Below are 107,368 nucleotides of genomic sequence, written 5' to 3'. Positions count from 1 at the left end.
CGCGAGGTAATCCTCCCGTTGCTAGCCTGAGGTCTCAATCCCCGGTGCACGTCGTCGCTGGATTTCGTCGACACGGTCGTGCGGGCTTTACCGGCCGGCCGCGTCCGCATCCTCTTCCCTATCGTGGAAGTATGATTGGTACGTATTTCACGGCGGGATCATTTCAATCGAGCATTATCGAGCCGGAGAAACCATAACGAGCCCACGTAGAAGTTGCTCACGGTTGCCCCAGGGGCAGCCGGCCCCGGCCGGCAACAACGAGCGTCGTGCACGCTTCTACACGTGTACGGCCGGTACGCGGCGACGTTGTACGCGTCATGCACCGCCGGTGCAACTGCGAGACCCATAAGACACGTATGTTTATATCGTTGCACCGCGTTACGTTGCACACGCCGCACCGGTGTGCCCGGTCGTGCCTCCCCATGCTTCCTCCCCGTGTAACCGTGCGCGGAAATGTATGCACGTCAGCTACGTGTTCGTACTTACATAGAGTGTCGTTGTAACTGGCCGCTTACGCCGGTGGCGCGCGGCTGCCATCCCGCGGTATATGCACGCGAGCCCCGCATATTGTTCCGCGATTACGCTTCCATTTCGCGCTGGCGCTCTCGTGCTCGCGCAAGCGCGGCCATCCGAGCGGCCGCGCGATCGCTCGTCGGCACGATTATCGCGGTTTTATCGGCTGCGCGACGCTCCCAGCGCTGCGCGGCCCGCTCCGGCTCCCGCGATTCCACGGGATCCTGCGGTCTCGATCCTCCTTCAGGGTCGCTCGAAATGTCGCCTGGCTTTATCGGAACACGCTGCCTACCGGGAATTTAACGCCGCAGAGATAGGAAGCGAATAAAAGGCTGACTCTATCTTTCGTTTTTACTGCCTAGGAAAAAGCTCGGCTACACGGCTGGACGTCTGCTGCGGGTATTAAACCGGATGAAATTAGATCCCGACTTTCTCCGTTTAACGTTGGCCAGGGACGCTCCTAGGGTGACCTTGGTAATATAGATTCTAATGTATGCGACGATCCAGCTGAATATTTCCCGTGTTATTTAATATTCCCGCGCGTCACCGCGCCGTCCGAACACTGTGTTGTCGCGGTGTTCCCTTTATTTACTCGATCCACCCGATCCTTTAATTATTTTCAGCTGGTCGTTTTACGGCTCGCGAACTACATGTTCGAGTCGGTATTCTGAAATGCTTGTTTTTACGAAACGCGCCGCGTCTTTCCAACGGGCCGCCTCTCGTAAACGAGCTACGAGACCCGCCGGCTTAACGGCGTACCGCGGACTTTCGACTATATTTCCCGATGTTAAAACGAATTCGTCACACCACCGAATGGTAATTGGGATCGTAACGTCCCCGTAAAATCAGGGTTTTAAGAACAGAAAACGTTCCCGGGTAGTCCGGCTCTAGATAATTTTTCTCTCCCATAAATTTGGACCGCGCAGATACGGGAGAGCCATTAACGGGACTTTGTGCCGTATCTCCGGCTGCGGACAACCGAACTAGCTTAATTAACCGCGATGCAGAATTTACCTCGACGATTTTCCAGAAACATCGGTTACAGATACATATATCCCATTGGACTCGCCGACCGAAGCGGCCGATAAAGCCATCAGGTTCGACCAGAATCGGTATTATTAAATCGAACTTTTTACGAGGGGCCCCGTATCACCGCGATTCGCTGAATTAACCGTGACGCACCGGCTACCAGACAATTTCCCTAAAACATCAGTTACAGATATATATTCCGTCGGACTCTCGCGGACCGGCGTATAACCGATGAAGTCATCAGAGACGGCCTAAGGCCTTATGTACCGTACGCCACCGTAATCACGAATTTCCTTCGCGCTCGCGCATCGACACACTTTACCAACCCTGGAAACACGCTAATTACGATAAACGCGCGCAGAATAAATTTCTCGTAACGGCGGAAGAGCGGTGCTCGCACGCGAAACCGCCATAACGAATCACGACCTTTAGCGGCGCGACTCGCTGGCTGGCTCGCGCTGCAGCAACCCCCTCGGCGCGACCGTGTGCTCACACGTGTGTGCAGGAGGAAGCGGAATTCCATGATTGAACGCCGGCCGATCGTTCGACGCGTAATGCATCGTGTAAACAGCACGCGAGCAGATGTTCGATCGTAAATGCTGGCCAGCGAAAATGATGCGTGGCCGACGAAAAAGGGTGGAGGGCAAGGCATACGTGCAGATACGCAGAGAGAGAGAGTGGAATGATCGGGGTGCGAGGTAAGGGCGATTTGTTTAACTCAATGACCTTCGGCACGAGGTCGAGCCGGAAACACACTGCTATAGTTTCTTCCGCGCTCCCCCAACCAAACACGCGCATGGTGGTTCCGAAGACTAATAACACCTTCACCCCTATTCGAATAACTATATAAACATTCTGTACGGCGCGCCGATCGCTTGAAATATAAAGTATCCGACAGTTAGGCGGGTACACCGGGGCGTCAAGATGTATCGTTACGTGGCGTGCATTTTAAAACGGAAACCTCGATCGGCCCGACTGAAAGCGATTTATTAAACTATCGGGGTCCCTCTATCGCGCCTCGCGCGTATGTATACGCCTGCGTACCTACGTGTACGCTTAGGGGATCGCCGAGGCGATCGATAATCGGCGCCGAACGAGCTCGTAGAACTCGTCGAATCGCTTAATTACGACAAGAAACGGCGGCGAGCACAGTTACGCCGGGCCCGATTTCTCTGTAATCCCCCGTCGCAAATTGCTGTAACGGCGATAAAACGACGGCGCGCCCGGCCCCGGCGGTCGAATAATTGCGAGCCGGTTATTTTTAATTGAATTACACGGACGTTAACCGACGCGGTCGCGCCACGCCGCGCGTCGCTTCCACCGTTGGATAACAGCGCCGCAAAAGGCGGGCTCCATGATGCAAGCGGCCCGCGCGACTCGAGTTCACCAAAGGATACGACCTCCGCCGCGGAATATAATCGAGCGGAGTGTGCTCCATTTCCCGCGAGATCGGCGGCCACAGGGACGCGGCCGGGGCCGAGGAACGAGCGGGGCGAATGGAAGCGGCGAGCGTGCCGGCAGCGGAGCTGGGATCCTTCTGGTACTGCGGCTGACTTCCACGGAGATACGTAGAGGTATGGGTGGAGCGGGGTTCACGAGGTCGGGTCAAGTAAACGACTCTAACGCCGGCGACTGTTCCACGAAGTCCTGGAAGACCGATCCCGAGGAGCGCGGGAGGTCAAGAGCCGCTTCGAGAGCGAATCACTCGGAGGAATTTCTTTGCTGGCCGCGAACCGGCTGGAATTGTAATTTCAAGCATGTTTCAGCGTGGTTGTACAATTACGAATCTACCTCGTGATGGGTAATTTTATGGTAGATTTCGTAAGCTTTATATCTGGGGGATGTTGCTCAATGGACGATTAAGTTGGAACTCTTAATTGGCGAGTCGGCGAAGTCTGTCTTCGAAAGTGGAATTAGGTTTGATTTTTGGCGGTTTGTCAGACTTCAGTGAAGGTAAACGCCTCGTTGGGATTTCTTAATTGTTTCGTTGTATCCGTTTCGAGCGAGTCGAGAATAATTGCGCAAGTTTCGCAGCCTATTTATCACCGTGAGACCCTCCGAGTGAAAGAAGGAAGTTCTATTGATCCGAACGTGTCCTTTTGTCTCTGAAAAAAGCTCGACTTCCTTCTGCTTCGCGGCCATAGAGGGAAGCTAAGAGCCGAGTAAACCTGTTTATTGTTAGACTTTTATTGCGTGCACTGGCAAGATATTCCAGCTACCCATTCACCCTATAGATTATACAAAAACCATCCTCGAAGATCCGCGGTGCATACACGATGGAAAATCGTAATCACACAGTATGGGCACCGTCGCGCATGGTCGTAAACTGGACATTCAGGAGCCGTCCGTCAAAGCAGTAACGTAAGAAAAATCCTATTACCCATTGTAATGGGGTTCCCGTTAAGCCGATTGCAGCGCTGATTAGACACCGGTATGAAATGACATGCTGGAGTAATTAGGACCGGTGTAAAATGACGTATCTCGAATCACGAATCTCCCCTCAGAAACGTCTCAGGTTCTTCGTTACTCGATTGTAGATACGGTTTCATCTATAAAAACGAGACGTAATACCGGACATATAATGTGACAGTCGCATTAGACGAGATGCAATTTCTGAAATATTGTGTCACTCGCGTAATCTCTTCAGAGCAGTGCCTTCGATTCCATGGGCGTTGCGCTGTGTAGAACTGTACTTAAACAGAAAAGTAATTATCAACAAGAGACGCGAGTTTCTATATTTTTATCTTTATTCCGTATTACGGTTTAAGAATCGTCGGATTAACACGTAGGAATCAATGCATTGAAGCCTTAATTATAATTTCTTTGCCTTTCCTCGGTAATAAATGGATAATTCTGAAATAATAATAGCACCAGCAAGAACGCTCCCGGTTGCTACCGCCAGGCTTCCCATGCACAGATAGCGCACAGATGGTAGCTTAAATATGGTGTTTAGGTAGGCGGGCGTTAGAAAGTTTGCGAACGTGTCCGCAATTTGTTCCTCGGATAATAACCCGCGCGCACGTCTTCGCTCGCCCGTGTTCGGCAATTCGATTGCATTTATATAAGCAACATTTGTTACAGAGGAAAATAAAAGTACTTCGTAGAAAACGCTAATTCTAGGATACGATCGCGGCTACAGTTTCCTTATACAAAACCTATAATCTAAAATCGGATGAGGATTCAAAATAAAAGATTCCTCTTCCCAATTTCTATAAAGCAATCCACCAATCCCTTTGTTGTCATAAATCTCAAACTTCTAAATCACAATACCGTGACCAAGCTACAAGAGACCGAACGCAAAAATGAAAGTCCCTTAATCGCGGAATAGACGCAGGCATTTAATCTTCTTCCACGAAACATCCATCCCGATCGATTCCCCCGACGCATCCTAGCGTAACAATCCAGAACGGCGTGCAAGTGAACATAATTCGGTCGCAATTATCCGGGGAAGCGAGCCGGTGGATCGTGGATCGTGGAACCGAAGGTAATTCGAAGTTGCCCGGGACGACCGGTCGGTCGGTCGGAAAATTAATAGAACGGTAAACAAGGTAGATACCCTCTGGAGCCCTGTGCCTCGTCAAAAATTGGCGTTGCATCGGGAACGAACAGAGCCACGGGCTGCCCGCCGGTCCGAGCGATTTATAACTTCCACTTAGCTTTTCCGAGAGCGGGAGATCAAGACGAATCGCGCGGCTCGTCCTCCCCCGGATGAACCTTCTGGAATCGTGGCGCCATGCCGGACCCCGCGCTTAATAGTTTCCACTTCGAGGGAGCCTTTGACCCGGGGCTAGGCAATAAATCGCATCGCGAGACTTATCAGAGTGGAATATTCGTTCGGAGTGGCGAGTCCCCGTCGGTTGCGCGAGAGGGTAGAGGCCGGAGGGGGGCAAACATCCGCGGCGCGGGGGCAGCGAGCGCGAGGCACCGGTGGCGGGGAGAAACAGGGGGGAAAGAAAAAGGAAGGAAAAGGGAGGAAGAGGCAAACGATCGAGAATTCAGAGCCGGGTTTGCCGACCGGTGCGCTCACTGACCCCTGACGGCTCCAGCCAAAGCGGACGTCACGAGAAACCCTTACCTTCGTTACCTTGCTAGTATTTAAGGATCTTCCTTGGCGTGCCGTACATACGGCTATGCAGGCATTTAGATCTTTATCCGATCCTCTCCCCCGTCAGGAGTGAGTACTCCAGTGAACCTGAAACCTTCCCGAGAGCCATTATCGGTACCCGAGATACCCGCCGACCGCTGAATTGCCTGTGAAATTGTGCCCCTTGTCCGGTAAGTGTGTCGTAATGGCGAGGAATCGGGCGGAGTGTGGGGGGGGGGGGCGATGATGCGTTCGAATCGTCTGCGAGCTTCGCCCTAACGGAATTTTCTTTATATTAGCACACTTCGTAAATAATGATGTAGATCTGTCCAAGGTACTAATGACGCGGCGTTCCATTGTATCGAACTTTTTAGTTCAACTTTCTAAGTCGACGCGTAGAAAATGTCTACTTAGCGAGCCATGCGTGAAAATCAATTACGAAATCGTGTCCGACTCCTGCATCAACGGCCACCGTGCCGTTGAAGCCACTTAAATATCCCCGCGCTACCGATTACCGTACGTCCTATTCACGCAACGATTGAAAAGAAATTGCGTGCCCGTTAGTGATCGATGATCTTCCCGTGTAATCGTCCGACTCGTAAAGCATACTGTAATTATTCGGATTCGCGTGTAACGCTACCGATGACCACGCTCGTAACGCGGTGGGACATGCAGCACGGTCGTTGAGTTTGCGCCTTTAATCGAGGCCCCGGTAGTTCCGAGCCAGTTTGTCCGTTATCTCGACTCATCACTTTCCTTTGAAGACCACCGAAACGGTGCCCGCGGAAAGGGGTGGGGGGACGCTTCCCAATGCAATTTATCAAGGCCCGCACGCCCGGACGTTTCTCGCGATCGGATCGCCGCTGATAACGGTACAACCATGGTGGATGTACGTACGCACGGTATTTTATGCGTGTCGGTGCTTTTGTTTCTTTACGGATCGAGGATGGCCCCGTATCTTCTGATACGGTTATGAAAACACCGACTGAAATGAACGGTTTCATTTCACGAACGTTCTTTTTTTTTTACGAGAGCATTGTATCGCCGACGTACAGCTTAAATGTGGGTGCACCATCTGTCATCCTAAATAAAAATACGTAATTGCAAGAGATATCTAAATTAAATCGTTCGAAGTACATTTATGATCCCGTGGAATGGAAGGGGTAGCATTCGCTTTTTAAAATCATATCTCATCCTCTCTTTTGTATTCACTGAACCATGTGATCTCTTAAGATCCAGTAACCGTGTGAAACAAACCCGGCCTCGCACAAATCTGTTTTACATATTTACAGCTCGGGGCGGTCAGATTTAGCGACATGCCATGTATAATCTCTCTTCGTTCTTATTAACCGCGGAATACGAGCATAAAGGTTGGTCACCTATCTCAGTTGCCCTCTAACAGTCGAACGAACACTAGTACAACGAATAATGACAGAAAATTGCCGCAACAAGAGTATAACGTTTCAGCTAAATGTCAAGGATAGTTTGAATTCGTACCTCCATCGTTCCGTGCCACGATATCGTAAAAATTAATCCTTCCAAGTCGCTCGCGGAACAACGGTTGCGACAGAATCTTTCGTCATGGAACATGCAGAAAATTGGAGCATTCTGTTCGAGGGAATAAATTCGAACGATGGAAGGTGCAGGCGATTGATAAAGTAAATAAACTTGTTGCCGCTGGTTCGTGGCGTCGGATAAATGTTAGAACAGTGGTTGACTGATTGCAATCAGTAATTTAGTGTCTTCTCAGTTGGAGAATCTCTAGCTCTAAATTCTAAATTCCAACTTACCAGCTCCTAGTAATCTAACTTCTAATTTTTTTTTAAATTTTCAATGAAGATACTAATTTTACATCTAAATTTGATATTAATGCAACGATAAAACTATTTCAAACCAGATTTCTACGATCATCCGGAGTAAAAACAGCAGCTATTTAAGGGGGCGTATCTCCTGTGACAACTTCCGAAGGCAATGCCAATGATACTAGTACATAAATCGTTAGCCTTGTCTCACATTCGACTGATCGACAGGTCATATAAGAAAACTTTAAAGCGTCAATCATGTGTTGCTGCTTTCTCCGATAGCTACCACCCGCTATGTTTCCAATAAATTAATAGTAGTGTTACGCTTCAGGAGATTGTCGAGCTCAATCAATTTTCTTGTAGCGACATCAGACTTTTATAATACCTCGCAGTGCCCTTGATACCGGTGATTCACAATTTCCCCCCGTACACCCCGGCGGAGCGTTCCCTATCCATCTACACCGGCCGCGTAAACCGCCATTGAGCGGGAAGAATATTCAAAGAGCGTTATGCATCGTTTATTCAGGGTACGATGATGCTGGTGCCTTGCATGTTTCCCCTAGGGCACGGCCCGCCGAATGACATCGGTTGTAGGACGTTCACTCGCGAGAGACCGCGATAGAGTCGTGTCAAGGGCAGAATCCTGAGAATTGCATGCCATTTATCACGGCTAGTACGGGCGTGCTCTTAAGTGGAGACTATTGTTCGAATATTTCGATGGAGATACCGGCGTCCACCGATTTCTGCGATACAAAAACTCACCGTGAACGCCCCGCGAACTCTTTGATGTTTTTCCATGGTAGCTCAGAAAAGAAACATTGTCATTACCAAGACCGCATGCAATCTCTGCATCCCTTTGATCTCACGTTATTACCGTTCTCCTTATGCACTTCTTACGCATTACTGTAATACGTCTGGTTCACGCTCCATAAAACTACGTGTAAGGCGAATTAAAGTTCCGACTTAAAATTATCTGGCTCTTAATACTGTTAATATGAACATGTAATGTTCACAGTCAAATCTTTCAAAACCTACGACACCAGATTCTAACGCGGTTCGAACCGCAGTTCGTTAATCCGCTCTGCAGTCTCCATTAGCTCGTAGGGTCCGAGCTTATCGAGCCGATGTATCAATCCGCAGGATTTTACATTGAAAAATATCCGACGCGTAACAAACTGAAGTATCATATCGAACGGCCACCCGGTCACTTTTCCAGAATACCTGTTCGCTTGACAGGGATGCAAATCCAATAAGAGCCGGAGCGAAGTCGATGGCGAACAATAGATATCGGCGAGGGCCGCGCGACACTTCCGGCCGCGTGGCCGCCGCTCGATCAACGTCAGAATCGGATTCGCGGAGATCTGTAACTTGATTGCGCGCGACTAATGACGGACAGCTCGGGCAACATTTAAGGATTATTTCTGAACAGTCCGTCTCGGAAGATCCGCGCGGCGGATACCGAGGTGCCAAGTTTCATAGGCACGTCCTTGCTTATCGGTTATCCGGATCGGTCTGTAAGCTGGCTCGCGCGCGCGTCCCTGGTACACACCAAGGTGTACACACAATGAGCTGCGGAACGGCCACGGCTTGGAAACCGTCTAAACGGCTTATCAGGGCTTCATCGGATAATATCGGTGCCTGAACCTGAACGTAATGGTTATGAGTAATAGCCGGAGATCGTGGCGGGCCGGGTCGGCTCCGGTGAACCGTACACGGAATACAAGATTCAGATATACAGGTACCGAACTCGCCGGCAACCCGTTACGCATTATCTGGCCGGGCTACGTTTTCTGCCACCGATTTGTCTATTGTGTCCCGCGGCCACGACCACGCGACTCCTTTCGAATTTGTTCCGGAACGATACACGAAATCGCCGGCACAATGGCTTGTAACTGGTTATGTAAGAATCGCTGGACCACTCCGCTGGGCCATTGCCGCGGAGGAAACACGTAGCGGACCGTTGGAAGAGAGAGGATCGAATATACGAGTGATCCCCTCGATGGAATTCGGGCCCGGATTCTGGAGTCCCTCGCCGACAACCGTGTCGCGACGTTTTGTTACGTGGGATCGCGCGTTCGATATTAAATATTGCGTATTTATCCGCGTTTGATGCTTCTTGCGGAAGTTGTCGACACTTTCGAGACTTTTTTGGCAGGATTAACCGAAGATGGAAACTTGATCCAGCGGATCGTTTTATGGTCGCCAAATCAGGGCTCATTAACGAGATTTACACCAACGGGAGCTTCATGGAACGAATCTAACGGTCAGTCTTGCCTTTCCCTAATCGCGAGACATCGCAGTCGGTCTTGACCACCGGCCTGCCTCGCCTGCGTGTCCGATTTCTCACGTTCTCGCCGATAAGCGGCGATAAAATATGTACTGAGTGGCTTGCTCGCGGAGCAAGTGTATTCGATGATTCGATGTTCGATTCGCGTGACCTCATGTTCGATAAATAAAATCCGCTGAGTGCGTGAGAAGCTTGGCAGAAGAAACGGGCGAGTAGGAATTTCTGAACAGAAGAGTTGACGAGGATAAAAACACGTTTGACTCCTACAGAACGAGAATACTGGTATAGATTATACTAACAGACGCGACATTGATAGTCGAATTAATTATATTAAATATTGTTCGCCAATTTGCAGCAGAAACATAATTATCGCGGCTGCCAATTATCCAAAAATACTAGTTCCGGGGAACCAGTTAATTGATCTAAATCGCGTGTTTAGATACCGAGGATTCAAAGTTATTAACAGAGTAGTAATCGTATATAGCGAGAAACAGGATAATCATTTTTCTGTTAGAGACTCGGTATAAATATAGCCGCGCAATTCAGTATTGCCAGTTTTTGTCGTACCTTCGAGCTCGAAGCGAGCTCTCGGAACTCTTTCGAGACTGAAGGATCGACAGGACTCTCCTGGCCGTTCAGGTCATTCACCCGTGAGGACCACTGGAAGCTTCTCGAGGAGGACCATGATTGTTCTCGAGGTCTATAACGAAGGTCTCGATTCGTTTTTAAGTATCATTCAACATTGAATGTTCCTCGATAACGTACCTTTAATTCTCCTCGTTTCTCCTTAAAAATTCTCATAAAATCCCACCAATCGGATAGAACAACCAAAGAAATCAGCGTAACGTCTACCGCGCAGCATCAACCAGATAAAGCTTGATAATTAACCACCTCTCTCTCGTATCGACGAAATTAGAATCACGACCCAGCTTCGCAAGGAAATACCGTAAACGAATTACGAACACAGATCTCGGGGACAGAAAACAAGCCGACGCGCAGGGACACACGATGCGAATAAACACACGGAACATACGGGCCCGAAGACAGCATTGTCGAAAACCACCCGGAGGATGCAGATAAGGTCAGACTTTATCGGGCGGATCGATACGGCCAATAAATATGCGCGTATGAGCTTGATTGGAGAATCGCGGCGATCGGTCGACGCGATGGCCAGACGACCGGGGTAAAGGAGGCCGAGGGGAGAGAGGAGGGTGGAAGGGCCCCGAGAGAGAAGGCGATTCATTAGTCGTACAACACGGAAGTGTTCGAACCGCACGGTTTCTCGACGTGTGTCGGGGCTGGTTGCAATGGTATCGGTGCGTTCGCGCGGGTATTCCCTACGAGCAGGGCCAGCCTGTGTGCGAGCCCGGTCGCGCGCGCGCGCGCGCGCCGCGAAGAAGCTGCAGGGCCAAAGTCGGCCTGCTCGCTGGCCCTCCGCCGAGGGTCTTATTATGCGCGACGGGGGCCCCAGAACGAGCGAACTCGACGTTTCGGTCGATCCGGCTCAACATTAAAACGCGGAATATATTGCGGTAATTCTTTCTGTTCGATCTCCGCGCGGCTGCTGCCCCGCGCGCCGCCCTTCCCCTGCCGCGTTCCTTCCTCCTTTTCCTTAACCGGCGAACGCGTGTGCACACACGGGAGAAGAGAGACCGGGGGCCCGCGCCGATGTCCTTTGCAGGTGAGACGAATGCGAGCTCTCTAGCGTGAACCGTGGCTCTCCCGGATCGCCGCCGCTTAATATTGTCCTGGTTGCCCCCCTGCAGCCACCATAGAATTTATGCCATCTATAATTTACCGTGGCGCGTTTTATTACGACCCAGAATTCAAGCTCGCGAGAGACAGCCCACGGCTCGATCGGCGGCCGAGATTAATAAGAACATTAGAGGCTCCCAACGTCCCCCCGTCCTCACCGACGCCACCCTCTGCCACTTCGCCGCGAACGAGGAGGACTGAATTTATTCCGGACACGCTGGCCGCGTTATTAATTCACGCGAGTTTCTTTCGGGGAGACCTCGTTGTTCTACGGCGCAGCTTGTTACCGAGCTGTACCAATTTACGATGTCGCCCCGTCCTCGCCGTCCTGAATTGCCTACCTTTACCCCTGCGGATGGCGGAATAGTTGTTGTCCGCGATAAATCACCGAGCCTACACCGAGTATCTTTTTTTCGTTCGATCCCGGTACGAACGAAAAGGTAAAAAGAAACGTGGTTTCTAAATCATTTTCTGGCCGTCACGCGGCGAACGCGTGGGCAACGTTTCGAGAGTGGCCTCTCGGGAATACGAAAACAATAAAGAACGTTTACGTGGACGTGCATCATTTTCGAACTCGTGGCTTACCCGCGAGTTATGAGCGCTTTTAGGGTCAACCGTTTGACAAATGAGAGTGTGCCTTTACGGAGGCTCTCTGATGTTTTATGTATAAACCTGTTGACTATTTCGTGTAGTACGTAGCGCTCGGTGCACCGTTCCGATGCGTCGATGGAATTTCTGGCGCGTGGAATATAAAGCTTCTTATCCTTCCTTCTTATTCAGCGTGCCGCTTCGATAGGACTCCCTTGGACTACGAATAGTCGGGACGAAACAAAGAGTACCAGAACCGTTGCCGACGATAGCGGTTTTTTGAAAGTAGAATGATAAGTGGAGGAAAAACGTAGAAATTTCTCTATCGTATCATCTTCCTGAATCCATTACCGAGTCGCTGTTCTCACATCATCGAGTCTCCCGTAAGAAACGACGGTCACAAAGTAATCTGGACGAAGCATTCCTCGGTGTTCGCGCGCCCATCAGCGATAATAGTTCAATTTTATCATCGAACCCCAGTCGCGGAGGAAGTACCTGCAACTTTTTCCCATTATGTTAATCTCGTTTCCACCGGCCGATCTTGAAGATCTAGTCCCTCGTCGAGCAACACCTCCCGCGACGAGCTTCCTACAAAGGACAACTCTCGGCCCGGCTCCGCGCAATGCGGCGCGGCGCGACGCGTTTCCTGGTAGCAGTAGTAAAAGCTGTCGCGGTTTTTACCGTGTTTCCCCGACACCGGGTGATTCGCGCCGCCTACACACGCAACAATCGAGCCGGTCGCGGCGGTCGTTGCCGCTAATATCGCGCCGCCGTTTCTCGAATTACAAATGATAATTACTTTTCCAGCTCGGCGAGCCGTGCTCGTCACTGCCGCGGGGGCCTATCGCTGGCTGCGCGTCGGAACGGCGGTCCCGACCGTTTCGGATTCCACGGTCGACTATTAGTAATCTCGGGCCTTCTCACGCACCGCAAGGACCGCGAATTCTGCAGATTGCTTCTGCTTCCTGGTTCGTCGCGGCTCATTCCCCGGCTGCCGATCAACCGGTGTCCCGTTGCTATAATCCGGAGAATCTGCGCCGCTTGCCCGCCGGACACGCAGCGCCGATAGATTAGGAGACGACAAAGGGTTAATGGTCGCTGGAGGATTCCCAACCGCACGGTGAAGCGCGAGGATTTCCCGATGGGAGGACGCTCGCTGATTTACTGACGGGAACGGGACTACGACCGGGTGCCGGCGGATTGATCGGACCTAGACATTGACCCGGCAGTCGTTGGCTTTCGTGCCTTTCGTTCGGCTTGCCTCGATACGGTCACTTGACGTTTCAATTTATGAATTGAGATATACTGTTATTTGATCGGGCCGTCCGATGCGATCGGAAACGAATGCGGTCGATTTGAATTAGAATCGAACACGTGATTTGTACCGCCAACGGACTAGGTTGCTCTAGTCGTGTATCGCGAATTTGATTTGGAGAAACAGAGAGCGGGGATTGTTTTTGAGCGTACCAGTTGTAGAAGAATTGTTTAGGAATTGTTTCTAATTCAGAATTGAGTCTAGAAGTTGAGTCAGTTTCGATAAACTACCCTTTTTATTCGGTAACAGTTGTTAGGCATAAGAATCTACTCTCGAATCGCAAGTATCTCGTTCTCACTTTATGAAACACCCGATAGGTGGCCTTAAACCTTCACCTTTCCGCCCCCCTTAGCTGTTGCAAACGATTCACTTCCTTACCTGCTGCACTGCCTCTTGAGTTCCCGCCGGATACTGCTGCGCGTGCGGATGAACCTCAATGCTCCGCTGCCCAGGGAACTCGCCCTCTTTTCCCCTTTGTCGAACACCGGGAGCCACTGTTCGGGCTGCAGTCCGTTCTGCGGGTTGTTATCCATATCTGCTCGATCGGAGCAACCGCGATCAATCCGGGGAATTCGAGAATCGGTCTCGGGCGAGAGATCGCAGCGTTCCTCCGGTCCGTTCGCTTCACCGCGCCCTGGCCGCGCGCGATCGAGCACAGAAAGGATCCGCGGCGACGTTCACGGCCGGTCGCGGTCTCATGGCAGTGTGTAGCAACCTTTAACCTCTAACGGATCGGTCAAGCAGCTCGCGACGACGCCGATCTCCTCTGTTGATTAACCGAGCATCGAACTGAGAAAAGTAATACTCCGATCGCCGCTGATCGATAGGTATTCTCTGTTCGCGAGCGTTCCTGAGCGAGCGGCTGATGGAGTCGGAGGGCAAGCGACGATCAGTCTTCCTCGGGAACTGTCCTCCTCGGCGATGAGAATCGTTGTAACTCGTTACACGCTCGTTTCTCAAGCGATCCGCTTCGCGGCGCGAGGAATGAGATCGCCGAGTCTCGATCGAGCGCGGGCGAGTCCGTTACCGCGACGAGGAAATCCCGCGGATCGTTAAAAAAGCCGAGTGCCCGTTAAATCGTCCCGGCCCGATCGCAATTTTCAAATTACTTATGCGCGTGGCGTAGTCCGGAGCGAATTACATAACAGCCGTCCTCGTACGCACGCAGCGACGCGCGTATGCACGCACGAGCGGGCCCCGTGTCGGTGTGCCCGGTGCCGCCGCGACCGGTCTTCTTGTCCTACCGGTCGACTTTGTCCAAACGATCGGCCGATGATGCCACCCTGCACCTTACCTCCGGCGCGCAACCTCACCGCTCCGCTTGTCCCTCCACTTTCCGTGGTTCGCCGGGAATTCTTCGAAATTAAGTTTCCTCGGCTAACGGTCCCGGCGATCCTCTTCTTCTCCTCCTTCTCCCGCTTCCTCCTCTACTTCTTCTTCTTCTTCTTCTCCTTCTTCTTCTCCTTCTTCTTCTCCTTCTCCTTCTTCTTCTTCTTCTCCTTCTCCTTCTTCTTCTTCTTCTCCTTCTTCTTCTTTTTCTTCTTCTCCTTCTTCTTCTTCTTCTTCTTCTTCTTCTTCTTCTTCTTCTTCTTTCTCCTCCTCTTCTTCTTCTTCTTCTTCGTCTTCTTCTTCTTATTTTACTCCAACGTTCCCGAGGAACACCTTACGAACTCCGGTCCACGGTCCGTTTTCGACGGCGAACAACGAGTCCTTGCCCGAGCGCGTTCAGGCGAACTTGTTACTGGAACTTCGACGAATACGCGGCGAAACACGATCCACCGAGATAACCAGGCTCATTGCTCGCCGTAACTCGCGATCTCGTATTTCGTAGGCCGACCCGGAAGTTTTCGCGCGGACAGTCACGAACGGACGCCATCACGATGCCGAACGCCTCTCTGATTTTCGTACCGCGGCTCTCTCGCGATCCCTCGATCACGATCCCACGGTCCTCCGGCACGCGCGTTCCACTAGGATTTTCCTCGCGACCTTTTCACGGCAGGTTGTTACTCTGCGCCCGTTCCTGCGGAAAATACAGTTTTCCCGGCGGATAATCGATTCGCACGCGCGCGCGCGCACCCGTGAGACCCGTTTAGACGGATTATCGTACCGGCGACGAGGACACGGAGCGACGTTGAACGCACGGCCGAAGCGGAATACCGGTGTCGTGTCGGTGCATCGGTTCACCGTTCGCGTTCACGGTACCAGCAGCAAATGTGGCCTCGAGTGGTAGCGCTCCGAAGCGACACCTGTGAGGAGACGCTACCCTCTTCCTCTTCTGGCCGGTGAGCCTTCTTCCACGCCGCGGCGGCTCGCCTCGCTCCGGCTCCCCTTCTTCCTCCTCCTTCTTGTTTATCTCGATAACGACGGGCCCGTGAACACCCTCGCCGGTGCCCCTAGATCGTTAAGGGGCATCTCCCGGTGAAGCGTCAGTGAAAGGAGATGCGATCGGCCGAGAAATTGGCACCGGCGCTCTGATGAATTTTGCGTCGTTAAGATCCCCCTCCGTCTCTGATCGGCTTTACGCCATTAAAACCTTCTTACGTTTTCCGTGACGTCGGCGCACTTGCCGTTATTAGTCCCTCCTACGGCTAGCGAATTTTCTCGTCTGCCTAGCGGAGAAACGGATGCTCGTTTATCGTAAAAGATATTCGTTTATAAGGCTATTTCTGTAATCCCTCGTTCGCGTCTGCTTATCGAAGATAATTTGATTATCGGCAGTAAACGTTAAAGAATAATTTATCAAAATGAAAAGCAAAGTCGATCTTCGATCAGTTCTTCGAGCGGGGAGAGAATTCTAGAAGCAGGCATCGGTCCAGCAGGTATTACAAGAGTAGCGGTTGCGGTTTGACATTGTTGGATTCCGTCCCTTCTTCCGATCGGTTCCCCCGTATGCAAATTAAGTGGTGTAACAGCTTTTCCCATTACAGAGACACATATTACGGCGACACAGCGAACGACCGACGACGTTAATCAATCACGGGCCCATTCTCAATATACTTATTCGCCTTCTCAATAAAGTCACTTTGCGTTTTTCCGTCGCACTTGTCAATTAACGTCTCGCGGCGGGTTTCGTTCCCGAGACGGGGCCGACGCCGTTCCGTCTCTATTAGACGGCGAAAGGATCTTAACGTTTATTACAGGGAATAAAACTACATGCGTCAATCGGAGTGATCGAGCAACATCCCCGCAATAAAAGCACGTAGCGCCGAGTGCGGTGCGCGAACACCAACTGTCCGCTGTGTATTCCCTTTTCTCTCCTAACCCTGCGCGACCGAGTTCGAGTTCCTTCGGCGCGCGGTTGGCTTTCTTGCGCGCGCTCCCCGATCCTTCTGCCCGTTCCGTTCGCCGAGAGTTCTCCTCCGCCGGGCACCGTGTGCGGCTGCTCTTCTGTGTACGTGTGCGCGCCGCGCGGCCACGCTCTGCCCCGACAATAACAGGAACGACAGTAACGAGCTGGGATCGCCGGCGATGCTGGCCAATAAGGCTCGAACTTAATTGCCCTCCGCTCGGCCCGCATTTTTCCTCGTCCGCCGCCATGTTTTGACCACCATTTTCGCCAGCGACGATAGATCCTCGTTTGCGGCCTCGGGATAGATATTCTGTACTGCGAGGAATTCGTTGGCGGTCGCGCGATTTTGAACACGATGTTCTGAACCCTCGGGGCTCCTTAATTCAGAGAGCACTTGCGATCTGCGCTGGTTTATTTCAATATACAGATACAAAGGTTTGGTTTACTTGATCTAAGTTCTTTTATTCTTGTTATTCTAGCTTCAAGGTTCTAGAGTCAATTTGAAAATGATGGTTTCCTTTTTCGTTAGAAGGTGACCTGGAATTTGTGAAGGGAGCCAAGTATTTCTTTCGGTAGACTCTTCAATCTTAAGTGACTTCGGGTTCCTCGAAAGAGACGTTGACCAGAAAATTGTGACACCGCTGCGGGCGTGGAACACGAAATTGATCGTGAGAACAGTCAGGGTAAGCGATCTGCGCCATTTTTGGCTCGGTCACGTGAATTTATGGATATCTGGTGGCGGCTAGTGTGGCAACGTGGATGCAACGTGCCATTATTATTCCGCCGCTATAAGCAGACATTACTTGATACTACGGTTAAGGAACGAAGAAACGGAGGAGGCACTGCTGCATTATAACCGGAGTTGCGTCACGATAATATCAACTGAGAAAGCGGAAACAATAATTCGTCGAGCGGATAAGCTGCTACAGTTCATTCCACTCTGTTCGCTCGCGTTTTCTTTCCGTGACGATGCGCCGGCGATGCACCTGCGAAAATCTACGGCGGCCGCGGCTCTCGATGCGATCGCAATAATTTCGGGTATGTAGGAAACCTGCTTTCCCAGGTGCGGGGCAGCGATGCTGGCTATTTTATTCGAGCGAACGAGCAACAGTTCGACTGGAACACGCGCTCGAACGAGCATCGTAAAATTCATCGGAACGCTTTCGGTTTCGAAACTAGGAAGAAGATTATAATAAACAGGGGCATTCAGGTTTCTTATTACAATAATTAACTTTCCGTTCGTGAGCATTGTTAACAAGGGAGTGGTATTTCTCGCGTGAACGATATTTACACAGCTCGAGCGCAAAGAACAGTTGCACAGTGCATTTGCATCTTCGCGGTTGAGAACAGGATACGATCATAAAAACAGTGGTGTTCATTCATTCTAAACAGCCTGGCTAACTGTACGTCCACAAGTACACGGAAGACACACGCGAGCCAAATAAAATCAATAATAAATTCCAAGATATGGATAGTCCCGGGAATAGCGGCCCGACTAAATTACCCGGTAACATGGTAGTGCGCCGGTGCCGGCGATTTCTCATTATTATATTCACTTGTGCAATACAGCCGTGCAAATGTTATCAAAAACCCTTTTCCCGGACGCGCGCCCGACCGCAGTGCCAATAACAACGTATCTTTACGACGCCGCGGAAAAAGAATCCGACCGCGGCTAAATAAACCAATAAGACGGAATAAAGGATAAACGCTGCTTGTACCTGAAATACTTGCAATAAAGGCGGGGTGCGGCGATGTTGCATGCCCGACCTTCAAGGTAACAACGCGGCGCAACTGCGGAAAGAAAGTTGCGCGCGGTCGAGTGTAAACACGGCAAAAAAGGGGTCCAACGATTACCGACAGATTACAAATGTATCAACATCGCGTAATCGAGCCAGCCGGCGAGAGGCCGCGTTTCGAAGGCGGATACGGATTTTTCAGGCGACCGGCGAAGAAGCCGGGGGTTCGACCGACGCGGTGGCTGCACCGGCACGGCGCAGCGGCGGCTCAATAGCACGGCCGGCGCGGGAAAAGCGAGGAGCAAGAAGCAACCCGATGGGGAGAGCGGCCCGCGTTCGACGGTGAAAACAGGTGAATAACGGCCGACAGCCCCCGAGACTGCGAGCACGTTGGAAGTCGATCTCATGGCCGTCGAGTGTGGCGAACCGCGGTGCGCGCGGATGGTTCTCTCTTCTCCCGTACGAGGATAGGGTCACGGTCACGAGCAAGGTCGTAGCCGCGATTGTGCGCGCGGCACTTAATGCATAGCGCCCGTGAAAGAGGATAATGGGCCCACGAATTTCGCGATCCGCAGCCGCGGCGTGCCGAGCCACCGCTGTCTGCGCGTGCACGGGTATCTGCGGGCACACGGGGCCGCGGGAACGGGGCACTGGCAATTACAGTGCCCGCCGCGAGCTCGTGCCTATCGACGCGGATAAATTGAAAGAAAACATCGTTATCCGACGTTATTTTCAGCACCCTTCGCCGATCCTCGTTGAATACCCTGGAAAAATCCTATTTCCGATTTCTGGTGACCGCGATGCTTTCGAAAGTTTATGTAATATGCTGCGCATTGAATAGACCGAGAATTGAACGAGTGGAGAGTCGTGTTAGTTTCAGAAATTTCAAATATCCAAGAAAAAGGTAATACTAAACGATGAAGATACCGCCGCAACGCGTTCTCCTAGTTCCAGAGTAAGCTCGGCACCCTCGTAGCCTATGTCCAAGGACGAGCGGATTCTAGACGAGAGGCGCGGGCAAAAAGCCCGGCAAGGTCCCCACTAGCAATGATTTGCGGCATGAAATCCCGTGTTAACCCATCGCCGATGACACTGACGTCCCCTCGCGAGCGCATGGTTAATAGCGCGGCTGGAACGCGACGGCGACATTAGCGCGTTCATACCTCCGGCGATCAAAGGGAGCGGGCGATGGCGGCGCGGCGGCCGGTGCGCGAATTTACTCCGCGTGCGCCGCGCTGCACCGCGAAGATCATAATTATCGCGTGATTCGCCGTCGACGTCCGGTATTGTGGCCCGTCGCGCTTGTTTTCTTTACTTTCGTCGGCAGCGAGTCGACGAGATCGCGCGCCGTGGAAAAGACGGCGGTCGGAACGCTTTCACGGGTACGCGCGGGTTAAAAAGGGTCGAGCCGACGCTTTTGTCTGGCTCCGGCGAGTGAATCGTTCCTGCCTTCGCGTGTAGGAGCCGCGCGCCGCGGCTCTAGCCCCCATTGAATCCGAGCCCGGTGTAATTATACGGAGTCGGAGGAGAGCGAGCATCGATCTATTCAAGAGGCACCGCTGACAATGGCACCGGGACGGTGGTTCGTTAACCGTTCGATTAAAATAGAATGGACCCTGTCCGCGTATCCGTCAGCGGGACTAGCGGCTATCATCCAGGGACGGTTCCTTGCCCGCGGGCGCTGCCACTTGCGCTCGATTAACAAAGAACCATTATTTTGAGTTGTTGGTACTCCTTGACGCGATCGATGCGTGCGTACCGGTGAAATTGAGAAGATCGATTCGGTATATGAAACTGTTCTTTGTCATCGATGGGGTTGTGTTCGATAATCGTTTCGAACTGAGTTTATTGTGCTCGGTCTGTTATGAAACTTCTTCTATTGTTACGAAAGCAGTAACATCGAGCAAACACAGTGATTCAGAACGCAATCTGTATCTTTCGTTTTCTTTCTTTGAAGGGTTACGTTGTTCTACAATTGGAGTGGAGAAATTTAATCGTTTCGAGTCACCGTTCGGTTGAGGGGAGAAGGAATTTTATCGTTACAAGAAGTTAAGTGACGTTGTGTGTGTAACTGTATCCGCTGAAGGGAGTTAAGAGTTCAGAGCGCTATAAGAAACTCATATTCACAATTTATATTTTTCAGCAACTTAATAGCCTGTCCGCGTTATTGACAAATTGAACCTGATGATAGCACTCTTATCGTGCGTTGAAATCACGGGAGTGGAGGTAGTATACTTACCACGCATTGAAGTCACCGTAGCGACGATGGTGCATGTTCTTACCACTCGTTGAAGTCACCGGTCAGATAGTAATACTTGTACTCTTCCCACTCGTTGAAGACTCTGGGTTGGAACTGTACGTCTGTACCTCTACTTCGCATCGGAATTACCAGGCTTACATCTCCGTTAATTGACCTCGTCAAAAACAGTCACACCATTTATTAAATGCAATTCTTTCTTCGATCCTCACTCTAATATGTACACGTCTATGTTTTCTGTTTTCAAACACGACACAGTGAATTCTTAAAGTTCCTTTCCAAAGCGAATAATCATACAGGAAGTAAAAGAAAACGTCGCTCGATCGTGACACGAGATACGAATTGACCTCTGTCACAATTCTGCACGTCGGAACGGAACTTTTTGGATGACCCAATAAAATCGGCAAACAGTTCATAAACCCCCAGTTCGATTAAGATACCAAGCTCGTTCATGTACCGGCTGGTTGTCGATGCTGATGCATTTCAATTCAACCGCTTACAAATCGTTTTCATCTGTCGCAATAATAAAACAATATCCGAACATTTTAAAACAAGGGGATCGTGAGTTGGCATATACTTTCACGATCGTATTGCTCTTTGCCTTCTCATCGTATATTTCATATGAAATGCAATGGTCGACGCGGCGATACACGGTCGAAACAAAGGCACGGAATAGACCACTTAGTTCCACGCGAATCTTATCTCTCGTTGTCCCGCCATTACCCGGAGCGTTTTATCTCGTGTTGGCGTCTGAGCTCAAAAGCCCGTGACGTTGTTGTGATTTACACGCATAACTGTGCTTGCACTCACAACAAACTCCGTCAATTGGCTGAATTCAAGTCCATAATCGATACCTATCGAGTGCATCGAGGTCGATATCAATAATTCCATTTCAATAAGTCGGAGTTCGGTTATGTCTCTTATCAAGAGCGTTCGCCAATTTTCAAATTCAAAATATCACACGTATTATCATTTAAGACCTACCATACATAAATTAAAATCAACGAGACGGGCAACGTGTCGACCAAAAATTAATATCCGTTGAATTTGCGATTCAAACAAATGAAATCTGCGAAAATGATTAGTAGTCCAATTCGATCAACGAAGCGTCGGATAAAGACACTTTCACTGCGCAGGATCGCGCCGAAGCCACGACTATCTATAAGATCTCTTAGTTATGAGCTTGATTATGGTCCGTGGGAGCAGAATGCGAAAGTGTTCTCGTCCATGGTAGAACAGTCGGAAGCCGAGCGAAGAGGACAACGAAGTAGCTACCGTGTTTCCGCCACGGTCTGGCGCACACCGGCCAGCAGCATCCACGGAAACTTTTTCCCGACGTCCGGTTCTGTCCGGCTGGGATACGCGTGCGGTATCCGCATCTGGGTTAGGAGGACTCCGCCGGACGACACCGCGCGGCCGGGCAATTTGTAACCATTAAAATCAACGGCGTGGGTGTAACGTAATTTTCTATGAACCCAGTAATTTGTTCGACGCGTTGTACTCCGGCTGGAAAAGTTGTGTCCGGTTACCGGTCCAGCATGCCGAGCAATAAATTAACGATAATAGAGCCAGTGACGTTGAATTAAGCGTTCTTGTGACACACTAAGCGGCCAGGCCTCCTCTACCGACCGCCCGATCATATTTGCAAACCCGTTCAGTTACTCTATTTGCATCCACCAGGACACCGCGCACGCACCACGCCGGCGCACGCGAAATAAAAAGGCCACTATTAATCGGGGAGCCGATATCAGGAACGATAGAGACTGTGTTCCCCCATTGTGACGGGGTTTAGAATGCCTCCAGCCGCGGTTTCCACGTGTTACGAGCGCCGCGGGGTGCCGTGTCGCCATAACTGCTACGATTACACGCGATTTTAATAGTAATCCTCGTATCGACTGATCCTCTCCTCGTGAATTCCTTCCCTTGATCTTCTCACATTTATCAACACCGTGTATCCAATATTCAAACGGGATTGTAATTAAATTTCATTCCTCGTTCCACGGAACGATGTTTTTGGACTTAAGCAGTACCAGTTTTCAGGGACTGACATTCATGTTGTTTACATTGAACGAAGAGGTATCGAAAGCTTGAATAATTTAATGATTAATGGAATCACCGGGCATCCGGATAATTAAATTCTTGGTTTAGTGGATAATTACTTTTCCCCCGTTCGAATTAATATTGTCTCCCGCGGAGACCGCCTTAGGCATCATACGCGGCCATCGTGAAAAATAACTAACGGCGGCCGCGACGAATCGTCTCGCCGTATGCTAATCCACGTGAAAGTCATTACGACGAGATCTTAATTAGTTCCATGACAATGACGCGGGTCCACTTTCACCGGGTGTATCGATCGAGCAATAAGTGGGCGGCCGACTTCCTATCCGAGTCCTCGTCCGATCCTTATCGAGATCGATCGCCGATCGATTTTCCGTTCGTCGAGTTTCGCAGACCACGCGATGTACCGTCCGCCACGGACGTGGGACGAGAATGTTGTCCACCTCCACGAACGAGCTTCTTCCCCGCGTGGACGTCATTCGTAAAGAGAGGAGACAGCTTACAGCAGACGACTCAATGTATCCCTTGCTGCTTTATTTTTAATTACGTTCGCCGCCCTCTCGTTCCTCCACCTCCGTGTCGCGTCGCGAGATTTATCGCCACGATCCGAAGTATGGCTAGCCAGTAATTTTAGAAAGTCGAAGGAGGCTCGTTTTCGTGTAACGATAGATCATTGCACCGGGCAAGGTTATATTTCATTTAGTTGGCAGGTGACGAAATTCTCGAATGCCATCCGCGGCATAGAAATTTTTCATTCTGAGATATTGCTCGTGGAACTTCTTTCTTTCCATTCTATTTTCTATGCGCTCGGTTAAAGAAAAGTTTGTAAAGGCTTTCACATTATCCGGGACAGCTGAGAATAATGCATCCTCTGACAAACATTCTTGTACAAAAGAGAACGATATTCAAGGGACACTGGAATCGCTACCGGAGTTCGCTAATATACTATTCACTATTTCCGTTCTATTGCAAATCGACATGATTCTTGCGCACGTAGTGCATCAAACCGTATGCAGGCTGCACGGTACGGAAACTTTTCATCAATCATCGGCCGGGCACGGGTCGCCGGCATCTCCCTAACACATAATTTGACACGTTACAGTTACCGGGGGACGGTCAGATAACCGTAAAGCTTTTTTTTCCGACTCGCCGACGAACAGAATCCGTACACGGGACTTCCTCGTTCGGCGCGGTGATTTATCTTGCATCCGAATAATCTTGAGAATCGGAGCAAACGTGACCGAACGATTCGAATGGCTCCTATCCGCCGCGGTGTGTTGGAACAAGGCCCCCCTGTAAGTAAGTACGTGAGCCGGAGCCGGGATCGTGGAATCGCCTGCCGATATTCTAAAAGGCATTCCCGATATGCAGACGGAAACGTGTTCGAAGGTAGTCCGCGGGTGGGTTCACGGGTCCCGATACTCGAACGCCGCGGTAAAAGAGATATTACAGGCGTGTTCGAGCATTTCGGTTCCCGTGGCAAGGTGTCGGAAGGGCACGTGCACGCGAGCACGAGCTACGGCCCCGCGCAGTCATTAAGTCCTGGTGCTAAGGACCGGCTTGCATGACGTCCTCGAGAGATCCTCGACACACTGAATGGGACCCCCGTTCGTAATCGTTCAAATAATATTTCATCTCCCTCCCGTATTAATTCACCGGGGCGAGGTTAGTTTGTGACTCCCCCCGAGTGGTTTAAGGGAATCACGAGCCAGCCGACTACGGTGGAAACCGGCGCGGGCGTTAAGCGGAGCTAGGCCGTCATCGGCGCTTTCAATGAAATTAATTTCACGTGTCGTAACCGGCGGATCGAGCGGCCGCTGCAACGCGGAGAGGACTCATCATCGTCTATGAACAATAATTACGAGGGGAATTTAACTGTCAGTGGACGTGACGCCGGCGAGCCGCGTGGCACGATCTCTCGAGGATGACGGGGAAGTGACATTTGACGGGGCTTCGTTTCGAAAGCGACGTTAACAAAGACGTGTCATCGATGGAATAACAGTCCGGTCGATGTCTTCGGGCAGTTCTCTGCTTGTTATCGACCTCCTCTCTCTATCTGTCCTTCTATCTCTCTCTTTCTCTCTCTCTTTCTCTCGCTCTTTCTCTCTCTCACCCCTCTCTCTCTCTCTCGCTGTCGTGTTTATATGCATTTAGTTTCGTCCGTCTTTCTCCTTCGCCCCGATGCGACTTTGTTTATTCTTCGTGGCGCACGATCCACTCGACGTGATGGATGATACGACGGCACGCACAACCACCGACATTATGCTAATTAAACGTCTAATCAATCCCTCGTTTATTCGTGCCTCTAACCACCGGGGCCTCAGGTACGTAATTGTTTCGTACGCGCCGGTAGCGATATCGTAATAGAATCGTCGCCGGGTGCAGCTGGAAACGGGCTAAAGGAAAAAGGGGGAGCGGATCGTTCCCTGACGAGATCGTACGTTAACCCGTGGCAACAGCCCGGCCTCGCTTCACTGGCCACCGCGGCAATAATATTCGTGATCTGTTTTACGTTCGTTTACCCGCTCGTACGCTTCGAAATTATTCCCGGGCAAATCTAATCACGACTCGGCTGTCACGGATCGTTCTGCCGGCTGGCGTGAATCATCGTGGATCGAATCGTGGCACGTAACTAACCGCGGAGATATTCCGTCGTTAAGGACACTCGGACGTGTGCAATCGGCCGCTCATTTTCTCGCAGCTGCCTCGCCGATTGGACTATTTCTTTCGTTCTTTATGCCCGGCGCGATTCGCGGACCGAACGCGCCGGGCTCTTTCGCTCGAAACACGTCCGAGATGGCGAATTCCTGAGGAACTCGTCTGCCCGGGCGTTGAAGTCATCGGGGCTACCGGACTCTGCCGAGCTGTCTGCGACCACGACGGAGGGATCCTGTTAACAATTGTATTTTTCGGGATTTATCTGGGAAATTTGCGACCGAACAAATTTCAGTTTGCAACGTAGCTTGAAATATTGCCGCTTAGAGGTTAGGAATATTCGACGGTAATTTGAATGTAGAATAATTCAGATTTACCTCCCGGCAGTTATTTAAATATTAAAGAAAAGAAATTTAATATTCTTTTATTAGTGTCTCATTGATGATCAGCAGATTCCTCAGTTTTATTCTAATATTTAAAATTTATTTTTCACGAAAATTACGTTCTGCTGCTACATGAAAATCCACGAGCGAGCTATAAAGTACGTGGTTTATACACGGTGTCCTAAAAGACACTACCTATTTTAATAAATAATGGGGATGTTAAGCAAACAACTATAACATAACGAGACACAAATATTAGTGTATATTAAATGAAACGCACGTTTCAGCTGCTTAAAACTTATACTGGTAAAATTGTTATTCATGCGAATTAAATTCGCAAGGGAAAAAACCCTCGCGGAATATCATGTTTCGCACTAAGAATTTTATTGAACTTGTAATTAATAGACTGCAGATTTCGCGAATTTACAGCGCGCGTGATTGCCCGGTCCTCAGAGTTATAAACAATCCGGGAAAGTTTATATTTTATTCCGGGCCCGATAGTATCTTTAATAGTGCGACCGAATGTTTGTTTAATCCCAGTTCCGGTAATTAGTCCATAAAAATTTATACTTGCATAAAGGTCCGCGGTTTAGCAATAAGATATGCGTAATCCTTAAACTTCATTAAAATCTTTATTTTAGTGAGTTTCGTCGGCTAGACGACGCTATAAAAGCATAAACTTCGGCAGTTTGCATATAATGTGGGACTTCGAAAAAAATTTTTCAAGAGGATTCGTCAGACGCTAAATGGCGTCCATTAAAAAGCCGAACGAAGGGTTCCCGGCGCAACAGGTCTTCGCTTTATCCGCGTGCGCGAAAGCTGTCGTTTACGACGCAGGGTATAGGTACGTGTAATCGCAAAAGGCTCCATGCAGGTTCGCCCTCGCGTGTGCACGGTCCATTCGTGTATGTGCCGTGCTGGTAAGGTTAGGTTAATAAACGTAATGCGACGCCAGCAGAGTGCAACGTTGCCGATGCAACCACCCCCAACGTTGCTCCGAGCTGAAACGGCGGGGGCGGAAGGGCGGGAGAGTAATATATACGGTGGGCCGAGTGTTCGCGTCGAATCGCTTCAAGGTCGTGTGTGCACTTAACACTCACCGTTTCGATCACACGTTGCACATTGAAGTTTCTTAGAAAAATTTTCTTCGCCATAGGTATGTCGAAAAAATGACGATACTCGAATAAATGACGATACATGAGCATTTTTTATAGCTTCTGCTATCGGTGAAATGAAAGTATAGGAGAAATTGTAACGTTGATTCAATTAGTTCGAATTGAGTTTTCTGTAGCAATTATCTTTCTTATTAATTGAGGACTTAGGGTCTGAATTATGTATGAAAGTATTTATTAAAGCTGTTTGTTTTGAATTTTAAAGATTTTTATTTGGAAGGTGAAGGTGTTCTTTTTATTAAAGGTGCTTCGCGAGGATGTATTTGTAAAATGGAAGTAACCTCTAAGATTATAAGTTTTCTTATCAAGACACCCTATAGATGCTTAAGTCTTCTCATTCCTGAATGCTTATGCGCTCTTCGTGCTCATGTAGTTTCGTGAAAGCGAATTCGTAAGGCTGCATGATAAGAGCGGGAAGGAAGAGAGCTGTGAAAATAGGACAGGGACTACTGGTGTGCTCATTGTAAATTCCCGTATGTAAAGGGAGCAACGCGATATACCTTGAACAATTTAATTTCAATTGTAAAAATCCAACACTGCAGATATCGACGAGACATTTACGACGGCAAAAAGGACGGGCAAAACGGTTATGTATTCTTAAAGCATTAATACGATCTTATTATCGTTTTTCCATCGATATTTTTCGGTATCAATTATATTCCTAATTGGATACACCAATTTATTTTCGTGATTGCGTAAAACGAAACGTAAGGCACCGTGAAAAATCGGCGTTTCTTTTAATATGTAATTGTGGACGCGCCCAGATAGTACAAACGACCGTGTGCAAATAAAAATCCGACTTTGTTTGAAATAAGCCCGGCCCGGTAACGATAATAGACTCTTTCCTTGAAACCATAATCCAATCAAGAGCGCCGGCCAGCGACCATAAGTTCGAGATCACTGCCTCGACTTTTATTTCAGCGTAAACTTCTCAGCATTCAAAGCAAGATACTTCTATAATCTTCTTCCAAGGTATAATTTGCAGGCGATTTCGCGGGGGTTTCGTAGACGCCCAAGAACAAGCGAACGTATTAAGGAATATGGTACGAGCATCGCGATCGCAGTATCTTAATCCTATTAGTTCTTGTGGGATGAACTTAACAGAGAAATGATAGAGATTCAAGCGCAGAGACCAAGATAAACCCGTGGCTGATTCTGCAAACACGGTAACGAATGCCGGTCTCGACGCATCGTCGATAGTTTATTAACCAATAAAATGAAAAACGTATGTTCATTACAGCAAACGTGACTTTGAAACTAATATTGTTTTCTACGTATTACTTTATTAAAAACTATCGTATTTCCATTGAATGCATTAGGAGCCACTAACACACCGATATGAAATAACATTCGATATATACAAGAGATCCTCGTGTACCTTTCAACCTATCCTCTCGAAACGTGACAATTTTAACTTTACAACGTCTATGAAGAACCCGCGGATATTCTTACGTTATAGAATCGTTTGTTCCATAAACCTGTAAACAACATCGTCAATTACTATATCCAATTGAAAAAATCAAAAATAACTTACAAAAAAGTCACGATATAGAGCGCAAGGATGTTCCTCGGTTGAGCCAATCAGTTCGCACAAAGCGGACGACAGAAACGCGGGAGGAGCTTCTATTTCACCAGTCTTTTAATCGTAATTGGAATTTTCTTTTATGAAAGCGGCCGAGATGGATCGCGCGAGAGCCACTTGAAGACCTTTTCAAGCAACTCCTCGCGCTCGCAGCGGCGCGCTCGAACATGCAGAAGGGCTTTAATGGGTGCATCGCGCTAGGACAATTAATTCCAGCTGCGGTGGGAGAAGGTGAGAAGATGATGTGGAGATCGGCGATCTCGCTTCGGTCACGGTGTCTGCACCCGGATAATAATATTCGCGGTGTGGCCCTTTCGTAGCCGCAGGTGGTAAAAGGTACTAAAGGGCCCGGCCATGGCTGGCTCGCCGTCTCCTTCTCTCTTGATCGCCTTCCTGCCTGCCCGGCTGGCCGGGCCGCCTCTCCTGAACACCTTGAAAAGAAAAGCCCGGCGCGCCTCGGTTGCATAATGCAAGGCGGGTCCGTGGCTCCGTCAGCCAGTTTATCGGCCTGTCAGGTATATATACCCGGTTGACAGATGTTGCCACGGGGACAGGGGAGGTTCTGGTGCGCGCGACATACGTTCCTGGATCCCTTTCTCTTCCCTCTTCCCATTTTTTCTTTACTACTTTTTTTCCTCGTCCTCTTTGCGCTTGTCACTGCGGATGGCGTCTAGCACATTGCGCGCACCTTTGTAACCTGCACGAGCATTTTGGACAATGGATACAGTGGATCCTCGTATTTCCTCCGCAGCGTTCATTTTGTATCTTAAAATGAAATGATTCATGAGGCGTGGATTTCAGGGGGAATTAATTGCAGGAATGCGCTTTCATGGTAATGGAAGGTACGGGCACCGTGTGCGATACTCGAAAGAAATGTACTATTCGAACAATGGAACACCTGCAAATTTCGCGCTTCTTTCTCTGTCCCGCTAATCGCTTCGGCATCCTCGACGTGTCAGACGATTCGCTGACAGTAGGCGGGCCCGATGTGCGTCCGCAAACGTGTACGATTATCCTCCAGTCACGACAATAGGATGGGACTTCAGGATTTTTCAGTTATTCGACGCTAACACGCGAATCCGAGGATAAAAGACTAAAGAGTCCGTCACGGTTTTACGTATCCAGGAGTCTACCGGCATTGCTCTGCCCATTGTTCTCGATAAAGAACGTCCGAGAAGATATCGGGTTTAACAAGCTATCTTTTTAATAAACTTCCATCGCGCAGAATGTTCATTGAAATTCGAAAATTTCTAAATTGTGTGGTGCGCACCGATCGAAATTCCATTGCCGTTCGTCATGCGCCCCGGTCTCTCGGCCTCTCGGCGACTGCACAAGCGATCCGGCGATCTTACGCAGCCCTCCAGACGGAAACGCGAGGATGCTAGTATGCGCAAAGTGTATGATTATTGTAGTTCCTCGAACGGAGGCGATAAGGCGCGCAGTTCGTTGCCAGATAGCCGGCTCGTCGGCCGATATCGGTCGACCCGGGCCGTTGTTTCGCGTCCGCGAAACGATTTCCGGTGTGCAACTCGCCGCGCGCAATCCGCTCCGCTCACAATCGGACGATTCACCGGCGATGAATACCTGGCCCTCAAAGGGAACCATAAATTGGAACTATTACCCGTTCCGTAATACAGATCCCCCGCCGACCGCTAAATCGAGAAATGGTATCGCGAACGTGGAACAATGTAGCCCAGGTTAACCGGTGCCAGCTTGATCCCTGGGAAAAGCGATTATACGCGGAGCGCGAGCGTTATGATTACAACTTTTGCATAAGAGCGTCGGCGCCGTGAACGGTGAACAGATACAGGAGGATGATACAGGTGTGAAAACCGCCGGGAGGTGTAAACCGCTGCCAATCTTGCCTAGTTCGCCGGCTAACAATTTCAAATTATCACATTACACAGTTTTCTATCCGCAGACTCTCTGGGGAATTGCGTGAAGATTACGGGTTGCGAACGGTACCGTCATTTTTCCGTGACAAGTCATTTGACACAGTTCAAGCCGCGATTCAGCCCGCTGATCCCCGGGAGCCGAGGGATCTTAAAATGGTCGCCGCCGCGGCCAAATATGGCCGACCGTTCCGCCATTGTGTCGAAACGGGCAGCGGTGTAGGAGAGTCGGCTTTCGAATCGAAACGAGCTTAACTACGGAGTTTATGTTAACTCTCTTACACTTTCAACGCTTTCGCCGGAGGAAGAGGTTACCCGTGGCACCGTGGAGATTCCGGAATCGCGGGACAATCCCGGTGCACAGCGCCGCGGCGGAAAAGCCGCGAAGGAAGCCTTTAATGCTCGAACAGTCGCTTTGTAGTCGGTGATTTATGGGGTCTTATAGGAGGCACCGAGATGCCGACTGTCCGGTGTCATGGCATTTCGTATCGCAGTCACTTCGCTTCCGGGGTGTCGTGAATCAAGCGAACACGTCGCGACTAGCGCGATTATACGACCTCGCACGCAGGACACGTAGGGCCGTAGGTACTCTCTCCCCGAGCTTTATAGTAGGTATACATCTGTAAAAGATCGGTACGTTCGTTCAGTCCATTTATTGCCGGTGCCCAACAGTTTCTTCGCTCGGTCTGAGAACGGCCGAAGATTTACGAAGCGCAGCCACGTATCGAGTATCTAGCGAGATATTCTTTTTCGCGTGGCTCGCTCCACCCGGTGGCGGCAATACCGGCGAGCGTTTGTTTCTTCGCTAGTGTTGGTAAAAGAATGCTTCGTCAATTGCCTTTGACTTACTTCTATCGTGTCTCTAGGGTAGAGGGTAAGAATGAAAAGGTGGCAAGGATGAGAGAAGGTTTGGTTAATTTCAAGTTAACGAGACATTAAAAGTGTTCTCGAAGAATTGGTTTCTTAATGGAAGATTTTAACGTTTATACAAAATAATAATGGTACAGTGTTTAAGATAGCGAATACAAGTTGCGTTTAACGACGATTTATTTTCTAGCCGATTTGTGAGGGTTACTTTATCTACTTTAGAACACGAAATATCGTTTCGTGGTACTCTCAAGGCGGAATGGGTATAAAACGAGATTTCTACAATTTCATCTCCGTCATAATTATGGTAATAATTTTTCAAGGAAACATCTTCTCGCCGGCAGACTACGTTCATGACGCAGTCGAGATATATGTCTCCCGACTGGAAGAATCAGAGAGATGAAGTACAAGAGACGACTCAGTCTGGACACAGGGATATTTTATGGGCCACCATAATGCGCGTTAAACGCCCAAACGCGTTTATTGTTCGTGCTTGCGAAACGAATTTATTCCGGTTGCCCACCTGCCAGACGCAGGATTGCTGCCAGTGACTCGACGGTCCTAAAATAGCACGAAATATTCAACGAACCTTCTCCGAACAATTAACTTTCTTCTCAAAGGGCACTTGCGATACTAACATTGTCGCTGAAGCTAAACTTTCACTGGAAAGACTAAACGCAGCTTCGGTAGTGAGAGAATCTCGAAACTCTGATTACAGTATGCTTCATCAAGTATATCCCTGATGAATATCCAATAATCAGACCATTAAAAACACTTTCAAAAATACCAAGCTCCTACACAATTTCTATTGCATCCACACACCATACACGAAAACATACTTTGTTCAGGTTCCAATTGGATGAAGCCTTAATTAAAAGAACGTAGTGCAGATAGGTCGATTTCGAACGCCGCGCGGAGAAGCCTTAAACCTCGGATTTATCGGGAGAAGTCGAACGATCAGTGGAAAGGGAACGGCAACAAGTAATCTCCAAGTTGAAACTGGACGTTGTAGGCGTCAATCGTAGGCTAACCGATCCCTCGGATTAAACTATAGGAACGCCGAGGAGGTGGAGGAGGCGGAGGAGGAGGAGGTTGACGAGGAGGGGTGGGCAAATGAAGTTGAGCATGAGAAACGATCAACGCGCGGGGCCCTCTAAGAGAATCCCACTGGTCGACGGTTCCTGCATTTCCGAGATACGCTTTTATGGCTGGCGGTGCTCGTGCACGCGTCTCCAGTTTCACGTGCACACGCAATAACGAGACGCCGCGCCGAGGTACCGTAAAGGCTCGGCCCCTCGGAGCGCGGAAAAGCAGATGATCAGTTTCGCGAACGATCGAGCCGGGCCCGTGCGCGGGGAGGGGGCCGATCGCACGACGTGGGCGTCGATCGTGCAACGAGCAATCAAGCCAGCCATCTTCTGGATCACGGTTGCCCGGCCGGCCGGTCGGGTTCACGACGGATTCCGGCGGAATCCGCGGGCCAAACGTAGGGAATCGAAGGTGGAACAACGAGAGAGGAGCGTGCCCTCGTCGTTTCTACGATTCCCACGCCCACCGTCGCCCGCGCCGGCCGCGAGACCGCAGAGGAGCACTGCCAGGCCCCTCTAACCACTGACATTACGTCTGAAAAAGCCGACCATGAAGCCGATTCCATCGTCGTCGTGGTCGGGGGGGAATCGTTTCTCCTAGGAATGGACCCTTTGATTTTGCTGGCCATCCTCTTAAACGATCCGGCCGAGATCGTATCCCGATTGCGCGCGGTTCTTCTGCCGGTTTACGGACAAATGGCCGGAATCTATGCCCACGGTTATCTGCATACAAAGTCGACGTTATGCAACTGCGTAGCGGGACCCGCGATGAAATTACGATTGGTTCCGGGGTAGGAGGAGACGGTTACGGGCCGCGTCGGCTTAAACCCGCCGTATCACCTCGTAATTGGCCGGAGAATCGATCAGGAAGTGACAAGCTGTTGCGGGTGGTCGGAGAGCTACGTTCCCGATGATCGAGAGAAATATTAGCCGTTAATGCCTTACCGTCCGCGCGAAAAAGCGAAATGGCGCGGCGGCGCGTTCCCCGAACGCGCGCTGGATTATGCGCCTTGAATGATATTAATATATTATAATTAATTTATTAAACAGCCCGGGCCAACGGTAATTCATGGCGTTTGTGCGCCATTATAATTGGTCATTAAAAGGTCATTCAACCCGGATAATTCCGTCATTAGTGAAGTATCATAAATTAATATCCTGTAATAACATAAATTTCGTGCCTTACGTCTTTGCTATACGGTGCCGGTTAATGTAATCGTTCAGGACTCCCACGGCATTCCCAGTATTCGCCGGGGTTCCCGAAGGAAAAATCATCGGTTCGGCGACACGATACTCGCGTTTACCGATGCGTTTAATTCCAGATTACACAGTTCTTTCCTAAGTCCCGGGATCATCGTTACTTTGTCAACGGAATTATGCAATACTTAGTCATGCTGCCTAATCCCGCCGGGATTCCAGTCGAGCGTGTAGAAACGTCGCGGATACGAGATTATTCCGTATCGTCTGGAGATTTCTGCCGGTACGTATCGTATCTTGAAAAGTTTGCAATATTTAAAAGACAGTTCCTGGGTTGTTAAACCCGCCTCGGCCCGCCTTCCAGTTTCCACCGTAGAAAGCACACAAACGTGTCCCAGTTCGTGTCGCGACATCCGTGAAATCCTCGCGAGGCCGTGTTCGCCCTTCTTCGAGTCCATACCTCGTCGCTGGAAATCGTTAAGTCGCGAGACCAACGGCTGCAATCGCCGACCCACGCAGCCGGGGACGTGGCGACACGCCGCAGCCATGCCAGACCACCGTTTCGAACTTGGACACTCGCGCGATTGCGATCTTGTACGGGCGCGTTTGATTTTTCCCTCGCGGCCCGGTGATCACCGTGTCACCCTTATTTAGCGGGCAGTCATATTCCTTAGACCCTGTAATGCTGATGGCCGCCGCTGAAAGTGTAGGCAACATTTTTCGGGCACGGCTAGTCCCCGCGTGTTTGACATTTGAGAGTTCTAGTGGCTCTCGTAGCCGGGACAGTTGGAAAATCGTAAAATTAATAGCAGCACCTCGGTGCTCAATAGTTCAACCACCTTCCGCGAGTCAATGGTAAAAATCCTCGTTAGAGCTGTAGAAAGGTAATGAGAATAATAAATGAACGGAGAACGACGGAAAGTGTAATCTCGCTTGAAATACCGAACCTTGTTCGAAGTTGGGATAAAATATAGTCCGATAGTCGCGAGTGGGGAACGGTAATAAATTGCAGTTTGGACTCGTCGGTAAATTCTACCGCTTATTGAAATCACCGGAACCGGGTTCTACTCTATTATAATATCGCGTTTTAATCTTCAATTGCTGATTACTTAAGGCATTAAATCACCGCGTAAGAAAAATTTTTATCACTCTGTCCGTTACCTACCGAAGGATCCACGGGAAGAAAAAACGAAACCCGCGCACGGACGCGGGATCCGCGGCATGAATAATTTAAACAGATTAGAGCGGCATTAATTACGCCAGAATCTCTTTAACCGGGTCCCGTAAAAAACGGAGTTGCGCGAGTGAGAGTTACAGCAACAAAGTGTATCCCCGGTAATAATGACATATGCAACGGCGCGCTGTAAAGTGTTTCATAAAGCGTCCGTTTATCTCGGGACGTACCGCGATAAATGTACCCCCGTATCTCCCCAATTTGTTTCCGTTATCTCGGATCCGCGTTCCTTTTAATCAGACTTTATTGCGTAGATTTTTACTGCCCGCTTTACGTCCACTTAACCGGCCGCGGAGGCTGAAAGACATTTCACCGGGGAATCGCGACGTTTGTCGTCCGGGTGTCGAAGGGAAATCCAACGGCTGAGGCGCGGCGGACGTTATCGACGTTCTCGTTATCGCAATCAGGACCGTCGATCTTCATTAACGTTCACAATATCGTGGAATGCGGCGGTAACGCGACGCGGCCAAACCGGATCCCGGCGACTTAGCGCGCGTCGCCGCCGAGAAATCTGCGCGGACGTCACCGTGCTGCCGCGAGAAAACGCGGGCTGACGTTCGCTTGATTGGACGTCTCGGTAGCCCGAACCCGCTCCTAGGATAGGAGCGGAATAGCTGCGCGAGGAAAGGGGCAAGAGGAGACGACTGGCAGTGGTGAATAATACGAAAACGGCGCGAAGGGTGGCGATGACTGCGCCAAAGAAAACTGCTCCCCGCCGTAGCTGAGTGCAAACACATGCCGTTGCTGATAACGAGCCATGCGCCACCCATCACGTAAGCGGCCGCGGCCAATCTGATAATCCGTGAGACGCATAATGATTTATTATATGTGCCGCGTGCGCGCGCGCGCGCTCGCGCTGGGTTCAGGAGGCGGAGGTGCCGGCGCCGCGGACCGGCGATTCTGCCGGTTCCGAAAGTGTGTAATTTGTTGAGATAAACGGGCGTGGCGGTTACTTGTTCCCAGGAGGAGATATTTCGCGAGAATTATATTCGAAAGAGTCGAGCGGTTGATTTCGCGAGCCGATGATTCATTCTGTCGAAGAGGAGACAGGTTATCGTTGCGATCGCGGAGGAATCTTTGCCGGCACCTGAACGATCATCCTCTTTGGGTTGGACAAGAGGAGGATTCTTGCAGGGAACGATAGAGATGACGCTTGACGGGGATTGTTATTGCGAAAGGCTGCGTTTCAAAGGGTAGAGGATATTAGCAATTGAATATGATTATATTTAATGGCGCGGGAAACCAGGCCAGAACGGTCTCGTTGCTTTAATTGATATTGCGTTAGCGTTTGATCCGAGTTGACTCGGTGGACGGATAACGGACGGCCGTTTTGACAAGCGCATCTAGTAAATATTTACAGTCTCATACATATTCTAAAGTTTCGCATGGATAACGGAGAATGGACCACTCCCATTCGCCGGAGAATGGAGGACGAGCTTAAACGTTGCACGCGTGAAGCCATTTCCAACGATAGCTCTCCGCGGAATAACATTTTCCTGCCGGAGGCGATTCGAGAAATTGCCAGGCGACGAATATCTTTCACGGAGACCATCAACCTGGGCGTGGTCTTTCAAGTGGCGCATGCAATTCCACCAGTCACCTTAATCTAGGCTACCTATTTGCTGTGGTTGAGGCATGTCTCTGCGCAAAACATTCCAAACAACACATCGATCGCGACAAACGATCGTCCAGTAAAAGTTTCATAGTGTATCTCGCTTTTATCTAGATCGTACGCGGTTTCTGATGAGCACGGGATACATGTAATTGGAGAAAAACAATTCATTGGGAATCGTGCTCCGCGGAATGTCAATAGCCTCTGGATTCGATCTATTGGGTATGCGGTCTTGGCAAGGGATTGTTTGTACGCTCGGTGCGTTCTCGCATTTCAGAATTTCTTTCCGTCGAATAAGAAGGCATTCCCGTCGATTTTAGAACGTTTATTTCAAGGTAGATTACAGATATTAAGAATAACATAGTACTATTCTTGGGAGTGATTTTTTTTCGCGTCACACGGACGCGCAGTATGTGCACCGAAACAATTGCTTACCGATACATTATAAACAGAGTTTCATGTTGTAAATACTATTACCGAGAGCGGGATATTAATCTATATACAAATACTGCGAGTTAAATATCTACAGAATGCTCTCCCACATTTGTTCGAAGTCCACGAAACGTGCCCAGCGCACGGCCATGTGAATAAGTGTCCTTCAGAACCGTGAAAAGACTATAAATAATTATTTATTCGTCGTATAAATTGCAATCTGGTTCAACGGAACTGTCAACAAAATATTACACTCTCGAGACGCGTGCCTAACGGTACCGTCTCATCGAGGGAGATCCCGATCGATCGATCGCACGTGATTCCACGAAATCTCCCGTGGTTCGTCGTTATGAACAACGCTAAAATCTGTAGCGGTTATTTTCATTCAATAACAGCTCCAACAACTTTCTCCCGTGTTAAATTAACGCTTTCTTACAAAGATAATTCGATCTGTTCGCTGCAGTTACAACATCGTGATACGATATAAAATAGAAAGTCAAATAAAACGTACCGTATTTACATATTTTGCACTTTTCGTAGCGATATACCTACTGCCTACGTATTTCGAACTAACGTGACGTCAATCGATCATTGACAAACAACGATTGCATCCACAATGAAGTACCAGTGTCTGCGACGCAGTGAAAAACCATCTCGCATCACTGGTCGCGCGTTGGCATTGAGCATCATCGTAATCTCATACACCAAATAATCTTAACTTAATCGTTCTACTATGTACACACACGTTCGTTCGCTCTACGTATTGACCTTTCATGTACATCACCGTTATTTATAATAGTCTGGCGAAATCGAGTTAGTAGAAAAGTTCTTGAGCTGTCGCGCATTCGCGGAACGCGCGTATAAATATATCGTGAAGTAAAAAAGCAAGTGCTCCTTACGGTAAAAATCAGGGAACGTAACAAGGAGTTCCAGATAGTATCTATATCGTGTTCGAAAGTGAAAGAAGATAGCTTCGCTATCATACTTTATCAGTAGAAAAAGTCGTGCACGCACGATGCACAGCTCATGCGATCCAAGTGATCCAAGTTATGTTTCTGAATCAGTTGTAACAAAAATATTCACCAGGAAGACATTAACAGTAACGTTGATTTCACGAGAACCTAGTTTAATAAATCTGTCACTGCCCTTGTGTTCAATATCTTAACTACAGCTGTTTCACAAATCGTCTTCAGACTACCGTTCACACATTTTGCTCGATGTATTCATAGAATACACCGACAAAGCTAAATCCTCTAGTTTCGTGACACTATGTGTACTGGTGGTCCTCGAATTTCTCTAAATAATTTTCTCTAAGTGGATTTCGTTCGGACATCGTTGCTAGCACACGCTCGCGTCGTATCGAGAAGTACTACTTAACATCCGCTAACATTTGTTGGACAACATTGCAAGGACCGCACGCCGAATCGACGACACCGTCCTCCCCCGTTTCACGCGAAGCGCCTCCGAGTATGGCAAATATGGCAAACGTTGCGAACTCATGCACATGCACCTATGCACTCGTCATTCCCCTCGCACGAAACAATCGCATCGAATAAATACGGTTCACGCAGGCTAACATAATCTTCCACCGGACTGCAAAAACTGCGAGAACGACGAGTCACGCTCTGTCTACGACGGAACGTCGTCTATTTACAGGAAAAAAAAAACAAAACGACTTGACTTCTCTATTTTCCGATTGCTTGTAAAACTATTCAACGTTCACTCCCGCGCGGATCATCGGAGATAAGTCTATTTTAACTAACCGGCGGTATCTTAGCGCTTCCCATTCCGTCGATGATACAGTGTCTTCTTCAAAAACGTGTCGTCATATGGATCGTCTCGCATTATTGCACATACGATAAAGTAGTTGTTGCTCGAGATTCCCTTCGTGGAATGTTAGAACCTCCCATTGCCACGTAAACACACGCTACGGAGCGATTAACGCATAATATCATCCAGTTCTCCCATTAAACGACACTTTCATGTTCTATCTCCTTCAACGCTCGTGACATTTCTATCTAAACATCTTTACCATATCCTCGGTCACCGTCAGTCCGCTTTGCAACTCGCGGGAGTCTTTCGTGCGCATAAGTTACCGTACTTTACAACTCGAATGTCGAGCCTCAACGTCGAATCCTCTACGCAATCGAAAGCAAAACACCCATTACCCTTTCACGTGGGCACGACACGGGAAACGCCCCCCGCGCGCGAGCGCACCGAGTCATCACAATAATGGACGGAGTCTCAGATCTCAGGCAAGCGCGTAGCTCGCACTCGACGGTCGGGTCGAACGCGACAGAAAAGAATCTACATTGTCTCTAAATTTCCCATGTCAGACATAGACCTCCCCTCTCTTACTGTTCGCGACAGGCGTCGCGGCAGTCATCGCGGAGGTGGCTGTAGTGGGACTAGTCCCGAGCCCGCCAGAGAGGGACGCATTGGTGCAAGAGACGCTGCTGATCTTCCTAGAAGTATCCTGGATTCGATGATTGGGTCTACAGAGGTCGTGGCCAATGCTGTTGGTCCTTGGACGAGTGTCCTGTTTGCAGATCACCATGAGCCTATCGATGTTAGGCGGGTCGTGCCCGTTCGACACAGAAGCTGCGCGACCCTCCCTAGGCTGAAGGCCCGGCGAGTGCGGCAGTGACATACTCCTATCCTCCCTAGACTGCACGACAGGTGGGCCAGGCAGCGAAGCCGATCGCCTGCCACGTGGATCCGACCCCGCCTTAACAGTATGCCCAGTTGGCACCGTGGTTACCACGTAACTCAGTTTCTCGGGATTCATGAGAATAGGGGATCGATCGTTGTAGCTGTCGAACGTAGGCGAGCTGCCGTTGCTGCCCATAGGGCTGGCCGTTTCGCCGATCAGCGGTGTGCTCCTTTCTTGGCTTATTAGAGGTGTGGACCTATCTTCGTGTCCAGTGATGCTACCGCTCCTGCTGCTACCGCTGCCGGAGCCTTCCTCTTCGCTGCTGTTCACCTCGGTCAGCGTAGCCTGTATCCCGTTAGGCTGGGTGTTGGTTCTGATCATCGGCGCCGAGGTGGTCGTCACCAGACCCAACTGCGTCAACTGGCTCACCGTGACTGGCGTCAACGTCATAGGGGTTACCAGCCCAGCGCTGGTCAGCGTAGGTGACAAAACGGCCTGCGCCAAAGCCGCTGCCCCAGTTTTCCCGGTCGCAGGCGTGCCTTCTGTTTCCTGGATCGGCGAGAGCACCACCTGGACTACCGGCAGGTCCGCCGGGTAATGGCCGTTCGCCGGTATCACACCGACGACGCCGGCGCCGATGTTTGCCGCGTTCGTCGCCGACAGGGCTAATCTCTGCTCGCGGTCCACCACCTCTTTCGTCACGTCCGGTGTCGGTATGCGCGGTCGGTTCTTCAGGGAGATGGGCACCGGGTTCATCTTCGTCATCGTACCTGCGGACACGAACGAATCGGATTAGGTTATTATGCTATCGGCCGGTGTCCGCGCCACTGCCGGATTCCGATCGGACGGATCGAGGCCGCGCGGCTCGATTACGCCGGCGATTAAGTTATTCCCGGCGCCGGGAACAATGATATTCGCCGGTCGAGGCAGACGATGATCGGGAATTTTTGCCACGCGGCCGTTACTTTTACCGCTAGATGGAACGAGGAAATGAATCCACGGTTCTCGCCGGGAGAACAGAGGACAGGGTGAACGAGGCGTCGCGATGATACTTAATTGTCCGGTACTTTTCCCGGTTTTTCTGCTGTTCTTAGATGTCCCCAGCGAGGAGCGGAGGGAACGGAGGGAGGAATGAAGCACAAGGTCTTAGGAAAGGTTCTTTTCGAGAATCTCAATCGCGGAAATTGTTTGGGTTACGCAAGGTCACCGATTACGTAATGCGCGCGCGTGGCTGCATCGACAGGGGGAAAGCGTTCGGGGGACTTTCATTGAAAGTTTTTCTCGCGTCGGAACGCGATGGTCGTGATGGAAGGATGTCTGACGCGTGCTGAGTTAGGATCGCTATTTGATGTACTCTGGCTTTTTAATTGGACTTTATCGCTCGGAGATCGAAGGGAAATAGTTTCTACGGATAGGAAGCAATTTTGTAAAAAGTGGCTGCCTATCGAGTTAAACTCTCAATTGCCGGCGTTAATTTATGCAAGTGGAAGATGCCGGAGAGGCCTGCACGGTATTATGTAAAGTTGCATAATCATCGTTTAAATGCCTTGGAAATTAACGTCGTTATGGAACACACCGGGGCGTATTAACGTAATTATGGTTCACACGTTTGTATTATGAATTACAGAATTCTAGTTGCTTCGAGCTCGTATCTCAATTCTCTGCGCGAAGATGATTGAAGATACAGTTTTCGAAGTCTTTACCGACGATCCTGACTTTTAGGTAGAAATACTTGCCTTGCCGACCCATTCGTTGGCTCCGAATGCTTTTCCGACCGACTAGCCGATCGTAAAGCGACATTTTTAGATTAGGGTTGTTCGTCTGCGGCAATCCTCCGGTTTCGGGACTACTGTAGACGCTGTTGTGACGGTTCCTGGAGAAGAAACCGCCTCCACTGCTGTACGTAGTGGAGGAACTTCGTACCGAGCCCATTCTTGTTATTTGCCTTTGCAGCCAATTTTTCCTTCGCTCCACTAACGGAGTGTCAACGCTCTCCTGTGGAACATGGAAGAAGTTATTATATTATCATTTGCACATTAGAATTTTGTAAATTTTGTAACTATCTACTATTTTTTAACTACTGCTGCCATTGCGACACTCACAATATACTTTTAAGTTAGAAGTTCAACTTTTACAGCGAACGAATGTTTAAATTTCAATTGAAAAAAGTTCCACTGCGAGAGTGAACAAACATACATCGAGTTAGTTCGAGGAAAAAGCAACAATGGGTCTCTGTGGTTTTCAATGGACGCGCAAAACGCTGCCATCTGGATATCGACGAATTCAAGTTCAGTTCGTGACGCGCACTTACGTAATCGGCATACATGTCATCCTGATGAGTCTTGCGATGCTGAACGTGATTGTGGATCTGTGTACCCAGCATAACGTTTGCATAAAGAGCGTCACTGTCTTTGACCTTATAGTGTTCCGCGGATCCTTTCGGCTCTTCGCGTCGATATTGTTCACTGGCCACCGTGTACGGTAGATCCTTCGGCACGACTTCGTCCCAGTATTGATCTTTCAGCAACTCTGGATGCTCCTCGTGCATTTCGTCGACGATCATGTACCCCGCCTGTGAACGACGTTGAAATAATAATGATAACGATTCAGCATTCCCCATCGCGTTAATATCGGAATCGCGATAAAATTGAAATGAACATTCTGTTACATCAATCGATCATATTGTAACACTAGTTCAAAGTATGCAATTGGCAACGATTTATTCCGCTGTGAAAACTCGAACGATTTATCCCGCGTGTTCCAATCACCGCATGAATGAGTACGAGCTATTAATAACGATTCCAAATGACCAATAAATTCGTACCAGTCGTAAATCCGAACTGGAATGAATGCAAACAGGAACGGAAATTGTTTACGATTTAAACAATTAAAATCCCCTCGGGATTGTTTGACTATTCAAGCGATGAATAAATGAATTTGACCAAGGAGGAATTACTTCCTCCCGGATATAGAATCTTGAAAAATAATTTAGTTGACGAGTCGACTTAATGAGCGGCGAGTCCTATAATCCATTAAAGAAGGTCCCCATTATTCGAGGGACATTGACGCTGCGCAAACAATCGTTTTACCTTAATGTGCCGATCGATGAGCCAATTCAGCTCAATGTCGTCGTCGTCTTCGCCGAACGGATTGATCAGCACCTCGGCGACTTTCAGCCAGCCCACGTAGAAGCAGAACTGAAAGGAAACAGAGATTCCCGGTTGATTGATACGCAATAACAGGTTGGCGGTCTTTACGAGCCGCGCAAAGTCTTTCTCACCTGTAGCGCCGTGAAAAATGGAAAATACATGTCCGGTTCCTCATATTTTCCGCCTCCGACGTCGGTGCGCTCGATAAATTGTCGGCCGAGCAACGCGGAAAAGAAATACGCGTACAGTGATAGCGTGACTACCTGGAAAACATAAATAAACGACGCTTGAAACGTGGCCAGATACGAGCAAACGAATTATCGCGGCAGTAAAACGCGAGCCGATTGTTCCCCGGGGAGCCGCCGCGAATCGTAATTCCCCGGTGTCTTAATTCCGCCCGATGTTAATTCCGCCAGGCGCGATAAAACGGAAACAATCGTCGCGTGTTCGCCGATCGAACGATCGCCTCCATGGGGGACGGGACGATACAAGCGATTGAATTAACTAACGGAAATTTATCGCCGCACATATTCCACGATTGCGTCATTTGACTCGATTCTCGGAACCGTTGTATGAAGGAAGTGTCATCAAAAGCGATCGACGATAAGAAACCGATGGCATCGCTGCAGAATGCACCGCAGCCTCTCCCGTATTTTCGCATACTCGGACATTGTTGTAGTCCGCACGTAGTCTGACACTTTCTTGGAAGATGATATTTAAATTAATACTAATCCCCCTTCGATCGGGAGATCGGTAATCAGATTTAGTATGAAATTTTCTTCGAGCGACGTCGAGAAAGGAGAAACGTTTGCGTGACGACGAACAAGCTACTTTGAAGGCAAGAGATGAACCCTTTCGAGGGGTGTGGAATTTCAAACGGAGTCACCGGCTCCACGAGCGTATTTTTAACAGGCTCGTCCTCTTTTCAAGCCGCGCGTAAGTTGGAACAGGTTTGAATGAAATAATATCAAGGTCGACGAGAGCACTACCTTTCTCGTCGAAGGCCACCAGGAAATGATACTTTATGCAAAACTTTATTGCAAACAACAGAAAAAGCGATCGACAGTTTATGCTGAACACAATCGTTGACCACTGTTGTGGACAGCCCGGGATTCACGAACGTCACTTTCAGGGAGAAAAAGTCAATGATGAACAGCCCTACTGATCCTGGCCACGCACTGTCTGCCCTTGTAACGTGATCATTTACCTCGACAAATTCGTGGGGAAGAAATTAAAGCCTGTGAACATGGTGTCCTTCGAATTATTTTTCTCCAAAAAGATCTGTGTCCGGTAGTTTTCAAAGTGAAAGAGGTTTAATTATCTCGATGATTATTTTAATCAGGATATTGATATTATTCTGAAGATATTTCCAACGCATGCAAAGAACTGCCGAAACGATCGAATTTCACTCTTTGTTATACGTTCTCCGACTTTCTTCGTAAGAAATGATGAGTTTGAACTTTGTAGAAACAATTAGACAAGTTATAGGTAAAGTCTAGTAACAGTTGTGGAAAACTACAAAGTGCTTTTCCTCGCGATAATCGATATATTAACCACTCCTTTGCACATTCACATTCTACGATACTACCCGTGCAACTCCTGAGGCCATTCATCAGACAGTTTTTGCTTCGCCAGTCGATCTAATATTTTCCTTTGGAAACGGTTTGATCTAAACAATCTCCGGAATGTCGCCAGAAGAACTGTCGCTGAAAGTTCACTCTGGTGCAACTGGATAAAAGGTCTTTCCTGGTTGGGACGGAGAGAATCCGGCGCAGCGGTTTCGCCGGTAATTAAAGCGCATTGTCGCGTTGGCTTCAATTGCCATCTCTCTGTTGAAATTTATTAAGTGCCGTCGAGATGGGACTCGCTACGCGAACGTTCATGATAATCGAACGCCAGGTGATGTCGGACAAGTCGAAGCGTTCGGTGAACGCAGCTCGCGAGCAACAATATGCATTAGCCTTGCAATTTTGCGCTGCAGCAGGTATAATGCCTGTTACCATTTACATAGTGGAACACAAAGAAAGTCGTCTCCGCGTAGTCGCGTTGCGAAAATCTCACGAAGTGAATAATTGCACGCTGCTTAGAGCAGTTTTCTTGCAAATCTCGTCTACTCCCTCGATTACGAAGAAATTCAATTATTTCGTTGGCGAGTCTAATGAAACGTTTTAATACTACAAGTAAAACCTGTATTCGAGTCCCAGAGATGAGTTATTGTGTATTACTGAACGCTACTAAAAAAGAAATCGGAATTCTGTTAAGAGAGTTAATTATTTACCGTTCTCTTCATCTTCGGAGTCAATTTCCAAAGGAATTCGAAGTATTCCTCGCTCGATTGATAGGCAAATGCGAGATCGTTGTTGGAATTCAATTACCGTCTTAATTTATGAGAAGAACCCGAACAATGAGAATACAAAAGAGGCACGGTGACTAACGAAACGATCCGCCCGGTTGTCTGCGGCCGATCTAAATATACCAGTAACGGAATGATCGATGTTTCACCGACGGGGAAAATGCTGCCAGATTGTTTTTATTCATGTGTGAATTTCGTATCCCGTGATCGTTCGTAATCGATTACGTAACCGATCGATGAATGAACGTTCCCCCGCGAGCCGAGCCGCGATCGATTGGTTGTTTAATTTATCGTTAACCGGTGCGCGAAAACCAGTTGGATTCCGAAGACGAGTTTATTGGATCTCCGTCGAGCGAAGGAACGTTTTTGGCAATTAAAAGCAGGATACGCAGGCGGACTCGGCAAACAAAGGTCGTCGGAAAGGCCGCTCGACAAAGAAGCCAGCCGGGGCAGCGCCATGTTTGCTGAGAACACCTCAAACTCCGCGAAAACGATGGCGTCTGCACCCGGCAATTAGGGACGCTAGCTGATGAGCAATTAGCGTTGCACAATGCATACACGCGGCGGCTAATTGCGAATGAGAAACATCTTTCCGAGAACGGATCCGTTTTACTGCTGCGCCGCAATGAATCGAGTCCTTCGAACTGGATAACGCTCGCGACCCCGCGGGCCGGATCGCGGATTTACGATCGATCTTCGGCCGTTCCAGCGCCGCGGGATCCCGGATAAAAGGATTTCTGCGGCCGTGTTAAAACCACGCATCGGGCCTTTTGTCCGCGGCATCCATGTTGCAACGGTGTGACGTACTTTCTAATGATCGTAACCGCCGCGCGCTGCTCGTTAACTTCTTGCCGCAGAAACAGATTTATCCCGGGCACAGGTAGGAACGCGGCTTTCGGGCGTGCTGCTTTGGTACTGGGCGTGAAGCTGAATTGGTTTCACCATATTAGACGTTCAAATTGAGAATTCCTCGTTCGAGGAAATATTCGAGGTCTGGGAACTAATGTTGAGGACTAAACTACTCGAATGGCAGGGTATACCGCGAAGCTTCTATTGTTTCAGCAAATGTTTTACGTCTTTTTTATTGCCTTCGATTGGACATTTAATTGCTACTGAAATAGCTAGATACTTAATCGTTTCTTCGATTGCAATTTTCCTCTTCGACAGACAGTTCTAGTGGAACTTGCTCGGTTGATTGAAACGATCAAAGGTTGAAAAAGACGCTTGAAGGAAAATCAAGAAGAAAGATCTCTTCACGATCGAGGGATGCGTTAGAAAAATAACGAGTACTTGATCCATTCATTCCGTCGGTCCGTTTACACGACTCATTAACGGAGACGCTGTTTGTTCCTGGCCTCGAGCGGGACGTGTCGTTCAAACGATATTTCCATTGGCAAACATTCGACCGACGATAGAAGTCACGGATACCGATGCGACCGATACGCTTTGCTGAAAATTAGGATACTCACCTGAGTGTAAACGAGAGGAACGCAAACGGTGTCGTAACCGATCAGCGCGCCAAGCCTCTTCCGGATGTCGCTGAGCTCGACAAGGAGGGTCTGCACTACTTGATCGCTCGTGATCAGGGCCTCCCTCCTGGCCCTGTTGATAATGTTCGTCGCCCAGACGAGCGGCATCCAATACTTGGACATCGCCGCTTTCTTGTTCATCATCTCGAAAATTTTCTTCTCGGATTCCATCATCAGACCTGGAACAACCGATACGGATTCACATACGTTATTTTCTCTTGTAATATCTCAGAACCAACGAGGATGTCACCGAACACAATAACTCCCGAATTATCAATGAAAACACCGACGGTATAGAATTTCAAGATGTCGAAGTTTCCAATGACGAAACCATGGATTATTCAAACGATGAATCTTTACGATCAGTATGAACAAGATGGCTCCGTTTGAACTTACTTCTTGATACTTCCGATAGTGAATAAACATTAAGAAGTCGAATATTTTTATTTCCTCTTTCACCTTTAAATGTGTGAAGTGCACATGTTTCTTTTAATAAAAATTTGAATTAAAATGTTTTCCTCTTATTATCCTTAGATGTGTATATACCTTATTGTTTTTTTACAAATCTTCACTTTTTCTAAACTGCCAGCTCCTCTGTTTTCTCAAAAACAAAAGATTGTAAGAAAATCTTAAATTTATCTTCGTGCTGTATGAATACTCATCGCAGTCATTTCGCCACGTTATAGGAAACCGCGTTACACGGGGGTCCGCTCTAAATACTTTTATTTTATAGTAAAATCGTTCACATTAAAGCGGCGCGTACAGCTACATTTAGAAATTGCAATACAACGAATAACATTTACATTGATATCGTACTCCTTTCATGACGTATTACTTCGCGACGCTTGAAAGCAACGACGATCTTTCACCTTCCGCAGTTTCAACAATTACGTTATAAACGCACCGAAAGAAGATATTCTACCATCGCTAGAACCGACACATAGCTCTTTCAAACGTATCCTGAGTCAGTCCGTTCCGTTTACTGAAATTCATACGAGCGACTCGTTAACAGGGGAACACGCGCGCGCGGGCGTCGCGGCGTTATCAACCGATCAGCAGCCGACAGCGACTTTCGCGCGTGCATCCGCTTGCTACGCAGTTATTCGCTCGTTACGTGAATGCAAATGCGGCCTGTTGCACGAACTTCTTGTTTTTTTTTTTCATCGAGTCGCGCGTGTGTCACCGGCGATCGGCCGCGGCGCGCGCTTTCGATCGCTTTTCTAATTCGGTGACATAATTTACGGTCCCGTCCTTGACACTGTTCGAGCCGGCGGCGAGCGTTCCGGTTTGGAGGAACGTCGGAACGAACGTTGATCGCTGATTTAGTGAATTTCGCACGGCCGTCTCGCGCGTAGGGTTGCCGTAGGAAGAAAGGCCCATTATTTATTAGTCGTCGAGTCGATACTTATGTAATTGCTCGCGGTCGCTCACGTGACTCGCTCGTAAACATGGAACACGTGGAGATCCATGCACATGACGCCACGAACAATGCGAGCCCCGGGAACTCGGTGTTATTCAGTCTCCGCTCGTCCTCCTCGTATCAGCACGAGGAACAAGTTGCAAGCCATAACGGCGCGAAATATGGTCGAGACGATTTTTCAAAAGAAAACTGAACACTCGCTACGCGGCGTGCTAGGTTGCTCGTTTCCGCTCAGGATTCGAGTTACGTGGCCATTACGTAACTTTCGTCCGTCGTTTTCAGACACGGGATAGTGTTGCACCGGCAATTAGCAACATTGCAGAATCTTCGACGCTCTTTACCGACGCTCGGAAAACAATTCCGTCGTAGAAACCAGTGTATTTCGGAATAACTACATTGGATAATGATCCCTGTTTACGACGACCGTTCTTGCGAAACTTCTTTCACTGAACGCGTTACGATTGAAAAACGCGGCCCGGGTTTCTAGTAGATCCGTAAGTGAGCTTCGAATTTATAAGAATAAACTAATAGAAGGAAAATGGTAATCACACCGTATTTCTCAAAGTTCTGCGTTTCCTGGATGCAGCGAGTTTATTACGAATTTCGCTGGGATACTAAAATTTCATATCTACGCTGGAGACTTCAACGCTGGGATAGACAACATCTCGCGCGCGTCTTCCATGAATGAAAGCTGGTTTCCATAAAACGATTATTCCTCGGGCGTCTTAGTTATTCAGACCTTCCTTATTCAGCTCTACAAGCTCTATCAGTATAACAGGTCGAGATCTACAAACGTAAGAGATTTTTCGTAAATAATAGACGAAAATACGCTGTGCATCGCGTCGGGTCACTCGTAGAACAAAATCGTCACGTTTGTATCTTATTGATGCAACAGGAACGACAGAGTCTAGCCTGGGGGCAGTTTAACGACGGTCGCCGTGGCAAAAACGATCTGAAAAGGCACGGGCGACCGCGGCGAGCATCGTAACTGCGCTCGATCGGTATCCGATCGAATAACGGGAACGCGGTAATTTCTCCCGTGCGCGCGTAGGGAATCTGTTTTTTCCAGCAATTGTTAGAGCAGAAACGGCCGTGGCCGGGTCGGACGTATCCGTAACGAAGCTAGAGCAGCGTCCCGGGGAAAAAACGGGACGCCTTCCACGGAACGGTTATCGAAATAACTCGTGGCGTCATTCCCGACAAGTAGCCGGCTCGAAGAAACAGTCTGGCCCGATCAAAGAAATGCAATGTGCCGACGTGTAGTTATTAATGGTGGCACACATGCCACTCCGGTAGCCATAGTCCCGACCGAGCAGGTTCAGGTAATGACCTTAATAGCAAAAACTGACGCGCGTAAACTGCCGTTGAAAACCAATATGGCTTGCGGTACGTGCTCTGCCCTGTTGCGTGCGCCCTGTTCGAGCATCTCCCGTGATTATTAATCACCCGTTCGACAGATTCTTTAAATCAAATGACAATTGAGCTTTTTAACTCGTGGCTCGGCTGGCAGCTCGACGCCACAGTTTTTATGAATTTCACGTGAGTCATAATGGAATTTCAATTTCGGTTGTCGATCGCGCGCCCTATGAAGGAGCGCTCTCTTCCGTGTGTGCGATAAACGATATTATATAATATCAAATGCAATGATTTATTGGGAATAATAAGCAGTTTTCTTAGCAATATATGATATAATATTGTCGTATGAAATTCAATATAGATCTTAGGGTAATTATATTTATAGGATTCGATATCTTCGACTACCTGTTATGAACTTTTTAATAAATAGTATCGCGTCTCACGCATGAGTCATCGGACTGCGGACATGTTAATGTGCAGGCACGATTGTGTTAAGACAAAGGGGAATTTATCTGCTACGCACGCGTTCTGCAGTCAGTAGAAATGGTACGTACTGAACGGTCAGTTCAGTCGAGTTCTTCGTAGATAATATTGAACACGCTTTACGGAGTATTGTTTGAAAATTATTCCATCTTTCGAACTATTACAAGTGCGCACGTTTTATTCAGGAAATCGGTCGACAGGATTTAAGTTACACAACAAGCATTACCCGTTTGCATGGAAGAAACAGATCCCCTTGGATTAAATTAAATTGTCAGCAGACGTCAAGCTCGCGTTGTACGTCAACGACACGGTCGCCTGCCGTCGATCGAATCGATATGCGATCGGCTCCGTATTTGGTGCGGCCGACCTTGACGCAATCGCATGGTCACATGATTTCTGCACAATGAGAGTTCGAGAGTTTGTAACTGAGAGCCGGGTACAATAATCGAATGACTCACGCAGCGAATAAAGGATCGCTGCGTTAGAAGCACGGTAACCAATTAATATCATCATTAAAATGGTACCCGCGTTGAATTTAAGATTCGTAAACAATGGAAAATGCTGCTAAGAACAAAAGCTTCGGTGTGTATCGAATTCGATAAGAATGTTTAAACCATATTAAAGGCGCACGCGTTCCGCGAAACCGATCGATAGCGAACCAATTATACCGTCGCGATCGGGTACCGTTCCGATCGATTAGCAATAAAAATGACGGAACGTTGGCCGCCGCCGGTCGCCTCGGAAATCGGCGCCGATCACGGAAAAGTCTCGGTCGAGAAAGAAACCGGGCAACCAGGCTTTCCTCGGCTACAGGAAACTATCCGATGCCCGGTCGTGCTTAGCGAAACTCGGTCGCTTTCGCACGTCACACTCGGCGATTTTCGCACGAAAAATATGCGCCGCCGGCGACGAGGCGACGGTAGGTATCCGTCCGAAACGAAATTTTCGAAAGTGCACATCGCCGGGGAAACAGCTTGTACCCGCTTTCACGGGTTTTTACGGCCGACCGCCGATCACCGGGACGAAGGAGCCTCGAGAGGCGCCGCGAGGATCGGCGGGACCGTCGAATCGACGCGGTGTCGACGACACCGCTGAGCGTTCCACCTTTCGAAAGGCGTGCCGTGTTACTCAACGGCGTATAATATCCGCTAACGAAGCCGAATCGGCGTTAATTACGAAAGCACGCGCAAGAACGGTCCTTGACGCGAGTCATTTGCACCTTCTTGTATGTAAGTCAGTAACGCGAACTGTTCGACGTCGCGGCGCAATGGGATTGCATGCTATTACGCCGGCGCGGGGCCGACGTTAACGACGTCCAGCGGGAACGCCGGTGGAACGATAAAAGTTTTTGGAACGATCGCGAGCCCGATACTCCATTATCGTTTTAATTGTCCGGCCGGGAACGGCTGTGATAATAACAGGTGCGCCGGAGCGTGGCGTAAAACAGTTCGATTTGCAGAAACGATTACGCGGCATAGTACAAAAGGAGGATCGGAGGAAATTGCGACGGGCGTCGGGGATTGAACGGCTTCGACGAACCGGAGGGGGAGGCCGCGCTCGTTTCTGGAGGATGTTTACCTCGCGAAAGCGTCAGCTGAAGGCAGAGATAACCGACAGGACGGGGTGAGGAGGCAGCGGCCGCGCTCGGGATGCACAACAGGCTTAAAGCCGGGAATGCTTGCCGGGGTCAATAAACGCGGGGATCCTTGCTCGGCTGGCAAGGTCGCCGCGAAGGTAAAAAATCAAAGCCGCGTTTCTCCGTCTCTCCTTCCTCTCTCATCCTTGCGGCTCTCGGGGAGCCTCGTCGGGCTGGACCGACGATGAAAAGCATCCTTCGGAGAAAACCAGTCCGCCGGCCGGTCCGCGTGTCCTTAAGCTTGATCCACAGCTACCGATCCGATCGGCGAACGCGACACGTCATCCCCTGTACTTTTTTCGGCAGAAACAGTCAGCGGACTCGACGTCGCGGAGATACGCATCGGCCTAAGATATTTGTACCGTCATCGATCCTCGTAGACGAACCATCGCATCGATCGTCGCGGAAATTCTCTTGAAATCATTGCAGTTCGACTGCAATTGAAATGTAAACACGTAACGCGTCGATCGATCGATCCAGATTGACAGCGAAGGAACGTTGATGTTTGTCGGCGGGAAATCGGGCGGCGCGGTTTTGGCGCGAGCAAACGGACACGCAGCCAAACTGTCGCTCGGCCGGGACGCCTGGCGCCGGTGAAACTGGAATTGATTAGGAAATGTTCCCGCGTAATTAGACGGAGCGAGTTTAAGTCATGGCGAGCACACGCGACCACGGATGCGCCCTGGGTGTCAATCGGCCGACTGCCAAGGAGAAAATCGACAGTCCACGCCCGCGCGTTCAGCCGTGCATGGACGACGATTCGGCCGCACGTGTATCGATCATAGTCGAGATACCAATGCGTCTCATTAACGATTTCACTATCAATTGAAAACACGGAGCCTGGCTAGAGAAATTTAACGGAATAATTAACGACGCTGCCTGCGAACGACAATAATGAGAATCGGCGCCGACAGCAGAATCTAACGTCCTCCTCAAACAAGACATTGTCCTGCGCAGATTCTTTTCCAGATTGCTTTTTATTCTCAACAAGTTTATTTATGTACTTCTTCCCCTCTTATTTAACTTTCTCTTTTCTTTACCGGCAGCCGGATACATTGTTGTCTGCGTTCGTTGCGGAACTTTTCATCTACGAAGCGGAAATATAAAGTTCAACGATATACCTCGAGGTGAGGCAAACATCGTGACGTACCGCGGTTCAAATAAATTATTCCCGAGTACTTGAGGCATAAAAAATATTATCTCGAACGTTATTCCGATCCCGCATGACGCACGCGACAATTCGGTCGGTGAATAACAAACGAGAAACGAGAATAACGAATTCAGTTACGCGGACGCGTAACGCTCGAATCATTCCTGATAGATGAATTAACCAGTGTTTCGAAACCTGTATGCAGCGCTTTAATACGGGGTCTAGATTCCCGCGCGGACCGTGGCGTTCAACCGAGCAACGCTTACGTGGTCCAGTAGGCCAGCTTTTCTTCTTTTTTTTTCGGTACCCTCATTTCCTTGGTGCGTACAGACAAGGTCCGACCTTCCTCAAGGCCGACCTCGATCGAGGACACGCCGTGCCAGACGCGTTTTCCAGCGTTTCAGGAACACAAGGTGGTGCGTACAGCGGCTAGCCAGTGTTATAACTGTTCCGCGCGGAGGTTAAGGAAGCTGAAGCGGTGGGCTAAAGTGTTCCGTTAATATCAGGCAATCGGTTTCAAGGTTATAATTAGCACCTTCTTCCTGGATTTCGTGCTGAGAAGCGATAGATGATGAATATTAATGACTTGCACAAAAATAACTGGCGTCGACCGGTTTCATGAGAAAGATGACTTTGCTACCTCCTCGCCTTCGTTATAGAATCCCATAATACGTAAACCATATCGCGCCGAAACTAATTAGAACCATAACTTCGCGATGCAATACCGAATTCCGCGTACGTCCTGAAACCTTCCGTCCAACAACGATGCTCCTCCAGGAACCATGAATTCTCGCGTCATCGCCTCGCGATTCCATGCACTTCCGTTCCCACCGTGATGGCCTCGGACGGCGGCGCACCGTGCCTGTCGATTTTCCACGCGCGTCGACACCTCTTAAATTCCCGCGATCGTAATCTAGCCGCGCGGCGCGGCGCGGCGGATCGATGGGCGACGCGGTATCGCGGGACGAGCCTGTCCGGAGGTAATTATTTTCTTGCTAGATCGGAACGAACGGGGCCCGGCGATCGTTCGACATAATAGCAGAGAAACTCTCGTCGGGACAATAATTCGCGCTAAATATAGGTAGCGCGTGCGCGGGTAAGTACGTCGGCGTATTACGGTCGTGCCGGGAGACGGATGGCCGCGACCGTGCACTTACGCGTCGCTGAGAGGAGACAGCGTATCGGAGACGATGGAGCAGAAGAAGAAGAACAAGAACAAGAACAAGAACAAGTGGAAGAGGAGGAAGGAGAAAAATGAGGGGAAGAAAGAAGTGGAAGAAGAGGAAACGGGTTTTCGAGTTTCTTGCTCTGGCCGTTGCGTCGTGGCCCGACGAGGATGGGAACGACGATGATGACGACGACGATCTTGAGGATAATGATGATGATCGCTCGCTCGCGCTGCACCACGGGTGCCCGCTCGCGAAGCTCCGGTCGCGTCTATCGCTGGACCTGATACCCGCTAGTCTAGCCAATTACCACCTGCAGCCAGAGATAGATTATGGCTCTCATTACGTCTGGCTATATTTAACGCCGGCTATATTTGTGCCCTATACGCGCGGAGCCGGTAGCCATCAGCTGTATGTAGATCTCCGCCTCTGCCGAGATCGTTTGCTCGCCGCAACACTCCTAGATCCTAGCCGGGCCGCGCGTCACGGTTTCAAGAACGGACGTGACGGGACGCGTCGGGGCGGCTTTCAATGAAACGGGCTGGGTCAACGCATCACGCATGTGCTTATAATTCTCTGTAATTGCGTGTTACCGCGGTCGTTAATGGCGCGATCCCGATAAAACGATTAGAAGGATACAGCCTGTGGATCGTGGATCCAGCCGGTGCCGAGTTGTTACTCTACGGGATTAATACGGTACAGCGGGCTAGGTGAGTCGGCGTCCGCGACTAATAGCGCACCGAGGATGCTCAACCGAACGTTCGAGAACGGGGAATCATTCTCTCCTTCGACCGGGAGGAGGCGGCGGGCGACGAAGAAACCGGTGGCGCCGTGCTAACGGTGAAAATCAATGGCAACGATGAGAGATCGCCGATGAAATCGGCCCGGTGAAACAGAGTTGGCCGAGGCGCGGCGAGGATGCCGAAGACACGCCGTGATTATCTTATCAAATGGCACGGTATCGGTACCCGGCGATGGACTATAATTACCGCCGGTTATTTCTATACGCGGCGAGGATGAAGAGGAAGGGAGAGATCGGCACGCGGTGGGAAGAAAAAACACGGACACCGGCGTCGGACGAGCGCCACGAAGACGACGACGAACAGGTAGTCAGAAGAAGCTCGTTCGATCGTCCGCTCGCTTCGGCTCCGGGAATAGATGGTAAACTACATGCCGTGGGTCCGGTCGGCGAGTACACGCGAGCAAAACGAGGACCCTCGCCGCGAAGGAAAAGGAAAAGGATGAGGAACTGGCGCCGGCGCTTCGCGTTTCTAAGCGGTCTCGACGCGGCCGCTTGAAAATTACCCGGACGCACGTGAAAATTGCCTGCCGGCGCGAGTCCAGCCGTTCGATTTACACCGTCGACCCAGCTCTCGAGAATTCTTTCGCGGGGCGTTGTAATTTCCAGATCACGATCCTCGCGGAATTGGTACGCCTCGCTCGTTCCAACGGCCACGGAAATCTCTCCCGCGCGACCGCGTGCCACGCAAAACTCCCGGCCGTTTTAAATAATTCGCGAACGGCCGGCGACAGAAGTATTTCACACGACTGCGACCCCTGCTTTCGAACGCGGTTTTCCGCTATTGTGTTCGATATTATTTGGGCTAAAGGACTACGATTAACATGATAGCATTCCGTAGTCACGAATTATTTGAAAAGCTGGCGTATTTATCCTCGGACCATACCTCAAAATTATAATATTGAATACTCCTCTCGAGGATTCGCGGAATCGCGTTTCATTGAATCCACTGTCACGTTTTAATGGCCGCTGACGCTGTATACGCTTTCGATAGCATAATATTCTAAAATAGAATCCTTTTAACCGGAATCACCGGCCGTCCGTCTAAGTAATTATCATTCACGCTTTTCGACAACAGCGACAGCCGCTGACAAGCATCGGTTCCAGGAAAATATTTTCCGCGGACGGAGACCGAATTCCGTGTTAGCTGTGATTTGCATCCGCGTCTTCTAGCAGGGTTCCGCGAAAGTCAACGACCATAACGGTTACATCGCGGTGCAACGTAAATAGAATCGTTTGCAATTTAAGCGTTCTAAAATCTGCCGCGTACAGCATTCGTGCTGCCACGCGCGGAATACTCATTGCAGTCACCAGACGCGATCGAACGTGGTCAAGTTCGACACGAAACACTTCTGCAAACATCTAGGAACGCTATAAATAGAAAGGCCGTCGTAAAGGTGATCGTACCTTGCATAGATTCCATTGTCCTGGAACTGAGACAGTAAACCAGATTCGCCTGGCATTCCGGCGTCTCTATGAAAATATGTTTTGCCCGGATTACCGAGCGATAAGAATCTCCGAAAATATTCTATTTGCCCGCTGCGTCGCGACGGAAGGAACGGCAAAATACATGCCCGACGACGTCATAACACAATTAACATATCATTGAGATAAACGGAGCAACGGATGAACCGATCCTGCCTCTATTTGCGCAAACAGCGAATCGAACATCTCGGAGCCGAGTTCTTCGACTTCCTCCTTTCTCGAGACCATGATAGGGCGCCACGGTTTTTGCACAGGATTCATAAAAGTCGGCGTGATCTTTCAGGAGGACGGAACAGCGAAACCGTAATCGCGTCTGGTGTCGCCGGCCGTCGCGTTCCGTGTCAAGCCGATTCCCGCGGCGTCGGAAAAACGGTCGCAACTCGTTGCTTCTTCCTTTATTTTCCCTGAAAACGCGTCCTCGCCGGATGAATTATTGATGGAGGCCCGTCGCAACGGATCGACGCAGCGACTCGTTTCCAGAGCGGCCGCGGGAACGGATTTGGATCGTCTTCGCGGGTTTCTTTCACAGGCCGTGTTTCTTACGCGCGCGTCACGCCGACTCGTTCACGTGGCCGTCGAGATGGTTCCACGGATGGATCGTTTCTTGCGGTGGCTCTCGTCACTTATTTCCCGGCCGAGGGGAACGGCGCGGCTCGCACTCATGTTCATGGAAGATTCGCGGAACGCGCGGCGGAAAAATGCGTGCTATTTCTAGTCGGCGGCCGCATCCTCGCCGACGCCGGTGCGACAAAAACTTTCGGACTCGCGTCTTTCTTTTGCGTGTCCCGGGAAACCGCTTCTTCCAGTCGGATACCGTAAGAATAACCGGGCTGATGCTTATGGATACACTCTAATGAATCGTGTTAACATTTTCGAAACAATTGGGATAGCGTAGGATCTCTGCGAAAGAATCGATGTTTATTTAGACTTCTCGTCGAATAATTTGTCGAGGGAACTTCCTCGATGATCTACATTCAATTGTGGAATCAGTATTTTAAGATTGATTAACTGAATATTCGGTTACTGATTGTTATTTATTTATTATTTATAGAGTGCCGTTGTAGATAGTTGTGACTGAAGTTTTTAAACGGTTTCTTTTAAGGCTCTATTGTCCCGGCTGCGCGCACATCTTCGGGAGAAGGCTGTGCATTAAATTGTTCCGCATTTTGTCACGATTTCTGTTATCTTCACAGCAAAAGATCTGCATTCGGTGTTGCTTGTTTGCTGTAGGTATGTATTCTCGAAACAATGAATAATTCGCGATAATATACTGCTTGTAATTGTGATTTACAAGAATCAATATGTGCAGTGAGGAGCAAAAGTGAACACACATAAGATATTTTTACAAAAATGAATTTTTATTTAATGTTTGCATGTATAATGGAAAAAAAATGAAATACATACCATTAAGTAGAATGTTTTAGCTTTCCACGAAAATTTTACTGATCGTGGTATTATTATTGTTTTGATAAATACAAAGTTTTTCCGTGTGATCGGTTTTGCACCGCAGTAGAACGTTCGTAGCTGAGAAACGTGAACATATTCTTTATAAACAGTGACCGGTGTTATTCCCGACCGGGAGTACTTTAGTAGTTGTACTGTTGTTATTCGTGCAGTAACACGCGTTAACGTACTGTCATGAACCCATTATCTAAAACTGTGAAAGATAGTATTATTTCTCAATTAAAATCTGGCTTATCAACCGGAAAAGTTACCAAGAATTTTGCAGTTAGTCAAACTGTAGTTCATAAAATACGGAAACGATATTGTAACGATGTTCCTACATCTTTAGGGGGGGGGGGGGGGGCGTCCAAAAATATTGTCTTGTCAGGACAAGCGACGATTGACAAAATATATAACTTCTGAAGTCGCGACGACGGCGTCAATGACTGCAAAGTTGTTGGGAATCGATTTCGGAAAGAAAATAAGCAAATGGACGGCTCGAAGAGCATTAAAAGAATCTAATTTTATATGAATGCAGAAGAAGAAGAAGAAACCTGCTCTTTCAAAAAAAAATACTAAAGCTCGCTTGAGTTTTGTCGAAAAATATATAAATTGGAATGAAAAGCAATGGAAGACCGTGACTTTTTCAGACAAGTCTAAAATAAATCGAGTTTTAGATGGACGTTCTTGGTGTTGGGAATGGAAAGGTGAAACCCTTTCGCCGCGTCATGTTAAACAGACAATTAAATTTGGCGGTGGTTCAGTCATGATATGGGGTTGCCTTGCGGCATATGGGGTAGGTTCATTGCATCGAATTGAAAGTACGGTGAACCAAGTACACTTACAAAAACATGTTAGAACAGAATTTAATAAATGTTGTTGATAATATGCCTATACAAGAATGTGATGTTGTTTTCCAACACGATAACGCCCCTGGACATTTGGCAAAAAGCATCCAAAATTAGCTGGATGATCAACAATTTCAAACAATGTCGAGGCCTGCTCAAAGCTCAGACTTAAATCCAATCGAGAATGTCTGGGCATATTTAAAAATGAAATTAGCGAATGACTACAGTGATCCACCAACGACAATAAATGATTTGTGGCAAAGAGTGCAGCAACAATGGTATCCTATTACGTCAGAATACTGCGAAAATATAGTTTCAAGTACGACTAAACGTATTCGAGCCTCTGCCAAGGCCAATAGCTTCTGGACAAAATATTAAATCCATAAAAATATGAAATGCTTATTTTAAAATGAATTGTGGTGCATAACCGACTACACCAAAACAATTTGTATTTATCAAAATAATAACAATATCATTATTGTTTAAATTTATTTGGAAAGCTGAAATATTCTACTTAATACTGTGTATTTTGTTTTTTTTATTCTATGTGTAACCATTAAATAAAAATATATTTTTGTAAAAACATCGTATTTGTGTTTACTTTTACTCCTCGGTGTATGCTAATAGGCAAGATAGTACGGTATTTTCCTTCACTGGTTAATCATTGTTGCATATTTATTTATATACGTGACATGCAACTGAAAACGAAAAGTTGCGGTGATTTGACTTTTTCCGACAATTGTATTAAAGGATAATGGTGAAACTTCACATTAACTTAATTTCAAGTTAAACGGCGGCTCGAACAGTCTTCAACGACGGTTGATCACCTCGTTTAAATCAAATTGCATAAAAACTACTATTTTTTTCCCTGCGTCTTCTTTATCGCGGTGCATCTCGCGACCGCGGATTACAAAGATCATGACTATATCATAATAGTCGAGACGTTATCTCGATGTTTGCCCGGGAAGTGTTTGCAGTGTGATTGAACTTTGCATTATGCATTCGCCAACATCTCGACCAACGGTTCAATTTCTCAGGTTTTCCGAGGAATAATTACTTAACAGTTAAATGATAATAATGATTGATATGTTTTTAAATTAGGTAAATTAAATGAACGCATATAAAACTTTATCGACGATAAAAATACCAGTGCGACTTTTACGAATATTTTACGAAAACATTCCAAAAATCGAATCGAACGATCTCGATAGAAACGTTCACGGAACGTTTACGGATCATTTGAAGGTTGTGGTTAGTATATGTCTCAATGTCGATTAAATAACGGTCCCGACGTGCGAACAACACGCCGCTCGTCACACAATGGAGACATACAAATCGCTTGTTGAAAGGGTAATTGTAATTCCACTGGGAGTACCAGAAATCTTGGCGCACATCTCGTTTTGGAAAGAATTCCCACTCATCTGTCATCGTTAAATCGTCCTTGTTACCAAAAGAGGTGGTTAATTGTGTGGGGTCCGGCGTGTGTGTTAATTAGTTACACGTCCTTCGAGTAACCATTAATCGGCGGAGTAGCAACGGCGAACGTTGCGAGTCCCACACTCACATCCGAATTACACTTCGCATCGAAAAGAATGCCTTAATCTATCGCGGACGTTCGATCATTTCGAAAGTGCAATTCGTTGATTTCTTTCAAATTTATCATCGATCGACTCTCCTAATACGAAAAGTATCGCTTACGGTGTCGAATTTTCGCGTGGAAAATTTAAAGCGAACAGTAAAAAGTGAAAGATATCCGTCTATTTTTAGAAATCTGTGAAATTGAAAAAAATTATCTTCTGTTTGCTTCGTTAAGCTGCATTTTTATGTAATGATTCGACGCATCGATGGCCACGCGCCGCTTCGCGGGTAGCTCGATTAAAGCGAGAGTGTGCCCGAATCTCTGGAGTTTTTGCGTGATTATAAAGGAGAAATGGTGAGAAACGTAATAAAGTGAATGTAACTCACTGACCAACGTCTACGATGTGCTGAAGCGTCGGAAATCGCCTTTTAACGCGCAACGAAATCCTCTGCAACGTGATGACGTACGCCAGCACCGCGTACCTCACGATGTTTCTCCTCATCAGCCTCCCTCTCTCGTCCTGCAATGTGAAAACGTTACAATATTATCGGCCTGACAACCGACTCGAGATCGCCGCTCGCCACCGGCAATCGCGCGCAATTAACCATACGCATTCAGGGGGGAACGCGCCGATGCAGTTTCCTAGTTAATGGCCGCGGAGATAATTCACTGCACGATTCCATAAATCATACTAATGGTTTCTACCGGACGACGACTATGATACGATTGCTTTGTGCCTCCAACGCGATAAACAGCACTTCATTTGAACGGTGTTTATAATTGGGAAAAATTCATTTCATAACATGTAAAGCCCGGGAACGCTGAAGCTCTTTACCGATATTTAACATTCGCAGACATAAGTGACAACAAATCATTTTCTCTGATGTATCCTCCACTTCTGCAGCAATTTCCTTTTTACATTTTACAATGAATAGCCTCGAGGCGCTAGACTTTCTAAGGTTAATTGTACTATCCACTTCAGAGAAGTTGTCCGAGCAATTCCGATGATCCTCGTTCTTACAAGCGTCACAACAATTAAGAATAACTCTGAATTTAGGTAATGATTAATGATTCGGCTGGCGTCACCGTTCAATCCGCGCCTTTCTTCTCTAGCTGGCATCCTTCATAGCTTATTCAGCTTGTAGATCCATGGAAGATCGTTTAAAAAAGGAATCTTATTTACGTCTGCGATTAATGGTTGGTTTCTTTTCTGTGTTATCATTTCGTGAGATGATCTCACTCGATAATCTTCCAGGGATCGTTAAAAATTCCACTCGTCTTATTAAACTAATTGTACCCCTTATATTCCGAAAAGTCGTTGCACGATAAATGGAACGAGTTGTAATTGAAATCGTTACAGAAATCAGAAATTACATGATTTCCAATCATATAGAACTGCTTGTAAACGTAAGATCCATGAATCCTATTTAGCAAAGCTTAATCCCCAGATTAGCGTTCATCGTCCGTGAAAGTTCCTTCGTTTTGGAACGTTATCCGATTAACAAGCGTTTCCGTTAGCTTCCGCCCGGACAGGCATCCCAGGGTCACCGATATCTATCCCCAACGCAGATAGAAGAATATCGATACAATCGTATCAGACAAATGAAAGTGGGGACAGGCTCGATATTGAGGAGGCGCGTCCGAAAAGGAAAAAAGGATACATAATTCGTTTCCTAGGCGGCCACGAATGCCGGACACGTTTCCCATGTCTTGTACACACTTTCCCCTTGTTCTTTTGGCCCGTGGTCGCGAATCGTCGCCGGTTTCGTCGATGTTCCAGTATTAATCAGTGAAAAACCCGCGGTGGCGCCTGCCGGTCATTTTTCCTTTCGTTCCTGGCCATCGGCGCGGGCATTTTGTAACCGATCGGCCGTTTTGTAATCACCGGCCGCCGCGGTGAATGATCCTGCACGCCCGTCGGAATAACAATTCGACGCGGAATCGTCGCCGATCGATTCCTGGTTCGAAAATTTCCACGCGAACGTGCCGGCGACCGTTCGCCGAGCGAGTTTTCCGGTTTCGGCGGGCAACGATCGGCGAACGATAGGAAATATCGATGATTGGTAGTCTAATTGCAGACCGGTTCAAGGCGATTCGTTACGTATGTGGAGCACGACGGCTTTAGATGAAGTATTTTGTGGATCGAGGCACGTCCCGTCCGCACGATATAATGCATGCAACAGCCGAAGAAAGTTTGTCGAAACTAAAATTTTCGAGCGGCTAATAACACGTGGCCGGTAAACGTTACGCGAGCCACGTGCCGATTCGGGACGGTCCGTGGCCGTCCGGGGGGAAGAAAGTTCCAGTGGCGCAAACCCGCGGCCGTGATATCATCGGAAACGATTCCAGCGTGATTATTCAATGATTAATTGCTCGCGCGAGCACCGTTTTCCACGGAACGTCGACGCGCCTTCGCAATCCACCGTTTTCAATTAGTCCGTCTTCGAGCCTAGCATCTCCCGTTGCGAAACATGAATGGCCGAGGCCGGCAACCGGCGCGCGCGCTGATTAACTGTATCTTTATGATTAGTAAACTCACTTCTCGCGTTATCCCGATTCGTCTCGAGTCGTTTATTCGGAAACACGAAGGAACGAGGTTACGTTCTGTACGGAAACTTCTCCTAATGACTCGAGATTAAGGGCCGATTAGATTCACCTCCTTGAAGATTCCTAGCATACTTTGCCTGGAGCGACGTTGAACCATCAATCTTCTTGGACACTTAAAAGTGGCGTGTGAAACGCATACTTTCCTGTTATATTCTCTAAAGCCACGTCTATTTTTTACTCTCCTCGAGAATCGTAACTTCTTAAATCACAGCTACACAAACGGTGTCTAACAAGCTTCTAAATAACCTTCGTCAACACGTTCTACATGGATAATTAATAAACACGATAATTCTTCTCAAGTAAAATACATTGTCAGCTTCGAATAAACGAAACTCGACACTTCGAAACCTTCGTCCAACGCTATGAACCATCCGAGTTTAATCAACCACGAGCGCCCCGTCCATTGTATCGCAGGCTAATCCTGCTTCACCCCCGGGCCAGATGAATAATCTGCATTTCTATACAACGTCGGGCTATCCGGCCGTCGCAATTTTCGGCCAAGGACCTCCGCCACCGACTTCTCCGGCAACGGGCGGCGCGTCGGTTTCGTTTTTTGCCGGTCCCGGGAGCGCGGGAGGCGACCGCGTCGTCCCTTCTGGCTTCGGAATGCCGCGACTTAACGTCGCGCGTGTAAAAATGCACGGCTTGGCAGCCCGGGAAGGATCCTCCCCGCGGGAGGGAGCGAAGGTGGGAGTGCGAGCCATCCTTCTCGCCTCGGGGCCAGAATTCCAATTAGATTTCAATGAAAGGCACAGCCCAGAAGCTCGTGCTGCCCACTCGTCGTGGTCTCGCAGCTCATTCACAAATCCGATACTTCTCGTTACGTGACTACACGAGCGAGCGGCGCGCAGCTCGGTACGCAGGGAACTTACGGTCCCGTTCCGCGGCTGAGGGAGACCTTGCCCGTTGGCTGGCCGCGTGCAGAAAATTCCGTTGCAGCCCCCGCCGCCCGACTGTTGCCCCGACACACCGGGGCACGCGGCGGCGACTTTCTCGCGCGGCCAGCAAAATCGGAAGCCTCGAATGCAAGTTACGTCGTCGCCGGGTTCACGATGAACCTCGCGCGTGTAATTATTCCTGTTACCCGTCCCGGGTACCTAACTAGTTGGATCACGAGAGAAAATGGAGAACGGCCAGGGAACGATTCTGGGAGCACGAGGAAGTCGAATCCTTCGAACTCGGCTGGGTCTATCGGTGATGGTAGCTAAAAGGTAGTGGAAAGTTTGCTTCTCACCGCAGACAATGATTCGCTAGTCGACTGTCTGAAATATTGAACGTTAATTGCGCGGTGATAAAAAGAAACAAAGGCGAATCGCACGGAGCGAATGATCGTTGTCGGTCGTCGATAGACGCCAGACGCTCCCAGCGGCGGGAATGATTTGGACAACGCGTGGGTTCGTCCTTCTTTCCCGCTTATACGTTGCACTTTCACTTCTACATTGTGTCATTGACCACGCGGCCGGAGGATCGCTTCCCGACGAAGACGAAGTTCGAACCGGAACCGGAATTTTCGATGAACACGCGAGCGGCTTTACTTCGCCGGAATAGCAACGTCCTGCGTTCACAGCGGCGTAATTCGAAGGATGACAACGCGGAATGATTTACCGCCGGGTGACCGGGTCGCGCGCGGAAGATTGATTTTCTCGGAAGTTGTTAACGGGACCAGCGGCTGATTGGTCGCGCGATAAAGCTCGACGGAACGCGCCGCCTAGGAATTTCGTGCGTATTTTGGAAAGTCTAGAGAGCCGGACAGATGCTACGTGAAGCGTGATTACGAAATTTGATTCGTGACTAGGGGAACTTTCGTTGGTGATGGTGGAACCGATGGTTTCGAAGGCGGCGAAATTGATTAGACCCAGTCGTTAACGAAAGGCAGACAGTTCGACGGAGCCTCGAATCGCGCGGCATTAACGATAAATATCACGACCGGCAGCGCTTTCAAACGGCGGACTCTGAAAGTTCGAAAGTGAAATTGATCTGTGGCTAACCGATACTTACGTATTAGCGAGATCGATAGGATGTCGAAAGGTTAATTATTCCGGAATGAACAAATTACTTATGAAAGGATTCGGCGAAGATACAAACGTGACGGGCCGCGTAGAAAATGAACTTTCGTTATCGGTTCGTACGAAGCGATCAGAGAAAGTAACGATAATGGACGCCAATTTCTCGCGCGGCGTGCACCGTGTCGCTCGGACACGTGTGCGGGGAGTTTAAATCGCCGTGGCGAAGGGTCGGCCGAGTTCGATATCGTTCCCGCGTGTACCCGTTAGCCCGGCTACGAGAGAACGGCCGAGAAGATTCGTTCGGTTGCCAATTATGGGATGATCGTTTCGCGCGTTCTTTTTCTCTTCTCCTTTTTTTCCTCTCTTTTTGCACGCCGCTTCTGGGCGTGGCGTGACTCCGAGCTGGCACCTACTTAGGTTAACGACACCGAAACGTGTCACGGCAATTCATTAGCGTAATGAGACGAGCGCGACGCGGCGACGACCACGACCGATCCGAGCAAGGCTGCGCATGTAGCGGCTGCGGCGGCGGCGGCGGGCTACGGGGAATTTCATGCGCGTTCGACCGGTCTACCCCGTGGCGAACGTTTCGGGGAAACGTTTCGATCTTTTATACTTACGTTTCCAGGAATTGCAGCGCTGATGAACAGAGCCAAGTTGTCCGGCCAGGGTAATAATTTGTATTGTTCCCACCAGCGCTTCACGACCAGGCTCACATAAAATCCCAGGACGAACGACATCGGTATCGACTCGCTTGAGTTTCCGAAGTAGTATCGAATCTTTTCGAATATCCTGCAACAGATCAGTCGAACTTTATGCGACTCGTGTGGAGTATGGATGTTCGTGGGGCTTGTAGTGATTCAATACAAATTTTCTAACGATTTTCATATCGACTGGGAAATGAATTTTGATTAACCCTCTGCACTCGAAAGGTGATTCTTAGTCACCACTTGATTTGATTCAGTAAAGGTATAAAATTTGATATTTAATAATGAATTGTGTATAATGCATCGGTGTGTAATATTCGGATGAAAAAGCTTTGTTTCTTATGGTTTCATTTTGAGTTCTTTTCAAAAAAGATCGTCTTTGTCTAGCTAGAAAATGTGAAGTACTTCTAACGAAATACTTCCGAGTGCAAAGGGTTAAAAGTTTCTCTTAGGTCTAAGCTGAATATTGTTCATAAGAAGTTTGAAGAAGGAATACGGAATGTCTCGCGAGCATTTACTTTAAAAATGTAGAACGCAACATTCTACTTCAATCTCTTAGGTTCGAGGAGTGTATCTGTTTAAATTCTACGGCTGATTACAAACATTCTCAATTCCCTGTGACGTATTCGACCACCGTCCACCCTTGCCCATTCCCGATCGCTCAAATCGACTTTCCTTCGCCCTCGATCCTTGGTGAACCTTAAAGACTCGAATGAATTCAAGGCCAGTTCGTATTTAAGGCGACTTCTTATGTTAACAAGTTCCGTAGCTTCCACACTTTCTCCCCCCGACACGGTGTGCTGTCAGAAAACAATTTGCATCTTTTTGTCGCGCCGGGAGAACACGGTCACGTTGGTGCCGCGAGAGTAAATCGGAAGTTTGCATGAATTGCGTGCAGTTAAATATTTGTTCAGTAGACGGTGTGTCGTGTGTGGTAAAGTTCTTGCACTGCTTCGCCTACAAGTGGAGCAAGGTTGAGGTGATACCGTCACCCAACGTGACCACTACCGGTCTTACATACCGGTAATTATTAGCAAATGGGAATTTCCACTAAGATTTTGCAGCTGCTGGTGAAAACTTATTTCCCCTTATTGTCGCTTATCCCAGATAACAACGCGCGTGACCAAAAATTCCCTGTATCACCGGTGATTCCATTTTATCATTAAAATTGCAGTGCACGGCGATCTCGTCTGAAACATAAATTTCGCCCGAACAAAGAGAACGAATAAGCTACGCTCGTTCGACGCGTTGAATATTCAAATATTTCACGAACGCTAATAAACGGCAGCTGCAGTTCCCCGAAGAAGAGCAACGTTTCCGCGAGCGGTGGAACCGTCGCGTCGTATCAAAAATCCTATTAAGAGAGTCCAAAATTTATCGTTCGAAAGAGTTCAGAATATATGATCGAGAGCGGCTTTACATCCCGTTCGGCGAATCGCTCATCGAGCGTCGAGCCTGGCCAGGCCCTAAGCCAGCCCCAAACCGGCCCTACGGTGCTTCTAAATTTAGAACAGGCGAATCGAACAGGCGGCTCAAAAGGGGAAGAGATCTTTTTGTGGGCCGCGGTGCTCGGCCCGCGATTCTTTATCCCTTTTTTATCTTGGCATAAATAACAGGTTACGTTTTTATGCGTTTTGTAATGCTGGCCGCGGTCGAAACCCCGGCACGTCCTGGCCGGTATTGTGCGCCGGGACGCGCAACTCGCGCCGCGAAGAACGGGGGGTGGGGAGGAAGGGCGAATTTTATTTACGGTATCCGTGATTTAGCCCCGTGCAATCCGAGGCGACTCGATAAGATATTCTTTCTTTCCCCTTTACTGCCTCGGACGAGCCGGTTGCACAATTGCGCGCGATCCGAGGCGTCGCTGACGCGCCGCGCGGCCATTTTTTCAGAAGTTTAATCGATCCGGGGAATCGTAATTACTCGAATTGACTTTTATTTCCGTCGTTGATAGCATCCGCGGGTTCTGCAACGCCTCCCGTCCGTCTCCGGCAGCCGTGAAACTGCGCGTTGGGCGAAAACAAGCGAAACTCCCTCGTAAACAGGAAAAAATTAGGGTGACGCGTTTGACCGACGCGACGCGCGTCGGCCGTCGACAGGGGAAACGATATTGACGCCAATAAAATGAGGCCGTCGTAAATTCGTCGACGTTCACCGATGAAATGTGATCGCGATCTGAAGTCGTCGGATTTGTTGCCGGCCAAGGTCGTCGTCGCGTGGGTTTATCGACGCGCGTAAAATCCCCGGGTTATGGCGTTCCTGTACATACACGCGCCAGCCGATTCGCTTTTCCGCGAGATAAGGCCTTCGGGGAAGGGACTGTTGCTTGTTACATTGTCGCTATCCAGTGGCCGAGATGTTGTTCGCCTTTCGTCGATCGGCGTTGGTCAATGTACTATGCGATCGCGTTGTTCGAGGAATATACAAGGTGGTCACAGAGACTGGGACTAAGATACATATGATTGGTGGGCAAATTGCGTTAGCTTTATGGGTGTACGAGTGTATATGTCACGCTGTATCCGTTGTTGGCAGATACTATGGAATGTAATACGATCATAGAGGATTTCGTATGTTATTCGAAGTAGAGTCGTTCCTCGACAATCTCCGAGCGATCGGAGAAAAAGTGTGTACCGAGACAGAGAACGTGAGATTGCAACATGGATTGTAAGTACCGGCGTGATTGCTTATGTGCATACAGTCGGAACACATTTTTTAACGACAGTACGTTGACTTCTTGCACAAATTGATTGTGCAAGGAGCTACGATCGGAAACCCTACTCAAAGGTATCACCGGTGTATTCGGTTCTCATAAGCAAGCAACGTCGGTCCTTGTCCCGTTTAAGGATAGTTCGACGACGATATTTAAGGAAAAGAGTTTTCGTGTGCGTTTTAATTCCAAGGTAACGGCCCACATTTCGGTCGGAACTTATTACCCGGCCGTTTCAGTCTTCAACCTTCCGAAGACATTGACTTCGCCCGGAAAGATATTCAAATGAACGTATTCATGTACTCACACCCGCTGCTGCTCGTTGAGCGCATATCGATATGTAAAATTGATGAGGTAGTAGACGAACAGGTACGCCAGCAGTTCCCGCCAGATTAGTTTGTACACGGAGCCCCGCCATCTGGAAAAAAATTGGAGCGAATTTAATGACAGTACAGGAGATTTTTTCTTATTAAAATTATATCGGAGGGAGCGAATAATTCGTGGCGAACGATTGAAAACGACGAAGTGAAACACGCGAATTCGTTTCAGCGACGCTGAACTTTCAGGAAGCGCGTGTATTCACGGGGTCATCGTATTCAGCTCGTGAACTCGCAATATAAATCCATTCTTCGCGAGCATTTCACTCCACCTGATCCGGACGCTCGGCGGAAACATTCATAACCCGTGGAATTCTACGGAATGTCCAAGGCACGTGTTCGCCGTCCCGTGTTTGCAATACTGATCTCGGCCCCAAGATTCCAGTGTAATTTTAATAATGCCGATGATGCAGCAAATTATGAAACACGCTCTGTCGAAGAAGAAACCGAAGAAAAAAGCCGAAGAAGCGAAACCTACGCAAGCGGTTTCCCTTTCGTGGACGCGCTGAATTTCGGTGGTGGGCGACATATTGGATATACCTTCGATTTGTCCATTTAAAGACACTTTACCTATCGTTCGTTATCATTATTCGAAATATTGGAAGGAATATATACATGCTTTGGACTGATAAATAAATTTATAATTTCAGTCTAGACTCACTGCCTGGTAATACCTAAAAATACTTTAATTTCATACAATATAAAAGCCAGACTTCTATTTGATTATTCAGAAGATGCTACTGGGGATATAAGATATTCTAAAATTCGTCGGGGATCCTCGTTTAGCGATAACGACGGCGTTGATTATGGATGGCCACGAATTCGGGAACTGTTCAATCCCGGTTAAAATGTGTGTCAGGGTTAGATCAATTTTACGAGGTTCGGGTATACTGAATTCGCAACATTTTCGTTGTGAAACAGTCGGGCGCGCTAGTGTTCCTTTATATTGCAAGTGCATGCGGCCGATTTCATTGTTGTTCACGAAATTTTATGGCTCGCGTGGACGTAGCGCGAAAGATATTCGGCCGGCTAGAATGAAATGGTCGAAGGTCGATGATACCCGAAGGTTTCGTCAATACCGATCGCGAGGCGACAATGACTTTAAATTCAAATCCCGCAGGCTGTGGATAGCGCGACGAAACGTAGTGCAAACGAGGCCAAAGTGAAAAGCCGCGTATTATCGACGGCCGCGATGTGTCTACATTGTTTCGCCCGTGCGTTTATATGCTGCCACGTTAAAACGGCGATGATTTGTTCAAGTACACTATGGTAATTTTGCAACTTATAAATCAGCACCTATAACAACGAAGAAACAATCAATTCGCCTGATGAAGCAGGCACTGATACAGCGAGACTTAATCAAGTCACTGCATGACATATGTCGCAAACTCTTTGAATACGCAAGGATGTTGGGGAATATTTTGAAATTTTTAAAAATGCAGATAATCGACATTGGAACGTTCACGGAGGAAAAGCCTCGTGAGAACATCGGATATCCGGCGTATTCAGTCCGCTTTACCCTAATGTATTCACAACGGCGTAACGCCTCGATGTTAGATCGACGCTTGACGAACCGGTTAGACCAGAATAAAAAATCGCCAGTGGCGAAACGTGTAAAAATTAAGCTTACAATACGGTTCCAATGTTATCCGGAATGCTTAGTCACGGTATCAAGAAAGACCTTTCCTAATCTACATTCCGGGAACTAATCCGTCCGAAGACATTCCTATCGGTGACGATGCTCGAGAAGAACCTCATTAATCCATTTAGAAATGAGGCATAAGAAAAAACACGTCGGTTGGAAATTAGTGAAAGTATAGCGGTACATTTTGTACCTTTCGGAGCACGAATACGTCGAATTCCGGCGTTCCCCAAACATATTTCGAAACTTCATAAGCAATGGAAAATAACGTCCCTTACACGCACGGCGCATAATCGAACGTCGTATCTCTGCGTCGCCGAATTTCCCAACGGCCGTCGCGTTCGTACGACGAGTGCAACGCGTATTATGCAATCCGGGCGCAAGCTTCGTTTTTAGCCGAGGAAAAAAGCCCCCGGATTATGAAAGTACACGAATATCATGTTGCTCCATTATTTTTGTGTCAGTGGGTCATGGTAGTGAGCATTGTCCCACACGCCATTCATACGGCGAGACCACGCGCCCGTGAAACCCGCGGCGCGGCGCGTGTTGCACGCGCAACGCGACATTCGTGCGTACATCGGGCATTACACACATCAGGATCGTTGCCGCATCGTTAATCGATCCCCGATACTCGTACTTTGACCTTCGAACGATTTACGATTTTCCCCTGGAACACGGAATACCCGTGCTTGACAAATGGCCGCTTTATGTGCACCATTAACGATCCACGAGAGTCGTAAAACACGCTCATTACGCGTTGCAACTGATTCATCGTGCGTGAAGATGTTAATGTGATCGGTGATTATTTGTTATCGGGAGAGGTTCGCAAAAGGTGTCTCTCAGGTCGGTTTCGTTTATTCTATGCGCCAGATGAATGAATTTACGAGCGGCGTAATTCATCTTTTAGTTTCAGTTGGACAACTAAATTCGACTTCGTCGAATACGTCGACCTTAGGTCGTTTGTTTTTTAAATCAAAATGTGACGATCGGACCGCGGATTCTTGTACGCAACAAAATTTCCGCGCTGCCATTCACAACGGCTGAAGTTAGAAGCATGAAACCATAAATTTACAGAGATTAATGAAGCTTTTGCATTAGGTTTACATTGACAAATGCCTTGATTGGCGATATCAATTTTTCTTCATTCTAATCTTCGCCGTTTAATCTGTAAAAATTGTTGTTTGCGTGACATTATGTAATATAGGTATCTGTGATTGCAGTGAGGTTTATTTGAATGGATCAAAATCGAGACTATACTGTCAACGCTAAAACTACCGAGCAATTAGAACGACTTTCAATTTCTCGTAAAAGTTAGAACAACGCGTTCCTTGAGATTCGAAGTGTCTCCTAGTCTTGTATATGTACAAATACACAAATTTAATTAGAAATTCTTCGCAAGAACGGCTTCGTAATTTAAATACTCGCAAATTAAACATTCCGAAGTGGGTCAATGTTCCCAGTTCGGTAGTTTTAGTGTTAATCAATTTTCGAACGCGTGTCAAAGCGAACACGTGCGACTATTAAAGTAACAACTTCTCCAGTGCACGCCCACGAAGAACCATATAATTCCTCTAATTACAAAATCGCAAACAGTAAAGTAACGCTCGGGGATTCTGAAGGAAGTCGTAAGACAAATGATTAAGATTGCGCGCGCATATTCGACCCGATAACCGGTCCCACCCCCGACGAATTTCAAACACGTTGCACCACCGCTCGCGGAGACAAAGGATCTCCCGGCCGACCGATTGATTTATGAATTAATACGTAATGGATGTACAAGGATGAGCGTAAATAAGCGGACGACCCGTTGGCGGTTGCATGCCTAATCGCGCCGTTAATGATAATGTTCGGCTCGTTGCGTCACCGTGAAGCTACGTTTCACGCGAATTTGTGCACTGACTCAGAAGGATTTCATCGAAGGATAAGAGTCACGTGGCGCAGGCAAAACACCGAGCCCAGTAATTAATTTAATTCGTCGAGGAGCGGAAACTGTTGCGATCAGTTAAGCAACCTTAAGTCAACCGCACTTCCGATTCTCACGTTCCCCGATTTTCTCAGCAGCTCGCAGCCTCGTATCGCGGCTCCAGTTCGCTGTTTATCTTCATCATCTTCACCTTGTTCTTCGGAATATGTTTTTCTCTCCCACGAGACCGACTTATCGTGTGCATCCGCCAAGGACGGTTATGTCGAAGTGTAAATCGAGCCAGAACGATTTCGCGATCGACGCGGACGCGGTGGACGCCTCGTAAATTTCACCGGTGATAAATTCGCATCGCTTAGCGGCCAGTTTGGTGTTTCGTCGATCGTCGCCCGACGATTCCCCGTGGAGGATCAAGCCCGAACAAGATGTTCACGTTGCTCGTAAAGATCGACGCACAAGTCGGCCACGGTAATGACGTACGCGGACGATCTTACTCGTCCCCGAGTGAATGAACCAGCTGGAGGACTGCGCCAGCCTAACCAGATGTCCGGTATTTATGCAAGATCGTTTCAACGCCGTAGCGGTAACTTCCTATAGCCTGGAACTGTTTCCCTTTTTAGTTCAAGTTGGCTGATGGAGAAGCGTATATATTTTGACTACCTAAGCGTTGGCAATTAGTGATTCGATGTGTCGATGTGAATAGATGTGAATAGTTTCGTTTCAAAGCCGCGAATTCGCGTGCAAAGAAGAAGTCGTAAAGATACAATACATTATTTTCACACGTGATTCCGTTTTTAAGATAATCGGACTCCCAAGGTTTGCGTGACACGCGCGCATTAGTACAAGTAGAAACGGTAAGTCGAACGGACATGCCAACGAACACTTATTCAATAGTGGCTGATAAATTTCCTAACGCGATTATCTTAGAAAAGAAGTGTCATAGGACAAAATAGCGTTGGGTATTTCCTAAATATTTTATCATATAGAATGTCGTACCTCGGACTCCTCGGTTGAAAACTAATTGTACAACACGCAAAGAGTTCTTACGAGAGCCGCGTTCGGTTTACGTAATATTCTATCGTTCTCGGGAGAAATTCGAGGCGGTCTATCGTTCGATATAAATTACGGACCACCGTGTGCGCACGCTTTTTTTCTCGCTTTCCATGGGTTTACGTAAAGCCGGCGGAGGAAAAAGAAAGCAGCCGACGGACAAATGTCCCTTCGTCTAAGGTTCCAATTCCGGATTCCAATTCCGTGATTGAAATTCAAGGTCGATGGGTTCTATCTGTGATCGATCAATAATTTTCGAGGCTGGTTAATGGTATACCGGCTCGAGGCGGCCGGAGACGCGTAGGAAGTGACTGGTACGCTATAACTGCTTTCGTATCACTGCGGAATGTTAAATATTGCTGAAACGTGAGTCACCGTTGTGTTGCTCCGCTAACTAGCCAACAATAGTCTCCGCGTACGCCGCTGGCGCGATTATTTATCGTCGCGTTGCCACGTTCGCAGGCATTGCGACCGACAACGTTTCACGAAACGATCGAGATCGAGATCCGTGCCGCGTCGTTCCCTGAAACGGCTCTTCGAGCCAGCTTTCGTCCATTCACGTGACTCCCGCGAGCGTTCCGTCACGGAAACAGCGCCGTTCGAACGCTGCTCGACGAAATACGAGCGTTCGACGCGATGAAACGCTAACGTTCTGCCGTTGGTTGTGAAACGATCGTTAGGGGTATCGTCTTCGGGTAAAAATGCAACCAGGAAAAAACGTGCCGGCGAACAATTTCGCGAACGATTTCGCAACGTCGTTGGGCTAATTCCTTAATTGCAGGCCGCGTCGAGCGTTTACGCCTCGGACCCGGCGCTCGCCGTTGTGCATGCACAGATTTTATCGCCGGCTCGAAAATATTCGAAAGCGTTCCGGGCGTTGGGTAATCGGCTCGTTAGAATTTTGAAGACTTTCGTTCGGTTTTATGAATGCGCTCTTGTAAAATTGTTAACGGAGTTCCGCGGGGAACGGCGTAATCTTGCCGGCGAAGTGGTATGTGCGGTCATTGTTGTTGTGTCATAACGTTATATGTGGAAAAGTACGACACCCTACAGTCATCCGTGGATTTGCTTACTTCGGGGAAAAGATTATTCTGATGTAATCGTAACTTTCATCGGAGTATTGCTAACCATCCGGTTTTAATGAACATTATCCTGAGTTATTCTCGATTCGTGACGACGATTCACGAAACGAGTTATTCGCCGGGAAGAAGCCTATTCTACCGAATTGATATTCAAACTTGATTAGGATGTACAGTTACCTTCCAGTCACTTCCTTTTACAAGTAATTGCTACATTTAATCAAGATAGTTCGCCGGCGAGCAGACAGAAGCTTGCCAGACGGTGGATCTATAGATCAAGGAAAAAACCGCGACTCGTAATCGTCACGGGATACCAGTTCCCTCGATTATTCTTCCCGACGTCTTCATTCGGTCTAAATCGTGACACGAGAGACGCAAGTCGATCAAATGTACACCGCATTCCGTTAATTCCCCTCTTTGATAAGCGATCCCACCGGTGACTAAGATGAATTCCATCTGGCACAATTACTTTCTCCTCGTGAGCCGCCGGTTTCAAGGATGCGCGGCGAAAAAAAATCGTTCCTGTAGCAAAAATTCTGATACATTTGTCCGACTAATGCCCGCGCGGGGAGGGGTTGCGCAAACCGCGCTAGATTTACGAGGAAAGGAAAACAATAAAAGGAGCACAGCTGCATCGAAGACTGGCCCGGTAAGAGGGAAACAAGGAGCTTGATCCACGCTGGACGGCGTAAAGTAACGGTCCACCGGTCAAGGCTCGCCAAGGCCTTTTATCGCTCTTGCCGGCCAGACGACGACGACAACAACGACGCCCCGACGGCTACACGTTTGCCACGTTACACAATTTCGTACGTTCGATTCTTACTCAGCGTGTTCGTCTCTGCAATCGCAATGCCCGAAGCCTAATTTGTTCTTTAACCCAAACGACGGCTATAACCGTCCATTTTACGGACTACTAATGCATTTATTCGTTTATTCTTCGGTAATGCATTGAACAAACATGACGTAACAGTCTAGATAACATGTAAGTTGATATTGAGTACGATTTTTCATGAACAAGACAGAGCAAACGATTAAAAAATAATACGTTTCTGGGCATGCTTTTAAAACTAAAAGTGTTTTGGTTTTAAACTTCAAATCGTTCGAATAGATCGAATTCATTCGAATAGAATTTATTGCTTATGGGAATGGTTCGAACTAATTAGAATACGAACTTGTTTAAATTCCTTGAATTTTAGACTAGACTAAGTATTTCTGTGTATGGAATAGTCCGACTTGAATATTAAATAATTACTCTTGATACATTGTTTGAATATATTCGCTTGGGTTTTTCAAGAATTAGGAGAACATATTTTTATTATTTCTGAGATATAGTAAATATCGATATTTAGAATTTCGAGATACGACAAGAAGATTGAATCGAGTAAGAGAATTCGAGGAGTTCGGTGGTTATGGTTGTTAAGACACTGCTTATGAATTTTTAATTTCAGATTCGATCCCGCTTCGAAATGAAAAATTGTGTTTTATTAATAGATCTTAATTCGCATAATTATTCTAATAGGTTCAAATTCCTCTTTGTGTACTTTAAAATTATTTCGACGTTGAATTCCCTTTGAAACATCTGAAAATTTCAACTATTCGAACACTTTGAATAGTTTGAATCTCATTTGCAGCTCCTATTTGAAGAAACCATACAATGATATTCGAACAACTGTAATTTAATCAGATACTTTGAATTCACTGCATACTTCTAATTACTCCAATGTTGAATTCTGTTCATATCTGAAAATTTGAACTATTTGAACCCTCCGAGTAATTCGAGCCTCGTTCGTAGCTTCTAGTTCGAGGATCGTGTACGGGTTAGTGCCGCCGGTTAAACGCCGCGCGTTACGTCACGCAGATTTACCGAGAGAGACGGTTTCTTCGTGCCGTACGAAAGCGGAAGTGAAATTATAATCACGACGCGGATGCTGAACCGACTCGAATCTGACCGTCCCATCCGTTGTTCGCCAGTTGGTTTGATGTTTTACGACCGAACAACTGGCGAACGGGTGAATTATTTATGAAAGGTCGCAGGAACTAGTCCCGGTTCCTTTCCTGGAATCAATCCTAGATATTGAACTGCCGGCTTTTTCGTCTCGCGCAATCGTTGCTTTGGTCGAATACCCGCATATTTGCGCTCGGCCGGGAACAAAGAAATTCGGTTTAGCTGACATTTAAGAACAATGCGATGCCTTCGAGTGAAAGGCGCTCGCAACGAAAAAAACACTTTCGAAAATCCCGCCGTACGAAGTGCGTCCTTCGACAAACATATTTTCCTTTCGTATAAAATATATTGAAATTAATTCAAATATCATGTACAGCGACTTTTGAAATATTCATTGTATCTATACATTCGATGAACTATTATTTTACTTAACACTCAACAGAATCTTTAATGGTAGAGATGAAATGTATTTATTTGATCTAAGTTATTGTAAACTGACGACAGAGTTCACTCGTAAGAACGTCAGCCGACCAATTACAGACATTTTCAAATCGAATTCAATCCTTCCTCCCGAATCGGTATACCCGCTTCAAATTCTTGTAACTTCCTCGCTTCTGAATTAGCTACTCAGCCCGTATACGGCGAGCCCCGGTAGCTGAGCAATATGTCAAGTCATCGAGAAGTACCCGTTTCCTGTAGCGTTCTTCATGGTCATGGTCATTGAGTCTCTGCAGGTTCTCTAAGATCCCCAGGGTAGTTTTTCCTATATTCAGCTGCTCGCTGACTCGCGGCTCGCCATTGAAAAATTGCCAACCGCTCGACGAATTCTACATTTTCAAACAGAACTTTCGAAGAACTTCGACATCGAAATTCCAAGAGACGCCGTCCAACAGATCGTTCCGCGCGATCGGCTATCACTGGAACACTCTTCGGATCCGCAGAAAAGCCCGTCGTTACGACGTTGCATAATTACTTCTTTCGACGGTTAATCCGCGGAACAAAGAACACGTTTCCTTCTCGGCGCGATCGACGAGTCAAGGTCCCGTCCCGAGTTAGATCCGATCGGAGCGTATTTACAGCAGTTCCTTGCCCGTCCCCCTAGATCTGACATTGAAGGATCGCTCCCGCTTGAATTGCACTAACGTTCCGTCCGGCGCTGATACCGGCGACCGCTGAAAACCGATCTTCCTCCTCCTATCCGCCAAACCGCTTAACCGATCCCATAAACGTGTCATTCGCAAGAAGAAGCTCCGCGTCCGCGTCGCGCAAGAAACGAGGAGGAAACGAGCCTCGCAAGATATACTGTGAGACCGGGAGGAATGCAATAACTAGTCGTCCGCCCCGCGACTCGCCGATTTTATATTTCTTTCTATTTTCTTGTGCTTCTTTCGTGTATCCTCTGCTCGGAGACAATGCCCGGGGGGAGGGGCTGGACCGCGCGAATGAGCAGCGATTTGATAAACAATCCGGACACCGGTAACACCGCCACCGCGTCGCTTCCAGTGATTTATGGATCATTGAAATCGGGGATCGATACTGTGATTTATGGTATATCCGTTTTAATGGATACTTGCGGTTGCATATGAGTTATGGTCGAATATCCGTTTCTTCCAAGGCGACTGAGACCTTTAATGTGTCAGGTGATGCATTGGAGATTCACTTGCTTTGAAATTTTAGAATTAGCGACATACTATGGCCGGACGGAATGTTTTTGCAATGTAGTAGATGTCCCATTTGCTGGTAGTTAATCTTCTTTAGCTGTGATGATGGTTTTTGCTATTCGTTTTGTTCTCAAGCCGTAAAGTTGACAAAGTTCGCTTCAGAAGAGAGATCGTTCGCGGACGCAATGCATCATTTTATCTGTGCCACAACGTGAAACTCGAATCTCGATTTCACGCGCTTTAATATGGCGATCTTGAACCAGGAAGAGAACCGACCCGCCTACGAGGATCTGGCGGACCCGCAACGAGAACGAATCTCGATAAGCATTGTTACGAAAGCGAACTCGGAACAGGTGTTCAAGAAACTGGCACTGACGTAAAACCGCGATAATTCGCGGCGTAGGTGGAGCCATTTTTAAACGATATTTTACTCGACTCGGTTTCTTCGTCTTCTTAATGCTGGCGTTCGATCGTTGGCCGTAAAAACTAGATTCCATCCGAGAACACGCGTCTTTAACGACCGATATTCTTTCTGAACATAGTAACACTACTTGACCACATTTTTTAAATGCATTCTTTGATACTGATACACCGTTGAACGTCTGTTTTTCATGCAAAGCGGACGTGTATCGGCGGGCAATTTCGTAACCACCGATATTAAGCGAATGCTAGCCAATACAATGAACCACACTGCGATGACAAATTGCACAATTTCGTGTTTAAGTAATTGCATAAGCCGATGCATGCGCAAACACGAACGTATCCGTGGCCGGTCAACAATATCCTAGGATGTCGGAGAGGCTTCAACGTTCTAGCTGGTTTGTTTATCATGCGTTGAAATCATTGCAGCCACTGATGACAAACTTTATCTTCTTTTAATATTCCATTCTGTTTTTATACAATATTCTTCTTATGCAAGTTTTTATAGAAATTTTATCTCCAGTACTGTAATGTATATGTACATAATTAGAATAGCATATAAATTTTAATTAAACAACCGCTGAAATAAATATTTCTTCTCGGAAGATCCGTAATTCATTGTGTTTTGTTTTGCTAACATATTTTCTCCATTCGATCATGGGAACCGATGTTGTAAGAATTAAATATACACCGTTTTCGTTACTGAGAACCTGTTTCCAATGCAAATACTGATAAGCATATAATTTTCTTATAACGGTTTAATGGAATTTCCGAACAACAGAGCTGTTCGGTTTTTTCGGCAGACGCTGAAAATAGCCGGCATCGGTTTTGTTCGGCCTCCGCAAAACTTTCGCGTAGGAAAAAAACAAATCCCCGATCGGGCCCGTGAATCGAGTGTTTCGCATTGCGCAGTGAATGATTCCGCGCGCATAACATACTCGCGATATCTCGAAATCATCTTCGCCGATACGCCAACCACAGATTACAGAATTCCTAAGGAGAAGAATTACCGATCCGACGTATATAATTTCGTTTGAAACGCACAAAGATGCCGGCGATAATGATGGCATCCCGACGACAGTATTGGCCACCGTGCAGAATGATCAAACACTTCAGACTCGGCAATCAAGTGAAGTCAATTATAGTAATTTGAATATTACTTTGAAATCGACCAACGTTAGAAGCCAGAGCGCATCTATTTAGAAGCACAAGTTTTCCACTAAATATTTGCGAACTGTCATCAAACAGATCCGAGTGAACCGCAGTTCCTCGCAACATTCATCGATCAATTGGCAGACGGAGAAATGAAATAAATTGCAATCTAACCGCTACTCAATTAATCTAATTTGTACAAGTAATCGATTCGATTGAAACTTTAATTCTCCTATGCTTTCAATCAATTCTTTGTTGTACAAGGCGTCAGGTAAACTTATCGCATGAAGGTAAACTAAATAATATGTTCCCTGCGCGCGGTGAAGACTAGCATTTTCGTCCGTAGACCGTCAATCATGTTTTTCTTTATTTTCGTATTCCCTTCCACGCCTAGGGCCATGGAAATAATTAAGCCGTCTGGCATATCGACTAGTGTTTAGATGAGCGTTATCCATACCGATGAGTTTGATTGACAGTGACACAGTTACGACTAGCCTTGTATCTTGTCGCCTAGGTGCGAGAAGTGCGTCGGTTATGCGTGGAAGGTACTCGGGGCTATTGCGTGTGTCGCCATAGCCTGCGGATCCGTGCCAAAGATCCGACTTGCACCGCATTTCTCGTCGTCGATCGATCAGAAAAACCGATGTACCCGACAAGGCCGGGAATAATTCATCTGATCGCGACCGCCGGTAAACACACGGATGATTTACGCTCCCCAGATACGCAACGAGACGAACGAATTTTTCAATATTACACGAACAGGCAGAAAATAGCTGAAACCAGACGGTCCGTGACTTCATACGTATTCGTCTTCCTGTTTATTTTGCCGCGTGGCGGCCGAATAAATGCGAAACGCAAGGTCGATTCCCAGGTCGATCGACCGGTTCGTCGATATTCAGAGGCTGACTCACGAATCCGTCGCACCACTTGACTTTCTGATTCGTCGACGAGCCTCGTCAACCGACGACCGACGACCATTTTAATCGTTCGTCGAATTTCTGGTATTTCGACGCGTGCATCATTGTTGAAACATTTGGAATAGCTTCTAACGTTCACGCTTTATACAACGAACAGAGGGAATTGAATTATCTCTCATCTTCAGCGGCGTTATTCAAAATTCGTTTCTCCTCTGCCATTTTATCCTTTGTTTCGGCAACGCCACGATGTTTATGCACGCGCAAGGAGTTCAAAGTGATTTGTACTCTCTTTTTGGGGCCAATGAAACACGAGCAAAAAAATGCTCGTGAACCGAGGCGCGATTTTATGATTCACTGTTGCGTATTATATCATAGCCCAGAGCCGTTTTGTAAAACTCGTTTTGCACGTGTTTCAGTTTGCGAACGGTGCCGTAGGCGAGTGTATTTTTTTTCACGAGGTAACTGGAGAAACGAAGAGGCAGAGAGAGAGAGAGAGAGAGAGGGAGAGAGAGAGAGAGAGAGAGAAGTTTCTCCTCGGCTTCGCGACTTTTCCTACGACCTCGTTTCGCATCCGCGGATCAAATGAAAATCGGCTCGCCTCTTTCCGAAAACCTTCCCAGCATATTGATCGGCACGGCGGTCGAACGTTCGCTAAGGGTCTCCTTCACCTTTCGACAAGATATCATCATCAAGGCAACAAATTGTAATTGATTCCTCGCTCTAAACAAGATAATACCAATGCGGGCAACAAGGACGCGAGGCAACAAAACGTTGCATAACTAACGCCGGTCACGCTTCACGGAGTGATGCTCCTCGCTCGTCCTCTCTTTGGCGAAGTTCGCGCCGGCGACGGCTTCCTTGATAGCGCCGCTTCCGCGGACGTGAAATTGGCACCTCGTCAATGCTGTTCCGATTTTCACGCCGGAATTATGCTTTCCGTTTACCTTTTCCCTTGAGCGAATCATTGACACGCCCACGGGATGTCGTGCGTTTTAGGTTTTCGCGTGAAATGGGATTTTCTGAGTTCGGTATACTTCGGTAAAGTGGTTGTAATAAGAATGGAAATAATACTGATTTCCCATTGAACATAGTGTGATTTCTTGCGATTTTCGATTTACCGTTAATTTTTTTGGTAACGCTTCGTACATCGTTTCGTAGCTTTTGTTTCGCAGAAGCAGAATTGTTCTGGATGTTTCTGCGATCCGAGCGGAATTTCCTGTCACGATAATGCGGGACAGGGGAACTGATACTGAAATTAGTTTGTGTCAAGAACCGACGAGATCCTTGGAACGTGAATTTAAAAAACTGTCAGGGTATTGGGAAGTGATTGCAAACGATGGCGAAGAATACAAAGCAGAGTAAATGTTTTGCAGTATTCGGTGGATCGTTTGCGATTAATATGTCGACCATCGTGCCGAAAAGTTTCATATTTTTTGAGGAAATATCGATTTACTCGTGTTTATGTAACGTCTGGGATCAGCTACCATAAATCAAGAGATTAATACCACTGGAATGTTGTAATGAAGTTATATATAGTAGATCTTCTCTCGAACAACAATTGCTATGACGAGATAATTGTACAATTTATCTATATTATGCAATTAAGAGGAATTCATAGTTAATCGACCACACGGGAGAACAAATGACGAGACGCATCTCCAGGTCACAGGTGAATGATCCTCGCTGTACACAGCAAATCCTTTAAATCATTTTAAATGGCAAAGAAGCTATAGATTTGATGAATTGTCGTGTAACGTACACAGCTGTTCTCGAGTGTTCACGATCCCAGATTCTAGACGTCCAGTGTAAAGTGTAAAATATAGTTGTCATCCGGGGAAGAATAATAGACTCGCCTATCCACACGGTTACAATACTAAAGAGCACGAAACCGGCTTAACAGGCGTGGAAGGCGCAACAATCGTCGTTAAGCCCTTTACATACGTGAAGACATAATCCCGCGATCATTTATATCCTACCCAAACAATCAACATTTATGAAAATATCATGACTCATCGTAATTTCCGGAAAAAAGCCTCACAAAATTATAAAGGATCAAAGTTCATCGCATCGACTTTCCGATTCTTCAAACCGTAATTCCCGGTAACACATCTCCAGAATTCTTCCACGGTTTCCCCAGACGATGAGATCGTTCGAGAGGATCCAGTCGAAGGAATCAAAGATGATTTAGTGCCATAACGCTCAGCGCGAGCATCCGTGAACAAAATAGTTTTCGGACGGGGCTGCACCTTGAGGCCGGTCACAGGGAGGAACCCGTTTTTTCTTCCGCGAAGGCTCTCAGAAAGTTTCCATTGGTCCTTGATCGAACCCACGGAGGAGCCGTACGCGCGCGGGTTAAACGACACGGCACAGGGACGCGCGCGATGGCTCCCGCGTGAGAAGCAATGGCGAAATAATCGTTTTACTGCCAGACGTGTGACGGGCATTCGGCTCTGCTCGTTTACTAATTAAAATGTGGAGCCATTCCCGCGTAGCGTGACCGGGGTGCCTCGCGTTTTTCTGCTTCTCGGCATTGAGAGCCAGCCTGCATCCGTCCGCTGGATCCGCGTCGCTCGCGGATGCCGCCGAATAACCGGCGTAAAGGAAAATCGCAATAGCTGTCCCCGGGATCCACCGTATTTCAGATACGCGGACACCCGGCTCGAGTGATTCTAGTTTTTCCTTTTCAAAAGGTACCCAACCGTTGGGTTCGCGATTGTTTAATGGAAATTCGAATTGTCACTGGACACACGCAGCCGGCATTCGCGCGTCGAGTGCTCTTTCAAGAAATATTTCATAAATATCGCTTATCTCGATAGGGAACCGTGCGACGGTTTACCTTCGCTCTAACAGCAGGATGTGTGTTTTATTTGGTTTCTTTGGTTTCCGTTTTCTGTGGCTCCGCCGCGAGTCACGTTTACACAAGGGCACGAGCCTTCGTGGCTGATTCCAAATTTTTTTTATCGGCAATTTTTGCGGCGCCCGTCGTCCACAAGGCTTATCGAATTATGAATAAAAGCTCGGCGTCGAAGTTCCGGAGAAACACCTGAATTTCGTGGAAAGAGTTTTTAAAAGTAACTCGCTCAAGAAACACCGTGCCGCTTCAAGTGGGATACATGCATTTTTTATCTTCCTTTTTAATGTTACAAGGTTTATCGGTAAAGGTTGCAAGCACGTTTCGCGCGAGCAGCGTTCATCAGGGAACGCGAAGAAACAGCTGCGAACAATAGCGTGTCAAAGCAATTAAGCGGTTCTTCCACGGGTAAAACCAACAGAATTTTTCTCGCGCGTTTTGCATACTCGCGGGGAGCGCCGCTAATTAGGAGAGGGAAACAAAGAAACGCGCTTCTCATAATTATTATAATATTTCATTATCACTTTAGCTGTATTATATAATCAATTTCCAACGACATTAACACCTGGCTGACTTCGTTGAATATTTACGCAAAGATTGCTCAACGATTTCGGACGAAACTTCATAACAATAAATCATGACAATACTAGAATGCCGTACAATCTACGGAGAAACTTTCGTGGAATGTTCACCTCGGAAGAAAATATTTGAGTAGGCAGTGGTGGTTTACTGTTCGAGGTTTCCAGCTGGAGGCAGTGTTATTCTACAGATGCTTTCCTACGATTTCACTGAACAATGTCAATGTTACAGCATTTTCTCTAGTAATGTTTGCCGCGAGTTGAAAACATGGAAACCTAGTTAAACAGGAATACAATTTCGGAGCCTCGAAGTATAAACAAAATTTCGTTGCCTCGTCGGCAACAGTTTTCGAGTGATAATGGCCAAGTGTGAAACGCGTTAAACGTTGCCCTCGCGTCACACACACTGGGTCACCTCAGGTTTCTAGGCGATTCGATAGCGACACCAGTGTCGCTTCGCCTCTGTGCTCGCACTGTCGAACGTGGCTGCGTTTGCACACATGCACGGATCGCGCCGGTGTCGGTGGGAACGCGCGCGCGACCGCGCTTAGTACCCGGTGCAGTCCGCGGAAGACAAGAGAGGTGAACGAAATGTGTGTCATACGCCCGGAGTGTGCAGCGCGGCGAGCGCTCATTGTCATTCGCCATGGTGCCGATGCAACTACGCTCGCGTAGCCGTGCATGCAGGCTTGTAAAATAAACGCAGACGGCGTGACAACGTTAAATTCGCGATAGGTGGAATCGTCGCGGCGACGCGCGAACATGAGCGTGACCGATCGCGGTTTCGGCTGCGCCGGTGATTGCCGCCCTGCAATGCCGAAGAATGCATCCCGATTTTCTGTATACCCGTGTGACGATTCTGATCGGACAATTTCTGAGACAATGGCCTAGTTACCGCGGCAGCCGGTCATGGCTCCTCGCCGCTGCTTATTGAAGAAAGTCGCCGCTTTTGAATCCTCGAATCTTGCTTTTCATTGCTACCTGCTGATATTCTTGGTCTTTCGAATGCTCCAGCAATATTGTTAATGGTTGACTTTGTTGATCAGTTGATCAATTAACTGGCTAGTAGCTGGAGATTGGTCAGAAGGTCATTGCAAGATATTACTCGAGTTACAAGTTGATTGTGATATTAGGAAACATGTTATTCACCGGTTATATAAAGAAATAAGATGAGACGATGTGATGTAATATTGTTTAATATATTATAGTTTCATAACTTACTATGGTAAAACTTGTTTCCCGCACTACCTGCATCATGCACGAGAACTTTCGTTTGCAAGTTTTACTGGCGCGCGTTGGCTAAGTCCGATAATCAATACTTCATTGTATTTCATGCAATTAGATTATTTGTTTTGGGGATATTGAGATCTACTGCCAGGACCTACATTCATAGACAATCTACCGTTTATTATTTACAAAACGGTAAATCGATTCGAAACCGTGAATCACCTCTTCAATGATGGATATTGGACCAAGCAATTAACACCGGAAACTCGAAAATTGTTACTGAACGATCGACAGAGAGAAATTCCGAAATACGCAATCACGGACAGGGAAATTAACGCTTATGAATCACCGCTTTCGACAATTTACCCGAATTCACGGTTCATTGTGAAACCAGGATGTTTCCTCGCCGGCTCCGCAGCGGGAAAAACATTTCTTCGGCGCAGTGGTGCTCCGTTCCTCCGTCTCTCGGCTCGCGATTCCCTCGAAACGCGACGAAAGAATGAAAAGTTATCGAAGCGTGGAATTCCGCGAGTCACCGCCGCGCGATACGCGGATTTCACTTTTTTCGCGGGCTCAGCCGAGGCATCATCATCCGGACGCCTAATCTTGGTCAGGCTTCCGCGCGCCGCGAAAACCGTTCTTGCTTTCACGCGTGCGATTCGCTGCCACAGTTCTTCCGTTCACGCGCCGGTCCTATTTAGCGCACGTGATCAGCGCGCGCGTTCGCAACTCCTCGGCTCTGCGAGCGCAGGTGATCCTACCCGAGCGGCGGGACCCGTGGATGCTCGTTCGAATACCAATTACGTTATTTATAATCGCAGGATATGACCATTAGGATGAACGGCACCGCCGTCTTTCATCCCTTTCGCTTCTAACGGGACATACGAGTCTTGTGCAGCTCGCAAAAAATGCTAACGGGAAGTCGAGCAATTTTTATCGCCGGAATATGGGTCATTTCAGACCGTTTGACTCTAAAGCTAATTAATTGGAATAGGATGTTTGAAACCGTAAACACTTAATTCGCGGTGAAAGGATTAGCGCGTTCGTTCAACTAAGACACTTCGAAACTCGGCGGATCGTTCTAGCCGTGAGTGGTTTTGTACTTGGACGTTTCTTTCTCCGCCGAACCTTTGAACCTTATAGCTCCTTGCATGCTTGACACCCTATTGTCCACATACTACTCTTAAAGGAAACTTTACTCCAAAATCGTTCTACTTACTTTTTCCTTTACCTCCACCCTATTTTCCTGAACCTAAACCCCTAATGTTCACCTTAGACGCTACATCAGACGAAACAACGGAACTAGATCATAAATGCCACGCGTACAGATGTACTAAGTCGATGCCAAGGCTTGAAGAAGCAAAGTGACGCCCATAAACAGTTGCAGCGGTACCCGGTGGCGCCTACCCGCCTGGCCGGGGACAAGATTTACGCGTGAAAACCGCGTGCCAACCGTCAATCCGAGATCGCCTTAATGACCGGGCAGCCGGTGGTAGCCTCGTAACAGATCTGCCGTGCGCTAGAATCCGCGCGGTCGATTATTACTATTCTAGCTGGAAAACCAGCCGGGATTTTCTATTCCTGGAGAGCCGATACGTATTTATAGACCGCCCCGGACTCTCTCGTGTATTTATAGACGAGAGTCGAGCGCTTCTTGTTGCTTCCTTTGGCCATCGACACCGGGCAGGCGGATAGGAAAGCTGGCATGAAACGCTCCGGAAGCGCTCCACGAGAAAAACGAATTTCTTGCCGGTCGGCAGCATCTCGCGAGCAGCAAAACGCGCCGGCATACGAGATCCGCAAAAACGAACTGGACGATCCCCTATCTTCGTAACTGGTACACATCCACCGCAGCCTCCATCCCCCCCCTCTCTCTCTCTCTCTCTCTCTCTCTCTCTCTGTTTGCTTCTTTTTCTTTTTGTCCCGTCCACGGTGGGCGGACGCGCACGATTGCAAGAACACGTGTAGTACTCGTACGGAGAAATAAAAGGTAAAATGGCGCAACCTTGAGGCGCGCGGCAGAAGCCGCCCTGCTCTTGGGCCTGTCCGCAACACGCTCGCTACCCGCGAACGTTGTGTACGCAGTATTGCGAAAAATGATTTAACGGTGAAACGTAAGCGTGCGTATTACGAGCGTATTCGCCAATGGGTCCAGATAAAATAAGCTTCAGCTGAGGAACGGTTGAAAAACGAGTGCCTCGTGGGTAGAGTCAGATCTCTGATATCGTTTGTTTTCTGCGGCGATTGTGTCGAGTGGAACTGCTTTATTCTTACGCTAAACGCGAACCCGATGTGACGTAGAAATATGTCATTGGCAGTGACCGAGTTAAACTTTAGACAGCTTGGAAATTTTCGCTTGTTCTAGGCATATCGTTGTGAAGTTAGGTTAGTGAAATTAACACCTTGTTACTTCATTGAATCGTCGTAGGTCCATTCTATTCGGAGAACGCAGATTCTTCTTGGTCCCATTCGCATGCTCGTCCTCGGGAGTGTAATACATACGAACAGCGTGATCTATTGCGAAAATGATTTAACAGCTGGGTATGTAAATAAGCGCGTGATTGGGAACGTCGGGTCGCGAATACTGAATGGTACTCGTGAAATAGGGGAGGAATACTGAATTACAAGGGGTCACGGTGATACCGAACACGCGGAAGAAGATCAGCGTCGATAATCGTTCCAATAAGACATGGCCGGGCGGCCGGTGCTTTCGTAAACTACACCCAATCACAAATTCGAGGTAAACTGCACCAGTTTGGCTCGCGAATTGCTGTCTTAATCGCGCGGCGATCTTGCTTCGAGCGCGTAGTTCGCGACGATATCGCTATCACCGACGGATTCTCTATTTCTGGAGGATCTGCGATGTATTTATAGAACAACAACGGACGCCTCTCTTAATAGACGACGCGAGCTCGCGGCGCAACGAGCTGAGGAAAGCGAGATCTTACGTGAAAGCCGTTAAGGCCGTTTTCGAGCCAGCGTCAGCCGCAGAAGAGAAACCGAGACTGAGAGTCATCGGTGGATCCACCGACGCGACTTCTAAAGGTCGTGGAAATGTCAACAAACGAGCCCCGGCAAGGACGTTGCAAATTGTATGCATCGAGCCGGAGCACGATTATGCGTTTTCACGAGCGGCAATAAGCGAATCTCCGTTGGTATTTCGCGGCGTGGCACGTTCGGCGGCCTCCGTCACCACGCAGCACCTTTTATTAATATCGTTGATTAGCGTGCTAGTTATTGATATCGTCCGGAGAAAATTGCAGTCCGGTTGGTGCCGATTACTCACATCCCCGAGCATGAATAATCGCAGATTTTCTGCGTAAGAAGGATTTCCGTTTGACGCCGAGGCTAGCTGAAAAAATAATCGGGCTGCACCGCGAGGCGTTCGCCAGCTGCAAGAAGTTCGAAAGCGTTTCCTCTTTGATTCGTGGATGAAAGTACGACGCGATATCGTAGGTAAGTTGACCGCGGTAAAACTGTTTTGGAGTATTAAATGTTAAAAGTGGATGAAGATGACTCAAGATCGTGGCTGAAGACAATGTTCTTGCGGTAAGCTTGGAATATTATGAGTCACCATTGAAATAAGTCGACCGAACTTAGAATTCTTTCCTCGTTAAAAAGGTATTTTTCCTTTTATACTTGGATAGAGAGATTAAATTGTCTGATTGTGATTCTAAAAAACCGCCCAGTCTTCGCTGAACGGCGGTGATGTCTAAATTCACCCGGCCGTACGAGAATACAGGCAGCTACATTATTAATTCCTATCGTCGTTAATTTCATGCATCGCGGCTCTTGTTCGCTTTTTATTTGACTTTCGCACGGCCACAAGCAGCGACGCGCCAATTCCGTTGAGCGCTTACTATTTAATCAAGTGATTCTGGCCCGTTCGCGGAACACTCTTCTCGATCGTCTCACTCCGAAACCTGTCTTCACCTGCGCGAATAATTCTGTGCCGCGTCACGTTACATTTACATAAGAATAATTGTATAACATTTCGTTTAGCGCGTTACGCTTCGTGTGGGCGTTGATGTCACGTTGTTTCGAGGAAAGTTTTGCAACGAACCGACGGTTTTCCCCGTCACCGAGTTAATAACTTATTCATAGACCATTGGAAATATTGATATGCTCCTTAGCGTGAACACTTGATCGAGGTAACGAGAAAACGAGGTATCGACAGGGAAACAAAATTCAATTCCATGAAACACAACACCACAGTAGTAGCAGAAATCGAGAAGTAAACGCTGATCAGCCAGCGATTACTTTTTCAATCTCCTCGCTGTTCAAATGTTGAAATAAAAAATGATTTAGTAAATAGATCACCGCAATAGTTAATTTCAAATTCAAATGAAAATACTCGAGCAGTATAGAAAGTTTGTTTCTAAAACCGAGGATTAATCCCACATTTATGGACAATGGTTCAGTTGTTATCTCATATAAAATTCAAAGCAGCATAGAAAGTTAACGCAGTCGGCGAGCATTGTACGAAGTTCGAGGCAAGCAATAAATCAATTTTACAAGATCCCGGGCAACGTAGAGAGTTAATATAAACCACTGGGCAAGAATCCCCGCTAGTCATTATTTGCAACGCTTCCGAAGCTTCGCGTTACCGTGGCTCGCGTGAACGAGTCGTGCACTCCAGTGATACAATTGTCCGGAACGTGTACACAATACGCGTCGCGCATAATGGCAGGGCGATCCGTCGGTATTCGAACGCTATCGTTCCAACATGAGCGTGTACTGGAATGAAAGAAACGAACAGCGAAAAGGGGGGAAAAAAACTAAATCGCCGCGGTATTCCAGGCAACTCGCGCGCCTCGCGTCGCGTCATGTCGAGTCGTTACAGCTGAAATCGACGTATCGACGACCTTATTTCCTTAAAACGTCCAAGCAAGCGTTGACCGAGCGCCATTTCTGTGCTAGCGGGTTTTACGTGCCCCGCTACTGTGATTCACGTAACCGTACGCTCCGAGGAGGAAAAAATCAGGACAATTTCTGTACCGACCTGCACGCGTCGGATCGCTTCTATCGCGCTACCATTTGTACACGCTTCCATCTGTACGCTGAACCGAAAGACCGAGAAGATCAACGATAAAAACAGTGTCCCGTGATCGAGGATAACGACCAGCAAAAACTCGGAGCAAAAAGCTCATCGACAAACGCGCGGCGAACAGAAAAACCGGTACGAACGTCGCTTTTCCTCGGTTTTCCGCGTGCGCGTTCGCAGAATCCTTGCCCAAGGACTCGGTCCCGGTCTCGTGCGCGCGCGTGCAGCCGGTCTCTAAATCGAGACCGTATTCAGTCGAAAGTTGTGCGTTGCACAACCCGATCCGCCGGTCGCAATATTGCAATATCGTCGCGTTACACGGCGCGCGGACTATGCAAACCGTCTGGAAGCGTGCTCCAGTATCTCCGGGCGGTTGGGCGGGCGCGCGCGTGTCGAAAGTTCCTCGCAAGGGGATACCCGCGCGAATCGCCGGCTGGTGTGCTCTGCTCGAAATCCAAATCACGAACCGGGACGCGGGGTAGGGCGGGACTTTTGCAAGTCTCGTTAAGTCTCGAAACGCGCGTCTCGTGTCTGGCGAATCGCTCGGCGATTTTTCGGCTGGGATCGCGGAGGAACGTTCGGAACCAGCGGCGCGGCCGTTCGTTGTGAAATTAATCCGCCTCGATGAAAGTGAGAGCACACGGTTCTCGATCTCGTGGATCGGTCGGCTGCCGCACGGTTTCTCTCCGCCACGAGGATCGAGCCAGACACGAACGGCAGGCGCGGCGGCAAGGAGGATCGAATGGATAGCTGCTCGCAGCCGTTAATAGCGCGAGGTGTCTGTCTCGGCGAGGCTGAACAGAGGAGAGGACAAAATGGGAAAAGAGCGGCGGACGAGCACGGGGCCCGTTCAACTTGTTGCTAAGGCCCGGCGCGCTGCGCTGCCTGCCGCGGATCGGTTCAACCTGTCAAGAGTGTCACGAGGCGAGTGGCCGAGCGGAAATCAATGAACCCGTCCCGATACGGCTTTCGCGGACGAAAGCGGGCCGACGTGAAAATATCGTGGCGAACTCACTTGACCAGAATCCTCCAGAAGCAGCCGAAGCTGGAGCCGTTTGGCACTTCGCTCGCGTACGATATAGTCATTTCCTGCCTGACCAGGTGTGCGCCGTGTCCCGTGTCCCGTCCCTGCGGACTGTCGTCCCTATCTTCCGACTCCTCGTCGTTCTATCGTTTGCTCGGTCTGCTCTCGCACCGTCGGTGTTTCCGGTGGAGAATATGTACGTACACTCGCGCACATGCGGCGCGCGGGCCGCCGATTTTGTCTCTCTCCGATCCTTGATGGATGCGGGGTGGTTCGATCACCGGGTTCTATCAGCTGGATCACGCTCGGCTTACCATCAGGTAGGCTCTCCAACCACCGTTCAGATGGGACCAGCTGACCGGACCGACCGACTGTCTACTGACTGAGCTCCACTGACAGACGATAGGACCAACAGAGAACGGGGCCCGGCTGCCACCTCCACCTGGGCCTCAGTGCCGTTCGCACCTACCTAGTTGCCCTGGTGCTCTGGCTAGCAAGACAGCGCAGTTACCAGTGGACTCTGACACTGTGGCACTCCGACATATTCTCTTTTTATTCGTGCGCCGTTGGCCATACTTGTTGCTTTTGAAAACTGGTGCAGCTGTGTTTGTAGATTACAATCGGGCGATATGCTTCGGAGAACTTGGATCAAACTCTTCAGCTGTTTCGGAGATTATTAGTTTCTATTGAACCTGGTTCTGATAGGTAGCTTACTATCGAAACACTCGGTGACTCTGGTACTCAGATGTTTCATTTGACACAGCCTACTGTTCTTCAAAAACTAACAGAATTCAGTTTTTAAGTAGGATTCTCTTGCGAACAGAGTAAACGAAGAGCGTTTGAGTGTTTAACGTGAACAGTCCGGGTGGTCTCCACTCGCAATGATGGTTAATATAAAATTCATGGATTTGATTCCTTCGTCGATCTTTTATTCATTCTCCAAGGACTAATCATCTGAGATTTGACAGAGATTCTGGGGGTTCTTAACAGTTGTGAAATCTTTTAGGCGAACGGGGGCTTTGTAATGGCGCGCTTCGGTTCTGGGAAGCTGAACGCCTCCGAAGGACCGTTCTCGGAAGCGTAGTGCCGTTCTTACGGCACTGTCGCCGTTCGAATGCCGTAACACCACGACTATCGCCTTACCTGACGATTTCAATGCGACATCTCGCGGCCACTCCCCGCACTGTGCTCTCACCTTGCCGTGGCCTAGCCTGCGGCGGAATTGCGACCTTCTGGTACCATCCACCGGTCACCTTTCGCCATTTTTACGCGTACCGTCGAGGGAAACGCACCCACCGCGTCGTTACTTTCTGATTTAGGTGTAACATTTAACGTTTCAATTGTCTGGACACTCGCAAGAAGTATCTAACGTATACTGGGTGCGTTATACATTTCGAAAGAAAGGACACCGGGATTAGAGATTGTAAATATCGCCGTTTTAATTCCCGCGGTAATGTCCGCGGTTGTAGAAACCTCGATATTATCGAAACTTCTTGTTTAAATTGCTACTTTGGAAATGTAAACCCACGCGCAAGCATTTGAACATAAAGAGCCTCAACAATCATCGAAGGAAATGTAAGAGTAGGTAAGTAATCCGTTATACACAAGGGTTGACGGAGAACGCTTCAAGCGCATTTCACGAATATTTGTCAATTCTTTACCGCCACGTGTTCTAACTCCATCTAAACGAAGCCTCGGGCATTCAGGTCCGCTACAGAGAATTCTTTTCAGCTACGAAATACAAGTTCACGGTTCATCGAAGAGCAGGCTAATTTTTTTGTCGATCGCCGACGCTATTTAGACGATAGACAAGGCAAAGTAAAAGAGGTGCCCCTTTCCGATGGAGAGATCAACCATGACAGGCTCGTCTATCGACGTAAGTAGGGCACAACGGGAAATTCTGTTCGGGAGATCGCGAGATAGGTCATTGACGTCATCAGCGCCTCGAAACCGGCGTAGAAGTGATTCACAGGTGAAAAGAAAAAGAAGGTGTACCAGTCGCGCGGGCTTCGTCATCGCACGTGTTCGCCTCGTGCATCGAAGCTGGTCTTCAAAACGACACCGGACGGAAATTACGGCAATGTATCTTGGTTGATGCCGGGACGAAATGAGCGAAAGAACGCGTCGGGCTGGAAATAAAGTGGCTGACGATCGAGATTAAATGTCTTACGACAGGATATATTTAAAGACGCCCTTCACAAGGACAACACTCAGACTCGCAACACTCTGCTCGAAAGACGGACAACGAACGGTACACTTTTCACGTTGACGACTGAAGGCTCGCGCCAGCCTCACGAAGTTTTTACGTCTTTCTGTACGTTATACACCATGTTCGCCGATGCCTGGAACAACTTCTTCTCGGTCTCTGTAATTCGCATTCGTATGATATTCGTGATACCGCTCTCGCCGATGGCGCATGGCAGTGATAGAAATACTTCTTGACAGATTTCGTGGTGACCCTGCAAGTAAAATTTGCGTGTAAAATGTGTCGCAATTGGAAAATTAACATTTTACCGATCAACTATCGTAATGGTTCAGTAACGTCCAATATTTTTGCAAAACAGGTACTTTCTAAACTATAAAATCACTGTAGTATCAATTTCATACTTGGATCAAGGTCGACACAGGCATAACTCTCTGCGAGTTGCTCAATATAGCGTTAACGATGTCTGCAACCGAAAGACCGATAGCCGTGTTCGTGTACCCCTTCAGACACCTTACAGTAGGACCTCTGAAAAATTCCAAGAATTCGCGTATACAGTTAGCCGACAATCGGTCAGCGATTTACGAGGCAGGCAGCAGTAAGCTCACAATCTAATGACTTCCTTAGCAACTTCGAACCACCTCTCGTCGTCGGTTTCGAGGCCGATATTCGGCAGTATATCGCGAAACTGCACTCCCGCGACATTCACTCCGGACCAGAGTGGAACTAGGAAACGTTCGCAACGTTTAAACGCGTAACGCTTTGGCTTTCTCCTCCGGTAAGGGACATAAGAGAACGAAATCGCAGGAAAAGAAAAACGGATCGCGGCTGTTAATCGTTCGACTAACCCTGACTGTCGCCGTGCTCGCCGATGATCTGCGCGTGCACCGAGCTCGGGGCCATTCCGATGCGATCGGCGATCAGGTAACGAAACCTCGCTGAATCGAGATGAGTTCCACTTCCGATAACTCGATTGACCGGTAACCCGCTCACTTTCCACGTTACCCACGACAAAATGTCAACTGAAAGTAAAAGTTCCTTTTCAATTCCCTGGCGGAAGATTGACCGCGTAATCCTTTCTATTCTAGTGAAACGCATGGGCAAGGAATACCACCTGGATTCGAAACAATCAGGAACACCGCGTGCGGGCTGTAGCTCGCCAATGTCGGCACTATGTTTTTCAGTATCTCCGAATTTCGTTGCACCAAGTCTAAACGGGATTCCCCTTTTACCTGACGCACGCCCGCCGCTAATATAATCACCTTCGAATTGCTCGTGATGCAGAAATCTAAGATGAGACCCAACTCATTGGCTGACGTGATTAAACGGCTGGGGGGAGTGATCAGAGTCCAGTTCTCATAAATTTCAACGTCATTCTTTACTGAATCAAAAACATTGATAGATGTGTCTATATCGGATAGGTGTAACTTCCCGACTCTCCCGACTTTCTGTCTTACGAGACGCGAGTATCGCGTTTGCTCTGGAAATCCCTAGCGGGATGTACCCGCTCTAGATCTATAGCTCATATTTCAAAGAAGTATGAAGACATGCATCGGTTTCTCCGGAAATAATGTAGTCTAGGAAATGAAGTAATTCACACAAAGAGTTAAGGAGATCAAGTACCAGCGGTCAACATATTAACATTGAATCTGCATATGCATTCGCTAACTCTTTAGCTAATCCTGATGAATCGATCAGAAAGTCTGAGTAATGGGATTTAGATATTTTTTACAGCCAATTTTTCTAGAATACACCAGTGTTAAAGAATTGATTGTACAGCAAGTGTATCGAGAGTTGTCTTCCATTAATTTAAAGGGATTACAGTTGAACGGACTCTGATCGCGTTTCTTTTCGATCGTGGATCCTTTTTACCTGTATCGAACTCGATGCGCGGATCCCCGAGAAACACCGATCCATGGCAATAGTCCATTCCTTCTCCTTCTAGTTTCTTCGGGAAAGCATCGACCATGGCGACGTGCGAAGAGATCCTCTGTGAAACAGAAAAATAACGAATGTTTGCAGACCGAGGCGGGCGTGTCGAGGCTACGCAATAGCTGCTTTCCATCTTCGGAAATGCACACGTGCAGCAACCGATGCACATTTTGCCGGGTTTCTAGCATGTTCCTCGGGTATTCGTATCGCCTGAAGATTCGCGCCATTTGACTTTTCTCGATAGATATACGGACTTTCTCTTGAGTTTAAAAAAGAAACGCTTGTTACCCGAACGTTCCTATTATCGACGTCCTTACACAATCTTCATTACGCAATAGTAGAAGGTAAATATTATGAATGCATAGTTTACATACAATATTAATAGCGAGAGGCGGAGATACCGGAGACTGTTTTAAAACTAGCTCGTAAAACTAAGATTAGAGGCACAATGAAAAAACATACATAAGAACGTCCGCCGGTATGTTGGAATTCAAAGACGAATAAGAGGTGTACCTGGAATAGAATCGCGTTCGCGATCGCTACGCCGACCATACCAGATCCTACGATCGACACTTTGTGACAGCAGTCCCTGACTGGGTCGGTCACTTTGCATAGTAGTTCTTCTTTTAAGCACAGAGGTCTAAATAGAATGATACAGTCTCATGAAATAAACTTCTGCTACTGCATCTGTACGAATGGCACCTAGAAAATTGTCACGTATGAAATGTGCATTCTTTATTAGAAATCTTATTGGCAAAAACCGGGGCATTAACAAATTGAACTTTACAGTACGCTGTTTAATTAAAGAATGATTTCTCTTTCAGAAAATCGTTTCATGCTTTGATTTCTTGTTCAAGAGAAAGTTCATTCCTCGCATTCGGATACTATAGAATTGTTCAAATCTTTCGCAAAGATTTGGTTCATTTAGTAGTTCCCCAGCACCATTTGATCGGAGCGAATGAAATTAATAATAAGTCTCAATATAGTTTGCATTTAATATTCATTTCAGATCAAAGTGAAACGTTTCATACGCGACAATGTATTCGATGGGCATCAAGCTAGAACAATGGATGAGAGAGAAACGTTGAGTCAATGGATGATGATCGGTGACACATGAGCAATCAAGAATGCTTACTCGAAACTGACCGCTCTCTGTAAATCAGATCCGGCAGTGGCATCTTTGCCAAAGTCAGCGGCCACGATTTTCTTGGTCTTGATACCGGCGAACACCTCGGACAATATTGTTGGGGGTAAAGCTTGACGAGGAAGCTTCCTGTGAAAGCTTCGCCTCGATATTTGACACACAGTGCATACGATGCATCGCGGATGGAACCTAGTCGACAATATCCGCGGGAATAAAATCATTGCTCCTGTCACACGACGATTTTACAGTATCACATTGCATGGACATTGACGGACGATTGACAGACGAAAAGAGGCTGGCGATCATAACCGATCTAGTGAGCCGCCATCGCGTCGGTTTGCCAATTGTTAAACAATCCATGGTTACTCGGCAAAGTACAGAATCCGTATCGCTAAATTGTTTCGCCGTTATACCAGAGTAAACGATAGTTGGAATGTTCGTAACATTTATTTATTAAAATATTCTTATAAACGTATAAGATAATCGTTCGTTCGGTAACAGGAAATGTTAGGACATTGTGCTTTTTGTACTGGGAACGTACGAGAATAATATGTATATATTTATCGATGCTAAGTGCTGCACAGGTCGAACCCCTTAAAGTTAAACATAAATAAGTTTGTATTGCTTTGTTAAATGTTACGCTACACAACACAAAGAATGGTTTTTAATTGATTCTAAATGATTTTCGATCGATATACAATTATTCTCGTACGATACCCTTTCGTACGTCGATTTAGTTAAATATCGTACGTTATTAAATAACAGCTGTGTACATCAGTGACACTAGAATACTGTTTGTTAAATCACCGGGAAGCCAAGTAATCTCCAACGAAATTAAGAGCTCCTCGACGAAAATTCACACCGGTAAAATACTTTATAGTTACACACCCACACGCACACATAGAGACACATCATCGATCTATATGCGACCCGACCGCGCTGAGGCTGTCGAAACACATTTCACGTTATAAATATAGTTAAGTGTTATAAAATAATTAAGTAACGAAAATGTAAGTAGAAGTAAAAGATACTGGCTCGACGAAAGAACGTTTGTTTGATAATGGATGAGGAACAAACGATGCGTTAAATTTACCTAGACAGTTAAATTGTGCTAACACGCCGAAAGAACGGTGAATTGTCTAGAATTTTAAGTCTTTCTGAACTTCGTGCATCGTCTTCGCCGATTTGTGCAAAAGACTGAGCTCGTTCTCCGTCAACTTTTGTTGCACTATGCAAGTCACTCCTCCTTCTCCCAAAGCGCACGGTAAAGACAGGAACACTTCTTCGTCGACTCCGTGGAACCCCTATCAATAAATAAATAAACATATAAGTAAAATGTTGTGAGACGTCTCTCAGTCGCCGATCGATTTGACACAGCAGAATTGTAAAGTTCAATATTTAATATTAAATTTTGTATAACGCATCAGTATGTGAAGCATCGGAAAAAGACAGTTTTCTTTCTCAATGTACATGCGATTTCTCGCTTAGTCAATTTTAGAAAATGTCGCGTGCATCTCGTTAGAGAATATTGAGTATTTCCAGTGAAAAACTTCTGGGGCGCAAAGGATTAATTACGAAACAATGTCTCTAACGTATTTAATCGGTTCTTTAAATTTTTTCAAAGTTATCGTTTACGTGTCAGGCAATTTTATACAATGCAATGTGTACAAGTTATTGACTTACGGTAACTAACGTGGACACCGCGTGAACTTGGTTCGAGTTTCGCAGTATGGCCGAGGCGAGGTGCGAAACGCTAAGTCCGATAGCCCACGACGTGTACCCTTTCAGTTTGATCACTTCGTACGCACTGTCGACCACTTGCTTATGCAAATCGCTCCATTTCTCGGTGTCCTTGTCGGTACCGACGTCCTCGTTCAGATCACGCAACCTCACACCGGCTACGTTCACTCCCGACCATACCGGTACTGAACGGAAAACAAAAATTGCCTTATATTTATAAGGTTGCGTACAAGCATCGACAAAAACTACATTAATTCAAAGATAAAATTTAATCGTATTACGAAGAAAAGACAGCATACCTGTACAACATGGCTAATGCTAAATGTTTACAGAATGATAAAATTCTGCGATCGTTTACACCTGCAGCTATCAACTAAGATTTAACCCTAATCGGACCACAATGTGCCTATGAGTCACATTCGAACTTTTTACTGAAATTTTTTTATCATTTCATATTGCATTTCCAAAAATTCTTTTGGGCTTTTAAAATTTGGGCCCTATAAACAAAAACAATAACATTTTAATCATTCCTTTTATTCTCATAAGTGACTGAGAGTCACATTGTGGTATGATTCGTTATAAAAACACGTGGTATAATTAGGGTTAAACCTTGTTTAACAAGAATTCCTATCAAGAATCTTACATTCGCAGAATTTAATCTCGAAACACGATCTTAGTAGAAACAGACGTAGAGATTGTATTATTCTACTGTAAGAATGTTTCAGATTTAAACTCCACGAGCATTCGTTTCAATTTTTCTCAAAATATATATTAAACCATTACACGTATTCCTTACAAGACTACTGCATCCTAAGTAGCTTCTAACATTGAACAACAAAAGAGTTAAAAACAAACGAGCCATGGTAAATCTTAAAATAGCCGGCAAACTCTTATGACTCATCTTAATCCACAAAAATTTATGACCCCTGTTAGCAGCATTCTCGCGTGCACTGTTATCGCAGATAACGCGCAGTTATCGATCAGCTGCGTGTCAACGGCAGACAATATTTAAAGTCAAAATGTCCAAACGTACCGCTCGTGTCGCCGTGCTCCCCGATAATCCAGCCGTGGCAGGATGTAGGCGCGACGTTTAATTTCTGCGACAAAAGGAACCGGAACCTGGCGGAATCGAGATTCGTTCCGCTCCCGATTACGCGGTTCTTCGGCAGCCCGGATAGCTTCCATGCAACGTAAGTCAGAATGTCCACCGGGTTCGAGACGATCAAGAGGATCGTGTTCGGGCTATATTTGACCAGCTGCGGAATGATGCCTTTAAAGATGTCTGTGTTCCGTTGAACCAGGTCCAGCCTAGTTTCACCTTCCCTCTGTCGAGCGCCGGCTGTCACTATGCAAAGGCTAGAGTTCGCGGTGCTGGCGTAATCGGTGCTGGCATTAATTTTCGCGTTTTTCAAGAACGCGCTGCCGTGCTGTAAATCCATCATCTCCCCTTTTAGCTTGTCCGCCATAACATCGACGAGAACCACGTCGCTAGAAACGTTCTGTAACATTGGGAACATGGTTTCGGTTACAACCGCGGTTTGTCCGCTATTTTCGGAACGCCTCGAAAATCTGCCTTACGTTCGTCAGGATGCTGAAGGCGCACGCCATTCCGACCTGGCCAACACCGACTATGGTGATCTTGTTCCTGCCGACTGGGACCGGTTCTATCACCGTGCTCAACAGTTTCTCCTTCAATGGTGCCATTATTCTGGAACAGAATTGATTACGTTTCATTAAACCTTGATATTGTTCGAGTTTTTCATTTACATAATGTACATTTTGTAACGGATGTTTTCGATGTAATCAGAATAATCGAATTTAAGAGATTGTGTACACAAGGAAGTTGACCCTTTGCACTCGAGAGGTGACTTCCAGTCACCACTTGATTTGATGCAATGACACTATAAAATTTGATATTTAATATTGAACTGTGTATAACAGTGTGTGAAATATTGAGATAAAAAAGCTTTGTTTCTCAATTTAATTGGGGTTTCTCTTTGAGTTCATTAAAAAAGAACATCGTGTTTGTCTAGTTAAAAAATATTATATTTCTAACGAAATACTTCCAAGGGCAAAGGTTTAAAATTTGTATCGTTTAAACTGTAGTTCAACCACTTGGAGTGGTACAAGGTTAAAAGGTCACAGTGTTTGATCGCCATTTTCTTCTTAGACTGTCAAGGTTAAAAAGGTCACAAGGACATTAAAGTAGAGACTCTCCATTGACGTACATAATACCATGCTTTTTCAACATTTTTTCCTAAATCCTTTTTTATAGACAATAAGGTCTCGAAGGGATTAGTTTGAACTATTTTACGCAGGTATTAGATCTATATTCTCTGCTCATATTGTGAGAAAACATGGAAACAGAAGAAAGTCCTAAAATTTCCACCTTATCAACGTGTTTACAATATTCTAGCAGCATGAATGAATCACCGATAAGGGTCTCGTGAGTAGCGCACGAACTCACGAGATGCCACTACCTGTACGACAAAGCACGTGTACCGGAACACCGGTACCGGGCCTTGCGGAACGTAGATTACGTGGAACGCGAGCAGAGAATAAAAACCAGTTTCGCCTTATCCAACGATCACTTTGAACGTAGTGTATCAAGACCGCGTAAACTTCGGAGGCCGAAGAAATATTCTGTCCATAATATCACGTTAAAACGAACCTTGGAATCAAAATCAAACGGACACCTAAACGTTTACTTTTAAAAGGGACGCATTAGAATTCAAATCACTGTGTACACAGCCTTGCCAATGTTTTATCTCACACGTGATTAAAGAACCACCAAGCGACGCGAGACAATTAGCTGGATAAAGTATCGCCAATTGTAACAATACTGCGTCTGACCCAGCTTCTATGGGAGAAAGGCCGTCGGATAAATTAGAACAATCCCATAACTGGTCACTGCTCGTAACGGAGCTCGAGCATCGCACTTGTCCTTCCCTCGGATGAAACGCTCTTACGGAGACCGTATCTTACGTTAATAAATACAACAAGCGATACTTTCACTAACCTAACGTTTCCGTTTGCGGCGTCACGAGAGACAAACAAAAGAAAACACGAGGCAAATTCACTGGCGTAGCAATGTGCGCGCACGTCCGACTCCTCTGACAGCTCAGAGACTTCTGTCCGCTGGCCTGACCTTGTCCCCCCTTTTTATACCGGCCATGGGGTCGGCCAGCCGACGCTGACGAGACGGAAAACGTCAGGCTTGCATCTGACCAGCTGAAATTCAGCCCCTGCCCCCTGCCACGCTACTTTCCCACGAATTTCCGCGACGAACTCGAACCACCTGGCTCCGATTCGCAGGAAGTTGACGAATAACGGACACTTTTAATCGGATCGAGACGAGCCGCGAAAGCATGAAAGGTTGGACAGGTGTGTCACAATTTTCTTCGAAACGAAAGCGGCGCGCACGCGTCGCATGACGCAATATAGCTTCCTCCTTGTTCATGCACGCGGCTGATCGATCCGAGCGGCACTTTCTTCTGAATCCCTACCGGCAGGCAATAAAACTAAAAGCCTACAGGATGTCGTCTTGTTCCGAGGGAACTAAAAATACTGCTGGGGACTGGTGGAATGTCTCTCCATGGGGGATGTTTTATTGCGATCGGACGGAAAGTTAATTTTGGAGCTCCACGGTTCACGGGGACACAGATTCGAAAACGGTCACGTGCCACCTCGGGACGCAGGATCGCGGAAGCTGGTGCAACGTTGCGCGCAGTTTGCAGCAGTGGGAGTACGAGAATTTGGGGAATAATCGTTGCCCATGCGATATGGGGTTTGTACTTATCTTTTCGTGCGTTGTCATCGGTATGCGCTACGTCACGCTTGTTGCGAATGTTTGTATCTTTCGATCTTGATATGAGAAATGATTTTCGCGACATTTGAACGATAACGAATTGATAAGCACCTGATAATTCTTCATTCCATGATAGAAGTGTTCTTTAATAGTGATGCGTGTATGATTGATTTCTGGCGGTCGGGAAAACAGAGAGAGTAAAGAGTGTATAAATCGAGGATTTCTGATAACAGTTGTTGTAACTGTTATTGTTATTGCAAAATGATGGGTTCACGAGGATACGTGCAACTTGAATGTAAATAAACAATCAATTCGCGCGTGCACGTACGCAACTAATATTAGCTGCTTTAATTTTAAACACGTTTGCTTTGTTTCTCAGTTGAATACCATCGACGATAAACGTGTGGAAACCAGATGATTCAATCATTAACGCGTGCGACTAATCAGAAATATAACTGCCAATTCCAACGGATATCAAGCCTCTCAATTTTCCTGTTAATGCGCTTCTTATTTCATTTAAAAATCTGTTAACGTTGCCAGACATTATCAAGTGGACAATGACATTAAATAATCAACGGCATCGCCAACTTCCGGTGACTTCGATTGACCGCAATGTATAACTTCGTGCTCGACTCGTTTTTCTTTACGGTAGCCATGTGGGGATTGCCGCTATTTTTAAGATCATAAGACGAGCACGTGATTCTGGCAGTTCCACGCATCGAGTGTGTTCATTAATTTCAGTTTTACAATGTTCAAGATTATCAAGTATTGATATTAGAAAGTTAATTAATAAGTTCGAACTTTCGAGTGACTTTTTCACTATACTTTTTTAATTACGTTATCGGTTGCCCTGAATATCAACGAATTAATCGTTTAAAATCAAATAATTGACAGGAAATGAGTTAATCTTCGTTAGAATACGTCACGTGCTTACGATACGATTATTATGGTCAATGGTGGGGGTACTTCAACGAGTTCCATGAAAATCGAAGCGAATGTCGACCGACACGTGACGTCGCGACCGTCAATAGTTCATTCGTATTCACTTACTTGAGGTTGTTTTTCCGAAGAAGATCACTCCGCAATTTGCATCGAGTAGATAAGCTTACCACTTTCCCGCACAGTCTCGTAAGCATTTTATCAGCAACCTCGAATTACGCGATGCTCAAAGACTTTCATCGAACGACTGAGTAGTTATCTAACCTTGTATTCGATTATAGTTACTAGACAGTTTTCATTGGCGCCCTACGTCGCCTCGCGATTGCGTGTGATTCCAGGATTACAGATTGCTACGTGTTGCGAGACGTTTACCAAGCTGTTGAATCATCGTGCACGATGCAGCGGTTGACGCCAACCGGAATATGACGCAACTGAAAACCACGTGTGTGCAATTCGGCGGGATTCTACGTGATCTTGATCATGATTCTCCGTACCCGCTTCCGATTGGTCCTCTTCAGCCTCTCTTTCACCTGGTCTAGTGTCGTCTCTTCTTGGACCAGTGTTTCTCAAACTGAAGAAATTTCGGTTTAAACCTTCGAATATTTCGGTTTCTGGCAATTATAGAGACATTGACATAATTCAAGGTATCACTATTTTTATCAAGAATTCACATTCACTGAGCAATTCCACTTTAAAGATTTTTTCAAATTTGAACAGTAAAACACTTAATCGTTTGCATTCGAGACGTGACTCTCAGTTATTTAATTTGATATAGAAGAATCATAAAGTTCAATGTTTAACATTAAGTTTTGCAAATGGATCAGTATATAAGATATTGAAAGAAAATATCTTCGTTTCTCAGTTTATGCGTGACTTCTCGATAAGTTAGTTTCAAAAATGTTCTCTATGTCTCATCAGAAAGCTTTTTACCAGAGCTACCTTTTACTTTGCGGAGTCAACCGCTTTGGCAAATGAGTGAGCCATATATTAATGTCGAACTTTTTTAGGCCTCAGTTTATTGCTATATCATAGGCGACATAAAAATCTTTGAAGTGTAGGCGTGAATCGTGATTCAAGAAACGTTAAGAAACACTGTCCTAGACGAACTCCCGCTATACACATAGACGAGTTCTCGTGCGGGATGACGTGACGAAAAACACGTCTGACCGATCCTCCGAGTTAATTCCGGCTGCTCGTAAACGTGATCCGAGTTATTGCCCCTATCGGCACTGCTGCCAAAATTATTGTCATTCTCGGTCATGCGGCTCGCAATAATCAGATCATTTGTGTACTGCAAAGGTATTCGAACGTTTTATGAATACTGTAAATAACTACCGACGATTATTTAATAACCCCTAAAGATCGATAATTAACGGCTAAGAATATCTTAGTAAATTTTTTTCATTACGCCAGCAACGCTAGACACGACTCGAGTGATCTAATAAACTTTTTCTACGGATTATTTCAGGCAGAATTACCTACGTCTGTTTTTACAAAGCCCATTAATTGGGAAGCCTAATAATGCGGCAAGTAGCGTAATAAGATGGAATTTTATATTGGACCGCTAAGTACGAATCTAAATTGATATAGTGGTAAGTCGGCGGAGAATGCAGCTATTCTATAAATTAGATCACACAGAACGAGCTTTTCCAATGGAGGTTTAGCGAGCAATCCGGCCGCGGATTTTTCTAGGTTAAATATAACTAATGAATTGGCATCGAGAATTGGATGAGAAAAAATTCCGAAGCCGCTTAAATGACTATAAAGCGAGGTCTTTAATAGAACCAATTAAAGTGTGAAGATTATTTCAAGGTCGTGCAGGTCTTTTTTATAACAGAATTAACAATGGAAGAAAAAGCCTAGGACGTTTTAAAGTTATTTATACTTTCATAATGTAATTAATAAAAGACCCAAGGATGCGCTGCGGTGATCAGTTTTTTCAACAATATGTGATGGGATCGAAGAGGAACTTAAGGACCGCGTAAAATCGTTTATTGTCAAGATAACGTTGAAAAACCAATGGCGACGTTAAGGACACCTCAAGGACTCCGCCGCTATTACAATAGAATTTACATGTTGCCCGTACAACAGGGTATTTCCATTATTATCTGCTTCGTTTTTACTAATTTTTTTTCACTTTCTTGTTGCATAAATTTCTTACATAAATTTCTTGCATAACCCGCCAAATTGACACTTTCGGTGGCGCGCCGGTCTGGACCATTCGTCTGATAATTACAATCATTAGCGTTGTCGTTCGACGGTCGTACCGTTCCTTGAAATTGGCGAGAAAATCAAAGAGAGGTTTAATAGGTAAATTAACTGTTGATTGGTTACGCGCGAGCGGCGTTTCTGTTCACTGTTGTTGAAAGCCGGTGGCATGTCGCGGGTCGCGCAGCCGCCGCCATGTTACCGTGGCGCTGGTCTATGAAGATGGCGAGCGTAATTACAAAGTCGAGGAATTGAAGAGTCAACGTCTCGAATTAGCATAACCGCACGAACGCGGTGCGGTGTAACTTGTGTCGCTTCCACGGCCGTTCCCCTGCACACGTGGCGATTCACGCTCGATTTGCGATCCATATAATACTTTACGTTCACCGGTTCTGCGGTGTAAATATAGTGCCAGCCGAGACTCATTCACTCGATCAGATTTACAATCTAACTATCTACGATCTCTGGATCACGGTAATTAATGCCGCATCACTCGTGCTGCTCGGGCTGGCGTACGCTCGAAACTGGACTACCGATGATTCATTGCTATATTGAATATCTTTATAGGTTTGTAGCAAATATCGTTGACTATCGGTGCGGAAGAATAAAAGTTTTAATCAACTTAGACACGGATTTAATACCCCACGCCCTACGCGGCCGTTCATTAAAGGTTGTAATTCATGTTTTCATTAATTAGTCTTTGAGAGCATGACATTCATGACTTATGTTAAACGGACTAATAAAGGGAGAGGTCTGGTTTACTGGAAGGAGGTTGCGTTTAAGTTAAAATGACAATTAGAAACGATCTATCCGAAGATCGTCGTAACTTTCGATCTGTTTCATTGGAGTATTCCCTTCTAATGAATTTTAATGAGCGCATAGAGCCTTTTATAGTTCAAATTCAGATAATTATTAGTTTTCTTCTGCGATCAAATTATTTCGCGGGAAGAGAAACGATTTGCTTTGTTTTATTTTTGAACAACGCTGTTTCTTGGTATTCCGCTCACGGTTATAGCTGGCAGTGTAAAGGGCAATGAGTTGTTTCAATATCATCGCTCATATTCTTCGTCACCTTTATGATGTAATTGCCGGAGAAGTCGTTGAAACTATTCCTCTCGGAATAATGCGTATATTGCGTCAGCTTTACATCGATCCGACAATTAGTAAAGTCCACGAACGCACTACGGTTTTCAGAGAACTCGAATCGTTCGAAAAGGTGGACTTGTTGTTATATATATATATACAACCTCCGATGGTATTTCTGGGGACGAGTTATATTAACCTAACCGCATTTTACCGGTCGAAAGCGAGATTTTCGTCTTGGGAACATCGCTGAGGAAGTTCTGTGCTACGTGACTTTACGAGCGAACACACCCATTCTACTTCCTCTTCCATCGTACTGATAGCTTTATCTAATACACTCCTAACCACTGGAATAAACAGTAATTTTCAATGAGAAGGAAGCTATTAATGCGATCAAAATTCTACGAAACGGGCCGGCGACGCGGTGAACGTTGTAATTGCATTCGCGGCAATCATTTTCTCGAATAAATTGAACTGTATTCTCTTGATTACTCTTTAAAGTAATCATAATATTCTATAAGACGCGAGTTATTAATGTTTAACTGCATTCGTAATTATATATTATGTACTTCCTTCCTTTCGGCTCGCGTTGATCGAACCCGTCCAGTTTTCAATTAGTGACCTTAAAAGGAATGTTGAACATGATGCTGGAGATGTACAGGGTGTTCCTAAACCCCGCGCGTCAGAGCGCACTGAACTGTATTAGATAATCTTCGCATATCCGACGGTTTATATCCTTACCGAATACCATCGAGATACCATTTCAATGAATGCAGTTTGTGCTCCACTTTTTTTCTCATTATAAACAGTGAAATCTTCTTTCGAGATTGATAACACGTGTAATGTGAAACAATCAATATTGGAGCGATACTATCTCAAAGTGGTCCGATTCAATTGAATATTACACATAACAATCACTCTCGAATCCTCAATCATAACCCCGAAGAAAAATGATCGTATCATTTCCTCCGCATCGTCGAGCAGCTTTTTCTCGAGTTATTCTTTTTGCGTCGATGCTGAATACTGATAATCTTAAGAAACAATATTTACTTTTGCGAACAATATCGCGTTCCAAAGACCTTGGTAAACAATTCGTACGCTTTCTACCGAAAATGGTCGTCCAACCTAACGGAGGACCTCGAAGGTACCTTAAGGTAAGTGAAAGCGGGTTAAGGATTTCGTCAGAGGGCAATCGAAGAGATTCTTGATCCGCGAAATCAGGACAGTCTCGGAGGATATGCAACGAAATTTCAATGCAACGGTCGCTTCAGGATAAAACACGCGCATCCGCTGGTAGCCGCGTCGGGTATTTTGGTCCGGAGAACATTCGGTCTTCTTCTCGACTCGCGATTGTAAATTATCACAGAAGGGTTCGCCGACACTATAATTTGAGGGTCCAGTTTACGTTCGCCGTGAAAGCAATTCGCTGAACGGCTGCGCTGCTCGTTGGTCGACATTTCTCTGACATCCTCGCGGAGCCCGCCGCGCCTCGAGCGTCCGTGACACGATAACGAAGCAGA

The 107,368-nt window shown here is 47.3% G+C and overlaps 3 protein-coding genes and 1 long non-coding RNA gene across 9 annotated transcripts; 1 reads left to right on the top strand and 3 right to left on the bottom strand.

The window, feature by feature from the left end:
* Nucleotides 1-36,513: 36,513 nt before the first annotated feature.
* Best2 (bestrophin family protein) lies at nucleotides 36,514-91,174 on the bottom strand. Of its 4 annotated transcripts, XM_031972012.2 has the most exons (10): nucleotides 90,783-91,174; nucleotides 68,211-68,321; nucleotides 65,110-65,281; nucleotides 60,267-60,396; nucleotides 46,452-46,690; nucleotides 42,761-42,892; nucleotides 42,570-42,677; nucleotides 41,792-42,052; nucleotides 41,217-41,475; nucleotides 36,515-40,250 (listed from the first exon to the last, which is right to left on the bottom strand). In XM_031972012.2, exons 1-10 carry the CDS (start codon nucleotides 90,851-90,853, stop codon nucleotides 39,160-39,162), a joined length of 2,574 nt encoding a protein of 857 aa, XP_031827872.2. In that variant the 5' UTR covers nucleotides 90,854-91,174; the 3' UTR covers nucleotides 36,515-39,159. The 4 variants fall into 4 exon arrangements, with proteins under 4 accessions (XP_076225152.1, XP_076225151.1, XP_031827873.2 ...); XM_076369037.1 differs by lacking the exons at nucleotides 60,267-60,396; nucleotides 65,110-65,281; nucleotides 68,211-68,321; nucleotides 90,783-91,174 and adding an exon at nucleotides 47,416-47,490 and having other exon boundaries at nucleotides 36,514-40,250; XM_076369036.1 differs by lacking the exons at nucleotides 60,267-60,396; nucleotides 65,110-65,281; nucleotides 68,211-68,321; nucleotides 90,783-91,174 and adding an exon at nucleotides 47,315-47,453 and having other exon boundaries at nucleotides 36,514-40,250.
* A 1,589-nt stretch (nucleotides 91,175-92,763) lies between these two features.
* On the bottom strand, nucleotides 92,764-96,361 carry LOC116424944 (L-lactate dehydrogenase). Its single transcript, XM_031972016.2, has 8 exons — nucleotides 96,062-96,361; nucleotides 95,440-95,566; nucleotides 94,867-94,984; nucleotides 94,109-94,282; nucleotides 93,843-94,016; nucleotides 93,603-93,720; nucleotides 93,399-93,522; nucleotides 92,764-93,250 (listed from the first exon to the last, which is right to left on the bottom strand). Exons 1-8 carry the CDS (start codon nucleotides 96,289-96,291, stop codon nucleotides 93,083-93,085), a joined length of 1,233 nt encoding a protein of 410 aa, XP_031827876.2. The 5' UTR covers nucleotides 96,292-96,361; the 3' UTR covers nucleotides 92,764-93,082.
* Nucleotides 96,362-96,504: 143 nt separating this feature from the next.
* Nucleotides 96,505-102,897, bottom strand: LOC116424934 (L-lactate dehydrogenase). Of its 2 annotated transcripts, none has more exons than XM_031971988.2 (5): nucleotides 102,669-102,897; nucleotides 99,389-99,518; nucleotides 98,844-99,309; nucleotides 97,754-97,995; nucleotides 96,505-97,374 (listed from the first exon to the last, which is right to left on the bottom strand). In XM_031971988.2, exons 1-5 carry the CDS (start codon nucleotides 102,752-102,754, stop codon nucleotides 97,210-97,212), a joined length of 1,089 nt encoding a protein of 362 aa, XP_031827848.1. In that variant the 5' UTR covers nucleotides 102,755-102,897; the 3' UTR covers nucleotides 96,505-97,209. The 2 variants fall into 2 exon arrangements, with proteins under 2 accessions (XP_031827848.1, XP_031827849.1); XM_031971989.2 differs by lacking the exon at nucleotides 102,669-102,897 and adding an exon at nucleotides 100,830-101,198.
* On the top strand, nucleotides 101,104-105,343 carry LOC116424936 (uncharacterized). Of its 2 annotated transcripts, none has more exons than XR_004234597.2 (4): nucleotides 101,104-101,597; nucleotides 102,896-103,201; nucleotides 103,565-103,856; nucleotides 104,026-105,343. It is a non-coding gene; the product is annotated as an uncharacterized LOC116424936 (long non-coding RNA). The 2 variants fall into 2 exon arrangements; XR_012998918.1 differs by having other exon boundaries at nucleotides 101,104-101,913; nucleotides 101,998-103,201.
* Nucleotides 105,344-107,368: the final 2,025 nt, after the last annotated feature.

Source organism: Nomia melanderi, chromosome 7 (genome assembly GCF_051020985.1).
Source record: "Nomia melanderi isolate GNS246 chromosome 7, iyNomMela1, whole genome shotgun sequence".
Lineage (NCBI taxonomy): Eukaryota > Metazoa > Arthropoda > Insecta > Hymenoptera > Halictidae > Nomia > Nomia melanderi.
The sequence above is the reverse complement of the archived record's forward strand: the minus strand, read 5'-3'. Positions and strand labels throughout refer to the sequence as shown.

Coding starts and splice junctions, on each gene's coding strand:
- Best2 (XM_031972012.2), bottom strand. CDS start 90,853: ATGACTATATCGTACGCGAGCGAAGTGCCAAACGGCTCCAGCTTCGGC. Junction 65,282..68,210: donor CTCAACGAGCAGCAGCGGGT/GTGAGTACATGA, acceptor GATCTGTTGCAG/GATATTCGAAAAGATTCGAT. Junction 40,251..41,216: donor CCAACGAATGGGTCGGCAAG/GCAAGTATTTCT, acceptor TCGTGTCCGCAG/GTACGATGACGAAGATGAAC.
- LOC116424944 (XM_031972016.2), bottom strand. CDS start 96,291: ATGATTTTATTCCCGCGGATATTGTCGACTAGGTTCCATCCGCGATGC. Junction 95,567..96,061: donor CAGAGAGCGGTCAGTTTCGA/GTAAGCATTCTT, acceptor CATTCTATTTAG/ACCTCTGTGCTTAAAAGAAG. Junction 94,985..95,439: donor CGAACGCGATTCTATTCCAG/GTACACCTCTTA, acceptor TCTGTTTCACAG/AGGATCTCTTCGCACGTCGC.
- LOC116424934 (XM_031971988.2), bottom strand. CDS start 102,754: ATGCTTACGAGACTGTGCGGGAAAGTGGTAAGCTTATCTACTCGATGC. Junction 99,310..99,388: donor CCTTCAGCATCCTGACGAAC/GTAAGGCAGATT, acceptor CCAATGTTACAG/AACGTTTCTAGCGACGTGGT. Junction 97,375..97,753: donor CGGTGTCCACGTTAGTTACC/GTAAGTCAATAA, acceptor ATTTATTGATAG/GGGTTCCACGGAGTCGACGA.